Source organism: Crotalus tigris, unplaced genomic scaffold, assembly GCF_016545835.1.
Source record: "Crotalus tigris isolate CLP2741 ecotype Arizona unplaced genomic scaffold, ASM1654583v1 scf7180000017560.2302168, whole genome shotgun sequence".
Classification (NCBI taxonomy): Eukaryota; Metazoa; Chordata; class Lepidosauria; order Squamata; family Viperidae; genus Crotalus; species Crotalus tigris.
Genome location: NW_024096474.1, coordinates 797,258 through 920,641, shown reverse-complemented (window position 1 = coordinate 920,641; position 123,384 = coordinate 797,258). Strand labels below are relative to the sequence as shown.

Genomic DNA, 123,384 nt, shown 5'->3' with positions numbered 1-123,384 from the left:
AATGGGAGGCCCCTTGTATGATCCAAGCTCTGAACTAAACACATCAGCAAACTCCTTGCAGACTTCTGCAAGGCCTGACATTTGCAGACTGTGCAGTCCAGTCACTTGAATCCCAAGGGCCTCGAACCAATCGAGTCCAATGAGACTTGTGTGATCATCCCCAACTACTACCACATCTAGCAGGCCTTCAAAAGTCCTACGCTGCACCTTGAGCATGGCCTCCTCCACGCTGACTCTGGAATTCTGGAAGTCAGTGAGAATTAAATTCGATGGCCTGAGTTTGACTCGTAGGCCACTTCTGCTGCAAATCCTTTTAAAGGTGTCAAAAGAAATGATTGATAGAGCGGACCCTGTGTCCAACTCCATCAACAAGGGAACCCTTGCAACTTTACGTCAATGTGAAGCTTTTTCTTAAGTGGCCTATGAATTCCTGTCCTGAAAATGCTCCTGCGCGATGCGCAGAAACCCACCCTGTGTTAGCTGGGGACCCTGGTACCTTTCTGAAGCAATTCTTCCTGAGACCAGACCTTCTGGTGACCCAAACAGATGGAGGCAATGTGGCCTTGCCTGCCACATGCCCGGCAAATGGCAGAGTGGAAACTGCAATCAGAGCGCTTGTGGTGTCCTCCAAACCCGAAACACCGAGGGGATGCTGAGGCCTTGTCTCTGAGCTCTTGAAACTTCTTCTCCTCTGTCTGGTGCAGCCTATCCACCTCCTCTTCAGGATCCTGTTCTGAATCTTCTCGAGTGACCTCTTGATGGATGGAAACTGTGGTTGGAGGATTTCTGGCAAGCCGCAAGGCCTTCATAGCGCCGCCTGCTGCTTCTTCAGCTGCAATCTCTCTCAAGGCATCTTGGAATGGGACAACTTCTTTGGCGAAGATCTTCTGCTGCAGCTCACGACTTCTCAAGCCACAAACTAAACGATCCCAGAGCCTCTCTTCCAGGTCCTTGAGTTCACATGGTCTAGCGGCTTGTCTTAAGGCAGCAATAAAGTCTGCAGCAGACTCACCAGGCCTCTGGTCCCTCTGTTCGAACATGGTCACCAAGCAATCACTGAAAGTTTAGGTTCGAAGTGTTCTCGCAGCATCTTCTTCAAATCAGCATAGGACACTGACTCCAAAAGTGCTGGGGCAACCAGATTCTCCGCTATATCAAATGTCTCTTGTCCACAAACACACAGCAAGGTAGCTGTTTTGAGGCTGTCCTCTCTAATCTGGTTCACCTGAAAGTAGTTCTCCACTCAGGCCACATAAGAGTTCCAGCGTTCTGAGTGAGAAGTATCAAAATCTGACAACCGGCCTATCTTTGACATCATAACAGCCTGGAAACTTCGTCAATGCCTTTGCTGGAAGCTTCTGAGAAGGGGTCCCCTTTGCCAAGCTCACCTCCAGCATTTTCGTACTGGCAGGCGCTTCTCCGCTTCAGGACTCCTGGTGGTGAGTCCTATCTTCTTCTTCTGTTGTTTTTGCTTGCAGCAATCCCACCTTCATCATTAATGTTCTGTTCACGAGTCAAAGGCAGTGAGACGAAGCTGTTGTGATTCTGTACCAGCCTGTGCTCACAACAGCTGAGACTGAGGAATCTGAGGAGGAGGTGGAGGAGGCATTTGAAGGGCCATCAGGGGCAGAGGGAGGCTCTGATGAATTACAGAACTTATAGTTTGATGCAGAGCCTGGGCCTCCAGTCGTGTTTCTGATGAAGCTCAGCTGTGTGAGGAGAATGAGTCAGACTCGGAAGAATCACATCTGATGGACCTGCTAATTGATGCACACTCCCGTCATCAATTAGCAAGAGTAAATCAGCAGCAGTCAATGCGATTACTCCAGGGAATAAAGAGAAGGCACTGAGAGGCAATGTCTTGGGACTGCTGTATAAAGAGAGGAGGTGTGGGCGGTGCTGGTTGCTGAAGGCAACCGTTTGCAAAGTGCTTCTTGGAATCCTGGTCTGTTCATCTTGCTTGTGACTTCTCGTCTGTTTGCATCATGTTTCCTTTGGACTTGAGTTTTGCTGTTTGTGTTTTGGACTATTTGACAGGTTTGTCAAACTTATTAAAAGAGTTTTGTTTTGTTGCAAAGTCTCCAGCCTATTGCATCAGCAGGGGTTTGGTCCTTGTGCCTTTAACAAGGATGGCAATAGGCTGGGATAGAACAGAAGCGAGTAACAAAAAGCAAGTCTTCTTTATTGTAAGTCAGCAACAGAATAGAACCAAAAATGGCGCGCAGGCCTTTTATAGTGTCCTTGCAAGGACAGCATCAACCAATCATTGCAGAGGTTGGTTTCCCCCTTGCGCATGCGTGCAAGGTTGGAGACATCCAGTCTGGTCCCGGGCAACCACATGGTCTGCCTGGGACTTTCTGCAGCATTCCTGAGCCTGCTGAGTGATTCAGCAGGCCCAGGATATAACATTGACTGGTATCCCTGGCAAAGTTATGCTTATTGCTCTGCATCTGGGAAGATTCTAACAAGTTTATGAAGCCTTGTCAATACTCTCCTGGTACAAGGATTCAATAATGTTATCTGAAAAAAATATAGAGAGTACCTGTATTCCCCTAGTAGGATTCTTGTTAGGAGTGTGTACTGTGAAAACCATTGCTAAAGAAATTGGATTTGCAGTTGCCTGGGTTAAGCATTGTTGAAGGAAAAGTCTTCATCAGGGTCCAGCCCAAGCTGGGAATAAACAACATTGTGACTGCTTTAGAAAGAAGGTTGTATTTTATTGAAGAAGAGAAGAGCCAGACAGAAAGATGGCTCTGGAAGAAAAGAGAGAGAGAGCACATGTTTGGGTTTATACCCTTTGGGGCTCTTGAGGTTGCTTTCTGTTCCTGTTTGAGGCTTTGTATTTCCTGTGTCATGTACTTTGGCCTGAGTGTGCCCCTTGGCATCTGTGGGTTAATCCTATTATTTCCGGTCTTAGAGTTTGGGTGGGGTATGTCTTTGTCTTCCTAAACTTCTAGTTAGAGGGATCCAACTTTCCTGAATGGATTATTACATCTGCATTTCTTTTTTTAAAAAACTAATGTTATTAATTTTTCAAATTTTAACAACCAGGTAATTAGGAAGCAGTGTGGTGATAGGGTAATCAATAATCCAATAATAGAGTGATACATAGATATCTCAGTTTACATCAATAAAGGTTCCCTCTCTATTTCCCTTAGGTATTATATCACATTCATATTAGTACATTTCTAGCTAAAGTTCAATCAATCTATACATTTATCAATAACATTTTAGTTATACATATCCAAGTCCTCTTTTTAAGTTTTATTTAATTCCAGTTATCATATTCCAATTTAGCCTTTTATTACCACTATTTATAATTCGGATAGGTTTAGTTTTCCTCATTTCATTATAAACTAATTCTTGTGACTAAAATACAAATATTATTCCAAAATTTAAATTCTTTCTTTATTCACCAATGTATTCTATTTCTCATCCTAATAACTCCTCGTATACTAATAACATATCTTTCATTATCACAAATCCATTTCCCTATAACCATTAAGGCTGTAATCTAACAAATTATTTTAATTTCCATTATAAATCTGAATCCTAAAAATTAAATCAGTCAATATCTCTAAGATCAGTCAAAATCTCAAAAAAAAAAAAAGCTGCTTAACCCTCAAATGAATTTTTAAATCCCATTTTTAAATATAACTCTGGCTTTCTTTTTATGCCAAGCAGGCTTCTATATCAATGCCCTTAAATCCTCCCGTGTATGTCCCTTGATTCCCACACATATTGTTTGAACCAAGGGAGAACATCCAGTTATCAGTTTTTCATTGAAACTGGCCCCTTTGTAGTTATTAGGTTGTTGCCCTAATAGTTCAAATCTCCATATTTGGTTTAAAATGCTTATCATCAATTCAGTCTGGTTTTCCTCTTCTTTCTGAGTGAAGCAAAGAGTCATATCCGGTGTTGTAATTGTTGTTTGGTCATCCAAGTTGTCTAAGTTCTCAATATGATATGTCTGTAGATCAATTCCTGTTGCTTTTTGAGTTACAGGTGTTTTAGTTGGCATCAGTATCTGTTTGTCAAAGTTCTCCATAAGTTGTACATACTGTTGAGTAGAATCCTCTTTGATGTTAAATTGTGATTCTTTTATTATTTTTTTGCTTGTAAGTTGAATAATTGGGGTATGGGGTTCAATCTGTAGTTTGGTGAAAACATCTTCGGCTTTCACTCGGGATTTTATTATCTCGGTGGCTTAAAGGATTTTTTGAAGTATAAGTTTATAATTAAGTCGTGGGTAGATTCCCTCCATTTCCATGGTGATTAGCGATAGTCTTTTGGTGGAGGCTATGTTTAGTAAAGATCAGCCAATGTCCACCTCCATGCTTTCTAAAGTTGTTTTCATCACCTAGCCATTTCCGAATCTTATCTTTTTTGATAGTAGGAAGGGCAAATCAAGAGAGTCAACAGGTCTCACAATTGAAAAAAAAGAGAGAAAAAAAATTCAATTGCTGTGCCAGTTTTCACCACAAGATGTCCTCTTTTGACCACAAAATCTTTTCCCAGATGCCAGTTAGTCTTTTATTTGATTAAAAAAGCCGAAAAAAGAGGATATTTTCCAAAATAAATGGTTGGTGAAATAATAAGTCTCAGTAATTAGATCTTTTAAAATCCCAAAGGTATCCAAAGATCAAAAATCCAGTTAAAATTACTTATTCTTTTCTTTCCTTCAACATTTAAATTCCCAAGTATAGAAATGCTGCTGCATTGAAAGCAGGGGAGAGGTTTGAAAAGGCTTTCACAGGAAGGTAATTAGAGTAACAAAGAGGAAAGGAAGGGTCTCACCCAAATCCTCCACAATGCTTCATTGTGCTTAGATGTAAATTTGGCTTTCGGCTGGTGCAACTTAATGAGCGGCCATGTTAATGGATGCTCTTTTCTTCTTCCCTCCTGAAGAGCTGCCTCAGATCAAACGGAGGGGCTGCCGCCCTTCTGCGATCTAGCGAGGGTCCTCCCCAATGGTGGTCACCCCTCCAGGGCAACTTTCAACCCTTTCCAGGATCTCCCGAAGAAGGGAAACCGGACTGCAGGGAGAGCAGTCTCTCTATCAATCTGCTGGTGCCGTAATCCGGAACCGGAAGCCATTACGTCTGCATTTCTACAGAGCTGGTTTCTGCTTGGGGGAGGGAGACTTGGGGCTATTAAGAACCTGCCTCCAGAAGAGGTGAATGCTCCAACACTGGAAGTTTTTAAGAAGAGACTGGACAGCCATTTGTCTGAAATGGTATAGGTTTTCCTGCCTGAGCAGGGGGTTGGACTAGATGACCTCCAAGGTCCCTTCCAACTTTATTATTATTATTATTATTATTATTATTATTATTATTATTATTATTATTATTATTAAAACTGGACATGCTTTTCTGCCTCTTTAAGATCCTTGGAGGAAATATAATACTCTGCCCTTTTAATATTTCTTTCTCTGCGGGCGGGGGCTCACTTCCCACAGCATGTTGTAAGAATGGCCTTTTAGTGCATTAATGGAATATATCAGTGATGGCGAACCTTTTAGAGACCAAGTGCCCAAACTGCAACCCAAAGCCCACTTATGTATTGTCGGGTGCCAAGTGGATGTGGCCCATTGGGTGGGCATGGCCCACTGGGTGGACGTGGCTGCAGTGGACATGGCAGACTAGGTGTGCGTGGCCGGGGTGGGTGTAGCCACTTTGATATTGCTCATGGGGAGGGACACCTTTGGGGGCTGGGCATGGTTGGGGGAGATCCAGGGGACCTCTGGCAGGTGGGACGGTGGGCAGGAGGCTTGTCCTGCTGGGTGAGGCAAGGCAAGGCAGGGGGAAGGGCAGGGCAGGGATTCCATTTCCATTCGGCATTTCTTGCAGACATTTCATGATCCAAACTAGGTAACATCAGCAGTGCCAGAAGAGAATGGGGTTTCTGGAGTGGAGGAGAAGAAAAGAAGAAGAAGGTGGTTGTGGGTTCCTTGGGCCTCTCTGAGCTTTGTGGCTTTCTTGTAGACATCTCATGACCCAAACTAGGTAACATCACTAGTTCACTTATTATCCCACTTTGGATCCTGAAACATCCTCAGAGACACCCAAGGATTCTTCAACTCTGAGCCAGAAATATTCTCCTTGATTGGCATTCCGGACTGTCTCAGGGCAGAAGAACCTGCCTGGCAGGACCTCATTCCTCTTTCCCATGGGGCACATCCCAATGTCCCCATCCTTCCTCCACCACCATTTCCTGGACCTTAAAGGCCAATGAAGTTTCTCTCAATCACCAGCACCAGCACTCCTGGTTCCTCCGAGCTGCTCCATTACCTCCAGCTTTGCCTACCTCTCAGGGCTTCATCTGGATGTGGCACAACCACCCCCATTCATAGATCAGGATGCTTCTCCAAAGGCCGGCTGCATCCTCCCTCCCGATGGCTCCCCTGATCTTTCATCGCCTCAGCTCCATACAACCTCTCACAACCCCAAAATATCCTTCCAGGAGTAAATTCTCCTTTTTTTTCGCTCACCCCAGCCGCCCCTCACAAATACCTCACCCTTCGCCCGCTCCCCTCAGACCCATAACCGGCGCCCCACTCAAGCAGCCCTATTCCAACCGTTGGTGGGGCTGGGTCTCTCAGTGATGGTGGAGGTGATGTTGAGGGCCAGTGGCACCAGTTTCCTTTTGGCCAGCATGGCACCAGCAGCCATGACGGAGGCTTGGCTCATGTTCCGTAGTGCCTAGTGAGGGAGTCGCCTCAGAAGCAGCAGTGGCATTGTCATCACCAGGCTTGGCTGCCCTAAGTGAGGCCGAGGCTGCAAGCGAGGCCTAAACGTCTCAGCCTGGCCTGAGGTAAAAACATGAATAGGCAAGAGGAGAGAGGAAGGGGGTATGACCAAAGTGCAACTGCACCCTTGTGCACGCAAAGGAGAAACTGGGGAAAAGAATCTTCTCCCACCAACTCGCCATCCCACCACTGGCTGGGGGTCTTGCCACCATCCACCCATCCTCTCCTTGTGATTGGACAGCGTGCCCGGGAGGTTGAGAGAGGCCAGATAAAAAGACAGATCGGGCCATAATTTGACGACCCCAAGCTACAGCTTTGGTGGCTCTGTAGGCAGAGCTGCAAAATTCTCTTCTCTAACAGAGAACTTTGCAGGTCTGTCTACCGAGCCACCAAAGCAGCAGGTGGAGTGCTGGAGACTCAGGGAGGGAGGGTGCTGAAGTGGGCGGCCAGGCCATTGGCAAGAGCAATGTGTCTGAGCAGAAAGCGGCCTCAGAACAAGTGGGGCAGGAAAGGAAAGAAATCCTCGCTCCCCCCAGAAATTGCCTTTCTTTCCTTACCTGACTCTCAGCCCCGTGCCATTTCTCCTTCACGATCCATCACCCGCTGCCACGTGCAAGGAAACAAAGGAAGGTTTTTTTGGGGAGGGGAAGGTCAATCAATTCCAACTTTGCGATCTTTCATGAGAAGTTGGAATTGATTGATTGACCTTTCCCCCCCCACAAAAAATTTCCTTTGTTCCCTTGCACACAGCAGCGGTGGCAGATTGTGAAGGAGAAATGGCACAGGACTAGGAGTCAGGTAAGGAAAGAAAGGCAGTTTCTGAAGGAGTGAGGATTTCTTTCCTTACTTGCCCCACTTGTCTGAGGCCGCTTTCTGCTCAGACACGTTGCTCTTGCCAATGGCCCGACCGCCCACTTCAGCACCCACCCTCTCCAAGCCTCCATGCTCCACCTGATGCTTTGGTCGGCCTGCCAGCCCCTATCTCAAAATCCTGGCCACCGCCGCCCAGCAGGGCCACCCCAGGGCTGCAGGGGCTGGCCTGACATGGGAAGGGCACACATCCTACCCTCTCACCACCATGCAGGGTAAGGTTGCCATGCCTGCCCCCACCCAGATGCCCTCGCCTCCCCCAAGCATTTTTTTTACTAACCTGCCTTTCAGCTGCATTCCGTTTCTCTATTCGCTTCTCAGCCTTCGCCGTGTGTTTGTGGGACTATCGGTAAAAAAAAGTTCCATCAGACTTTCTAACTTCTTGAGATCTTGTGAGAAGTTAGAAAGTCTGATGGAACTTTTTTTTTTTTACCAATAGTTCCACAAACATGCGGCGAAGGCTGAGAAGTGTACAGAGAAACAGGATGCAGCTGAATGGCAGGTTAGTAAAAAAAATGCTTAGGGGAGGTGGGGGCGGGGGCGGCAACCTTACCCTGCGTGGTGGTGAGAGGGTGGGGTGCATGGCCTTCCCATGCCAGGCCAGCATTGTATTGATGCAGGTTGCTCATGGACGGGACTGAAGGCCTAGGACTGGGGCAACGGTGCGCGTGCCCACAAAGAAGGCTCTGCATGCCACCTGTGGCACGCGTGCCATAAGTTCGCCACCACGGCCCTAGTCTGCCTGGCCTTGGGTTCTCAAAACTTGTGAAGGTAACTGAGTAGCATAAGCCATCTCGCTGTCAAGAATAGAGGGATAATGAAGACTGGATCAACTTTAGCAGTTTCAAGCAGCCATTATGGTCACAGGGAGCTTTAATGGTCACAGGGAGTTTAACCAGCACCAGCACCACCACCACTTGAGAATATAACAGAGAATGTGGGGCTTTTTTTCTACAAATTCATAATGCAGATACATAATGCAAATACAGATGCAGTGCGTATTTTGTTGTGTTATCAACAAATTAAACCCGAAAATATTTCTAAGGAAGGGTTGAAATAACTGATGTGATTATATTTATATTAAAATGTGCACCAAAGGCCTGACACACTATTACATGATCATGCATTGCTGTGTGTGGTTAGCAAACACAGCACTTCCAACAGACTTTTAAACTCTAGTCTCCTTCCTCTTCTTAGCCACAGATCTCCGTTTTCTACTCAAGACTGCCTCAAAGCTACGTGAACGTGGACGGATCTTCATTTCAGTGTAAGGGATAGAATATAAATGGCCTTTCCATGGCTCCCAGTTAATTCCCTGGAAAGGGGAAAAAATAGGACATTAGAGAGCTTGTTAGATCAAGCTTTTCAATTTATAAACAAATGTGCAAAACCTTATTCGTAGCAATAATACAAAATTATATATCAATATTCAACTATTAGGGCTTTGTGGTTTTTGCATATGAACTTTGTGTAAAAAAATCTTTTAAGACAGACTGCTAAATTGTCTCATTTGATCCAGTAACAACTATAATTACATGGTACTTCACATAAATTACTTTGTGATTAAGGATGTGCTGCCCTTCCACCAGTATCAGTATCCCTTAATGAAGCAGCATCTTTGCTTGGACTCACGGTCATACAGTCCCAGGAAAGAACACATTTGAGATAGGTGGATAAAAATGGCAAATCCAATCTGGTTGACTGTACAATGAACCATAATAATAACACTCAAATGCATATGAAGGCCATCACAAGCTAAAAAATATGATTTCATTTTTGTATACATAATAGTAGAACCTTCACAATCTGAGCATCTTAACCTTCAGTATCTTCTAACAAGTGACACGCAGGGATCAAACTGAAAAAGCTTGACTGTCAACTACCATACATGATATTACAGGCATCTTTTTGACTTTGAGGGATAAAAGTCATGATTGAAATGCAGCAAACAAAGGAAATATGGTTTAGTGACCAAGATGTTATATAGACTATGATGGAAGAAGTCAGCTTTGAAAATTTGGGATAACCCAAAGAAATACAATAAGGATACGGCTTGGTTAAAAGAGGTGGAGGCAAATAAAACAGAAGTTGAAATGAAAGAACTAGTAATAACAACAAAAATGGTAGAAAAAAGAGCAAAGAAAATCAAAAATTGGTCAGCACCAGGTGAAGATGAACTGCATGGGTTTTGGTTGAAACATCTAACTGTTATACACCCACTCATTGCCAAACAGTTCAACAATATACTACAAGGAGGAGAAATTGAAAAGTGGCTAACAACTGGGAAAACCTACCTAATAATGAAAAATCCAGCAAAAGGGGCAACACCAGGTAACTACAGGCCAATTACCTGCTTACCAACAACTTTCAAATTACTAAGTGGTGTAGTAGCTGATGCAGTGCAACAGCATCTAGTTGAAAACAATCTCTTTCCACCTGAGCAGAAAGGAAATCGCCCCAATAGCAGAGGAACAAAAGATCAACTCCTAATAGACAAAATGATCTTGGAAAACTGCAAGAGAAGGAAGACCAACCTGAATGTGGCATGGATTGACTACAAAAAGGCATTTGACTCTCTGCCACATGATTGGATAATAAAGTGCCTAGAAATAACAGGAGTCAGTAGAAACATCAGAAAATTTGTGCAAAGATCGATGGCACAATGGAAGACACAGTTGCAGATCAATGGTGAGAAGCTGGGAGAGGTTAATATCAAGAGAGGAATATTTCAAGGAGATTCATTATCACCATTACTATTTGTTATTGCACTGTTTCCTCTGTCAACAATACTGAATAACTCAGGACATGGCTATCAAACATCAAAAACATCTGCCAGACTATCCCACCTCCTTTACATGGATGATCTGAAGCTGTATGGAAAAACATCATCTGAAATAGAATCACTGTTCAACACTGTCCGTATATATAGCCAAGATATTGTAATGGAGTTTGGCTTGGACAAATGTGCCACACTTACTATCAACAAGGAAAAATAATGAAAACTGAAGGAATCAAGATGCCCCACGAAAATAACATTAAGAGTCTGGATGAGGAAGAGTACTACAAATACTTGGGTATCCTTCAAGCTGACAACATCAAGCACACTGAAGTCAAGAAAAAGATTAGAGGTGAATACATCAAGAGAGTGAAGAAGATCTTAAAGTCCAAACTCAATGGAGGAAATACCATAAAGGCAATCAACACCTGGGCAATTCCAGTCATTAGGTACACAGCTGGAATAGTGGACTGGACTCAAGCAGAACTAAAAGCAATGGATAGGCAGACCAGAAAAATAATGACAATGAATCATGCCCTTCATCCACGCAGTGACATTGATAGACTTTATCTACCAAGGCAAATAGGTGGGCGTGGAATGCTACAAGTACATCAGATGGTTGAAGAAGAAAAAATGGCTTTGGAAGAATATCTGAAGAACAATGATGAAGATGCACTGAAATTAGTATATCAGGAAGGCTTACTGACTACTGGAGAGACCAAACTGGCCTACAAGAAAGACCAAATGAAGAACAGAATAGAGGCATGGGAAGACAAAGAACTACATGGCCAATACATTAAAAAAATAGCTGAGAAAGCAGATAATAATAAAACCTGGCAATGGCTAAGAGCAGGAAAATTGAAGAAAGAGACTGAGGGACTAATTCTGGCTGCACAAGACCAAGCCTTAAGGACAAATGCATACAAAGTCAAAATTGAGAAGACAGCAACAGACAGTAAGTGCCGCCTATGCAAAGAAGCTGAAGAAACAGTGGACCACTTGGTAAGCTGTTGCAAGAAGATTGCACAAACTGATTACAAGCAGCGGCATGACAAAGTAGCAACAATGGTGCATTGGAAGATCTGCAAAAAATATCATTTGCCTGTAAGCAAAAACTGGTGGGATCATAAATAGAGAAAAATCATAGAAAATGATAAAATTAAACTTCTCTGGGACTTCAGAATTCAAACAGACAAGCACCTGCAACATAACACCCCAGACTTAACAATTGTCGATAAAAAGACAAAAAGTCTGGATAGTGGACGTGGCAGTGCTGGAGATAGCAGAATAGAAGAGAAAGAACTGAGAAGATAACAAAATACAAAGACCTACAAATAGAAATAGAAAGACTGTGGCAAAAGCAAGCAAGGGTAGTACCAATAGTCATAGGCTCCTTGGGTGCAATCCCAAAACAACTGGAGCACCACTTGAACACCATTGGCATTGACAAATTCGCTATTAGTCAATTGCAAAAGGCTGCCTTATTAGGAACTGCTTCCATCCTGCGACGATATCTGTAATACCATCAAACATCCACATCTGCCTATCCCAGGTCCTGGGTAAGGACTCGATAGGTAGACAAAATGCCAAATCCAGTCTGAACATCTGGCTGACTGTGCGATGATCAATAATAATAATAATAATAATAATAATAATAATAATAATAATAATAATAATAATCCCCCAGTGAGGCACTACCTTGACGTGGTTGTGGGGCTTGTGTACTCTGAGGAAGATGAGAGCTATGCCAGAGGTTCAACCATACTGGACAGGTCTCATCAGAGGAGTCAGACAAAGAGTGTCTCTCCCATAAAAAATATGGTGAGACGTAAATTTCAGAATGCCATACCGGCTCGGACGTCGCCCGGGTTAACAAGGTCCGCGCTAGATATTGGAGTTCCTGGATATCTGGTGAAAAATGGGTTACAGGACTCAGGACTGTTGGCTGAGCAACCAGGGCCAGCAGCTGCAGAACTACTGGAAGAAAAGGTGTTTACCCGTCGCAGATACACAGTGATGGAAAACAAAGAAATAATGATCTGTTACTACAGATCAAGTCCAACAAGACGAGGATATCTAAAACGAATGCACGAATTCTGGAAAGAACAACATCCAGAATCAGAAATAACAGAACAGAGACTAGCAGATCAACGCCGATTTATAACACGAAATAAAGTATTTACAGAAACAGAATTGGACGAACTGCAAAGGTTTACCCAGGGCAAAGAAATCAAAGCCTTACAAGAAGTAATTCAGAATGTAGAGGCAAACCAGGGGGAGTTGGCAGTGAAAGAATCCAGTAGAGATATACAACTGTTCTCATTTGGAAACCAGGCACCTCTTCCTCAGGAAGAACAAAACCCTCTAACTAAAGAAATAAAAGAATTGAAACAAAGAATAATTGAGCATCTAGAACAGCACAAAAACAACAGAATAAGGCTGCCTGCATTGAAGCTTGTTCCAAAGAAACAGCTAGCACAAGCATTAAAAGATGCAAATACTGCAATAGCAAGTATAAGCACCAATTCACTGCAAGAAACAAACCAACTAATGTACAGCACAGCTGCAGTTATAACAGAATACCTGGGATGTAAAATCAACAAAAAAGAAAAACAAACAAACAGTGCACCAGAAAAATGGAAGGTTAGACTAGAAAATAAGATCAGCAAGTTAAGATCACATGCAAGCAAGCTAGAACAGATGAAAGAAAAGAAGCTGAAGAACAAGAAGACCAAAGAATACCTAATCAAGAAATACCACTTAGAAACAAGGAAGATCAAGGAAGCACTGGAAATAATAAAGCAACAAATAACAGCTATAGCCAGGAAAATCAGTAGATATGAAGCTCGAATTGCAAACTATAGGCAGAACCTCCAATTTCAATCCAATCAGAAACGTTTCTACCAATCCATCAATGGAGAAACTGCAAGGAATCAGTCAGTACCTGACAAGGAAGAAACAGTGCAGTTCTGGAAGCAGATATGGGATAACCCAAAGAAATACAACAAGGATGCGGCTTGGTTAAAAGAGGTGGATGCAAATAAAACAGAAGTTGAAATGAAAGAACTAGTAATAACAACAAAAATGGTAGAAAAAAGAGCAAAGAAAATCAAAAATTGGTCAGCACCAGGTGAAGATGAACTGCATGGGTTTTGGTTGAAACATCTAACTGTTATACACCCACTCATTGCCAAGCAGTTCAACAATATACTACAAGGAGGAGAAATTGAAAAGTGGCTAACAACTGGGAAAACCTACCTAATAATGAAAAATCCAGCAAAAGGGGCAACACCAGGTAACTACAGGCCAATTACCTGCTTACCAACAACTTTCAAATTACTAACTGGTGTGGTAGCTGATGCAGTACAACAGCATCTAGTTGAAAACAATCTCTTTCCACCTGAGCAGAAAGGAAACCGCCCCAATAGCAGAGGAACAAAAGATCAACTCCTAATAGACAAAATGATCTTGGAAAACTGCAAGAGAAGGAAGACCAACCTGAATGTGGCATGGATTGACTACAAAAAGGCATTTGACTCTCTGCCACATGATTGGATAATCAAGTGCCTAGAAATAACAGGAGTCAGTAGAAACATCAGAAAATTTGTGCAAAGATCGATGGCACAATGGAAGACACAGTTGCAGATCAATGGTGAAAGCTGGGAGAGGTTAATATCAAGAGAGGAATATTTCAAGGAGATTCATTATCACCATTACTATTTGTTATTGCACTGTTTCCTCTGTCAACAATACTGAATAACTCAGGACATGGCTATCAAACATCAAAAACATCTGCCAGACTATCCCACCTCCTTTACATGGATGATCTGAAGCTGTATGGAAAAACATCATCTGAAATAGAATCGCTGCTCAACACTGTCCGTATATATAGCCAAGATATTGTAATGGAGTTTGGCTTGGACAAATGTGCCACACTTACTATCAAACAAGGAAAAATAGTGAAAACTGAAGGAATCAAGATGCCCCACGAAAATAACATTAAGAGTCTGGATGAGGAAGAGTACTACAAATACTTGGGTATCCTTCAAGCTGACAACATCAAGCACACTGAAGTCAAGAAAAAGATTAGAGGTGAATACATCAAGAGAGTGAAGAAGATCTTAAAATCCAAACTCAATGGAGGAAATACCATAAAGGCAATCAACACCTGGGCAATCCCAGTCATTAGGTACACAGCTGGAATAGTGGACTGGACTCAAGCAGAACTAAAAGCAATGGATAGGCAGACCAGAAAAATAATGACAATGAATCATGCCCTTCATCCACGCAGTGACATTGATAGACTTTATCTACCAAGGCAAATAGGTGGGCGTGGAATGCTACAAGTACATCAGATGGTTGAAGAAGAAAAAATGGCTTTGGAAGAATATCTGAAGAACAATGATGAAGATGCACTGAAATTAGTATATCAGGAAGGCTTACTAACTACTGGAGAGACCAAACTGGCCTACAAGAAAGACCAAATGAAGAACAGAATAGAGGCATGGGAAGACAAAGCACTACATGGCCAATACATGAAAAAAATAGCTGGGAAAGCAGATAATAATAAAACCTGGCAATGGCTAAGAGCAGGAAAATTGAAGAAAGAGACCGAGGGACTAATTCTGGCTGCACAAGACCAAGCCTTAAGGACAAATGCATACAAAGTCAAAATTGAGAAGACAGCAACAGACAGTAAGTGCCGCCTATGCAAAGAAGCTGAAGAAACAGTGGACCACTTGGTAAGCTGTTGCAAGAAGATTGCACAGACTGATTACAAGCAGCGGCATGACAAAGTAGCAACAATGGTGCATTGGAAGATCTGCAAAAAATATCATTTGCCTGTAAGCAAAAACTGGTGGGATCATAAAATAGAGAAAGTCATAGAAAATGATAAAATTAAACTGCTCTGGGACTTCAGAATTCAAACAGACAAGCACCTGCAACATAACACCCCAGACTTAACAATTGTCGATAAGAAAGACAAAAAAGTCTGGATAGTGGACGTGGCAGTGCCTGGAGATAGCAGAATAGAAGAGAAAGAACTGGAGAAGATAACAAAATACAAAGACCTACAAATAGAAATAGAAAGACTGTGGCAAAAGCAAGCAAGGGTAGTACCAATAGTCATAGGCTCCTTGGGTGCAATCCCAAAACAACTGGAGCACCACTTGAACACCATTGGCATTGACAAATTTGCTATTAGTCAATTGCAAAAGGCGGCCTTATTAGGAACTGCTTCCATCCTGCGACGATACCTGTAATACCATCAAACATCCACATCTGCCTATCCCAGGTCCTGGGTAAGGACTCGATAGGTAGACAAAATGCCAAATCCAGGCTGAACATCTGGCTGACTGTGCGATGAATGATAATAATAATAATAATAAAAGGTTCTCCAGTGAGGCACTACCTTGACGTGGTTGTGGGGCTTCTGTACTCTGAGGAAGATGAGAGCTATGCCAGAGGTTCAACCATACTGGACAGATCTCATCAGAGGACTCAGACAAAGAGCACTGAAGTCAAGAAAAAGATTAGGGGTGAATACATCAAGAGAGTGAAGAAGATCTTAAAGTCCAAACTCAATGGAGGAAATACCATAAAAGCAATCAACACCTGGGCAATTTCAGTCATTAGATACACAGCTGGAATAGTGGACTGGACTCAAACAGAACTAAAAGCAATGGATAGGAAGACCAGAAAAATAATGACAATGAATCATGCCCTTCATCCACGGAGTGACATTGACAGACTTTATCTACTAAGGCAAATAGGTGGGCGTGGAATGCTACAAGTACATCAGATGGTTGAAGAACAAAAAATGGCTTTGGAAGAGTATCTGAAGAACAATGATGACGATGCACTGAAATTAGTATATCAGGAAGGCTTACTGACTACTGGAGAGACCAAACTGGCCTACAAGAAAGACCAAATGAAGAACAGAATAGAGGCATGGGAAGACAAAGCACTACATGGCCAATACATTAAAAAAATAGCTGGGAAAGCAGATAATAACAAGACCTGGCAATGGCTAAGAGCAGGAAAATTGAAGAAAGAGACCGAGGGACTAATTCTGGCTGCACAAGACCAAGCCTTAAGGACAAATGCATATAAAGTCAAAATTGAGAAGACAGCAACAGACAGTAAGTGCCGCCTATGCAAAGAAGCTGAAGAAACAGTGGACCACCTGGTAAGCTGTTGCAAGAAGATTGCACAGACTGACTACAAGCAGCGGCATGACAAAGTAGCAACAATGGTGCATTGGAAGATCTGCAAAAAATATCATTTGCCTGTAAGCAAAAACTGGTGGGATCATAAAATAGAGAAAGTCATAGAAAATGATAAAATTAAACTGCTCTGGGACTTCAGAATTCAAACAGACAAGCACCTGCAACATAACACCCCAGACTTAACAATTGTCGATAAGAAAGACAAAAAAGTCTGGATAGTGGACGTGGCAGTGCCTGGAGACAGCAGAATAGAAGAGAAAGAACTGGAGAAGATAACAAAATACAAAGACCTACAAATAGAAATAGAAAGACTGTGGCAAAAGCAAGCAAGGGTAGTACCAATAGTAATAGGCTCCTTGGGTGCAATCCCAAAACAACTGGAACACCACTTGAATACCATTGGCATTGACAAATTCGGCCTTACTAGGAACTGCTTCCATCCTGCGACGATATCTGTAATACCATCAAACATCCACATCTGCCTATCCCAGGTCCTGGGTAAGGACTCAATAGGTAGACAAAATGCTAAATCCAGTCTGAACATCCAGCTGACAGTGCGATGATCCATAAAAAGGTCATCTAGTCCAATCCCCTGCTCAGGCAGGAAACCCTATACCATTTCAGACAAATGGCTGTCCAGTCTCCTTAAAAACTGCCAGTGTTGGAGCATTCACCACTTCTGGAGGCAGGTTGTTCCATTGGTTAATTGTTCTAACTGTCAGGAAGTTTCTCCTTAGTTCTAGGTTGCTTCTCTCTTTGTGTTATGTCCTGAGCCTGTGCAAGCAGGCTCGGGGCATTGCAAACAGTCCCGGGCAGGTGCAAGTTGCCCGGGACCAGACAGGCTGTCGCCAGTACTTGTGCGCATGCGCAAGTGCTGGCGCGCCAAAAGTTGCAGATTGACCCGGGAATGGCCTATATAAGAGGCCAAGAGTTTTGGGCGTTGTCGGCGTCTTGTACCGTGTATGCTGAACTGAATAAAGAAGTTTCCTGAGAACTACAACTGCTTCTCGTGTCTTGCCATTTCGCGAAGGACGCAACACCTTGATTAGTTTCCATCCGTTGCTTCTTGTCCTGCCTTCAGGCGCCTTGGAAAATAGTTTGACCCACTCTTCTTTGTTTAGCTCCTGAGATATTGGAACACTGCTATTATGTTCCCCCCTCGTCCTTCTCTTCATTAAACCAGATATACCCAATTCCAGCAGCCTTTCCTTATATGCTTTAGCCTCCAGTCCCCTAATCATCTTTGTTGCTCTTCTCTGTACACTTTCTAGAGTCTCATATTTAAGTGATTGTCCACTAAGACTCCGAGGTCCCTCTCACAGAAGTATCTCAACAAACTGAAGTATCTGAAACAAATGAAGATCACTAGACTGGAAAGGTCTGGTTTGAATGTAATTAAAAAGTGTGACATAATAGCTAAAAGCATTAATGTACTTGAGATGGGATTAACAGAAGCAGAGTGTTCACTCAGAATATTTTTGTTTGGTTTTAATCAGGACATATTTGAGATGCTGTATCTACTTCTGAACACATTTTAAAAAGAACTTTTATAAAATAGAATATTTCTAGAAAAAAGCAACCAGGATGGTAAAAGAGCTGAAAATAAAGGAATGGAATTAAACCTACTGATGAAACAACTGAAATATTTTACAGAGTCCTATATTTTAGCAAAAAAATATAATTGCTAACAGACCCAATCTCTTGCTTCAGAAGAACAAAGTTTACAACAATGGACAGAAATCAAAAGGAGGTCGATTTCATAATGTTATAAGAAACTTTCTAACAGGCAGTCCTTGACATACAACAGTTCATTTAATGACCATTCAAAGTTACAATGGCACTAAAAATGTGACTTATGACCATTTTTCACAGTTATGACCTTTGCAGCATACCCATGATCATGTGACCAAAATTCAGATGCTTAGCAACCAGTTCATATTTATGATAATTGCAGTGTCCCAGTATCATGTGATTACCTTTTACCTTAGTTTCTAAAATGGCAGCGCCTGGATCGACTGTGGCTGCATTGGCTCTCGAAGGTGAAAAGTTTTTGGAGGGATATAAGGGATATAGACCACATGATCAGGAAGGCTTTAATGTATTAGAGCAATGTGGTGGGACTAATATAACATCCGACCGACAATCTTGGTATGGCAAGTTTTTAGCTGTTTCGGAACTGTTGGTGAGACCATTAAAAGTTGTTTGCGTTGTTTGAAATTGTTCTGCCGGCAGCAAGATCTGACTGCTAGCACAGTGGCAGATTCTATTGCAGATCAGGGCTGTTTCCAAAGGAGGCAGATGAGGAGAAGTCCCTGGGCTTATGGAGCAAAGGAACTGGATGAGGCTATCGGCAGGCCCAGAGGAAGAGAGAGAGGCTTTTGGAGGAGTTGGTGGCGGTGTCACCGTACTCCAGGGGCAAAAAGAACAAGGCCTCTTTAAGGAAAAGGTGGAAGAGTCAGGATCAGAAAAAGGAAAGGAGATGAGATTATTGTGCAGGAATACAAGCTAATTTGAGGGCTAATCCACATAGAGCTCCCTTTCCATCTGTCCTGTTTGCCATCGTTCACTCCCTAGAGACTAAAATGGACAATCTGAAACTTGAGCCACGAACAAGTAGTGTATATCTTAGGTGGTGACCCTTTGAGAGCTGTACCCTACGAAATTTCATTTTGATGTTTGCCGATTGGTGTACATTCAAAGTGACAATAAAGTTGTTATTGTTGTTGTTGTTATTTTGCGGCCTTCTGTCAATTAAAGTCAATGGGGAAGCCTGATTCACTTAACAGCTGGTTACTAACTTATCAACTACAGTGATCCACTTAACAACTGTGGCAAGAAAGGTTGTGACATGAGGCAAAACTCACTTAACAAATATCTCACTTAGCAAAAGAAATTTTGGGCTCAATTGTAGACGTAAATCGAGAACTACCTGTAGTAGATTTCACAATGAAAAGACTGACTGGATCAATGGTTTCTTAGCAACTTAAACCTTAGCAACTTTAAGATGTGCGGATTTCAACTCTCAGAATTCCCTAATCAGCATGCCGGGTGGGAAATTCTGGAAATTGAAGTCGAGATGTCTTTTAAGTTGTCAAGGTTTGTGAAACAATGGACTAGATGACTTTTAAGGCACCTTCAGAGTTTATGAGCTTCAATAATAGAAACCTCATTTCCCCAATAAATGTGTATATGTATAAATTATATATGCTAATCAAGAAGCAATCTCCTTCCACAGTCTACAGGAAAACTGCTATTCTTTTATTAAATAGTTATTGAATGTGTATAAATATTACAGTTGTTTTTTTTAAATTAAATTTGTATACATATCATCCATACAAATGAAAACAGATCTGAAAAAGTGTTTTATTTTTAAATCTTAATTTATTAGCCATTTTAAAAGGGCATTCCCTCCTATGTAAAAAAAAAATGGAGGAATGACCGTTAAGATATTGTTAGCTATCTACACATTTATTTTAATGGAAAAAACCTTTACAATATTTTTAGAATCTGCTACCAAATTATCGCAAGCAGTGAAGTTTGTTAAATAGAGTCATTGATTCTTTTTTTAAAAAATTGCAAAAAGTTTGCAGCCTTAGAAATAAGGATTCTTTGTATTATTTCAAAATCAAGCAATAGTAGATAAGTTCTCCTTTCCTTTCATAATAATGATTAAGATGGTCTATGGCAGTGGTTCTCAACCTGTGGGTCGGGACCCCATTTGGGGTCGAACGACCATTTCACTGGGGTCGCCAAACAACGCAGTCCGCCATTTTTTTTCCCTTTTCCTTAGATGTGCTACTCCCTTTTATTCTGTTGGCTTTTGAAAGCCAATAGAATAGACTCTCTTGAATAGAGTCTAATTCTATTGGCTTTCAAAAGCCAATAGGAATTGTCCAGGCTGGCTCTGCCCTGCTGAGCCCGCCAAAAGTCCCATTCTGCAAACGGTGCTGCACCAGTTGAGTAGTCCTAGACTTACGACCGGTTGAGTAGTCCTTGACTTACGACCAGTTGGGGGTCACGGCATTAAAAAGGTTGAGAACCACTGGTCTATGGCTATCACAGGGAGAAGTATTAACAGTAATTTGTGTATTCTTGAAATGGGTCACATGTAATCTAGACAGATATATACCAGACTCACCTCACTGTGCTTCTGTTCTCCATACTTCCCATTGAGATTAGCCAGGTGGCAGTTCTTATACCACCAGCCACCATGGTGTGTTATCGCGCAGTTGGTGATAGCTATATCATTATCCTTGTCCAAAGTTGTAAATTTCCTACCATTATGATAAGTCATGGCATCCCCTTAGGAGAGAAAGGGAGCATTAGAACCGAAGACATGTCCTGAGTGGGTAGAAATACAGTTAAATGCCTTTCGATGCCTCCACACACAGACACAGACACATGCAGACTAGATATAAAATCTTGCCCAAGCATAATTCAATATCAGTTAATCCTGAGTTTCTCAGTGCATTGCCCTTAACCAGCAGTCACCTCTCTTGCTGCCCTCAGGCTCTAATCAAGATTTTTTTCCAATTTGTATTATTAAGAATAATTAACCAAGAAGATGAGCAATGTACCAGGTTGGCATCTTTATACAGAATACCTATAAATATACATACACATCTTAAGTTGAATGGTGCTAACAGGGAATGGCTTAGCCTCAAAATGTGTCTCAGCACCAAGTTCCTTTTCTCCACTTGATGTCATCAACCAAGCTACATGAAAGTTTTTCCCAATCTTTAAAATTACTGGAAAGTAACTAACTGCAGCCCTTTATCAAGGCAATAAAAAAACAGTATGCCTTCAGCAGAATTTCTCAGCTTCAGAAATTGGCTTTTCTTTGTCAGATTCCTTTTTTCCTTTCCTGATTTCTGAGAAATTTGACACTGGATAAAATTTCAAAAGGTGTTTTTATTTTTATTTTTTTTGTACACTGTCTGCTTTGAACCAGAGAAGGGAATGGACAGGAGTGGGGAAGAAGAGGGAGCCAAAAAGGGTGTGTGCACGTTTGTGAGTAAAGGAATGTAAATACATTTCTTGACCTTGGCTAAACTATTTTCTTTCTGAGTGAAAATATTATGGTTTCAAATATATTGATTTGCTTATTGTTGTTCAAACTCTGAAACTGCTTTTGATTTCCAGGCAGACAAAAGGAAGTACAGTATAGATATTTCCCAGATAAGTTTGTTCTGTGATTGATCTGTAATTTTTCTTAATTATATTAAATGGAATAGGAGACACCATCGTATCATGTAAGCAGCATGAAAGAACATGCTGCTGAATGGTGAATGTTTGGTGTACATTTTTTAAAAAAAATAATTTTGTGGCTGGGCTTTCTCATTTGTGCACGCATAATCCCCTTATGGAAGTTACTTGCTAAAGCATCCCTGATATACAACATTTCCGAAGTGCCCTTGAATATAAGTTCAGGAAGCCCTGAAAAATTGGTTGCTACTCAGATAGATGTGAGATTTTGCTTTTTCACTATTTGTTTCCACTTCTCCCTCTAATATCGCTCCATTTGTTTTTTTTTTATTTAATTTTTTTATTTGAAATTTAATAAAGTTTTATTTAAAAAAATAAAAGAAATATTTACCAGCATTGCCTCTGTAGTTTCCCAAAGACAGCTTGTATCGATCTCTGCTGGAACCCACCTGGAAGAAGTCATAGGTGGCATAGGCTGACTCATTGTGAGTCCGTAAATCTACCCTCAGCTCATAGGGAAGGCGGGCAGACCTGGTGAGGTTATTCAATTTTTCTAGGCCTGCAAGAAACATTCCAGAATCAAATTTAAGGTAGGCTGTCAAACAAACTTGTCAGACCTGTCCCAGCTTGGGCATTCAGGAAAGAAAGACTCTTGACTCCATTTGTAGTGAAAGATATATTTTTACTAATGTCAAGTGCAAAGCCAGATCTGAGGATTTCCCATTTAGTTCCGGTAATTTTCTCTTCTCCCAAGCTCTTCCCATCTTGATCATCTTGGAGGTGTCCAAAAAGTTCAACTAAGCTGTTTTTGGTAACAGGCTCCACATTTTGGAACCTCTTTGGCCCACACTCCGCATTCCATTCCCAAGCTTGTGTCTTTAAATCTCTCATCCTGTCATCCCCCCTCCCTGTATTGCTTTCTCTTTCCTCTCCCCTTTTATGGCAGGATGCCATCGAAGCAAAACAGGGATGAAGAGATGCAATGGCAGACCTGACAAAACTATTATAGTCAAGGCATTTTTAAGTCAAGAAGAATTCTTCCATAAGAAATGGAGTTATTTGTATAGAATAAACAAATATTATACAATCATTTCACTCATGTCACTTTACTCCAGTTCATTAATAGAAATACTTCAATTTCCCATTCTAGGAATGTGTGTATGTGTGTGCGTGCGTGCATGCATGCACACATTTGTGTGTGTGTGAGAGAGAGAGAGAGAGAGAGTGTGTGTGTGAGTGAATGAGTGAGAACACAGAGAGAGAGAAGATATTAACTCTTCCAAGTACATAATAAAACTGGTTTATCATTTATATATCCCTTTATCTGCTCTCTAGCAAAGTTTATGATGGAATACAGATGCCATTTAGTAATAGGAAACTTTAAAAACTACAAACTGAACATTAAAGCAACGTCATGCCCAAGCCCAGAGATGACACAGCAAAATCCTATCAAGTTCAGTCCTTTATTTGCTTACTCCCAATAGACAGAGTCTTGCCAAACTAAAGCTATAAACATCTACTAGATATATCTTGAGGGATTCTAGGCTATGGCTAACCTGAACCTTTTCCTCTCTGGGTTCGAACTCTGCATTGTCAAAACTCTCCCTCACTGCTCCTGTAGGGGCACATTCCATCACAGTCCATCACCCCCACTCTATTCCCAGTAGCTAATAATTTTCAAGCAAACTTATGACTCTCTATAGCATGGGTGTCAAACTTGCCATGTCACGTGAAGTATCGCGATGTATCACGACTCTTTTTGCATTGCCGGCAATGAAGTGGGCACAGCTTCAGTATGATGAAACCAGCCTGTGGGCCAGCAGTTTGACACCCCTGCTCTATAGCATTGCAAAACATGATCTGAGGTGCTGGGTCCTTACATACTGTACAACCAGATAGTACTAAATGCAATGTTATTGTTGTTTTTAAATAAAACTCTTAGAATCTGAGCCTACTTTGGCACACTATAGGCATTCTTCCAGCCTTTTTATTATGATTGACTTACAGTCAGAATCAAGCTCGGAATTTTTGTCATAAGTCATTGTAATTGTTAAGTTGGTCACCATATAACCTGATTTGATTTTACAACTGGTTTTACAAGACCAGTGAATACATGGCTGTTAGGTGAAGCACATAGTTGTTAAACAAATCCAGCATATCCAATGAGTACTTTTTGTTATTTTCTGTCAAAAAATGAGACAAGTCACAAATCATGGTCACTGTTGTATCCTGAGCCTGCAAAAGCAGGCTCGGGACATTGCAATGGTCCCGGGCTGTTGCAAGCTGCCCGGGACCAGACTAAATGGCGCCAGCCTGCGCGCATGTGCAAGGCGCGAAAGCGCGCCATCTCATGTAACCTTTTTGCCCGGGGATTCTATTTAGAGTCAGAGAGGCCTGCGTGCCTCTGAGTTGTGTCGGAGAGAGCTGAAGAAGAATAAAGCTGTTGTTATCTACAGAATGTGTGCTCTTCTTTCGCCATTGACTCGAGGACTTAACACTGGTGACGAGGATGGGATGGCTTGCAAGCTGAAAGAAGAAGACTTGTAAGATTTACCCAAGGAGTCCTTGAGAAAAGGAAGACAGCGTTAAACTCAGCATCTGGTCTGCCAGTACAGCGTCGCTGGAGGTAAGCTGGCTGACAGACCCCTTCCTAGAAGTAGAAGCAAGGATGGCGAAGATAGGGCGGTTGTCCAAATTCAACGTTTACTCACCCAGAAAGATGGGAGTCTTATGTCGCTAGAGTAGAAAATTACTTTAGAGTGAATCAAGTTAGAGAAGATGGCTTGAAGGCCGCGACTTTGCTGTGTGTCTGTGGCCAAGATGCGTTTGAAATTGCAGAAAATTTGGCAGCCCCTGCTCCTCTAGAGTCTGTCACGTATACAGACTTAAAGAAGTTATTGAAGGAACATTTTCAGCCCAAGTTGTCTGTCATTGCGTGGAGGCACACATTTGAACAGAGGGATCAGAGAGCAGGTGAATCAGCCAAAGAGTTCATTGCAGCCTTGCAAAGAGCAGCCAAGCCCTGCGACTTTAAAGATTTAGAAGAAAGGCTGAGAGACCGTTTTGTATGCGGGTTAAGGAACAGAGACTTGCAACAGAGACTCTTTGCAAAGGAAGATATCTCATTCCAAGATGCCTTGAGAGAGGTTACAGCGGAAGAGGCAGCAGGCGGGGCGGTCAAGAACATGCGGCCCATCAGGAACAATCCAGAAGCAGCATCCGTGCACCATGAGGGAGTCCAAGAAGGCTCGGAGGAAGATCCTGAAGATGAGGTGGATCATCTTTACCCGTTCAAGGAAGAAAAACAGAAGGAAGGCAAAGACAAAGCTCCAGCTGCGTCCAAATGCTTCGGGTACGGTGGTCGCCACAAGAGGGCTGACTGCAGGTTCCGTTCTGCAATCTGTAGAGCATGTGGCAGGCAAGGCCACATAGCAGCTGTTTGCCTGGGTCGCCAGAAGGCACAACCTCAAGAAGAATTGTGTCTGAAAGGTACCAGGGTCCCCAGCCAAAACAGGATGGGTTTCTGTGCATCATGCAGAAATATTTGTAGAACAGGCACACACAAACCACTTAAAAAGAAACTGTCACTGAGGGTGACGTTGCAAGGAGTTCCCTTGGTTATGGAGCTGGACACTGGGTCTGCTCTTTCAATCATTTCCATTCGTACATTTAGGAAGATTTTTAACAGCAGTGTGTTCCAGGCCAAACTTAGGCCATCCAATATAATCTTAACAGACTTTCAAAATTCCAAGATGTGTGTAAAGGGGGAGGCCACCCTTACAGTACAACACAAGGATTTTGAAGGTCCATTGGATGTATTGGTTGTTGGGGGTGAACGAACAAGTCTTATTGGACTCGATTGGTTTGAGGCCTTGGGAATCCAAGTTACAGGGCTGCACAATTTGCAAACATTGGACCTAGCAGAGGTCTGCGAGGAGTTTGCAGATGTATTTAGTCCACAACTTGGATCTTACAAAGGGCCTCCTGTTTCATTGAAGCTTGACCCTGCCATCACACCCATTAGGGTTAAAGCAAGGAGAGTACCTTTTGCACTTAAAGGGAAAATTGATGCTGAACTGGATAAATTGATCCAGCAAGGTATTTTAGAACCTGTAGATTCAAGTCCATGGGAAACCCCCATAGTTACGCCTCTCAAGGCTAATGGGGACATTCGCATATGTGCTGACTACAAATGCACATTAAACAAGGCATTGCAACAGCATGCGTATCCTGTACTTGTAGTTAGCCATATTTTGGCTTCCCTCAAAGGGGGGCGCATTTTTGCAAAGCTAGATCTGGCACAGGCATATCAACAGTTACCTGTTGATGAAGCTGCTGCTGAATGGGATGGCTTGCAGAGCAAGCATTCAAAGTCAAGAGACTACAATTTGGAGTAAATGTAGCTCCTGGCATATTCCAAAGTGCCATGGAGAACACACTAAGAGGTATTCCTGGGGTTTGCCCCTACTTTGATGATGTCCTTATTGCTGGGGAATCTACCCAGAATTTAGCTGAGAGACAAAGGGCTGTTTTGCTTCGGTTAGAAGAACAGGCCTAAATCTCAAAAAAGATAAATGTAAAATAGGAGTCACTTCTACAGATTTTCTGGGATTCGGAATAGATGCCAGAGGTATTCACCCTGCTGAATCTAAATTAAAAGCCATACAGCAGGCTCCTAGGCCTAAGTCTAAAGTGAGTTGCAAGCATTCCTAGGTCTCTTGAATTTTTACAACGCTTTCCTTGTAAAGACTGATGTAGCAGAACCACTTCATAGGCTTTTAGACAAGCAGGCAGTCTGGCAATGGTCCCAAGTACATGAAAAAACCTTCAATGAGGTCAAGGCCTTGCTTACATCCAATGATGTGCTTGCACATTTCAATGAAAATCTACCTGTATGCATTGCTTGTGATGCATCCCCTTGTGGGGTGGGGGCCGTACTTAGCCATTTGAGGGCTGATGGAACTCAGGTTCCTGTTGCATATTACTCCAGAACTTTATCCTCTGCTGAGCGTAATTACGCTCAAATAGACAGGGAAGCCTTGGCCATTGTAGCTGGAATTAAAAAATTCCATGATTTTTTATATGGCCGACATTTCACGGTCTACACTGACCATAAGCCTCTGCTGGGGTTGTTTACCACTAACAAACAAACTCCCCATATTATCTCTCCCAGAATGCTGAGATGGTCTATTTTTCTGTCAGCTTATGATTATTCATTGATTCACAAACCTGGTAAGGAAATGGGCCACGCTGATGGCCTAAGTAGATTACCTCTGAAGCTGGTAGAAGCAGACCCTGCTCCTGCCATCAATATTCCCTCCATTCAGGCACTGCCTGAATCGCCCCTAAATGCCAGGGATGTGGCTGCAGAATCAGCCACAGATCTAACACTTGCTCGTGTGCTCTCATGGGTTTTCTCTGGATGGCCTGAGAGATGCCCAGGTATTGAGTTCCAAAGTTTCTGGCTCAAGAAGCATGAGTTATCCACTTTTCAGGGTTGCCTGTTGTGGGGCAGCAGAGTAATTATTCCTACCTCATTGAGACCTAGAGTCTTGGTCTCTCTCCATGAGGCTCATCCTGGCATTGTCAGGATGAAAGCGCTTGTGCGCAACCATTTATGGTGGCCAGGGTTAGACAAGGATATAGAGGCCCAGGTGCACGGATGCCACTTGTGCCAGCGTTCACGGCCAGAAATGCCTCAGGCCCCTGTGCATAGGTGGGAGGAAACACAATCACCTTGGTCTAGAATGCATGTAGATTACGCTGGGCCATTTCAGGGGCAATTCTTCTTGCTCCTTGTTGATAGCCATTCAAAGTGGCTAGAGGTTGTTCCTGTTTCCTCCACTACTACTGCCAAGACCATTCAGGTATTAAGAGGAATTTTTGCTGCACATGGCCTTCCAGATGTTCTGGTTTCAGATAACGGTCCTCAATTCACTTCTTCCGAGTTCCAGGCTTTTCTGCAGGCCAACATGATTCGTCATGCGACTTCAGCGCCCTTCCACCCTTCCACCAACAGTATGTCTGAAAGGATGGTTCGCATCACCAAGGATGCTCTCAAGAAACTGACTTACAGTGACTGGCACCATAGGTTGGCAGATTTTCTTCTTGCTTACCGCACCACACCTTCTACTTCCACTGGGAAGAGCCCGGCAGAACTTCACTGGGGGCGCAGACTGATCACCAAACTTGACAGGCTGCATCTGGACAGGGTGGCGCCTCGGGTTTCGCAACCAAGGGCACCAAGATGTTTGCAAGTGGGTGCCCCGGTATGGACCCGGAACTATGGGCCCGGTCACCTGACCTTCTGAAAGGTCACTGGTCCCTTGTCCTACGAGGTTTCCCTGGACGATGGTCGCGTCCTTCAGCGGCATATCGATCAGCTGCGTACGAGACTGGACTCTCCCTCTTCAACTCCTGGGTTTTCTCTGGGGGGAGGGGGACCATTGTGTGCAAAGGGAAGGGTACTGTCAGCAGTCAGGGGCAAATGGAGAGGCGGAGGAAGGCCTCTCCCAAGGTTCCGCAAGTGTCTCTAACAGGAATTCAGGGGAACAAGAAATAATACAGGCACCAGTACTTACTCCAGCCAGGGAGTCAATCAGGGGGCACTCTCACTATTCACAACCCTAATACAGCACCCTAGACAGGGAAAATAACCAGAGCATCCAAACAACCCAAATCACACCAGAGAACTGGCTTCCAAACAAACAAGCTGGCCAAATGCTGCAATTTCTTCCAAAAGGAAGTCAGTCTACAAGGAGGTAGTCAGAGAGGCAAATCCTGATTCTGGTACCTCCGGCACTGAATGGGGGGCAACAGAGTACTGGGGCACTGCAGAGACCCCAGACAACCCAGTTACTGGGCTTGGGAGTGAAGGGATGCATTCCCTTGATAGGTCCATTGTGGACTTGGAAAATACCACAGATTCATAAAATACTGGGTGGGACATAGAGGGTCCCGATAGCCTACAGTCAGGCAGATCAACCAGGTACAGTTTGGAGCAAAGTCCTGGTCTGTCGAGCCCAGTGGGCAAGCAGGCAGACCAGGCAACAGAACCTAGGTTGTGGGGACCACCAGGGCAACAAAGAGGGGGAAACTCCACTGCAACAACTACACAGGAAGGTCAAGGGTGTTCTCAAAATCTAAGAAGGTCACAAAGGGTTAGAAGATCACCCAAACACCTGGAAGACTTTGTAAGGTTGTTGGCAAGCCAAGGGAAGTGAGAATGGTGCTGCTGCTGGAAAACCTGGAATTGGGGACTTGGACACCCAATTCCAAAACGATAGCACGGTACCATGTATAGAGTGGCTATTAAGTAGCTGCAATAGTATGTGCAGTTCCATAAGGGATAGCTCACCACATCCCTTTGTGAGGTCGCGTATACCTATCTATATAGGTTGGTTAAGTTTCATCCGGGGGGAAGGGGTGTTGTGTCTTGAGCCTGCAAAAGCAGGCTCGGGACGTTGCAATGGTCCCGGGCTGTTGCAAGCTGCCTGGGACCAGACTAAGTGGCGTCAGCCTGCGCGCATGCACAAGGCACGAAAGCGCACCATCTCATGTAACCTTTTTGCCTGGGGATTCTATTTAGAGTCAGAGAGGCCTGCGAGCCTCTAAGCTGTGTCGGAGAGAGCTGAAGAAGAATAAAGCTGTTGTTACCTACAGAATGTGTGCTCTTCTTTCACCATTGACTCGAGGACTTAACAGTCACGTGATCACAGAATGATGGAACTGATTGTAAGTTTGAGCTGGTTTAAATGTGTTTGAAATACCATTGTGTGACTGCGAGGGTACATGCAACAGTTGTAATTTCAATTTCAAAGGTCACAGGTTGTAACCTTTTTTGAAACCATAATTTTGAATGGATGTTAAACAACTGGTTATTAAGTGAAGACTTCCCGTAGTATTGAGACTTTAAGAACTGGAGGCATGGAAGGATAGTATGGAGATTCAACATCCATCATCAGAAAAGTAGAATCCTTTCATTAGTATATCTGCATTAATAGTGGTTCTTCCATAAAGCATATACATTTATCTTGAACTATGTTCAAAAAACAATAGTACCAAGCCAAAATTCTCCAGAAGAACTTCCAAAGCCTTCAACATAATTCTTCCATCTCTTAGAGAAATCCAGATGCCCTGTGGACCTCCGCTGAATCATCTGTAAAAGCAGGCAGAAGCATATAAAAATTGATTAACTGAATATTAATTCTACTTATAGAGTATCAAACATAGAAGAAAAATGGAAGGTAAGTCAGTTCATAATCCAGTAGATATAAATAGACTAGAAGAAGGTATAGAATGTTACATATGAAATTCTCACTGAATATGAGAGTACAAGATAATACTATTTCATTTATGCAACAATCGTGGTATCAAGCAAGCTATCCATTTTTATTTCTCCTTTGATAGACAATTCTTCAAACCATTTAGTTCATATCTTCCCTCTACTTTTTCATTTCCATGTTTCCTGGCTACAAAAGCACACACATACACTGACTCACAACAAACAACGTATCCTCATGTGGTCTCATTAAGATTATTTGTTTATATAGAGAACTAATTAAATGCTCTTTTGTGTACCAAAACTTTTAAAGTGAGAAAAAAGAGAACTGTGCCTGTTTCAAAATTCAAAATATGTCTGTTTTTGTGTATAATACACCACACAGAGAGAGAGAGAGCATCCATATTAAATCATGAAACAGGAAAAATATGAAGTAAGACAGAAGGTCAGCAATGGAGACTCATGTCTAACAATGAACTGTTTGTATTTAGAATCAAAGTCTGCAGAGGTTTCAAGGCTAATTGGTTGCAACTGTGATAAGCATGCAGGAAAAATGGCAAACTCAGTGTAGGTAGGCCTCATTTAGTGACTGCCTCAGACAGCAACAGTTCAGTTATGACAGAAAGAAGTAACTTTGCAACCAAACCTTGTGTTTATGACCTTTGCAGGTCTCTACAGCAAAGCAAGGTGAAGTAAGATCTGTTGCAGTTTCACTTAGTAATTGCTTCGCTTAACAGCCAAGTTGCTGATCCCAATTGTGGTTGCTAAACAAAAACTACCTGTACTGGGAATAGCTGGAATTAATAATGTTTCGAAAGTAATGAAAACAACACTCACTATCCATCCCCCTCCATCAGTGGTCATGTCGCAATATACTTCAAGGGGTCTGCTGCTGTCACCATTCAGATAGATGGTATATAGGCCGCTGATGGAATTACCATTTTGCTGGGTTTGGCTGCAGTCCACAGGGTAGGGATAATGCAAACTGACTTCAGGAGCAAAACAAATAAGAGCTGACATTATTAAATCCAAAGATCAAGATAAAAATGCAGAAAAGTCTTTGAACAATTATGTGGCAAAAGAAGGCTAAGGCCAACAATCTAAGCCATTAACAGTAGAGAAAAAGAAAAGAAACATTAAGATAGCAAGATATGAATCTAAATTCATGTGAGTCTAAACTATTAAACACTAATAAGACTTTTACTTCCCAGGGAACGTTTTGTTTCTTGTTTCTTTCTTTATTTAATTCATATGTCACCCAAATCCCAGCAATTTAGGAACATTTTTACATACAACTGCATTTTAGGACTGTGTCACTGCATTTACTCAGAGTCACCTGTCCATAATCTTGTAGTTCTCCATCTTCTATATTTCCCCCCACTATTTTATTGATTAGATATGAAGAGATGTATAGCTTCCTTTGGGAAAAAAGAAAAGCAGATGTCTGCCCCGAAGAAGTTTCCTAATAACATTCTATAGAGTATATTTCAGAATTCTGTTACCCCTTTTGAAATTCCCTTATCCATTACTGAGACCCTGGCAGCTTTCTGCACATTGCCACCTAAATTGGTTTCTCTGGTCTTTGTTGTGTAATATATCTTCTGAACAACGTGGCTGCTTGAAAGCTGTTACTAGGTCATTGAGAGTTGTATCGTGCTTTCCTACTTATAAATGTGCTATTTTTTAATGTATATTCTTTTAACTGTAAGTTTCCTTTTGATTCTCCAAACAGGGAAAGACACGACTAAATTTCAAATAACAAATCTGTCATTTATTCAGACTAATATTCTATTTCGTTCCGCTCCACTCCATTCCATTCTGAACTGGTGGATTGAACTAGACTAATCTCTAAATGCAGACATTTTTTAAACTACTAGCCTTCATCCTATTTCTGAATAGCTACTGCACTTTAAATTTGATTATTATTTCTTTTATCAATTTTGGACTGTTTTCAGACTAGTTTATTAAATCAATAATATTCTCATATGAGAAACAGGAGATCTAACTTACAAAACGAAAATGCAAACATTGGTTAGTTTATTCTGAGCCCCAAAGTCTTTTTGTATTTGTTATGATATCATCAAATACTTGGTTATAAATATAAATATTCTTTTTTGTTATTATGGTTTTCAGTTGCATATTTTCCTACTAACATTCCATTTTCAAACCATCTTTTACTGTAAGTTCTTACTCCAGACAAAAGTCATTCCAGTTCAAGTTCATTCCAAGTTCCTTCTTCTTTTAAGGACACGCTACATATTTAGCACCTAAACATTACAATATGAGCATTCACAAGGCTTACTTGTAGAAAAAGTGGTGGTCACTGTTTGACTCCTGCGATCTCCCTTAACAGCTGTAATGTATATGGTATACTTAGTACCACGACTTAAGTTTTCTAGAACAAACTTTCGATCATTTGCTCCAAGTCGCACTTCCTGCCACAAAGAAAAAAGAGACTGAAATTATATTTCACTAACACATTAACCCTCCATTCTTATGAGCTGCTTTCCCCCCAAAGCTCAGTGATGAATAGGAAATTACATGACTGACTAGGATCATTGGGGACAGCAGGTGACAAAAAATGCATGCTGTTCTGAAACATTAAAATGCAGACAGTATGTGAATAGAATAGGATGCATTGATATTCATATTTACACAGGGGACTTTTTTATTTCCTGAATCACAAATGTTCTTTAACCATTCTGCAAAACCTATCAATCTTTAGGGTTTTACTCCCTGCTCCATTTCTGAATACAGTTTTTATCACCATTGCTTGTCTCATTTACTTTTATATTTTTAGGTGCCTTTTTGATAGTGTAATAAAACATTGTGTGTCTGCAGCATAACATTTAACATTGAATACGAGGCAAAACCTTCTCCTCATACTTCGTGACAGTTTGATCTAGTGATTAAGGCACCAGCCTAGAAAATCGGAGACTGTGGGTTCTAGTCCTGCCTTAGTCATGAAAGACAGCTGGGCAACCTTGAGCCAGTTACTGACTCTCAGCTCAACTCATTTCACAGGGTTGTTGTTGTAGGAAAAATAGGAGAGGGAGTAGTGTTGGATATGTAGCATCACTCCTGAAAGGGCCACTAGAGTCTAGATTCCTCTATCCCCTTTCCCAGGCTCTTCCCTGTTACACAGTCACTCCCCAGTGTCTCAATGTCCATTGTTCCGGACATCAGTCTCCTCTGATCTCTTGCCCAAGCACTTCCACTCACCCAGCTCTGGTCACCTCCACTGCCCGCTGGGGTGTCTGGCACCCCACTGTTTACTGGTCTGTCCACTTGTCTGGGTCAGCTCATCTCTGCCATCTGCTGGTACATCTGGCACACACAACCCCCTCTAGTCACTGGCTTGCCCACTTGCCTCTATCAGTTCATCTCCTTGGTATCTGGCGCCCCCTCTGGTCACTCGCCATTAGTCTGGTCTGCTTGCCTCTGCCGTCTCCTCTCCCCTTTCAGGATTCCAGCCAATTCTCCCCTCAAAAGTCTTCCCACCAAACCCTGGCAGAACCCCCTTCTCTCCCCGCCTCTTTTTCCCTCACTGGAAGCTTCAGGGCTATTTTAACTAAAAATCCTAACTCCTCAATTTCTAACCTTGTCTGAGATAAATACCCACCTCCCACTCACTTTCAAGTTTCCAGCCAGCTCTCTCACCAAAAACCTGATAGAACCCCCCTTTTCTCCTTTTCCTGCCTCCAGGCCTCCCCCTACTACAAATGTTTGCCACCTTGAGTTATTTGTAAAAGTAAGGGTAGATAGAAATAAATAAATAAAATGACAGATAAACATGAAGGCATGGCAAGAGCCATTTTCAGTCTTTCTGTACCACACCTACACTTTTTTCTGTATCAGGGATATCAGCATCCTCCACAAACACAGCATGAATTTCTGCAGAGAGGGCCCTTCAGCATATGCATGTCTGTGTGATGGAATGTGCACCTGCTGGAGCAGTGGTGGCGGGATTAGCAGAGTTTTCCCAGAGAGGTGTCAAGATTGAGACTACCCGAGATGGATGGGGGAATGGGGAAGAGGATCAGAATAGCCACACACTAAAACAGGGGTGTCAAACTGCCAGCACACGGGCCGGACACGTCACACGGAAGCTGCGCCCACCCCATTGCCGGCAATGGCAAAACAGTCATCACGTGATGTCACAAGTTTGACATGTCTGCACTAGAATCTCTCAGGATATATCTAGCAAATTAGAAGATTGTAGCTTTAGTTTGGCAAGATTCTGTCCATTAAGTGTAAATAAGTAAAGGATTGAACCTAATTGTATTTTAATGTGTCGCCTCTGAGCTTGAACCTGACATCTATATCTTCAAGTCAGTTTTTGACTCCTGCAATTGACTGGATTAATTCCTGCAGTTTTCCTGGCAAGTTTTTTGGAAGTGATTTGCCCTTGCCTACTTCCTAGGGTTGAGAGAGGGGGACTGGCCAATGCCTAATATGGGACTCGAACTGACAGTCTCCTGATAGACATATACCTGGCATGTAAAATCCTCCTTGTAGATTTTTGCAGCTGACATCATTAAAAAAATCCAACTTGCTGCTCATTCATTTCTTGCATTAGTGCCCAGCACTGGAAGAAAAGTTGTGTTTTCCAACATGCTGGGCCTTTTCATGATGCATTATTTGCTGATAATTGTAACTTAGTTTCTATGAGCCACTACCTGACTGCTTTGTAAGAATGCCATTGCCTGAATGCATTTTTCATCTTATATATTATTTTCCTGCCCTATAATTTGTTTTTATTTTGAAGAAATTATTAGTTATTTGTTGTGAATAATTATTGAAATAATCATATTATTTTATCAAGTTTTGAGGCTACACAATGTGTTTTGTTGCATATATCTTTTGGATTTAGTATCAGCTGCCTAGAACTATAAAACATAAAAACCTATGTACAAAAGAAGACAAAACAAGATATTAGAATCAGTTTCAGTTTATGGCAAATCTAGATGCGTTGTTGTATGTCTGTTGTCTGAAATGACCTAAGCAAGTCTGCCATATGCTAATAGCTGGCCTGATCAATTTCACATATGGTGCATTTAGCAGGCTTACCTTACTGGTGCCAAGTGGATCTTGATAGGTGAGATGATAGCCACTGATTTGAGCATCTGGGGGCATCCAAGTGACTACTCCACTGGACTGTGTCATGTCTGATACACGGATATTCTTTGGTGGATCAATATCTAGACAAAGCAGTGACCAGCATGAAAACACTCAGAAAGCTATTACGAGACTCAAAGAAATTGTATGCATATTCTATGTTGCCTTTCTGCAAAGAGGAGTTGAACAAATTCCTCTTCTATGTATCTTCCTCTTTTCCCTGAACAGTTATATATTGTTCTACAATTACCCTTCCTTTTAAAATACTTGGAGCTGCAATATTGTTGTCACTTCTGCCCTGGTTTGTCTCAGAAGAAGCAAAGATTGCTCCTTTGAAAGCACAGGTCCATGTAATTTTCTGGACAACAATAACATAGTACTTTGTTACTGTCCACTTCCAGAATATTTTTTTCAGTTCTAAAATTTCCTGGCAACACATCTCACAAATCACTGTCTTAATTTGTCCCACATTTAAATTATAAAGACAGCACCATTCAGTGTCCTTATTACTAAGACAGAATAAGGCTAAGTCATCAAGGCAATGCAATTTATATTGGCATTTTTTCTGCCAACATAGGGACTGGAAGATAGTATATTAATACAGCCATTTGGATGTGTGCTAAGAAATAGAGAAATTAGGGAAGAACCAACCCCAGAATCAGTAGCTGAGGGGAAAATTTAAGCACATGCCTAGGAAATACTGAAGGAGGTGCTGAGATCCAGCAGTAATATCTTGGGACCCAGCTGTTTCTTTTTTCTTTCATCCAAGATATACAGCTTTAGAATACATATTAGGATACATATTCTATGTATACTGGCATGGCCTTTTTATATTGAAGAATGACAAACCAGCTCTATCACCCTGTAAAATATTATAGTCCTCAATTCTATGCATGTAATCTAAGAATTTCAGGAAATAGATGTCATAGTTCCGACAGATGAAACTCTTCAAAAGAATTTTGAGGCATTGTTTACCTTAAAGAATCAACGCTGCTAACATTGGATGTTTTTGCTTTGACAATAGATATATAATTTACAGTAAGCATATATTTTTGCTCTACAAGATGCTGAATCAAAGATCTTATAGATAAATGAGGCAGTGACATATGCAAGAGAGAAAGAGCACAGTTCTGAGCACACTTTCTAATGCCCCCAAATGAAAAAGCCAAAAACTGGAGATCTATGACACAAATCTACCAAGGGATCTTTTATTTCAATTCTACTACATTCTCTTCAAGCTTTCTAATTATACATTTCCACTCCTATCCTTCCTTGAACACTAGCAAAGATATCAGAATCTAACTAGATATTTATGAGCTCACTCCCCATTAAATCCAAATAACACGGAGAGAGGAATACTTATAGAATAATTGACTGCAGGAGAGAAGAAATAGTGCATGTGTAACATATGGTTAATATCCTCATTTAGACAACAGAGAGTGTTGCAGGGCTCCCTATATCTGCTTGGTCTGTCCCTAGCATTTCCAAAGCAGCCCTGTTCATGCAACTGTATAGATGAAAAATATATAGTACCATTGGTACTAGAAAACATAAGGAAAAATAGTATAGAACTCATCAGCCCTAGTAGCAATAAGATTATACCACTGTCAATTTCGAAGGACCCTGTTTCATAAACTTATCATCCCACTCCCACTGCCCTTCTCAAGTTACCTGTCATAATTTTTGTGCTTGCTCTCTTGCTCTGCTGGCTTCCCTTCACTGCCCAAATGTGGAGAACATATTCTATGCCTGGTTTCAGGTCTGTCAAGGTAGTCTTGACATTATCCTTCCCAACAGGTACCTCTCTGGTTTCTCCATCAGCAGATGTATAGCTGAGGATGTTCTGTTCTACAGGTGCCCAGGCCTTGTTCCAAGACACAGTGGCTGAGTTTTCTGTCACTTGGTCTGTTTTCAGATTGGTGGGTCCATCTATTTCTGTGAACCAAGATACAGTATTGCATTTTTTTCTCAGTAACATTGGATTATATATTCTTTTTTTAAATCCTCCATTTTCTTAAAATGATCAGTTAATATTTACTGAAGAAGCCATGTGGCCATGTGTAAACTTGAGCATAACTATTAACAATTAAATAGTTATGCTTGTTTCTTGATGTCTGCAAATTTAAATTAATTCATTACTAAAAAGGAACCAAGAATCTGGGGAAATAGTTTATTTGTACTGTTTCTGAATAGTTTTGTTTTGTCAGAATTGTCATATTCAGTTTTAACAAAGGCTGGATATGTCAGGGCCCACTTCAATACCTCATCCTAAGAAAGTAGAACTCATGGAAGCAGTTTCTTCCAAAAGGAGCTTTTATTAGGAGAAGCTGATAGCAGGCATAATAGACAGGATCTGAGGGTTTCCCGCCAGATCGATAGGTAAAAAGTATCTCAAGCATAACCCCACCCCATAGTTCATCCGGTCAGTTCAAACAGGCCAATCCCAAGGTGTTAAGTTCGTTGTGAGAAAAAGGAGATAAGATCAGGCCGTCTCCTGGCTGCAGCGATGTTTGGGGGGCACTTCGTACCTTCCCTTGCGAACTCGGAGATAAAACAGTTGCCGGAGGTACATTCCATTCTCCTCTCCCCTTTACTAGCTGACAACACGGGAGAGAAGGTTCACAGAGGAAGAAATGCAGAAACAGCAAAGTGTTACATTGTAGCTGTTGAGTCCTTGGCGGGAAGCAGACACGAGAAGCAGTTGAAGTTCTCAGTTTCCTTTATTCAGCGTTCAGCTTACAAGTAGATGGCTTCAGCAGCTCCCAAAACCTCCCAGCTTCTTATATAGACGCTTCCCGGGTAAATGTGTTACTTTTCCCGCGCCAGCACCCGCGCATGCGCACGGCGCTGGCGACAGCCTGTCTGGTCCCGGGCAGCTTTGCACCTGCCCGGGACTGCCTGCAAACGCCCGAGCCGTTTGCAAGGCTCGGGACATAACACCCCTTTCCCCCGGGCTAAAACTACTACCAACATATAAACATTTATTTTATGCAGTGTTCTGCTTCTCAGTGCTCCTATCGTTACCTGGCTTTTGTTTAGCCAGCAATGTTATGTAATCCTCTAAGTATTTAGGAGACTTCTTTGCTCTCTGTGACCTTCTCAGCTCTGGGTTACTAGCATGAGTTCCCTGACTGGAGGGAGATGTGAGCCTGTTCTCCTTATTTTGCCTTGGTGCCTTCCAAGGACTGTGCCCCAATGCCTGGCCTGCTTGCTTGCCCACCGGGCTCGTCAGGCCAGGGCTTCTGTCACTTTGTGACCTGGTTGACCTGCCTAGCTGTAGACCCTCGGGCCCCTTGAAGTGATAGCCACTGCTGGGCGTCTCTGTTGAACCTCCTAGGTCCGTCCAAGACCTGTCAGGAGGCTGACCATTCCCTGAACCCCGTTCTGTGTCCGGGCTTGTGTGGGTTTCTGTACTTTCCCAAAACTCAGTTACTCCCTGATTTGGGCTAGAGGTGTTGTAGTCGGGACTTGGTTCCTCGACCACCTCCCTGTATGTTTGACCCCCTGTAGAATTTGGGGTAAGGTCAGGCCAACCTTGGGGATTGTGTGCCAGCTCTCTTGTGGGGAATGATTTGTTGGGATGCCCCCGGGTATCCTCCGTGACTGGAGTGCTGTGTGATGTGTGTGGAAGGTGAGTATGCCCCCGGGGTGACTCCCTGGCTGGAGTAGGCGTGAGTGCCTGTTGTGTGGGTAAGCTCCATGAATTCCTTTTCGGAGCAATTGCGGAACCCTGGGATGGGCCGTTTGTGGCTCCATCAGTGGAGATGGGCAGCAGCTCGTGCCCTTCCCTTTGCTCCAAAGGGTCCCCCTCCCCCCCTGGAAAAGACCCAGGAGTCTCATCTGAAAAGTCCTGCCTAGGGCGGAGTTGGTCGATGTGCCGACGCAGGACACGACCGTTGTCCAGGGCAACCTCATAGGAGAGAGGACCTGTGACCCTGGAAATAGAAGCGGGGACCCAGGTATGACCAGGCCCGTAATTGCGAGCCCAAACCGGGGCACCCACAAGTAGTTGTCTAGGTGCCCTAGGATGTGAGGTAGATGAAGGCAGTCTGTCCGGATGCAACCGGTCAAGTTAGTAGTAAGTTGGCGCCCCCAACGAAGTTCAGCTGGGCTTCTCCCTGTAGAAGTGGACGGTGTGGTGCGATAAGAAAGGAGAAAGTCAGCCAACCTGTGATGCCAGTCCCCGTAGGTGAGTCTTTTCAAGGCGTCCTTTGTGATGCGCACCATATGTTCAGCCATACCGTTGGTGGACGGGTGGAAGGGTGCAGACGTGGCATGACGAATCATGTTAGCCTGTAAGAAAGCTTGGAATTCGGAGGAAGTGAATTGAGGGCCGTTGTCAGACACGATGACATCTGGAAGCCCGTGTGCAGCAAAAATCCCCCTCAGTACCTGAATAGTCTTTACAGTGGTGGTGGAAGAGACAGGTACAACCTCAAGCCATTTTGAATGGCTGTCAATAAGGACCAAGAAGAACTGGCCCTGAAAGGGCCCAGCGTAGTCAATGTGCACCCTAGACCATGGGGACTGCGTTTCCTCCCATTTATGCACGGGAGCTTGGGGCATCTCTGGGCGAGATCGTTGGCACAGGTGGCATGCATGCACCTTAGCCTCAATATCCTTATCTAAAACAGGCCACCACAAGTGGCTGCGTGCAAGAGCCTTCATACGAACAATGCCAGGATGACCCTCGTGGAGGGATTCTAAGACCCTAGTCCTCATTGAGGAGGGAATGACAACTCTGTTTCCCCAAAGCAGACAACCCTGAGAAAGGGACAACTCGTTTCTTTTGGACCAGAAACTCTGAAACTCAGGACTAGGGCAGTGCTCAGGCCAACCGGACAAAACCCAGGAACGGACACGTGAAAGTGTGTGATCTGTACCTGTTTCAGCGGCAACATCCCTGGCACAAAGAGGGAGCTCGGGCAAGGCTTGGATTGATAGAATGTTGACAGCTGGCGCAGGGTCAGCTTCTACTACTGGCAGAGGCAATCTACTGAGGCCATCAGCATGGCCCATTTCTTTCCCAGGCTTGTGGAGTAAAGAAAAATCATATGCAGACAGAAAAATAGACCACCTAAGCATTCTAGGGGAAATGATTTGGGGAGTCTGCTTACGTGTGGTAAACAGTCCCAGCAGAGGCTTATGGTCAGTAAAGACCGTGAAATGCCTGCCATAGAGAAAATCGTGGAATTTTTTAATTCCAGCGACAACAGCCAGAGCCTCCCTGTCTATCTGAGCGTAGTTGCGCTCAGCAGAAGACAATGTTCTGGAGTAATATGCAACAGGAACCTGAGTTCCATCAGACCTGAGGTGGCTCAGGACAGCTCCTACCCCGTAAGGGGACGCATCACATGCGATGCACACAGGAAGAGATTCGTTGAAATGTGCAAGTACACTGTTAGAAGTGAGCAAGGCCTTGACTTTGTTAAAGCAAGCCTCATGTGTATGTGACCACTGCCACACTGCTTGTTTGTCTAGTAGCCTGTGAAGAGGCTCAGCTACACTAGCTTTATGTGGAAGAAAAGAATTGTAGAAATTCAGGAGGCCCAGGAAGGCCTGAAGTTCGGCCTTGGACTTTGGCCTAGTGCTTCTAAAATAGCTGTCAGTTTGGATTCAGCAGGGTGAATCCCAGCAGCATCAATTTTGAACCCCAGAAATTCAGTAGAAGGCACCCCAATCTTGCATTTGTCTTTTTTGAGCTTGAGGCCTGACTTCCTGAATCTTAACAGAACAGCCCTTAGCCTTTCAGCTAGAATGTGTGTGGAGTCTCCTGCAATTAAGACATCATCAAAGTAGGGGCAAACCCCTGGTATGCCCCGTAGTGTGTTTTCCATTACGCTTTGGAAAATCCCAGGAGCGACATTCACTCCAAACTGTAGCCTTTTTACCTTAAAGGCTCCCCTGTGGGTCACAATAGTCTGAGCTATAGCAGCATCATCATCAACAGGCAGCTGTTGATACGCTTGAGCTAGGTCAAGCTTTGCAAAAACGCGCCCCCCCTTGAGGGAGGCCAGAATATGACTGACCACAGGAACAGGATAGGCATGTTGCTGCAATGCCTTATTCAGAGTGCATTTGTAGTCAGCACAAATGCGAATGTCCCCATTTGCCTTTAGAGGCGTGACAATGGGGGTCTCCCAAGGACTGGAATCAACAGGTTCTAGGATTCCCTGTTGAATCAGTTTGTCTAACTCAGTGTCAATTTTACTCTTTAAAGCAAAAGGGACCCTTCTTGCTTTAATTCTAATGGGAGTGACAGTGGGGTCTAGCTTTAAGGACACAGGGGGTCCTTTGAATGTGCCCAGCTGGGGGCTGAAAACATCTGCAAATTCTTTGCAGACTTCCTGTAGGTCGAGTGTTTGTAAACTGTTGAGTCCTGTGACGTGTATCCCCAGGGCCTCAAACCAATCGAGTCCTATGAGACTCGTTCGTTCACCCCCTACTACTAATAAGTCTAGTGGACCTTCAAAACTCTTGTATTGCACGTTAAGGGTGGCCTCCCCCTTAACACACACTCTTGAATTTTGAAAATCTGTTAACACAATGTCAGAAGGCCTTAACTTGGCCTGAGTTCCACTACCGGAACAAATCTTCCTAAATGTATGCAAGGAGATAATTGAAAAGGCAGACCCTGTGTCTAGTTCCATAGATAATGGAACCCCTTGTAGCTTCACCTTGAGTGACAGCTTTTTCTTAATTGGCTTGTGTGTGCCTGTCCTAAGGATGCTTCTTCGCGAAGCGCAAAACCCTACCCTATTCTGGCTGGGGAATCTGGTACCTTTCAGGCGCGGTTCTTCCTGAGGTTGTACCTTTCGTCGGCCCAGACACACAGCTGCAATGTGTCCTTGTTTGCCGCATGCCCGGCAGGTAGCGGAGCGGAACTTGCAGTCGGTTCTCCTGTGGCGACCTCCACAGCCGATGCACTTGAGCAGAGCTGAAGAGCTTCCCTTCTGTTTTTCTTCCGTCGTGGGGTGGAGACGGTCGACTTCCTCATCCGGATCCTCCTCGGAGTTCCTTTGGGCGTCTTCCTGGTGCACGGATGCAACCTCTGGACTGTTTCTGATCGGCCGCATGTTCTTGATAGCGCCGCCTGCTGCTTCTTCTGCGGTGACTTCCCTTAAGGCATCTTGGTAGGACAGTTCTTCTTTAGCGAAAAGTCTCTGTTGTAGATCTCGATGCCTTAACCCGCACACGAATCGGTCCCTCAGTCGTTCTTCGAGGTCTTTGAACTCGCAGTGCTTGGCGGCCTTCCGTAATGCGGCGATGAATTCTTTGGCCGACTCACCGGGCCGTTGATCCCTCTGCTCGAAGGTGTGGCGCCATGCGATGACGGACATCTTGGGGTGGAAGTGCTCTTTCAGTAGCTTCTTCAGATCTGCGTAGCTGACAGACTCTACTGGAACAGGTGCTGCAAGGTTTTCTGCGATATCGAAGGCGTCTTGACCGCAAACACAAAGCAGGGTGGCAGCCTTCAAGCTCTCTTCCCTCACTTGGTTTGCCTTGAAGTAGTTCTCCACCCTGGCTACGTATGACTCCCACCGCTCTGGATGTGAGACGTCGAATTCCGAAAGCCTTCCGATTTTCGCCATCTTCAAATCTTCAGGAGACGGGTCTATCAGCCAGCCTACCCCCGAATGCGCACCGGATTGGCGGGCAGCTGCCGAGTCGACGCCGTTCCTTTCCGCCGCTCAGGACTCCTTGGGTAAGCTTACACTTCTTCCTTTCCAGGTAGTGCAAGGCATCCCACCTTCGTCGCCAGTGTTGAGTCCTTGGCGGGAAGCAGACACGAGAAGCAGTTGAAGTTCTCAGTTTCCTTTATTCAGCGTTCAGCTTACAAGTAGATGGCTTCAGCAGCTCCCAAAACCTCCCAGCTTCTTATATAGACGCTTCCCGGGTAAATGTGTTACTTTTCCCGCGCCAGCACCCGCACATGCGCACGGCGCTGGCGACAGCCTGTCTGGTCCCGGGCAGCTTTGCACCTGCCCGGGACTGCCTGCAAACGCCCGAGCCGTTTGCAAGGCTCGGGACATAACAGTAGCGATACAGGAAAACAAGGCAATAACCCTCAAGCGCTTCCCCCTCCCCTCCAGTAGTATGGCAGAACCCAGGGAAAGAAGAGAATGCAGTTCGGGTTTAGAAAGAAAAAGGGAAAGAAAAGGAAAAGGCCCTTTAGAATATGGGTTCTGACAGGATATGTCAGAAGCATTATACATATAACTCTGCCATCTTGTTCTGATCATGCCTGATATAACAATTACTGTACTGAAAATAGGAATGTCTGATTTATTGATGTTGCTAAATCAGATGGTGCTGGGATTGAATAAAAACAATTGGAAAAAAAATCAAAATACTGGGATTTGCAGATTAAAGTAATTCTTATGGAAAAAGAAATCTGTTATTATACCAATAGCGGTTGTAGCCCTTGGAGCGATACTTTAAGGACTTCCTTGATATCAGCAAATACATTGAATTTATCAGACCTAAACACTCTAATTTACAAAAAGCCACCTTGCCTGGCAGTGCCCAAATTCTTAAATGCCACCTTAATAATTCTTGGTACTAGTTTAGGATTTGAATTAAGTTTTCACCACTCTTACACCCTGAATGTAGATAACCCATACATAATACACAGACATGAATATATGCAGATATATATCAATATATGATTATCATATTTAACCAATTACTATATTATTAAAAGATTTGTTCTTTATTTGTCTGGTTTCTCAATAATTCATTCTATCCAGAATTTAACAATCAGTACTTGCTTGACATCTTTCAGGTTTTAAATTCACAAATTGAATGTGACTTGTCTTGACAAAACTGAGAAAGGAAAAGAAGATACCTGATTTTTTTCAGCAGACTGTAAATCTTCAATCTGCTGCCAGAGTTCTAGTACTCCTTCACAGATAACTTGTACAGTTTAGCATGTCTAAAAAAGAACTCCACTGAGTAGAACTAAAATAGAGGAACTCATGAAGATTTCACAATTTCTTATCTATGGTGTCAGTACCTGTTTCAGCTTCTGTGCTTGCCCTTCTGCTCTGCTGAGTTCCCTTCACAGCCCAGATGTGGATAGTGTACTCCATGCCAGGCTTCAGTCCCACAAGAGTAGTGGTTCTCTTGTCCTTGTCAATGGATATCTGTTTTGTATCACCACCAACTAAGTTGTAGCTCACTACATAGCTATCAATGGGAGCCTGGGCTCCATTCCAAGAAATGGTTGCTGTGTTTTCTGTTACTCGGTCAGTTACTAAATGTGTTGGGCCATCAATGTCTAGGAAGGAAATAGACATTTAAATTAGGACAGTAATTCTGACAAGTTTTCCATTGTCTACCAGGAGCCATTTTTCAAGGTTAATTCAGAACATTTTGATCCTTGGGAATATATAATCCACATGGCACCCTTTCTTCCCACCAGTTAACAAAGAGCATTAAGCCAACATGAGAAGATTTTATGCCTGAGGCTGGCACAAAGAAACCTTCCCATGGATGGTGCTCATGTGGGTCAGTTCTGTCTCATCTGTTCTTTTAAGAGCAGTCAGAATTCACTACTTCTTTCGTAATCAGCTGATTTCTTCACCTAATACTGATTTAAATACTAATAACAACATCTGTCCACAAGCTCTTGTCAGAGTCACATTCATCATGCTTTGTTTTAGAAAATATGTGTTGTCTTCTTAAGTACACTGGCTGTCTTCTAGTGGCATATGTCTCTTTCCCCCACTCAGATCTTTTCACTGAGAGTCATCACCACCTCAAAGTCATCCCTTATTGTTTCATATCTTGTTTTTCCTCTTTTGCAGCAGCAAATAATCTTTGCCTGAATCCCAGATTATCCCAGAGAATAGGGGGTCATACTTCTGGAACTGAAATGTAGCTTTCTCTGCTCCTTCAAATATATGCAGCATTTATGGTAGTGATTCCACATATCAGACAACTCTTCTGAATCTGAGTTCTAGCAGAACCATTTGTCCTCCCATTTCTAGCATTCAAGTTGCCTCTTCAGGAGTACACTTGCTTAAAAATAGATATTATTACATAGGGGATTATATCCAGTGTCTTCAGCTGGACATCTTTTTTTATAATATTTTATTGATTTTCTATTTTTACAAATCATAAGTGCTTAATAAACAATGTGTTGCCGGGTTTCATTTTTTACTTGAAGATACATATTGAATTCCTAATCTCTACCCCTTTTTCCTGGCCAGTGATAACCTATATCCCATATTTGAAATTATTCTGTCTTCTTTTTTTTTTTGACCTTCAATATCGCTCTGTCCATTTCTCCACATTCCAATGTTTTCTTGATCCTCTCTTCTTCAGGTAATATTACTTCGTTTTTCAAACACTAAGCAAATAAAATTCTTATTGCTATTAATACATACAACATTAAGTATATACTTCTTCATCATATTTTTCTAATATTATATCTAATAAAAATAGTTCCAGTTCATAACATCTTTTCTATCCAGCTCATATCTCAATTATATTTGCAGTTAAAGCCACCTTATACCCTGTTTTCCCAATTCTTATTTCAATTTTAGTTTCCCTTCAGTATTCAAAATATTTTTATAGGTTACAATTTTCTCAAAGTTGATTAAGTTTGAGTGAGTAAAAGTTTCCCTTGTTAGGAGCCATCCTGATATTTTCATATTTCCCATCCCATAGAAAAGTATGCCATCCTAATTATAAATCCTATCTTTCTAAGTATAATGATCTTTTAGTATCTAAGAATTATCTATTTCTTTTAGCCATATTCAAACACCTGTTTGATAGTAGGGCCCCATCCAATAGTTCAAGTCCTCTATTTTTTTAAATCTAACTCTAGCTTTCTTCCTATGTCAGATAAATTTCCAAATTGGTGTATTTATTTAGATCATCAAAGGATTTTTTATCTGTTTTTATGGGTACTATTTGTAGTAGAAAAAGTCATTTAGGTAAGATATTTCTGAGGGGTAGTTCTATCCATTTATATTCATTGAAAATCTCCCACTTTCCTTCTCCCTCTTTTCGTTTCTTATTTCCCAGTTTCTAACATTTCTCCTGAAAGTCTATAATCTGTTCTATAAAGTCTTCTTCCTTATCTTCAGATATGTTCTGAAATCTTGAGGGATGGTGTGCCTTTTCCATTTCTAGTATTATTACTAAGTCTTCCACGTTTTCCTTTGTCTGCTGCAGTCTGTAGTTTCCTTTCTTTGTATTCTCCATCTTTAGATCAGTTTCTTCTGGTTTGTCTTCTATTTTCTGAGTTCCTTGTTCCTTCTTTATAGTTGTTTTCTGAAGGTTTTCTAATTGTTATGTTTAAGTTAAAACTTGTTCATTTATCTTATCCAAATTATCTTTAGTCTCATCATAGTTTTTTCTTGAGTCTTCTTTATGTGAATCGATTGCCTCTTGAATTGATTGCAATATAGATAGCATTTCCTTCTGAAAGTTGTTAGCTTTTACTCTCTGATATGCCAGGTTGGGGGCTTCAGAGGCAGATACTAGCGATGTTTTTTTGCCACTTTTAGCTAGGTATGGAGCACTCATTTTGTTCCCACCCTCTATTATATTTCCCAGGCTTATCTAACACGACCAATCTTATAGTCAATACAACAATATGCTACTTAAATTTAAAGTTCTTATATTCTTTGTATATAGCCTTTATAGTCCAATAAGTTCCAAAATATAGGTCCACCACCAAAAGGAGTATTTTGTAAGAGTTCCTCTGTCCAGGAATCCAAGAATTATCAGTCAACTGAAGTTTGTAATCCAAAATGTCCAACCACCCAACAATCAGTCCATAAGTCTCCTCTAGGCAAAAGTAACCAAGAGACAGAAAATCAAGAGTTAAAGTTCAGTTGATGTTTGTAATCCAAGAAGGTCAACAAGTTTCAAAACTGTTGTAACTCCCACCATGCAGAAAATAGCCCAAAATGTTTTTCTCCATTGCCAGCTACTCTCTGTTGAATTAAGAGCTTCACTAAGGATCAAAGAAGCTAAGTAGTTATCTGTGTCTGGACTTTGTGCCAAGTCCACTCTAGACATAACAAAATTAGTGCTGTACCTCTCTCCTGCCACTAGATGTCCTTAGATATCCATTTTCCAGCACTTAAAGCAAACATTTATTTCAACTTTAAAATTTCTTGAATTTCGCCTGAATGTTCTTTCAAAAAAAGATCTTAACAGTTTTCTCAGTTCTCAAGATTTATCAAAGCTGTTCCGGTTTGCTGATGCGGCCACTATGGAGGTCCAGAAGGCAAGCTCTGTCTTCCGCGTCCAGTTTCGCTTCACTGGGGGATCCTGGAAAGGGTCGAAAGTCACCCTGGAGGGGCGACCAGCAAGGAGGGGATCCCCACTTGATTGCGGGAGGGTGGTAGCCCTTCCCCTCGATCCGGGGCAGTCCTCCAAACCGGCAGATGAAAAACTGGCCATAGAAATATGGCTCGTCACTAGGCTGCAGACAGCCAAAGTCACACTTACCACCAGGCAATTATAAAGCAGTGTGGATGAGACTGGGTGAGATCTACTTCTCTTAAATCCTAACTATCTTTTTTACCTGCATAAGCTGCTTATAGTACTTTCCCCCCTGTGGAGAGGGAAGGGAGATTTTATCCCTCTCTCTAAAAACAGCAGCGACTGACTATCCAGAGGAGTTTAAAACATTGCAAGAATAACTTGATCCTAATTGGAATTTTATTTTTTAAAGTTTGTGGACTAAAATATTTTCTATTTCTAATGAAGATCTAGGTTTTTACTTATAAAAAAGAAGTAAAACTGAAAAGATTATAAAAACTTTGGACTTAAAAGAAAACTTTAAATGGTAGGGGCGACATCTTGTGGCTAAACCTGATATCACAACTTGTTATTGCTTAAAAGAGACTTGGCCAGTAGCCCAGACCATAGATAAGACTTATGTAACCTTGAGGCATCAGCTGTGAGAAGCCCAGTTGTGTTCTATACTCAGTGACAAAAAATTTTTTTTCATTCTCTGATTTTAAAGCTTTTAACCTAATACACTACTAAGAGAATATGGAGAAGATCAGAAACAGATTCTCTTTATGTTGAAAACAATTCACCAAACTATTCTTACAGTTACTGATGAAATAAGAGGTTACAGAAAAGAACAAGATGTCAGCCCAGATATACGAACTCAAACTTTGATTACAACTAAAAAATCAACTACACAGAATATAACAGAAAAAGTGGAACAATTAAATATTATGACAGAAGATTCAATTGATCAACAAATACAGTCAATGGAAAATCTAGAAAAGGGACTAACAATATGGAAAAGGGAAAAGACTTTCTACATAAATCAGAAGAAACCTGAGCATCAAGAAGAAGAACAGACTGAAGAGAAGATAAACAGTTCAGGACAACTATGTCGAGATAGAAAAATAGAGAGACAATTTGCTAATCCTCTCAAAAAATGGTGACCGGATGGGTTTTTTTACTTCAAACAATATACATAACAACACAGGGAGATTTATTTGATGACTCAAAAGCACAGACATGAAAGACGATTTGGCAAAGAAAGAAAGCTAGAATAAGACTGAAGAAAATTGGGGTTTTGACTTATTAATGAGAATTAAAATAGAATATATTCAAATAGATAAGATGTGCACTTTGAATACTAGATATTGTTGTGAGTTGAAATAAAGAAAACTTTGGTCATTTAAAACTTGGAAGTATAAATATTAACAGTTAAATTTGAACATTGATTTGCTCATAAAGGTTAAATATAAAGGTAATTAAGATATATATAAGCTAAAAATGTATCGATGGATGTAATAAATATGTTCTTACTTAGCAGTAATAATAAAAACTACTAGCTTAAATATGAGATAGTAGAAATTAAGAGAAAAAGAAAGGAAGTATTAAATGTTGAAATAAGAGAAATTTTGGTTACTAAATTTAAGATATTTGGAAATTACCAGAAAATGAGAATATTATATTGTATTATTAATCCATTGATGTAGGATGGTGAGAATTCAAATAGATAAGATTTGTATCTGAACATTAGATCTCGTGATGAATTGTGATAAAGGGAATTGGGGTTATTTAAAACTTAGAAATTATAAATATTAAACGTTACATTTAAATATTAATGGAAAACTAAAAATTGGGAAAAACTAACCAGAACATTGATTGTCTAAAAAAATTGAATGTTAAAACAACTAGGATATGTATAAATTAAAAATTATTGATAAATGTAAGAAAGTTCTTTTTATTTAGTCAATATAATAAGAATTGTATTAATTTAAATATGAGACAGTAAATACCAAGGGAAAAAGAGAGGAAATATTTAATGTAATAGTTTGTGATCTGTACTAAAGATATTTGTATGTTATTGAATTATTGACAGCCTCCACGTTGCTTTTCAAATATTTAAATGTAAAACTAGAAAATCAATAAAATTTTCTTTAAAAGAAAAAAGATTTATCAAAGCTATGTCTTTATATTACTTCCAGTTTAGTATTACTGTATATTCTTCTCTGTTTTTGTCCCCCCAAAATAATTGAACCACCGCTTTCAGTTCTCTGGAAGGGTGGGGCAAAAATCCCCTTCCTTCTCACATTTGGGGAATCTTGCTTTTGGGGAATCTGTCTTTTCCAGGGAGTCAAGAATCAAAATAGTAGAGAAAGGATCAATATTCTCACCCACTTCCAAGCACGCTGTTTAAAACTGCTGGTAAGTGCTTTCTTTGTTCAGTTGTCAGTAGCTTGGACTAGCCACAGAAATGCAGCCAGTCTTTCCCCTGCCGGTTTGGAGGGCTTTCCTTGGATCAAACAGATTGACTGCCCTCTTTTTGTGATCGACAAGGGTCCTTTCCTTCTTCATCGCCTCTCTGGGGCAACTTTAAGCCTGTTTAGAGCCCCCTGGCAGGGAAAAATCAGCCGTGGGAAGCAGCCATGCATTGCCACGACACAAACCGGAAGTCCCCTTCAGCTGGACATCTTGTTACAAACAAGACAGCTCTGGCATATTTAAAACTTCAGACTAGTCTAATTCCTGGGAATTCCCAAAGAACCAGTGTTTTGTATTCCCCACATTTCAGACATATTTGTTTTTAGCATATTTCCTTGCCACGCCCCTTCCTCCTATGATGCATTTTTTTCTTCATGAAAACTGTTTTCCTGTCAGCAGTATCTTCCAAAGGTCTCAAAAGCTCCATAGAAGTAGAAATATCTCTTAATATACTCAAACATCCAACTTTTTCTTGGAAAGAGATCCTGGTGCCATGTTAAAGGGATTTAGAAAGCCTCATTGCTTAGGACAGCGGTTCTCAACCTGTGGGTCGTGACCCCTTTGGGGGTCAAATGATCCTTTCCCAGGGGTCACCTAAGACTATCAGAAAATACATACACCGCTCCGCATCCATCTCCGCATGGCCTCCTCCGCCATTTGCAGAGAGAGAGAGAGAGAGGCACTTTCGATTCCCTTCTGTCTCTCTCTCTCAGGCGGACTTACCTCCTGCAGGGCTCCTGATTGGCCCTGCGCCCAGGTGTCCCACCCACTGGGAGAAGCGCGGCCAGGGCCTCGTGGCTTGGAGCCACCGGGGAAGCCCTGGGATCCCTGCTGGGAGCAGCCTGCTGGAGGCTTCGCTAAGCAGGCCAGCCCTCCTGCAAGCCACAGCCCAAGGGAGACCAGCCCCTGCAATCCCCAGCCACCCCGACTATTGGCCCCGCTGGCCGGGAAGGTGCGCCAGAGTCCAGGCTGCAGGGAAGGAAGAAGGAGATGCAGCAATGGTAGGAGAGAAGTGCCTCCTCCTGGGGCCCAGTGCTGGCGGCAGCTTCCTTGCCCTCCTCTTCCTCCTCCCCTTCTTCCTCCTGCTGCCCCCCAGGTGGCTCGGGCGGGCGCCAGGACAAGAGGGGTGCCTGGGGGAGCAGCCGGGCTGGTGGAGGGGCTGCCAGGGGCCACATGGCACCAGCCCCCACCGTGGCTCCATCGATGGGCAGAGGGCGAGGCCGGGCAGTGCGGAGTCCCGGCTGGGGAGGCTGCTTCCTTGCCCTCCTCCTCTCCTTCTTCCTCTTGCTGCCCTCCAGGCAGCTCGGGCAGGCGCTGTCCCCACCGCAGCTCCATCAATGGGTGGAGGGCGAGGCCGGGCAGTGCGAAGTCCTGGCAGGGGTGGTGGCCGGGCCAGGGGTGGTGGGGACCCCCGACGATGCAGCCGTGCCGCTGCCACCACCACTGGAGCTGCTGCCTCCCGTCCTGCTCCCCTCCCCACCCGTTCAGCTGAGGACACTGCGGAGGCCAGGCCGGGGGTGGCAGGGACCCCTGACGATGCTGCTGTAAGAGAGAGAGAGGAAAGAGAGAGAAACATAGGAAAAGAGAGAGGAAAGAGAGAGAAACATAGGAAAAGAGAGAGGAAAGAGAGAGAAAGAGAGAAAACAGAGAAAGAGAGAGAGCAAAGAGAAAGAGAGGAAAGAGAAAGTGAGAAGAAAAAGAGAGAGAGGAAAGAGAGAGAAAGAGAGAAAGGGGGAGAGGAAAGAGAAAAAGAGGAAAGAGGGAAAGAGAGAGGAAAGAGGGAGAGAGAGAAGAAAGAGAGGAAAGAGAAGAGAGAGAGGAAAGAGAAAGAAAGAGAGGAAAGAGAGAAATAGGAAAGAGAAAGAGGAAAGAGAGAAAGAGAAAGGGAGGAAAGAGAGAGAGAAAGAGAAAGAGGAAAGAGAGAGAGGAGAGAGAGAGAAAAGAGAGAGGAAAGAGAAAGAGAGAGAAAGAGAGAGAGGAAAGAGAGAGAGAAAGTGTCAGAATCCAATTATATTTCATCTTTAAATTATCAAATATAGAAACTCCCAATTCTGCCTTCTCTGGATTCTGCCATAAGAGGGAGAGAAGGGTGAGAGCAAAGGGGCTTTATGGCCCTCACTTCCTTCTTTACACTTCAAAGAGCTGAATGTGTGTTTATTGTAACCTCTAAGCGTTAACATATCAAAGAAGGGTAATTGCCTTTCATGTAGTATCTGAAGTCTCCATCCAGACGGAAGAAAGAAGAAAGGAGGTGGAATTGTGATAATTGAAACTATCACTGGAAGGGGGGTTGATTGGGTGGGACTACTGGGGAACCCCTTAAAACCTTGAATGGGAGAGCTTGGACCCCAATTCCTGTCTAGCATGCCTGCAACCATTTTCTCTTAATAAAGGATTCCTGTTGGAAGAATTATTCCAAGAGTTCTGTCTTCTTAAGATGCAAAGTGGGGTGGGTCCTTACATTAGACAGGACTTGCAAAATTAATCCACTGGAAGGGAGACCCTTGCCGGGGGATTTTGCAAAAAATTTACCATGTCAGACAACGAAGCAAGAGAGGGAGAAAACTCCCTGGAAAGAGAGCCGCTGACCCAGTTGGAACCTTGCCAGACGTTGGGATCCGAGAGGCCAGATTTCTCAGAAGAAGAAGTGGTGGAGACACAGGACCACAAGCCTCACTGGTCGATGGGCGTTGGAAAGAAAAGCGAGTGGGGAAAGTAATCAAGAAAAGTGACCCTGAGACGAGGGACCAAGCAACCAGAATGGAAGCAGGAGATGGAGAAATCCCTGCACGCAAGTGAAGAGGGAGGAAGCTGTATGCCGTACTCAGACTGGATCCTAGAGAGAGCTATTGACCTGATGAAGCGAACTCTCAGCTCCCTAGGAGAGGAGATTCCTGAGCCCTACGCCCGCCCCAGTTCCTGGAGCCACAACGGGAGAGACACCGAGGGGGACGTGGAACCTGCAACCCCAGGGACATTTACTGATCCAGGAGCTCCCACCCCCTACCGGACCACAGATGGAAATCTGGACGGAAGACACTACCACCCACAATGGAGGCACCGATCCATTCCAAGACGTCCACCGTTGGAGGTGAAATTCAAAGGGGAGCAAACACGCTTGGGGTTTTTCCTAACCCAAGTCCTCAGCTACATGGAGGAATATGGGCAGGACATCCCCAGCGACAAAGCCCGCATCCGGATCGTGCAATCTGCCCTGGATGGACCAGCTGCAGACTGGGTGGTGAACCTGCATGACTCCAATGCCCCAGAACTCAGTAACTTCAACCGTTTCATGTCCTCGTTGAGAAGACGGTTTGAAGACCCCCTGGCTGATCGCAAAGCCCGTGAAAGAATAACAACGATGAGGCAGGGCAAACGCCCAGTGGCTGAGTATACACAAGAATCCCGAGCCATTGCCAGCAAACTGAATTGGCCAGAAGACATCCTCCTTGGCCGTTTCAAAGACGGACTAAACTAGGATCTATATGAGGCTTGCCTGCCCCGAGGAGACCCACATCGACTTGAGGAATGGTACGTCTTGGCAGAGGAAGCAGAGATCGACATATTGAAGAGGCATCGCCGAGGAAAACAATGGAGCCGCCCCCCGCCTGAGCTGACACACCAACCGGTGAAAACATCGGATACAGCCAAGAAGCAGATGGGGTGTTTCAAGTGCGGAAGAGAAGGGCATCGAGCTGTAGAATGCCGCTCAAAGGCCCCCCAGCACAACCCAGACAGATCCCCAATCAACAAACCCAGAGGGTATTCAGCTAAGCCCAAAGAAACAGCCATGAAAATGATGGAAATTGCAGAAAACCCCACCTCTGCTCACCAAGGGGAAAGAACTCCAGCCTACACCACAGGGACGGTGGATGCCTCAGATGACAGCTCGGAAGGCGAACCCCTGTTAAGTGGACGCATCACACCCATCTTCAAAACAGTGACTATATTAATCCCCCCCATGCCCGAAGCTGTGAAGGTGAAAGCCTTAATAGACTCTGGCTGCACCCGCTGCCTCATTAGCCCAACACTAGTGGGGAATCTGGGCATCCCATCCCGGAGACTGGAACAACCAATCTCATTTGGCCAGCTAGATGGATCCATAGCAGGGGGGGTGCCAGCTACCCTAGCCACTCTGCCAATACACCTCTCCCTGGGCAACCATGAAGAGGACTTAACGTTTGTGGTGACCCCAGGTATGGAATGCCCAATGATTCTAGGGATGGAATGGTTGAAAAAATGGAACCCTTGGGTAAATTGGAGGACGACAGAAATCAAATTCCCGAAGGGGGACCCTATGGACTTAAAACCCCAAGAGAGGCTACCAGAATCAAGAATAGAAAAAGCATCCATAGGAGAGGGAAAAAGATTAACAGAAATACCAGAGGAATATAGGGACCTTGCTGAAGTCTTCAGTGAGGAGAGGGCGAATGAGCTCCCCCCCCACCGACCCACAGACTGTACCATTGAATTCAAGCCTGGGGCAAAACTCCCGAAGCCCAGATTATACTCCATGAGCCCAAAGGAGAAGGAGGAAATGGAAAGATTTATAAAAAAAAACCTGGAGAGAGGGTTCATTGAGCCAGCCAAGCCTAAAGTGGCTGCCCCGGTCCTTTTTAGAGAGGAGAAGGATGGCTCTTTACGTTTATGCGTGGATTATAGGGCCCTGAATACAATCAGTGAAAGCAACCTATACCCGCTGCCCCTCATGAAAGACATGCTGTCACACCTATCGAAAGGGAAATTTTTTTCTAAACTAGACCTAAGGGAAGCTTACTATCGAGTGAGAATCAAGGAAGGGGACGAATGGAAGACTGCATTTAACTGCCCCATGGGGTGCTATCAATTCAAAGTCTTGCCATTTGGATTACAAGGGGGCCCTGCAGTCTTTATGCAACTAATCAATGACGTTCTCAGGGAGCACCTGTTTAAGGGGGTCCTTGTTTACTTGGACGACATTCTTATCTTTACCGAAACAAAAGAAGAACACGTCAAACTTGTCAGAGCGGTTTTAAAGAAGCTGCGAGCCGCTCACCTATATGCAAAACTCTCAAAATGCGAATTCCACCAGGAAAGGATAGACTACCTAGGCTATCGCATATCCCCACAGGGCATTGAAATGGACCCAGAGAAGGTCAGAGCAGTATTAGAATGGGCACCACCCCGCACAAGAAAGCAACTACAAAGTTTCCTGGGCTTTGCAAATTTTTACCGCCAATTCATCCCCTCATTTGCACAGATAGCCGTGCCCCTCACCAACTTACTAAAAACGAAGGGAACATCCTCAGTAAAACCTAGCCAGCCACTAACATGGACAATGGAGTGCCAAGCAGCGTTTGAGAGACTAAAGAGACTTTTTTCTGCCGAACCCGTACTAAGGCACCCAGACATGGACAAACCCTTCATAATACAGGCAGATGCAAGTGATGTGGCAGTGGGGGCTGTGCTATTACAAGAAAATGATGATGCAGTATTGCAACCCTGTGTATATACATCCAAGAAACTCACGGAAACAGAACAGCGCTGGCCTGTATGGGAGAAGGAGGCTTATGGGATACGTTGGGCATTACTCACATGGCGACAGTTCCTGGAAGGCAACAAAATCCCCTTCCAGGTGTGGACTGATCACAAAAATTTGGAAGCCCTGATAACTTCCAGGAAACTCAATCCCAAACAAGCCCGCTGGTCCCAGCATTTTCACCAATTCCAATTTAAGCTCAAACATTTACCAGGAAGAAAGAACTTCCTGGCAGATGCACTATCTCGCAGGCCCCAATATAACAGCGCACGAACCACAGACTCTAGACCAATAATGGCAGAGTCACAACTGGCAGCACCAGTAACCACAAGAACCCAAGCCAAATTAAAACCACAACTGGACAGCCAAACTGGAATTGAATTCAGAAAAAGTTTGGAAACAGATGATTGGTTCCAGAAAAACAAAAATGTGTGCACAATGAAAGACGGGTTGACTTGGATAGGGGAAAAGTTATATATACCAACAACTCAAAGAGTAACTTTCATGCACCTTTGCCATGACACAAAATCAGCAGGGCATTTTGGATTTGTAAAAACTTTACATTTAATTAAACGGCAATTTTGGTGGCCATCCATGAAAAAGGACATTGAAAGTTATATAGCAAGTTGTCCAAAATGTGCCACGGCAAAGAGGTTGCAAGGGAAAGTGCCAGGACTATTGCAAACAGTGGCAAGTCCCTCAGCCCCCTGGAGAGAAATAGCCATGGATTGTATAGTGGAATTGCCAGAAAGCAATGGGAATACTGTGGTCTGGACGGTCACGGACTTGTTTTCCAAACAGGTGCACTTTATCCCTTGCCAAAAGATTCCAACTGCAAAAGCCTTAGCAAAACTTTTCATCCAACACATTTACAGATTGCATGGGGCACCCCAACGCATCATCTCTGACAGGGGGGTGAAATTTACGTCTGCATTTTGGAAGGAATTTTTATCCCTCTTAGGAACCACTCAGGGACTGACATCTAGCCACCACCCTCAAGGAAATGGGGGGGGCTGAAAAAATGAACTCAGTACTTAAGCAATATTTAAGATGTTTTCTTAGTTTCCAGCAGACCGAGTGGGCGGACTTACTCCCCTTTGCAGAAGTTGCCTACAATAATGCAGTCCACTCCAGCACAGGTTACACTCCTTTTCAAATAGCCACCGGTCAAAGCTTCAACCCCATGCCAGAATTAACCCCAAACGAACCAAAGATCCCCTCGCTGAAAGAATGGATGGAAAAATTACAAAACACCTGGCCAATAGTCAGAAAAGCACTAGATGAAGCTAGGCAGGCTTACAAAACACAAGCCGATAAAAAAAGGGTTGAGCCTACACCATTCATTATAGGAGAGATGGTGTACTTATCTACAAAATACCTAAAGTCCCTACAGCCCTGTAAAAAACTTGGACCAAAATACATAGGACCTTTTCCAATTAAAAGAATCATAAATCCAGTAACAGTAGAATTAGAGTTACCCAAAAATCTCAGGCAAATACACCCAATTTTTCATTGCAGCTTGCTGAAAAGAGAGCATCAGTCACCTCTACGGCCAAAAATCCCCCACCCACCACCTCCAATCATGGTGGAGGGTGAACAACACTTCGAAATAAAGGAAGTCCTTGACTCTAGGAGATATCATGGAGCAACTCAGTACCTAGTTGCCTGGAAACACCTCCCTCCCTCACAAAATGAGTGGGTCCATAAACGTCATGTCAGAGCCCCGAAGCTATTGAAGAAGTTTCACACAGAGTATCCTAACAAGCCTAACTAAATTTTTACTTGCGTTTTCTTTCAGGTGGATCTCTCTTATTTTTAAGAGGGGCCGGATGTCAGAATCCAATTATATTTCATCTTTAAATTATCAAATATAGAAACTCCCAATTCTGCCTTCTCTGGATTCTGCCATAAGAGGGAGAGAAGGGGGAGAACAAAGGGGCTTTATGGCCCTCACTTCCTTCTTTACACTTCAAAGAGCTGAATGCTGAATGTGTGTTTATTGTAACCTCTAAGCGTTAACATATCAAAGAAGGGTAATTGCCTTTCATGTAGTATCTGAAGTCTCCATCCAGACGGAAGAAAGAAGAAAGGAGGTGGAATTGTGATACTTGAAACTATCACTGGAAGGGGGGTTGATTGGGTGGGACTACTGGGGAACCCCTTAAAACCTTGAATGGGAGAGCTTGGACCCCAAGTCCTGTCTAGCATGCCTGCAACCATTTTCTCTTAATAAAGGATTCCTGTTGGAAGAACTATTCCAAGAGTTCTGTCTTCTTAAGATGCAAAGTGGGGTGGGTCCTTACAGAAAGAGGGAGAGGAATGGCACTTCTCCAACAGGCTGGGCGGAACCAGCAGAGCGGCCTTCCTGCCCCCCCCGGCCAGCTGGATGGGGGGTTGGGGGTCACCACAACATGAGGAACTGTATTAAAGGGTCGTGGCATTAGGAAGGTTGAGAACCACTGGCTTAGGACAACATGGAAAAATGTATATTCACTTTACAGCACCTTTGGTAGACTTCTCAAATCAAATGGGCTGCAATGTGGTAGTTTCTATGGGCAGCATAAGAACTGTAAACACTTCAAGATAAACCAGACCAAGAAGCCAAAGTCATGTAGGCCATTATCACTGTTACTGTAAAGATATAGTAACAGAATTTTGCATGTCTGGATGTGGTTTCTTGCCTTTACTACAACTTGGCGAGAATTGGGAAAGATTTTGTCTGAAACATTTTCTCATATCACATTTCTTCCCCAGAAATGTATACAAATACAGAGTATCTAACTATTGCCTTGGTAGCAGATTTTCCTCCTGCTCTTCAAGGCCTTTACAAGAAAAGGAGTGAAACTTCTGTGTTTATTCCAAACTACTCTTACCTGCAAATAATTGATGGAGGAAGGGGAAGAAATTCCAGCTGAATGTACAAGTACTCTGCCTCTTTCCCCCGGGAGCATCAATGTGATTTATCATCACCACCATCTAGTTTCATGGTGAGTTCTCTCAAATTATAAATAATTAGTTTGATTATTGTATAATTTGGGGACATTTTAAACAAGTTATGTGGAGTCTACTTTTCTGAGAGCAGCTCTTTTGTATGGCTAGAGTAACGTTCAAATGACCTAACCACTTGGCAGAGGTTGTCTGTGTGGTCTTTCCACAGAATTGGCCTAAAACATCTTGTGGAGAGCCAGTTCTATGATCAGAGCCTGTGCTGATCCCTTGCTCCTCAGGAGTTGGATCATATTTTCCTGCCTCGTATGTAAAATCATGCTTGGGTGGAGGTCTTTCCCACTACTGTGTTAGCATTATATAGCTGCCCATGTGCTGGTAGAAAGCAATGCAAGCATAAAATTTGCTATCCCTGTTGTCAATCCCTACCATGCATCTATCATGTCTCTGCTGAGTCACTGTCAAATAGTATTATCCTAATTTGTGATGGTGCCATAATAAAGGCAAGGTGATTGGCTTTCTCCTCTGGCTTTGTTGCCACCTCCCCACTTCAGCCAGCAGATAAAACAAGTCAGCCTGAGCATCATCAGCCAGCAGATAAAGCATGTCAGCCTGAGCATTCTGATAACAATGATGAACTTCAGGATTTTATCTTCAAATGAGCTGCTTTGGAGGAGTAATTAAAACTGGCAAATACAGAGAAAGTAACAAATGAGCAGCAAAAACTCAGTTTGACATCCTTCGTTATTTTTGGGACACTGCTGTTATTTTTGGGACTGTTATATCTACCTTTGGTTTCCTCTCTCCTACTTGTTCAAATCCTGGAGTGAAGTTGGTATCAGAAATAGACAGGACTGATATTTTCCAATATAAAAGGCATTCCAGAAACAAAACTACTTGTGGAGATACTGAGAGGGGAATTGTTGCAATGGTTAGTGATCAAAAGTTGGGCATGTGTCCTTATCTCCCAACTCTCCCCAAACACAAATAATAATAATAATAAAGTTGGAAGGGACCTTGGAGGTCATCAAGTCCAACCCCCTGCTCAGGCAGGTAACCCTATACCAGTTCGGATAGATGGCTGTCCAGTTTCTTCTTAAAAACTTCCAGTGTTGAAGCATTCACTGCTTCTGGAGGAAAGTTGTTCCATTGGTTAATTGTTCTAACTGTCAGGAAATTTCTCCTTAGTTCTGGTTGCTTCTCTCCTTGTTTAGTTTCCACCCGTTGCTTCTTGTCCTGCCTTCAGGCGCTTTGGAGAACAGCTTGACTCCCTCTTCTTTGTGGCAGCCCCTGAGATATTGGAAGACTGCTATCATGTCCCCCCTCACCCTTCTCTTCATTAAACTGGACATACTCAATTCCAGCAGCCATTCCTTATACACTGAGTATAGTCTAATGCTGGATAAAAACACTTCATAAAATTAATTATAAACGATTATTAAAAAGATCTAAAATAGTTACTTTGCAATTTTAATTTGATTTATTTTCCCTCTTTTAAAATGACATTTCAGGTTTATTAGCTTTTAACCTTCCTAAACTGATAAACAGGCTGGAGAGACTTCCTGAGCCAGCATGGCTCAGCTTGGAAACCTCTCCCTTTCCCCTCAGCATGGCTGGCTCAGGGATTCTGGGAGTTGAAGGCCTAGCTTTCAAGATCATGGCTTACAAATCATTACAAAGCTGTGGTGAAAGGGTTCCAATAATCTTTTTCATACAGTGATACAGCTGGATAGTTTGTGTTTTTGACATCTATATTTATGTGATGCTTTTTTATTTTCTTGCTGATTTGCCAGAATGTGTGGTGATGGAACCTATTTCTTTTAAATAAAGGACTGGTTTTAGAGAACTCCTGCAAATACCTCAAGAAAAACTGTGTTTGTTTATGAAAACATTCCACTGGAACAGTGGTTCTCAACCTTTTTAATGCCATGACCCCCAACCGGCCATAAGTCAAGGACTACCCAACCAGTCGTAAGTCGAGGACTACCCAACCAGTCGTAAGTTGAGGACTTTCCCTGCCCAGGAGCGCAGCGCATGCATGGTGCCGCCCCCTGCGCCGGCCGAGGCAAGCGGCAGAGACGGTGCAGGCTGACCACCGGCTGGGCCACCAGCTGGCTCAGCCCAAGGGAGGTAAGGCACCCACCGGGCCCCACGCGTGCCAGCAACCCTCCCTGCGCCCACCGGCCTCCCACCTCCCACCCCTGGCCCTCTTTTACTTACATTTTTAGTAGTTGCTCAGCAGGGAGGGGTGGAAACTTCCAGACAGCTCGCCTTCACTGCAGACAAGTTGCAGCACCGTTTGCAGACTGGGGCTTTTGGCAGACTCAGCATGGCAGAGACAGCCTGGACAATTCCTATTGGCTTTTGAAAGCCAATAGAATTAGACTCTATTCAAGAGAGTCTATTCTATTGGCTTTCAAAAGCCAACAGAATAAAAGGGAGTAGCACAGCTAAGGGGAAAAAAATGGCGGACTGCATTGTTTGGCGACCCCCGTGAAATGGTCGTTCGACCCCAAATGGTGTCGTGACCCACAGGTTGAGAACCGCTGCACTGGAACCACAACTGTTCCTTCAGATATATTGAAGACAGTATCAACTCCTTCCTCCAAAAAGCATTCTGATTACTGAGGCAAATGGCAGGAGTTAGATGAGGGAATGGGTCTTCACATCATGTCCCTGTGTCTCCTTTTTACTTGGCCAATGGTGAGTTAAATGAAATTCTATGTTAACAAAGGCAACTTCCTCTCTTTGGCTGGTTTATATTATAAAGGTAAAGGTTTCCCCTGTCTAGTCGTGTCCAACTCTAGGGGACAGTGCTCATCTCTGTTTCTTAGCCAAGGGAACCAGCATTATCCAAAGACATTTCCATAGTCATGTGGCCAGCATGATTATACACTGAAATGCACAGAAATTGTTACTTTCTCACCAAAGTGGTACCTATTTATCTACTCGCATTTGCATGCTTTTGAACTGCTAGGTGGACAGAAGCTGGAGCAAATAGCAGGAACTCATCCCATCACCCCATTCAGATCTTGAACACAGCTACTAGCTGACAAGTTCGGTGTCTTTAACTGTTGAGCCATTGCACACCCTGGCCTATACTACATGATCTTTAAAATGTGGCTTAGAGAAAAGTAAGGCTTTTCAATTGTATGTATTTCTTAATAAATTTATATTTCTCTTTAAATATAAGGAATGTCTGTTAATATTCATTGAAAGCTGGGCTAAGCTTAATCTGCAACCAAGACAAAAATACCATGAACATTTTCTGATTTTCTGATGCTACTTAATTATTTGGTATCCTTTTAGCATTCTGCATGTTCTTAGAAATACATCTTCTAATAAGACTTCTGCCAAATTCAAATCTCCAGTCAAAAGGACATTTTCTGATCAAGCCATTTTCAATGTACCAGCCAACAAATAACTAGCAAAGCTTCACTGTATTTTGGGGGGGGGGTTATACAATTAGAACAGGGCTTTTCAACCAGTGGTACAGGTACCACTTGTGGTACATTGGCATCTGGCAGGTGGTATGCGACCATCCTAGAAAAGTGGTAGCAGGGGAGGGGAATGAGCTGAACCAGTGGCAGCATCGCACAAGCCTGAGCGAGAGATGGCTAGAGCTGCAGGGCTGTCCGGGCTCAGCGGAAGCGCTGGGATCAGTGCTGCTTTCCAGCTAATCGGCGCTTCTTTGGGGCTGTCAGGAGTCAGTGGAAGTGCCAGGATCAGCACCAGGCTCCAGCTGGAGCTTGGCGCTGATCCTGGTGCTTCTGCTGAGCCCTGAAGAAGCACCAATCAGCTGGAATGTTGCAGCATCTCCAGGATCTTGTGATTTACATTCAGATGCTTGGCAACTGATTCATCTTTATGACGGTCACAGTGTCCCAGGATCATGTGAAGTGACCAAAACCTGCTGCAACCACCCAGCAGATGGGGGGAATAAAAACCAAACACCCCCCACCCCACCCCTGCTGCCAATCCTCAACAGAAATGCTCACAACAATGAAAACCTCGGACAGGAGGAAGAGCGCGGCCAGGCGGCGAGGTAGGTGTCTTGCTCGGCTGTGGCTTGGGGGGACACTTTTTGCAGTGCCATTGTAACTTCGAACAGTCACTAAGCGAACTGTTGTAAGTCGAGGACTACCTGTACTTTATCACTTTTTCCTTTTGGGGGGGGTCATCAAGTTTTTGACACCTTCCTAGGCATCTGGTGGTATTCAGATGTTGCCGTATCCTAAAAGTGGTACAATGGGTGAAAAGGTTGAAAAGCCCTGAATTAGAAGACTGCATTGCCAAAATTTGCAACTCCAGTAGTCTGCCCTCTGACTGATGTCATGCTAGACAATTCATTCTTGGGTGATTCTGAAGCCAAACTTGTGGTCTTCTTTATTCCAAAGCCAGGAGCTTGTGGTAGCCACCCCACACAGAAGCAAAACAAATGTATAAACATCACTGAGCACATAATATCCTGATGTTTTAATCTGAAATAGTCAAAACAGCCTGGGTTAATCTCTGATGCATTTTTAAATAGTTTCCAAAGGCTGGAAGGCCAAAAGGGTGGTCATCATGTCAACCTCACTCCCAAGTTTTCAGACTAGTAACTGAAGACATAGCAATAGGAAGTTTGACCTGCTACCACAGATGCATTTTCCTCTCCATGCATTGATTTTAACCATTAGCATAGAGCCTGCACTGAATATAAATCTACAACGGCCTTTGGTATGTGGCTTTTTGTGGGGAAGTTTCAATATAGAATTCAGGGCGAATAAACTTAGAGGTGGAGAGGTTTCTCCCTCAGATTTGTAACAGAAATTAAGGGGCAAAAGATTGTCAGAAAGCTTACAATGGTCCAATTATGAAGTGATTAGGTCATGAAGGACCCCGTGAAGGTCTCCTGGTCGAGGAAAGGTCACCACAAGATGGATCACAGAGTTGCATACTAATCTCAAATGGGTATTGCCCCAAAGGCTTTCTACCTGGAGTCCGGAAGGCACAAAATTAGAAACATTTATGTAAGTCCTACTCAAGTGGTTAAAATCTCTCTAGATTCAACATGTGGGGGAGCCATACCCCCAACCTTCATATATGGAGATTAATCTTGAGCACACAGCTATATGAACACAGAGAACATATAGTATACGTATCTAATCCATACATGTCAAGACTCTGCACACCAACCAAACAACTCACAGAAGTTGGGACCAGACAATCCCCTTTCTTCCTGGCATGCCTGTTGTTTCTTCCTGGACACTAGCTTGCTTTCAGTAAAGTGTGATTGGAAAGAATGGGGAGCCGTATTTGGCAGTCTCAGCTGGGTGGCCAATTGCTGTGACAGCTGTGAAGACCAATAGCGATTGTGCTGTGATATTGTGTAAGGATGTCATTATGCTACAAAAAAGCCTTCTGTTTATACCTGTCCATCCATGTACAGAAGATGGCTTCCCTTCAACCTCATTCCTCACAGATGTGACAGTGATCTTATATTTGGTTCCTGGCTTCAAGCCTATGGAAAGAAGCAACAGAAAGGGGAAAAGATAAAATGGTCTGAGACATAATTGTACATTTATTTTCTTTTCTGTCAAGGTTTAATGGGACAAGTTTGCTTTACATTTCCTCAATAATATGTCCAGACTAATACTTTGACAATATATTTGAGAAAGGATAAAGTTTCACTTTGGTTCTACATTATTGCACTCAAAACAATTACATCACTTTTCAACTGTTTCTGACATCATGGAAGTTGTTGGTGTAAAGCTTTAATGTTTTGTATCAGATTGCATGAAAAAATTGTTTTGTTAAGTCTATGGCTACAATCTGCAGTTTTCATCATAGGCTTTGTTGCATAACTTTACAGCCACACAAGATAGACCTTTACTCAGTGGTGGGATTCAGCCAGTTCACACCACTTCAGCAGAACTGGTAGCTAATTTTTTGTTGTCCAGGCCCAGAATGGACTTCTGGAAGCGGCATCCATACAGAGAACTGGTTGTTCACATATTTGAATCCCACCACTGCCTTTACTGTATCAATAACACAACTACTGAACAGTTTCCATTCTAGTGAATTTTAAATTATCTAAGGCAGGGGTGTCAAACTTGCCATGTCACATGATGTGTCACAACATATCAAGACTTTTTTCCCATTGCCAGAGCTGGGGTGAGCGCGGCTTCCCCATGACGCATCCAGCCTATGGGCCGGCAGTTTGACACCCCTATTTATAGTCTAATAAGTGCTGAGAGATTTCATAGGCTCCAGTACTTCCTCAGATTTAGCTTCCTTTGAAAAAAGTCATAAAAGGCATTTGGAATTTTATAAAATATATGTTTTGTTTACTGATATACAGGTTGGGTAGAAATGATGCTCATAAGTATGGTGCCTACAGATGGTATATGATACATATTAATAACAGAAAATGGCTGGTTTTTCTTTCTTCCCCTTCCATCAGACATTGCCAACCAGCAAAAAAATATTCATTGGTCACCCTCTTATCATGGGTTGGGTCTGGAGAAGCAACTTTTAACCAGGCCTTTTTTTCTCATAGAATGCCCAGAACGGAGTTCTGGTACCTTTTTTGGATGGAACCTTGTAGGGTAGGCAAGGCGGGTTGTATGACATGTGTGAGTTCTGGCATCTTTTTTTTTTTTTTTTTTTTAGAAAAAAAGCACTGCTTTTAACAATTGATTAGTAGTTTCATGGAAATTTGTCAAGGGGTAGCCTAAATTTCAGCTGCTAAACTTCATCTGGAGACAAGTTAGTGCTACTCTGAAATAGTATTAAACCTATGCTCAAAAACAGTTTAGACAAAGAGATCAAGAATAGGGAGAGTTTTGCCTTTAGCAACAAAGACCAAAATGGTTCTTTCTCCCCACTTTATCCTGCATCTTCTGCAATAATAAGTCAGTTACGTCCAATAATAATAAGTCGTCATCATCATCATTATAACACCATAATAATAAGAATAATTATACTGGAGAGACCAAACGGCCTACAAGAAAAACCTACAATGAAAAACAGAAAAGAGGTTTTGGAAGACAAAGTACTACATGGCCAGTACATTAAAAAAAATAGCAGGGAAAGCAGATAATAACAAGACCTGGCAATGGTTAAGAGCAGGAAAGTTGAAGAAAGAGACCGAGGGACTAATTCTGACAGCATAAGACCAAGCCTTTAGAACAAATGCATACAAAACCAGAATTGAGAAGACAACAACAGACAGTAAGTTCCACCTATGCAAAGAAGCTGAAGAAGCAGGTAGCTGCTGCAAGAAGGTAGCACAGACTGACTACAAGCAGCGGCATGACAAAGAAGTAACAATGGTGCATTGGAAGATCTGCAAGAAATGCCATTTGCCTGCAAGCAAGAATTGGTGGGACCATAAAAAGGAGAAAAAATAGAAAATGAAGACACTAAAGTGCTCCAGGACTTTAGAATTCAAACAGATAGGCACCTGCAACATAGTACACCAGATTTAACAACTGTCAATAAGAAAAGCAAAAATGTCTGGTTAGTGGACATGGCAGCAGAATAAAAGAAAAAGAATGGAGAAGATAATAAAATACAAAGACCTGCAAATAGAAATAGAACATCTGATAAAAGAAAACAAAGGTAGTACCAATAGTAACAGGTGCATTGGGTGCAAACCCAAAAGAAACTGGAGCACCACTTGAACACCATCGGCATTGACAAATTCACCATCAGTCAATTGCAAAAGACAGCTTTATTTAGAACTTAGATCCCATGACAACCTTTAACATCATAAAACCTCAACATCTGCCTATCCCAGATCCTTGGGAAGGACTCAAAATGCCAAATCCAGTCTGTACATCTGGCTGACTGTGCGGCAAACCATAAGATTAATACCATTAACATCATAATAATAAGATTAACACCAGATCGGCAATCAAGACATAGACAATGCCCCAATCAAGGAATTACTGATACAAACAAACAAGCTACAGTAACAGGTAAGCAACAGTCTAATCAAGGAATCACCAAGACCATTCCCACCAATATTGACAGGGCAAGCCAATAGTATATAAAAATAAGCACAAACTCCACTCCCTTCTAGCCCTGATGATGTTACCTAATCATCACCTAATAATCATTTGGTAATGAAACATCTCCAAGAAAACAACCAAACTTAGGGAGAATGAAGGACCCCACAATTAGTCAGATGTTGTTCAGACTGATTCAGATCTCCAAGCTGGCAGAGACCAGACAGTCAATGAAGCACTTCATATTGCGCTCACAGAAAAACTGCCACAGGTACAGGATGGTGATGACATGAAGACATCATGAGGACATGGCAGAAAAAAAGAGACTGCTAGGGCATGTTTGTGGATGCAAATCGAGAAGCCTGTTATAACATTCTACCCAGCCATCATTGTGCCAATATATCAGTGTTAACAAAGACAGGTTTTGCATTACCATAGTTATGTTTTTAAAATGCATTAGCAATCATTAGGGGAGAAATTCTGCAGTTATCCTTCGGTTCTAACAGAAAGTAAAAGAAAAAAATGACATTTTCGAATTGGAGAGAAAGGAACAAACAGAGACTTTGATTCTATATGCATTTAAAAACTGCTTTTTGTAAACCAGTTGTGTGTCAGGGCTTCTGGATGTCTGCTGCAGCGTTCATCTATGTTCTGTGTTCTAAACCTACATAAAATGTTTTCAGCTTCTAATGCAGGAGTAGGCAAAGTGGAGCACATCTTTTAGGGTTCACCTGCCTCCCTGACATTTGTGGACTTCAACTCCTAGTATTACCCAGCCAAAGTTGCCAAGGTGGAGAAAGACTGGTCTAAAGCCCCTTGCTTGAGGCTTCCTTTCCAAAGAAGTTGAGCTCTATCCCAGAAATGGAAAGCACATAACAAGACAATAAAATATAAATAGACAAGAACCCTAACTCTGAAAACAGAAGCTTTTTTGATCCCTGAAATTGCTCAGCCCACTTGGTACCAAATGAACAGATTTATTGCCCTTATTCTGGATAGGCACACATGGACCCTTGATTGCTTACCTGTGATGACATATCTGCTCTTGACTTCATTACTTTTGGGAACCACCACTTCCTTCTCCTCTCCAGGCAAAGAACTGAACCTCAGCTTGTAGTAATCCACTTCGGCTGCCGGATTTTCCCACTCCACTTCCAATGAGTTCACAGTCTCCTCCGTCACCCAGATAGGCCCAGTGGCAGAAACAGCTAAAATGAACAGTGACAAAGAGGACTCCAAGACTACAACAGCCAAGCTTTTTTGTGGGCAGTGTTAGTTATAAGGACATTTTTAATATGGAGAATTATGTAATCAATTAGCTATGCTAAACAAAGGGGTGCATTTATACTTGCAGCTTTCCCAAAACCTGCTAGTGATTTTTGCACAAAGCAAAAATCAAATTTTTGTATTAGCCTTCAACTAATACAAATACATTTTGGTATTAGCCTACAGCTTCTGCTACTGGGATGGGCCTGCATGGCAGTCATTTTCTAAAATACATCGCTGTAGCAACCAAAGTAGACTTTTCCAAAAACCATTCTTACCCTCCTGAATATATCTGTGTAAATATAATTATGTTTATTTCCATTTTTCCTTCTTGGTTACTTTTAGATATTGATACTATTTTACAAATAAATCTTTCTTCAGTATAAAAAACACACATGCAATTTTAGGATAAACTAATTTTAGGATAAATTAGGGTCATGTCAGAATTTGAGTTAGTCCTCCTTCTTAGGAAAATCACAGCACTATCAGTAATTGTGACGACCAGAGACCATCTTAAGGTAGCATCAGTTTATAGACAGACAAACATGCTTTATTTCAGGCCAGAACTTAAAATAAAATATAGTCATAAAAGGCAGTGATATACTATAAAATAAAATAAAAACACACATTTATATAAGTTTAAAAGAAAATATGATACAATACGAAAATAGTCCTAAAAATAAAATTGGTATCAATAACAGTAATTAAATTATTGGAATATATTATGCCTTACCCATAATATTAGAAAGCTTTAATATTTAATTCTTAGTGACATAGATATCTGAAGGGAATCAAGATGGTGGCCACAATTACTATATATGATCAAAGCCTTGACCCTTTTTATGTCCATTGTTCCTCACTCATTCTCCCACTTGCCTTAAGTCAGAGGGATACAACCAACTAGTGGCAAATAGTTGGACTAGAAGACCTCCAAGGTCCCTTCCAATTCTATTAATCTGAAAATTTAGCTAAACCTGCCTATCATCAAAGATTATCATTCATGCAGACGCATCCACAGGAGGGGATGTCAAGCCTGAAGTAGTATAAATATCATTTTTTGAATGCATCTTATTGAACTGATTAAGATTAATGTGCATTAGTCATATATGCATATTATGATTAGGGGAAAGGGACAGGGTTTTGATGATATGGACATAGACACCATCTTGACTTTTTTTTTTAATCATCACCCCTTTCAGACACACCTATCTACAGATAAAGTGGACAGAATATCCTCACTGTGAGCATATAGCTTCCCCAAATCTTGTTCAGAACTGGACACACACATTATATTCACACAAATGGACATACTGTGCATGTTACCTGAAATCCTCACTATGACAAATGGGTTTTAAAATAGTACAGTATTCACTCATATTAATGATTTAATCAATCAATATTAATAATATTAATTATTTTAATAACTGGTTGCAACACAAGAGAGTGTTTCTTTGAAGATCCTAGAGCAAGAATTGGTCCTTTCTTCCTCAAAAGTACCCAGTAGGATTATATTTTATGACACAATAAAAAGCCTCCATAATGATAAATGCACTTTTTAAAACACTGATTTGACTGAAAACATGAGTTTGGGGCAGGGGAAGTTTTTCCTTTTTCTGAGATTCTCCCCCCATCCCAAAAAATATTTTTCCATACATACAACAGGCATTAAAAACAATCCATGATCATCAGTGGGGTTAGGGTTAGGGTTACTGGATGGAAGGAAAGGCTTCATTTCTGATCTTTAATTATGAGTTTCTGCCTTTTTCTAAACCTGGAGATAGGAAAAGGTACCTTGGAAAAGAAGCTTTCAAACCCTCAGGGAAACTAATTTAGGCCATGGATATTTACTCCTCGTGTAATTCTTGGCTGTGGCTATGATCATGAAAAAAGCTACCCAAACTCTGGAGAAATCTTGAGGGAACTGGATTCAGACAGAATATTAGCACCATCTGCTAAAGTATTCAATTAGAGTTAACTCTTGTCTTTAAACTGTTGTTTTTCAGAGAGAAACTGCCACTGACATGGCACAGATGTACACATAATTCCTCCCCCCCCCAAAAAAAAACAGAAAATCTGAGTGGGATGAAATGTTACTCAAGTCAGATGGGTGTACCCACTGGCCTCATTTTGGATATGGAGGTGATCAAGGACAGAAACAAATGAAAAAGATAAATTAAGTAAGTAGATAAAAACATTGCAAAGAGAGTTACAGTCAAGCTGATCCCTATCAGCTATTTTCCTTTTTTTGTAGGATACTAGAATCCAAGTTGGCACAAAATATTAGAAATAGCTACCATTTATTCACTGAGACATTTGTTCATTCAAACAGCCATAATTCATATAGGGTACCATTTCCTTAAGAAACAATGTTTGCATTATTAGTTTTTCAAAGTCTCAGACTTCTGTTGATGTAAAGACCCTCAAAGATAATGGAAAGAGAATTGCAGTGTCCTACCTGTGCTAACTTGCAGGAGTTCTGGTGCACTGAAGATTTCCTTCTTTGCATTGCGAAGTGTGATTACATATTCTGTGCCAGGAATCAGACCCAGAATCTCATAATTTGCCTGATCTTTTGGCACCCTTATTTGTTTCATCAAGGCCTCTTGCCCAACAGGAAAGTAGCTGATGAGGTAGTAGTCCACATCTGTTATCTTATCCCAGCCGATGACTAGGGAATTTTCGGTGGTTTTAAGGAGACGTACATTCCATGGGGCAAGCACTATTGGGAAATAAGGGTTTTAAAATAATGCACACTGTGAGTCAAGCAAGACGTATCACGTTTCATTTTGTCTGCATAATTTGCTTAGCAATGTGTAGGTGAAAGCATCTCATTTTTTATATAATTAGTGGCACAAGTGTTGTCAATATATATTTGCTGACATTGTTTTTAATGCATTAAGCAGCAGAGTATCCAATTCTTTCAGAACTCAGTTTTTTTCATCATCAAGTGCAGATCTGGGACCTAATAAAATCTACCCATTTTAAGTTGCATTAAATTGATTTCCCTTTTTTCAAGCAAAATGTTTGATCAAATGCAAGTAACCCAGAGATGACTTGCAGTAACTTTAGAAAAAAGAAAAAGAAATGTTGTAGATTTCTGTTATCTTCCTTTAAAGATATAGGAACTGTATCTTTTTTTGCATTTTATCTTTCTATGGCCATCCAAGTAAAGTCAAAAACACCCTTTCATCAGAATGGCAATTAAAATCCTTGACAGTTCAATAAATATTGATATGCAATATAATAGTCCATTAAGTGACTTCATGTAGAAAAATAAGTAGATTAGAAAAGTATCAACTTCGCTGGAAGAGAAATTGGCACTCTTGAAGTACTTAGCTGCACTCCTTTAAATGAGGGATAATGTACTTGGTATTCACAAATCCTATGACAAATTAAGCAGAGCTCCCAGTTCAGTGAAATTGGAATTAAAAAGGACAAATGCAGCTCCCAAGGAAACAGAGAGAATCCCAACCAAGGCCTGTGGCATCTACATATACCTTTAGCCTCTTTCATATGATGTGACCATATGAACAGCAAGCTAGACAACTTTTCAATCAAGAGCGACCAAATGATTTTGCACAACTACTCATACATACATCATACCATAATGGATTTTGTTTGGTTGTAATATTTTTAAAAGATGGAAAGACTTTTGGAAAATTGGAAAATAGTTTTTTTCAAGACCTTCCCATAGAAGTATTTGACTGAAAAAACAAATAAAGGTTGAGAGAAGAGAATAGGAGCAGTTGCCTAAGGCCCAGGATTGGAGAGGGCTCTGCCCAAAATACAATTCAGTTTTTGAAATAATATAATGAATTCAAGACACTAAAACTGATCAGTGAAATAGCTTCCCAAAAGTTATTCAATATTTTGAATTTCTCTAAGCGCTCTCATATTGACTTAACTGATTAAAAGAAAGGCAGAAAGAAGAGAGGCATCCTGGCTTTGCATGCAATGAGGGAAAAGGTGTGGGTCAAAGGCGATTCTGCTCCCCTCTTCCAGACCAGGTTGTGTTGAAAAAGCAACGGCAGAATGGCCGCTCAGTGAAATCTTCATTTGGAGACAGCCGGGGAAGGCTCTTACCTTCAGAGCAGTCCAGCCCTGTGAAACCACCCTTGCAGTAGCACTCGCCACTGTCACAGTACCCATTGCCACTGCAGTCATTAGGGCATCTCTTCTCACTGCAGTCCTCTCCAGTGAACTCCTGATGACATCGACACACCCCATGGACACAGGCCCCATTTCCACTGCAGTTCTCAGGGCACAGGAGTTGACTGCAGTCGTCACCAGCGTAACGGGCACTGCAAACACACCAGCCATCAATGCAGTGCCCATTACCACTACAATTTCCTGGGCATGTGGGGTTGGAACAGTCCTGTCCTTCCCAGCCTTCCTCACAGTTGCAGCTGCAGATCTCTTGGAGGAAAGTGCCATGGCCGCTGCAGGATGACACCCCTGTTCAACAAGAGGCCCAGAACATAGGAGAAAAATGGAAGACAAAGACACATGGGCACCAAGATCCCAACTCACCTGAAAACAATAATGAATACTGACACCTTGTTTACATGCATGAGCTCCAGTTTTAAGCAAAAAGCACCTTGAGCTAAATGCTGTCTTTTTATCCTTAAACCAACACATGCAATCTTGCCCTTTACTTTTAAGGATAATAATAATATGGTGACTGAATTTTTATTGGTTGCAGGGTAGAATAGAGTAGAATAGAATAGAATAGAATAGAATAGAATAGAATAGAATAGAAGAGTTGGAAGGGACCTTGGAGGTCATCTAGTCCAACCCCCTGCTCAGATAGGAAACCCTATACCAGTGATAGCGAACATTTTAGAGACCGAATGCCCAAACTGCAACCCAAAACCCACTTACGTATCGTCGGGTACCAGGTGGGCATGGCCCATTGGATGGGTGTGGCCCATTGGGTGGGTGTGGCCCATTGGGTAGGTGTGGCTGTGGTAGTAACGGCAGATTGGGTGGGACTGAAAAGTTCAATCAATCAATTCCAACTTTACGAGATCTTTTTTTTCCCCGCAAGAAGTTGAAATTGATTGATTGAACCTTTTTTTTTGCACATGGTGTTGGAGGCCTAAAGCAAAAAGGTTTTATAAAACCCAGCTGAAGGCCTAGGACTGGGGCGACAGCACATGTGCCCACAGAAAGGGCTCTGCGTGCCACCTGTGGCACGCGTGCCTTAGGTTCGCCTATACCATTTGAGACAAATGATTGTCCAATCTCTTCTTTAAAACTTCCAGTGTTGGAGCATTCACAACTTTTGGAGACAGGTTGCCCCACTGGTTAATTGTTCTAATTGTAACTCTGCAAAAGAAAACCCCATGAAATTGTTTACAGAACTTCAATAGTCTTGAAGTCCACTAAGCTAAATCTGGATCCCCAGCTACGGATGATAAGCAAGCCAGTGTTTGGTGGGTGATATAAGGCAAGTGTCGAGCAAATTATAGGGCCCAATATACAATCAGCAGGCTATACAACTAGTTTCCTCACCTTGCCCTCTTCCACAACACCTTTGAGAGTTACAGATATCTTTCAGATGTACCACTTCTAGCTCTAAATTTTCCAGTCTTTCCAGCAAAGTTTTAACATGTTCAAGGACTTCACAGTCTCTTTTGGGAGTTTGCAGGTGAATGTTATGCCTGAATACAATGTTTTGCTCCTCGCCCTCATCTGTTTCGCCATTAGTGAACAACATGTGATTGTTGCCTTGGAGAGGCCCTGGGTCTGGTTCCACCTTGAACTGAAAGGACTCGGGCAAATTAATTTTATATGAGTGACTAAAGCTGATCTTCTGGCTTTGGTCAGAGCAGTTTTCAGGCTGAGCAGGCAATTGTGTCAGGACCTCCAGGAAGAAGCAGTGCATCAGAATCCCGAGGAAAATAATCCACATGGCCATTGTGCTTCTGTAAATACAATAATAGAAAGGGAAACAAGAAGAAAAGATGAGGTAAACAATATAAAAGCTATTTTCTAGATATTATAAAGAGGGAAGGAAAAATATTCCTGGCAATCTTGACTGGGGAATTGATCAAGAGCTGATCTAGACTCATTAGACATTGGTTATCCTTGCAGAATGCACTTTGACAATCCCTTGCTTCTTGCATAATAAATACATACCTAAATACATACCCATTCCTTTACATCATGGAACCTATGCTTTTCTGTTGTTTGGAAAAATAGATTACTACGTGTAGGAAGTAGGTTTGGGAGGAGGTGTTTTTTTTTTAATGCTTTCAAGGAGCATTTAATCATGCATGTGCCATTGAGCTTGAATTATAGTTTGACTCAAGGTTTGAGTTTTTTCTGCTTCCCAAAAGTATGAAAAGTGACACATAAACCATCAGAAGGTTCCTAAATTAATTAAGACCTCTCTGAGCTAGACTTGTAGAACAAGATTTATGAGGCGAAGCCTTGTCAGACAAAGTAGTTTTCTGTTTATGCTATATGTTTCTGCATGGATTGGAGGTGGAATATACACATTAAGGAGCAAGAAGTAAATCTGCTGGAGGAAGTTCTCAACCAAGTTAGAGAAAGGAATTCTAGGAGGAGGAAGGACGGATGTATGACTGAGCAGCAAGCAAATCTGGAAGAAGGATCTGTAGAATGGAGTGCCTAGACAAACAACTGTAGTTCCCTTGGAAAAGGAGTAACAATGCAAAGAAGCATGACCAAGGAGATAGCTTTCCAAGAAGCTTAAGGCTTGTTTTCACCCTCCTCCCTAAGCTGCAAGCAGAAGTAAAGGTACAGGTAGTCCTTGGGTTACAACATCAGTTGGGACCAGAATTTCCATTGCTAAGCAATGCTGTCATAAAGCACAATATCACATGACCACATCACTTAGCAATGGCAATCCTGGTAGTGGCAGTTGTTGTTATAACCCTGGGAAGAGGTGGGAGTTCCAGGCAAGCAGGCTGTGCTGCAGACAAGCCCTGCAGAATGTGGATGTGTGCATAGGTACCATGGGTGTGCAGGTAGGTGCTATGTGCAAATGCTACAGAGTGTGGGAAGGAACAATTTCTGACTTCCTGTTGGCTTCCCTGTTGATTTTGCTTGTGGGAAGCTCACAAGGAATGTCAGAAATTACGATCACGCTGCGAGGTCATAATCGAGAGCTGGGCACTGACCACTTGGATTGCTATCACTTGATCTTGGAGACACTGCAGCAGCTGGAACTCTGAAGAACTTTGAACAATTGCTGAAGGAGTGTTTGTAACCCGAGGATTATCTATAAGGTAAAGGTGTTTAAAGAGGAAAATAATGTAACAAAGCAGTGATAAAGTTCAGCCAATGGTGTTAGATAAGGGAGGGTAATTTCAAGCAGTTAAGAAGCTCTGTATATTGATGTATGTTTGTTTATGAAGACCATTAAATATTTCATTTATTTGTACTGTTACAATAAAAAAAATCATTTGAGTTGGCAAAAGAAACCCTCAAGTTTGTGGTGATTAATTTTTGTTGCTTTGACAACACAGGTCTTTAGTATCTGAATTGTTAAAGTTCAGCAAAGCTGCATCCATATCCAGGACGCTCTGTTCAAACAAAGCAAATTCCACAGTGGGGTCTGGGGGCAGTGCAAAATTAATCATTCATTGTTTATACCTACCTACCTACAAAGTTTGAGCTTTGTATAACCACCATAATTTCATTTTCTGACAGAAGAATGAGAATAGTGCTACCTAATCATTTCTAAAATAGAAATTTCCTTTGGGCTCAAAGAACATAACCTGAAAGAGGCTTACAATTTCATGAGTATATTGTATTTTTCTGCTGTGTTTGGATTGCACTGGTAATCCAAATGAATTCAATGAGATGTTAACATATAAGAATAAGTTATTAATTTCTATTCCAACTTTGTTTATCAGAAGAAATGTTGCTAGAACAGTTCTGCTGGAACAAAAACATTGCACTCGGTTTTTTTAAGTTTGAGCAGTTCTGCAAAGTTCATTTCTCAAAATATGGGCCAAATTTGCATACAAAGTTTATGCTTCAAACAATGCCTGTGTATTTTCTTGCTGTCATCTAATGACCATCCTAATGTTTGCAACCCACATCTAGTAGAAAGATCTGTTTGACAAGATTTTCCTTAATTAGTTCCAGTTTGCTTTATTAGCTAATAAAAAATTATTTCAGACATAGAGCTTGAAATCTATAGATGTGTAATGACAACATACCTGGAAGGCAGTAAATTGGATGCCAAAAATGATGCTAACTCTTAGATACCATTTTTGTCTGTTCTGATCCATTCAGATCCGGGTGAAATTGTGGCTTCAATGGACACATCATGATATCTTTTCTAAACCTGTGTCTGCACACACACATGCAGTTTTGGAGTTAGTGTGGACTCCTGGTAACTGTCTGGATACGTTCTTGCAGTTTTTTTGGCAAGAAGTGGTTTGCCTAGGGCTGAGAGAAAGTGGTTGGTCCAAAGCCAAAGTGGTTGGCTTTGCATGTAGGTGAGACTAGAACACTCCTCATTTTTAGCCTGGTGCCTTAATTATTAGACCAATCTGACTCTGATTATTTTCCTACCATGTGTATATTTTTTTTCAAATTTTCTTTCTTGATTGTATAGTAAGGTTCCGTAATGATATCACTAAAACTATTTTTTTTTAAATACAACTGTTGGGCAGGATGAACAGAGTCCAGAATGAAATCAATGTGCAATTGTTTAAAAATCAGCAAATGCAAATGTTAAAATGATACTATTTTTTGCATCTTACCTTAAAATGATTGAATCCAAAACAATGTTTAGATTGCACAATAGATATTCCAGCCAGAAGCACTGCTTGAGGGAAGCTTTAAAAAACAATTATTAAATGACCAAATAGGCTCCTTTCTCTTCCCATCACATCTCACAACATACCATTCTTCTGAAATAGCTTCTCTTCCCAGCTATTCTGTGGTTTGGCTGGCTACCTGTCATCAAGGTCATTGCTAAAAATCTGCTATTTTATTTTCCAAACTTTCTTCTCTCACCACAGAAATTAATTATCTCAGTGTGCCTCTAATTCCTAGTTTACTCTGAAAAACATTATGCCAAAACTTTGGATTTAAACTGCCTAAATGATTGCAATAAAGTGCAATAAGGATAATCCATGACCTTATTTGGCAGTGTTTTGTTCCAAAACTGCCAATTACAACAAGTCATTCACTCTTTTAAATAAACCTCCTTCCTTCAGTTTTGCCAATGACATTCTGAGCCACAAGCGTGACTTTGTAATTAGAGTTTGTCAGGGCCACAAATTGATTCCAGCTTTGCTTGTTGTAAATCCATCAGAGTAAAATTCATCTTTTAAGTAGCCTAAAGATGGGCCTGACTTTCTTCTTGGGAAGAGGCCTATTATATAATGAATTCATTGAATCACTAGGTATGAATTAAGGAAGAACCAAGACATTTATGATTAAAGGGACACGTTGCAGTGAATTATAGCAGAAAAATTATCTCTTAATAAGGCCTATTGGGTGACATCTTAACTAGCCTCAGCAAATATTCTTTCAGATACCAAAGAAAATTAGTTGTTCTACAATAATGTACATGAACATTATTTGGCATGGTAACAGTAATTTTATGAAAGGGCCACTCTGAAGAGAGGAACATGGGATTGCATTGAAAATGGCAGGAATCTTTGCCGATATCTGTATTGTTTTCTTGCAAACTAAGTTGTCACCATATATATTCCCTGCTTACCTGTGTGCACATATGGGTCTCAGTCTAAAAGGCAATTGGACTTACATGACATAACCCCAGGGGCTGCTTACTGGGATAGGGATGGGAGCAGTGAGATCTCCCTGTGTAGCACAGTCCCAATTTCCATATCCTGTATAGGACAACCGGCACCAGAAGAAAGAAGTTCCCCAGTTTGTTTTTCCTTCTTGTAGCCATCGTCACCATCACCAAAGCTACAGGGGGTGACTTCCACCAGGCAGATAAAGACGAGGCAGGACTTCAAGCTGATGGACATGCCCATCTTTTGACATTTTCAGCCATGTACCATATTTTCTGCAGATTTTTATTTCTTAATTTTTTATGTAACCCATCTCACAACTGAGCAACTCTCAGACACCCTTAATATCTTCATTTTACCTGATATTCACTAGCAAAAACCGTGTGTGTGTGTGTGTGTGTGTGTGTGTGTGTGTGTGTGTGTATTTAGGTACCTTTTGTTTCACTTTGCAAACAAATCCAGTATTTAAGTAATTATTTTCATCATACTTTAGGATGAAAAGCAAATGTTGAAATGGATCTATAAATTAACAAAAAGTAGTTAGATTATGAATAAATGAAGGAGGAAATATTCAAGCTCTGTCTAGATAGTTTTCCTCCTTAGCTCAAATCCTAGCACTATTTTTGTAGCTCATCCCAGCATACTGGCAGTATAGTTCACAGCTGCCTTGCTTTCAACTGCATTTCTTCTGTCTCTGGACTATTCTCTGTAACGTGTTTTTCTTGATGATTAGCTTTTGAACTGATATACAGGTTTACTTTCTTATCTTTTGAACTAATTTGCAAATTTCATGTGTTAGGAGTGGTAATAAAAGATGGAAACTGAATAAATGTTCAGCCAATCAAAATAACAGATTGTTTTTATTAAAATTCTGGTTCCAGGTTATAATTATCAATAAATTTACCTCACAGCCCATTTTATTTGTGAAGCACTATTGAGCTAATAATTCCTTTTATGAAGCTTTATTATTGGATCATCTGTAATTATCCAAGCTTTATTCTTGGATAAGAGAAAGCATGGACATGGGAGAAATTATTTGTCCTCTATCATTCATGTATACTGCAGCGGTACATGGTTCAAACTACAACTATAATATAGTGCTGCAGTTATGAAAGGAGAGAAAATAACACGTGTTATTCTCAAGTTTCTGGAAAACCATCCAAACCCATTTCTGAATTAGTAGCCAAAGCAACATATTAGACAGAGAATTTATATTTAATAGGCTACCATTTTTGGAATAAGTCCCATAGAATCTCATCTGCTATTCCTTCTGCCTCGTTTGAAATATGGAGTTTATTACAGTTGTTCTATTTTATAAGGTTATGCACAAATTAGTGATAGTATATCACTATATAATATATAAGTATAAAAATCATCTGAAGTTGAGACTTGCACTGTGCTGGAGCAAATACATGTAAGAATTCAAACTATTAAGGTGGCAGAAAATATATATGTGCCAGAATTATGATAAAATAGGAAAATTACATTATTAATTTAAATTAACAAATTGGAAAGTAGTGAATCTGGAACTATTAGAAGAGGAATATTCCAAACAGGTTCAAAGTTGTTGTTTTAGTTTTGGATTTAACATGCCAAAGTATGTTAAAAGTATGCCTCAAAGTATGTTTGAGGCTATTTTGAATAATAAATATTTTTGATATGATTTATTTTTATCCTTACTACAAGCATACAATGCTCCAATGAGAAATTTTAAAATGTTTGACAATAGTGCACACAGGCCCCACACCAAGATACAGAGTTCTGAACCTGTATGTTTAGTCAGAAACAATCCTACCTTGTTCAACAAGAATAACCTCTGATATATTAGGCAAAAAAATGAAACAAGACAAACAATTTTTTTAGATGACCACTTTCAATCAAATGTATTCATATTTAAATCAGAATCAAACAGTTACTTTTCAAAAAAAAATTAAAAACCAAGGAACTGTTGCTTGAAGGCTGCATATTTATTCCAATATAATCAATTTTATATTTAATACCTGAAAGATCTGCATGGCAAGATACTAATGGCAAGAGATAGTAATGGAGTGAGAAAAAATTGCAGATGCTGTTATTAAAGATATTCCTCCTTTGGTACCTACGACCAAATCCCAGATGATCACACAATTACTATCAGAGATGTTTTATGCTATTTCAATCAAAATACATCTTTCTTTACACCTGGCAGTTTGTCCCTAGATCTGCAAAAAGAATAGATGCTGAGTGGCCAGATTATAAACTTGCAAAAGATGGGTAGGTTGTTTACATCAATGCTGACTCTCAAAAATAAGGAACCAGATTTGAATGTGAGTGTGGATTCAATCTTGCAAGGTAGAAGGAAGAGGAAGAGTTAACGAATATTTCTTACCATCCTTCTGTGTATCACAAGCTGATTTTTCCATTTTAAATGTCCCGAGAAAAAAGAGACTAGTAGTTCCTTCAAATTCTGCAGGCTAGAGAAAAGTCTCCCTTACCTTGGAGATGTATCTTTCTTCCAGGTGAGTATCTTATGAGCCGTCTGGTGTGCTCACACTTGCCACAAGGAGAAGCAGGCAAAGGGCCAGAGAGGGATGCCTTTCCTCTTCTCTCCACTGAAGATTTAAACTTCTTTGGGAACAGATCAAAGAACCAATAGAGTTATTGGGTGGTTCCCTTCTGAGTTTTTTTCCCTTGTCAGATGGATGGAGGTGGTTTGGGGGATGGAAAAAGGAATTAAAGTTTCTGTTTTCCTTGTTAAAGCTGAAGAAATTGGGCTGTGTGGTGCAAATGGATTCAAACAGAGAAGTACAAGCATGAATTTGCCCATTTAGGGCGAATCCAAGGGCTTCAGCTAAGTCTGTTGAGACCTGGAATCATATCTCTACTAAAGCATGGACTTGCTGGGAAGCTATTGGCAAGATCCTGCTTCTCATCCCATTTCATGAAATAGCGAGTCCAACAGCCTACCTGAAAAAGCAGTTCTGAAGACAGATAACTTAGCTATTGGGGTTCTTCTGGCTCTTGAATCTAAGCCACAAAACTAGGGCACCCTTTACTTTTAAATTAAACATACCATTTCTTCCTCAAGAAATCAGTGCTTTAAAATATCCAAGTCTCTTGCTTCAATTACTATTTCTTAAAATGGAGCTTCATGCTCTAATCATACATAAAGTAACCTTGCACTTTTTGGTTGTAGACATTGATGAGTGAGATGGGGAATTGCTAGTAGCTTTTCTTGGCAAAAATGAACTGGTTGGCCCAACTCTATGGGGAGAATGTAGTCTCAAAACTAATTTAATGGTAAGTTACAAAGGACTTTAAAGGTTGCACTTTAATTTGCTCCTGAAAACCCGTTGGCCCATGGCAGTCATGTAATATGCTGGCTGACATATAGGCAGCTGCACTTGGAACCAGCTGAGGCTTCTCTTTTTAAAGGCAGCCCCATGTAGAGCTTGCTGCAGTAGTCCATGTGGGTGATGACCAGGGCATCAACCACTTGTAGCTAGGTTCCCTCATCTCAAGTAGGACCACAATCAGCCAGAACTTGGCAAAGGTCCCCTAGCCATGGCTTCCAGTTGGTGTTTCAGCATGAATCATGTATTCAGAAAGACCCCCAAATTATGGGTTTGCTCATTCAAGTGTTGAGCTCCCCCATAGACACCACTTGAGCTTTGATAAACAAACAATAACCCAATTTTACTAGGATTCAATACTGATCTGTTTTCTCACATCCAGATCTTCAGGTCCTTCAGATCCAAGAGAAGACTTTGAAATCCTTAAGTCAAGGTTTCCAAAGGTCAGGGGAGTGGTGTGGGTTCAGAAGGATCCCTGGGGGTATTTAGGAAAGTGCAAGAGCTGCTGTGTAGGTCAGGGATGGATGCAAAATGGGGAGCAGCACAGATTGGAAAAGGTGTGTGGGATTGTCCAAGAGGTCCACATGGGGATGATGGAAGAGTGCAGGATGCAGGTTGGAGAAGGTACATGGGAGGGGGGAAGAGGTGCTCTGAAGGCATGTATGGAGTGTGCAAATCAGAGAAAATACATGAGAGGCAGCACAGGTTAGGGAAGGTGCATTGGTAGAGCACAGGTCAGGGGAGCATGCGGAGAAGTGGCTTAACCAGGAAGAGAATGGAGGAGTTCTTTTCTTCCCCTCCCTCTTTTCCCCCTTGCCTTTCCTTCTCTTTCCAGCAGGAAGGTAAGTGGCTGCTGTTGGGTCTGGGAGGAAGGGAGGGATTGTGAGATTGGCTGGGAAACTGTCATGGAACTGAAGATCACATGATTGCAGCAGCAGCCAAGCAATGCAACAGTAACCAATATTAAGAAAGCAGCTTTCCCAAATATAATTCCTTCAGGAGTCATAGCTCCTGGATTTTGGACTCATTCTGAAAGTTAATCCATTTAAGGTATCTTGGCTCAAAAATTAATACACCATTTTGCCCAGTTAAGAACATGACAAGAGTTTCATATAGATACTATATCATATAATATATAGATAATCAATTCCAATACCTCATTGATTTTGACAGAGTTAAATTTGCTGCATATATACATGCTTATTGCAAGTTCCTGCTGGGCCCAAATAAATGTTGCTTGGTACAAAATATTTTGTAAAATTATATTAGTTCATATACTGTTCGTCTGTGTATTCTTTTTTGGTGCAAATGAGATGAATCATGTTATTGTCATTAATGCACTGACAATCTTGGTTCTCTCCATATGTAGTACTCCAGATACTGAGCAGAGAGTCAAGACTCAAGACCATAGCAATATATGCAAAGGCACAGATGCAGCTGAATTCCAATGAAAATCAGATAAAGAATAATTAATCTAAAGTAGAATTCATAAAACCTTCCCGATTAGCTCTCAGGCATTCCTGTTTGAAAACCCAGCTATACCAATCCCAAAGGAATTACATTAGTTTAGAAAGGAATAAGGCTGTAATCACTGAATGTAGTAGGGCACACTTTTGAAGAAATACATGAGAGGTCACATTGCATCATACTGTGAGAGGAGAGCATAACAAAAGATTATAAAATTATGAAGGGAAAGTTGACATAAAGAAATTGTTCTCCTTTCATATTGCTAGAATGAAATTGCCAACAGGTGCAAAGCAGGGAAAAGAAAGATGCTTACTCAGTGGAAAGGCCACCAGAGTGAAGCTCTCCCACTGTCCCATTCAAACCAGCCACTCATTCAGAAGTGAATTCCTATTCTTTTTTATATATAAATATTTTATTAATTTTCTATTTTTACAAACAAGTGCTTACTAGACAACATGTTGACTGGGTTCATTAATAATTCAGTGGTACAAATAAGCTTCTTCAAACTAAATCCAACATTACACCATCCAATACCTCCTCTCTTCTTCCGGTAATAAACATTTTTTCACATTAAGCAAATACAGTTGAATATCAGCATTTATTACAGTTTTCTAATAATATCAGTGATATCAGTTTAAAATATCTTTTCTAACGAAAACATATCTTAATTACATTTGCACTCAATATCCATTTATTCAGTCATCCTATTTATGCTTTTTTTCAGCTTTCATTTCCCATCCATATTCAAAATACCCCAATCATTTTATAATTTCAAAACAATATATATATTTGGGTAACCCAAAGCTTCCCTTATCAAACTTCTTAGCATTTTCTTATTTCCCTTTTCATGCCAAAATATGATATTCTGATTACCAATTTTATCTATCTAGTTGTGATAATATTTCTATTTCTAGCAATCTATTCTTAACCATATTCAAACATCTAATAATATAACATCCCCTCTAATAGGTCAAAGCTTCTATTTTCTTCAGTCTTACTCTAGCTTTCTTCCTTTGCCAACTAACTTTCCAAGTCAATGCATTTGGATCATCAAATAATTCTTCCTCTATTTTTGTATATATTATTTGGAATAAGAGAAGCAATTTAGTTAAAATATTTTTGGAAGAACTAGCCCAGGGGTAGGCAACCTCTGCTTTTTTATGACTCATGGACTTCAACTCCCAGAATTCCTGAGTCAGCATAGCTTAATTGGTAAACATGGCTTTTAGGGACTGCTTGGTGCCACCTTCACATCACTGTTTCAAGTGTTTAATTTTTTCCCCTTAATTTGATATATTTGCTGTATCTTTTTATGATTGGCGCTGCTCTGTAAATACATCATTACTCGTTTTATCATTTTGTAGAAAAATCATGTATGTTAAGACTAAGTACCGCATTCTCAATCAAGATCATGAAGGACTTAGAACTATGAAATGCTGTATTTGTAAACCGAACCATGGGCATACAGATAGGAATTGAGAAAAAAAAAAGGGAGGTTAATGGAGAAAGCAAATGTGCTATAATTATAGAACAGAAGGAGACACTGATGTCAAGGAGGTGAATGACCACATTTGTGCTTTATCGTGAACCTTCCATAGCATCATATTTTCCACTTGGAAGTCCATCCCACACAATTTTTATGAAAACTCACATCCCAACCACCAGACCTCTGTGGTGTCTAGAAACCCTTACTTGAGGCTTTTGCAATTTCTACTAGCAACTGAATTCAATATAAAGGCATTTATTTGCACTGACATCAGCACTGGGATGAAATCCCTGTACATCATAACCTATCATAATAAGTATTTTTTCCCTCCTCATTCCATTAAGATGCTTCAAAGAATTTCCTCAGATTTATGTATGTAAAGAATAAATAATACATAATAGTTTATTCTGGAATTTAATCGGTCTAGTAAGAGGGATACAGATTTCACATATTTTCCAAGTTAAATCAGATTTACTCAAGTCTGGAGATGAATTTAGAAGAATTGACTTTAGAATCCCAGTTTGTAACCTTATTCTTTCAATTTGTAACCTTCTTCTTTCTCACTTAGCTATTCTTTTCAAATTAAAATTTGCTTTATTTAAAGAATTTATATGGCTACTTATTCCACAAAGTGATCCTAGGCAGCTCACAACTAATAAAAATAATAGAATTATAATACAATAAGTACAGAATCAGACAAGAAATTCCAGCTAGTGGGGCCAGAAGGGTCTTCTCTGCCATGGTTCCTGCCCTGAAGTGTGATCATTTCCCATCTTTCTGGCCTTCCATAAGGGCCTGAAGACCTGGCTCTGCTAGATGGCTTGGGGCCCCAGTGGGGGAACATCACATTGAACTTGGTTGATGAGTTTAGAGGCAATCCACCTCTTCCCTCCTGTACATCCTACACCCTCCCTCCCCATCTTTAACTATAATTCCATTTTGATTGTAATTTTCATTCTCATTGTTTTAAAATCTCTTGTAATTTTAATGATTTCAATACTTTAAGCCAAAGTCATTTTGAAACAAGATGGCTGCAAATAAATTTAAATAAATAAACAAATGGATGGATGGATATCAATCCTTCTTACCAGGTACCAAAACTACATAAGTTTTCTGACTAAACCCTTATCCTAGCTCAGTGTTTGGGGGAAGAGCCATGTCTTTATGGTCCTCCATAAATAATAAGTACACAGTATGTTCAGAACTGGTAGCATTAGAAGGTTCCCATCTGGAAACAACTAGAGATGTTTTTTATAGTCCCTGTACCTAAGTCAAGAAGGCTATTAACTCATTTAAAAAAAAAAAAACCTAAAGGTTTTGATCCTTACACTAGTACTGGTGAAGAGATGATGTTTTACAATTTGGAAGAGGATGTGTAACAAGACTTAAAGCACTTTTTCAAAACCTGTGTTGAAAATGGTCTTCTCCAACCTGTCCCAGTTAACATGGCACTTAATAAAGAGAGGGCCGCCCTAGGTAATCAATTTTAGGAAAAGCTCAGAGGAGATGATAGGCCATAGCTAAATGTTTAATACTGAAATGAAGATTTCAAAGAAGGAATTCTGCATTACAGATGGAAATAAGAAAGTTTGTAGAAGAACCCATGAAAACAGGATGAAACATTAGGACAAACATTGACTCAGAGAGTTCAGTATTGAAAATTAAAATGAATGCCTTATCCTAAAATGATTTTGGAAGTATAATTGACGTATGATGGCATTACAGCAACTGAAATATGCAATTGGTTCAAAAGGAACAGAGCAATGCAGAAAAAAAATTGCAAATTGTTAATATCTACACCTGCTTAAAAATGCAAAGGAATTATTTTACAAATGTTGAAAGCATCTAGATTAAAGTATGCAAAGGAATCTGTTGTGTCCTGGGCCTGATGAGGCAGCTCAGCAGGCCCAGAAATGTTGCAAATGGTCCCCGGCAACCCAAAAGCTGGCTGGGACCAGACTGGTTGGCGCCGGCCTTGCGCACAGGCGCAATGCGTGAACAAAGGGGATTTATGATAGGCTGTTTGGGAAACCATAAAAGGCCTGCGAGCCTGTTGGGTTACCGAGTGGTAACGTGGAATGAATAAAGAAGAACTTGGTTACAACGTGAGTGTGTGTTGCTTCAATGCTGCGAACCCCAAGATGTAAAAGTGGCAACGAAGGTGGGATCGCTGCAAAGAAGAAGACAACCAAAGAACCTAGCCTCTAAAAAGAGCTGGAAGCCAGGAAGTCGGTGCCCAGATCTGCACTCATCTGCCAGTATGCAAACGCTGGAAGTGGGCTTGGCAAATGGGCCTCTTCCCTGCCGAAGTTGCAGCAAGGCTAAGAGAAGCTAGCAATGTTGAAGATCGGCCGGCTGTCCGAATTCGACGTGTCTCACCTGGAGCGTTGGAACTCTTACGTGGCCCGGGTGGAAAACTATTTGCGAGTTAACCAGATTCGAGAAGACGGCTTGAAGGCAGCAACTTTGCTGTGTGTCTGTGGCCAGGACACTTTCGATGTAGCCAAAAACTTAGTAGCTCCTGCGTCGCTTGAGTCTGTAACGTACAGAGACTTGAAGAATATGTTGAAGGACCATTTTCATCCAAAGCTATCTGTGATCGTGTGGAGGCACGTTTTTGAGCAAAGGAACCAGAAGCCTGGTGAGTCTGCTGCAGAATTCATTGCTGCCTTGAGACAAGCAGCCAGGCCTTGTGAGTTCAAGGACCTGGAAGAACACTTACGAGACCATTTTGTCTGCGGCCTTAGAAGTAGAGAGCTTCAACAAAAAATATTTGCTAAGCTGAAGTCACCTTCCAAGATATCTTGCGTGAAGTTGCAGCTGAAGAGGCAGCAGGCGGCGCTGTGAAGGCCTTGCAACTCATCAAAAGTGCTTGCAACTCACGTCCACCCATCAAGAAGACTCTTGAGAAGATTCAGAAGCGGATCCTGAAGAGGAAGTGGACAGACTTCATCAGGCAGCAGAAAGAAGGCCGAAAGCGTGTCCAGACAAGGCCCCAGCATTTCCTCTGTGTCTCAGGTGTGGAGGACGCCACAAGCAAGCTGTCTGCAGATTCCGCTCCGCCATCTCCAGGGCATGTAGAAGGCAAGGCCACATTGCCTTTGTCTGTTTGGGTAGCCAGAAGGTCCAACCTTGGGAAGAATTGTTTCAGAAAGGTACCAGGGTCCCCAGCCAACACAGGGTGGGTTTCTGCGCATCACGCAGAAGTATTCTAAGTACAGGGACACACAAGCCCCTTAAGAATAAACTTCCAGAATTCCAAAGTCAGTATGAAAAGGGAGGCTACGCTCAAAGTGCAGTGTAAGGCTTTTGAGGGTTTCCTAGATGTGGTGGTAGTTGGGGGTGAACATACAAGTCTTATTGGACTCGATTGGTTTGAGGCCCTTGGAATTCAAGTGACTGGGCTGCACAGCGTGCAAACATTGGGCCTTGCAGAAGTCTGCAAGGAGTTTGCTGATGTGTTTAGCTCAGAGCTTGGCTCCTACAAGGGGCCTCTCATTGCATTACGTTTAGACCCAACTATCACACCCATCAGGATCAAGCCTAGAAGGGTGCCTTTTGCCTCAAAAGCAAGATAGATGCAGAACTGGACAAGCTGCTCCAGCAGGGCACCTTAGAACCTGTGGACTCTAGTCCATGGGAAACCCCCATTGTTACGCCTTTAAAGGCTAATGGAGAAGTCCACATATGCGCAGACCATAAGTATACACTGAATAAAGCATTGCAACAGCACGCATACCCAGTGCCTGTTGATGAGGCAACTGCAGAGACCCAAACAATTGTAACACACAGAGGGGCCTTTAAGGTTAAAAGACTGCAGTTTGGGGTAGCGCCTGGCATATTTCAAAGTGTCATGGAATGTACACTTCGTGGTATTCCTGAGGTCTGTCCCTACTTCGATGACATCCTCATTGCTGGGGAGTCATCTCAAAATCTAGCAGAAAGATTAAGGGCTGTCTTGTTGCGTTTCCGCCAAGCAGGCCTTAAATTAAAGCAAGACAAATGCAAAATAGGAGTCGTTTCCACTGACTTCTTAGGCTTCAGGATTGATGCTCAAGGCATCCACCCTGCTGAATCTAAGCTTCAAGCGATTCAGCAAGCCCCAAGGCCCGCATCCAAGAGTGAGCTGCAAGCTTTCTTGGGGCTCTTAAATTTTTACCATCCATTTCTCCCACATAAGGCTGCAGTAGCAGAGCCGTTACACTGGCTCTTAGACAAGCAGGCTCCATGGCAGTGGACTAAAGTCCATGACAGGAGTTTCAATGAGGTTAAGGCCTTGCTCTCTTCAAATGCTGTATTAGCGCATTTCAATGAGCAACTGCCTATGTGCATCACATGCGATGCATCTCCTTATGGGGTGAGAGCAGTACTTAGCCACCTGAAGGCTGATGAGACACAAGTCCCTGTAGCTTACTATTCAAGGACTCTGTCATCTGCAGAGTGGAATTACCCTCAGATTGACAGAGAAGCCTTGGCCATAGTGGCTGGCATAAAGAAATTTCATGATTTCTTATATGGCCGCCACTTCACGGTCTACACAGACCATAAGCCTCTGCTGGGTTTGTTTACCACCAACAAACAGACACCACACATTATTTCCCCACGTATGCTGAGATGGTCGATTTTCCTGTCAGCATATGATTATACACTCATCCACAAACCGGGAAAAGAGATGGGTCACGCAGACGGCCTCAGCAAATTACCTCTCAAACAAATAGAGGCAGATCCTGCTCCTGCTATTAATATTCTTTCCATTCAGGAGTTGCCTGAATCTCCCCTCAATGCTAGGGACATGGCTGCAGAAACTGCCACAGATCACACGCTCATACGCGTGCTGACATGGATCTTGTCAGAATGGCCTGACACGTGTCCAGATGCTACGTTTCAAAGCTTCTGGCAAAGAAGGCATGAACTGTCTACATTTAAGGGGTGCCTGTTATGGGATAGTAGAGTAGTTATCCCAGCCTCACTGAGGTCTAGAGTCTTGTCCTCTCTGCATGAGGGACATCCGGGCATTGTGCGCATGAAAACGCTTGCATGCAGCCATCTTTGGTGGCCGGGGCTTAATAAAGCTATCGAGGCCCAGGTGCACGGGTGCCAGTTGTGCCAACAATCATGGCCTGAAATGTCTCAGGCCCCTGTACATAGGTGGGAGGAGACACAAACCCCTTGGTCAAGAGTACATTTAGATTATGCTGGGCCCTTTCAGGGGCAATTCTTCCTTATCCTGGTGGATAGCCATTCCAAGTGGCTAGAGGTTGTACCTGTCTCCTCCACTACTACTGGCAGGACCATCCAGGTGTTGAGAGGAATCTTCACTACCCATGGCCTCCCTGATGTCCTCCTTTCTGATAACGGTCCTCAATTTACTTCTTTTGAGTTCCTGGCTTTCCTTCAGGCCAACTTGATCCAGCACGCAACATCAGCTTCTTTCCACTCTTCCACCAATGGGCAAGCTGAACAGATGGTGCGCACCACGAAAGACGCACTCAAAAGAATCACGCACGGTAGCTGGCATCACAGGTTAGCAGATTTTCTTCTTGCACACCGCACTACACCATGCACTGCCACTGGAAAGAGCCCAGCTGAACTCCGCTGGGGTTGCTGCCTCATCACAGAGTTGGACAGACTGCACCCAGACCGGGTGGCTTCACAGGTGTCACAGCCATGAGCACCTAGGAGACTTCAGGTGGGCAATCCGGTCTGGGCAAGGAACTATGGTCCTGGACATCTCTGGGTCTCTGCTATCATCTGCAAGATCTCGGGGCTGCTCTGATACGAAGTGATCTTGGGAGATGGCCGTGTTCTTTGGCGTCATATTGACCAATTGCACTGGCAGTTGTCCCCCAATGTTTCCGCTCCTGGCTCTGCTCTCGGGGGGGGGGAGGGAGACCAAGAATAAGCTCACACTTCAGATCAAAATCCTGGGAATCTGTCTTGCAGTGCCTGGGGTTTTCCACAGGGCGCTGTGAATGTCCCAGTGGGTGCTCTGAACAGGAAGTCATCCCAGGGGGTGGCCTGTGCATCCGTAAATGTGCCAAACAGGAATTCTCCTGAGAGGGGATTTACCATAGAGGCAGCTCCTGACTCTGGCACCTCGACCACCTACACGGGGGACTGGAATTATTGGGACACAGCTGCAATGCAGGTCATGTCCGAGACTGGTTGCGGGCTCGAGGAACAAAGTTCCCGGGAGCAATCCATGGTGGAAGAGGAGACCTCCGCTCCACCATTGGGCTTGGGGATTTTCTCCCCTCCAAGAGAACCTGGCTGGAGTCCAGAAGACTCAGCCAGCCCGCTGCAACGGGGTCACCTGTCATTTATGAGCATCAAAGTCCTGGTCTATTGAGCTGACCAGACGGGCCGGTAGGCCAGGCACCATTAAGTAAAAGTCCTGGTCTGCCTAGCCGGGCAGGTGAGCTGACAGGCCAGGCACCCTCCCTGACCTTGCGTAGGTCGCAAAGGACTTAGGCCCCTCCCAAGCATCTGGGAGACTATGTGAGGTTTCTGTCATCACAAAGGAACCTTGCTGGTCTATAACTGGGTGATGGGGATCTACACTTGGTAGAGCATAAACACACTAATTATAATTTTGGAGAGCAGTTTGTTTAAGTTAACTATTATTTTATAAAGATATTCTGCCTGTGTGCTGGGCAGGGGAATTTTTTTTTCCCTGCCAGGGAACAAATGTAATTGTGTGTTTCATCTAGGGGGGAGGGGTGTTGTGTCCTGAGCCTGATGAGGCAGCTCAGCAGGCCCAGAAATGTTGCAAATGGTCCCGGGCAACCCAAAAGCTGCCAAGGGACTAGACTGGTTGGCGCTGGCCTTGCAAACAAAGGGGATTTGTGATAGGCTGTTTGGGAAACTATAAAAGGCCTGCAAGCCTGTTGGGTTACCGAGCGGTAACGTGGAATAAATAAAGAAGAACTTGGTTACAACGTGAGTGTGTGTCGCTTCAATGCCGCAAACCCCAAGATGTAAAAGAATCGATAATAGCAATCCTATGGTTGGTATTATACTACCAATGCAATTTGCCAATCATTCAGAGACATAAAGTAGTAGACACAAATTACACTGCCATTTGCTGGAAGTTCCAGTGCATTTCTTCACCTGTATTTAACTATGGTGCACACATATCCCAGCACTCTCTTTTATTTATAAATTTTATTTCCCCCATTTGGATAGAAGCAAGATGCCACAGGATTCTGTCCCGGGAATACCATACTTTGAATTTTTATTAATGATCTAAATAGTAGATGGAAGAAATGCTCATTAAGTTTGCCAATATAGATCGAATTTGGGGAAACGGTAACAACAGACAACAAAACAAAATGCAGAATAGTTTTAGGAGATGAGGAAAATGGATAGATATTTCATGAAGATAAAAACGTGTACGTTTTAGAGGGAAAAAATCAAGCACCCAGATACTGAATGGCAGCTATGGTAGCTTAGTAATATTATAGGTGAAAAGATCCTGGAATATAATGGATCACTACCGTTTCCCCGAAAATAAGACGTGGTCTTATATTATTTTTGCTTCTTATTTTGGGGGTTCTTATATTTTTGTGATACCTGCCTCATCTCACAGTGGCGGTACAAACAGCATCATCTAGCAGGAGCCCACGTGGCTGCCAGCTTACTTCTTCTGCCGCCACAATGAGGTGAGACAGGTGGGGGAGGGAGTGGAGTTCAGTCAGACCTTCAAACTTCACAAGATCTATTTTTTTTTTCGCGAGAAGTTCTAACTGAACTTTTTTTAGTCCCACAAACTTCGTTTCCCTGCAGTAGGAAAGAAATGCGACAGAGATGGAAAGCAGATTAGGGAAGAAATGCTTTTGGAAAGAGAAAGGAGCTGGACGGTGGTGCACCAAACTCTACAGCAGTGCCAGGAGGAGAAGCAGCAGAAAACGGTGCTGCAATTTCCAGAACAGAGAAGGGAGACGCAGAACGATGCAGGGCAGCAAGCAAGTGCTCTTCTCTGCTCTGCATCTCTGTGTGGAGCCGCTCCCCTCCCCATTCTCCGTTCTCTCCAGTGGCAGTGATGGAGGGCTGGTGGAGGAGGTGGCTGCCACCAGGCAGGTAATCTGTGGGGTAAAGCGCGAAGCCCACTGTCGACACACCCTGCCTGCAGCCTCCCCGCCAGCACCACCGCCCATCCTGCACAGCCCCGTGTAGAGAGAGCCCCGTGGCTCCCATAGCACGAGGGGCAGCCAGCCGCTGCCGCCCCTCACACCTCCACCCGCAGCACCCCCGCCACCCCTGCCTCTTGCGCCCACATCCATTATTGCCCTAGCAGAGCCGAAGATCAAGAGAAACTTACTGCTCCAGTCTCCTCCGAGTATTTTCGGAACTAACTAGGAGATGGTGTAGTTGGGTAGCAGGGAGGGGTGCAAAGTTCCTGCCAATTCGCCTTTGCTGCAGACAACTTGCATGTGCAAAGTTTGCCAGCCAGGTGTTTTGGCACGCTCAGCAGCAATTCCTATTGGCTTTTTGAAAAAAAACCATCAAAAAAAGATGCCGGAACGCTGTTCTGAGCGTTCTATGAGAAAAAAAAGCCCTGCAGATTAGTCTTCAAATATCAAAAAGGAGGACATGTAGGAGGACACTTTTCGAGGGAGGACAGACCTTACAAAAGGAGGACTGTCCTTTCTAAAGGAGGATGGTTGGTCACCTTATTTAAAAATTCCTAAACTGAATTGGTTGGCCCTGATGTCCTAAATAGCCCCTCTGACTCTATGATTTTGTGATTTAATGATTCTATTTTTGGCTGTGATAGAATTGAAATGATTGCACTAACCCTCTAAAAATTCCCTCTTACTTATGAATAACCATTACTTCAGTTATGTGAAGTCTGAAAGTCAGAAAGCTGTAATTGCTAGTTATAAAAGGACATGGCTGACAACAGGACTTTTTTCAGTCACTAGCACCCCCTAAAGTACATTTTGATATTAGAGCCACAAGACTTAAGTAATTTAAGTCTTCTAATCATATGTATTCCTTGGAAAGAAGCAAATGTTCTACTTTGAAAAAAACTTGATCTACTATTGCAAAATATAATTAGCTGAAAAGGAAGGAAGAAAGATTTCATATATATTTAAATGCAGGTGGCTGAACAGACACCACTTTGACAAAAGAATAAGGAGCTGGTTAATCACTTCTCTGAACACCCAGAGGCATAGTATCTATTTTATTCAAATGATTACAGTTATATTTCTAGAATTTTTTCTTCTTTCAAAATGCTGGGGTGCTGCTGTTGAAGTGGTTCTCAACCTTTTTAATGCCGCGACCCCCAACCGGTCGTAAGTCGAGGACTACTCAACTGGTCGTAAGTCGAGGACTACTCAACTGGTGCAGCACCGTTTGCAGAATGGGACTTTTGTCAGGCTCAGCAGGGCAGAGACAGCCTGGACAATTCCTATTGGCTTTTGAAAGCCAATAGAATTAGACTCTGTTCAAGAGAGTCTATTCTATTGGCTTTCAAAAGCCAATAGAATAAAAGGGAGTAGCACAGCTAAGGAAAAGGGGGAAAAAATGACAGACTGCGTTGTTTGGCAACCCCTGTGAAATGGTCGTTCGACCCCAAATGGGGTCCCGACCCACAGGTTGAGAACCACCGTGCTGTTGCAATCTGAAGTAGCTCATGATTGCCAATGGTCTCTGCAGAAATCAAGGCAGAGCCTTCTCAGCCTCCTGGAATGATCCTACGGACGTCACTTCATCCTCTACTTTCCAGAGGAATTGCAGCCAATACAACAAAGAATTTTACTTACATGTAAAGGCTACTCAATTGTTATCATATCCATTTTTGTGGAACATTGTCCATTCGATCAGACACCTGAAATTTAATCTGAGAAATACTACAAACTTAACAAGTGACAACAGGGGGTGGGAAGGAAATGGAAAAGAGAATAATAATCTTCAGCAAACAAAAACAAAGAAGGAGTTAAATGTGACATAGATTCCCACCCAGAATAGGTAGCTAAGTTAAGAATTGTGAAAAGTCTCATCCTTGGTTTTATTTATGGAAACAGAATGTTGAAAAACTCAAATGTTCACCACTAATTTTTAATACTGTTATCTTGCAATTTGTCTTATTACTGAAACGTCAGTAATCCATAGAATAACACCAGCTCCATAGAATAACAAAGTTTCCCAGCTATAAAAATCTTACTAGACTTACTCATTTAAGGTTTATAGCTAGTTTTATATAATTATTATATTAATGTTGGTGTTATTATTATTATTAATTATATTACTATTATTATTAAATATTATAATAATAATAATAATAATAATAATAATAATAATAATAATAATAATAATAATTGGGTGCAATCCCAAAACAACTGGAGCACCACTTGAATACCATTGGCATTGACAAATTCGCTATTAGTCAATTGCAAAAGGCGGCCTTATTAGGAACTGCTTCCATCCTGCGACGATATCTGTAATACCATCAAACATCCACATCTGCCTATCCCAGGTCCTGGGTAAGGACTCGATAGGTAGACAAAATGCCAAATCCAGTCTGAACATCTGGCTGACTGTGCGATGATCGATAATAATAATAAAAAACTTGGAAGGGACCTTGGAGGTCATCTAGTCCAACCCCCTGCTCAAGCACGAAACCCTATACTCGTGGTGGCGAACCTATGCCACGGGTAGCACGCAGAGCCCTCTATGTGGGCATGTGTGCCATCGTCCCAGTCCTAGGTCTTCAGCTGGATTTTATAAAATCTTTTTGCTTTAGGCCTCCACCATCGTGTGCAAAAAAAAAAAAGGTTCAATCAATCAATCAATTTCAACTTCTCACGGGAAAAAAAAAAGATCTCGCAAAGTTGGAATTGATTGATTTTTTTAGTCCCACCCAGTATGCCATTACCACCAAAGCCATGCCCACCCAATGGGCCACACCCACCCAATGGGCCACGCCCACCTGGCACCCGACGATACATAAGTGGGTTTTGGGTTGCAGTTTGGGTACTCGGTCTCTAAAAGGCTCGCCATCACAGCCCTATACCATTTCAGACAAATGGCTGTCCAGTCTCTTCTTAAAAACTTCCAGTGTTGGAGCATTCACAGCTTCTGGAGGCAAGTTGTTCCACTGATTAATTGTTCTATCAGGAAATTTCTCCTTAGTTCTAGGTTGCTTCTCTTTTTGTTAGTTTCCATCTATTGTTTCTTGTCCTACCCTCAGGCGCTTTGGAGAATAGCTTGACTCCCTCTTCTTTGTGGCAGCCCCTGAGATATTGAACACTGCTATCATGTCCCCCCTCGTCCTTCTCTTCGTTAAACTAGACATACCCAATTCTAGCAACCATTCCTTATATGTTTTAGCCTCCACTCCCCTAATTATCTTTGTTGCTCTTCTCTGTACTCTTTCTAGAGTCTCAACATCTTTTTTACATCATGGTGACCAAAACTGGATGCAGTATTTCAAGTGTGGCCTTACCAAGGCATTATAAAACGGTATTAATACATCACGTGATCTTGATTCTATCCTTCTGTTAATGCAGCCTAGCACTTTTATAGCTAAACTTTATTTGGTCTGTCATGCCCCCTTCGGAGCCTGAATCTGCTGAGGAAAATGATCTGGAACTAGAGCCCATGGAGGTGTCTGTGGCTTCAGAGGAATGTGGGGAAGAGCAGCTGAGGCAGGCCGGGGCCTTTCAGGATTGGGACAAGATGAACATGAGACAGAGCTCAGGTAATGAGCCAAGGCCACCCCTCCTGATCCTAGAGCACAGAGAGTGGAGAGGAGGGAACAATGCAGGCAGGCTCAACAACTCAGGAGGAGAGTGTCCCACCCCTCTCCACAAGGCACACCTGGAACTGAGACTTAAGGAGACGCTGTGGAGAGGGGCATTTGTCGGGAACAAATGCTGAATGCTTGGAGTTTTGTGTGCCGTTGCTGATCTTGGAAACAATTCTCTGATCTCTTGTTCTGTGTTGTAATTTCTGCTTGGAAACCCTGAAACTCTCACCATTGGACTGGCTGACAAACTTGATTTGGTGTTCAAAGACCTCAGATTGAATTTTGGCTTCTCTTCTGAAACTGCTCAGGCATGCTTGTATTTCCACAGATTCGTTAGATTTTGTATGTTTCTTTCCTTGTTATCTACATGGCCTTGAATAAATTACTCTTCTAATCTAACTGTGTGTGAGTCGAAACCTGAAGGACGGCTTGATCCATACACACAGTTTCCCTGCCTGAAGAGTTAAAAACTTGTGAAACTACTTGCACCCAGAGGCTGCTGAAGGTGTGTGTGTCTTACTTTGTTCTGTGGCTTGCCAGAAACGTGGGAGCATTTGGGGAAAATTGGAGCAAATAAAGGGCAGTTTGAACTGCCAGCTGACTGTTTTGCCTCTGTGCTGTGCCCTGGGTCATTACATGGCCCTTAGTTTGATCTAGCACTATTACCTTCTCAATTCCTCCTATCCGAGTGCTGAATTGTGTCAACTTCAAAACCAAGCATACAGACAAAAAACACTAATCCAGAATTCCATTTATGTATTCTATTTGTACATCAAATTAACTAACAGTTATGACTCTAGATTGGTTTACTAAATCTAGCTGCTTGGGTTAATATAACATATAAAATACATATTAATATAGAATGAAAAAACACCCTGCTTCAATACTGGAATGCTTCAACACTGAAAGTTTTTAAGAAGAGACTGTATAACTATTTGTCTGAAATGGTATAGGGTTTCCTGCCTGAGCAGGGGGTTGGACTAGATGATCTCCAAGGTCCCTTCCAACTTTTTTATTATTATTACTGTTGTTGTTGTTGTTATTATTATTATTATTAATCATCTCAGTCAGCCAGATGTTCAGACTGGATTTGGCATTTTTGTCTACCTATCGGGTCCTTACCAAGGACCTGGGATAGGCAGATGTGGATGTTTGATGGTATTACATATATTGTGGTAGGATGGAAGCAGTTCCTAGTAAGGCTGCCTTTTGCAATTGACTAATGGCGAATTTGTCAATGCCAGTGGTGTTCAGGTGGTGCTCCAGTTGTTTTGGGATTGCACTCAAGGAGCTCATTACTATTGGTACTACCCTTGCTTGCTTTTGCCACAGTCTTTCTATTTCTATTTGTAGGTCTTTGTATTTTGTTATCTTCTCCAGTTCTTTCTCGTCTATTCTGCTGTCTCCAGGCACTGCCACGTCCACTATCCAGACTTTTTTGTCTTTCTTATCGACAATTGTTAAGTCTGGGGTGTTATGTTGCAGGTGCTTGTCTGTTTGAATTTTGAAGTCCCAGAGCAGTTTAATTTTATCATTTTCTATGACTTTCTCTATTTTATGATCCCACCAGTTTTTGCTTACAGGCAAATGATATTTTTTGCAGATCTTCCAATGCACCATTGTTGCTACTTTGTCATGCCGCTGCTTGTAGTCAGTCTGTGCAATCTTCTTGCAACAGCTTACCAAGTGGTCCACTGTTTCTTCAGCTTCTTTGCATAGGCGGCACTTACTGTCTGTTGCTGTCTTCTCAATTTTGACTTTATATGCATTTGTCCTTAAGGCTTGGTCTTGTGCAGCCAGAATTAGTCCCTCGGTCTCTTTCTTCAATTTTCCTGCTCTTAGCCATTGCCAGGTCTTGTTATTATCTGCTTTCCGAGCTATTTTTTTAATGTATTGGCCATGTAGTGCTTTGTTTTCCCATGCCTCTATTCTGTTCTTCATTTGACCTTTCTTGTAGGCCAGTTTGGTCTCTCCAGTAGTCAATAAGCCTTCCTGATATACTAATTTCAGTGCATCTTCATCATTGTTCTTCAGATATTCTTCCAAACCTATTTTTTCTTCTTCAACCATCTGATGTACTTGTAGCATTCCACGCCCACCTATTTGCCTTGGTAGATAAAGTCTGTCAATGTCACTGCGTGGATGAAGGGCATAATTCATTGTCATTATGTTTCTGGTCTTCCTATCCATTACTTTTAGTTCTGCTTGAGTATTATTATTATTATTTACTATTATGAAGAAAAAGCCCCGTTTATAACAAAAGTCTTCTAAGACATAGAAAAGCCAAATAAAATTGCACAAGCAGCAAAAGGTAAAAAGTAACACCATCTCTAATTTTTTGTTTTTCCTCTCACTAAAAGCTATCAGATAACTAGCCTCCGGCAGACTGGCGTGGACTTTAGCTTAAAGAAAAAAGCAACGAAGTTGCAATCAGAGGTCTGAGTGACTCTAGCTCAATGGTGGCACACAGAGCCCTCTCTGTGGGCACACACACCATCACCCCAGTCCTAGCCCTTGAGCTGGGCTTTATAAAACCTTTTTGCTTTAGGCCTCCGCCGTCGTGTGCAAAAAACCCAAAAAGGTTTAATTAATCAATTTCAACTTCTCACACGAAAAAAAATAGATCTCACAAAGTTGGAATTGATTGAACTTTTTAGTCCCATCCAATCTGCTGTTACCACTAAAGCCACGCCCACCCAATGGGCCACGCCCACCTGGCACCCGACACTACATAAGTGGGTTTTGGGTTGAGTTTGGGCACTTGGTCTCTAAAAGATTTGCCATCACTGCTCTAGCTATTGCAAAAGCAAAAACAATGAATGTAGCCTGTTAATTTACAGAAATAGCTTTCCAGAGGCTCTAGATGGGCTAGGGGTAAAACCGGGGCATTTTTTCTCATAGAACGCCCAGAACGGAGTTCCGGCACCTTTTTGGGATGGAACCTTGTAGGGTAGGCAAGGTGGGTTGTATGATGTGTATGAGTTTCCACTTTTTTTTTTTTTTTTTTTTAGAAAAAAAGCACTGGGTAAAATTACATCTGTTTGACCAGCTTAAGTCAGGGAAGCCGACACGTTACACGCATTAATAGCCTTCATGAAACATGCTAACCAAAATCAAATAAATACACAAAAGCAAGCCTCCAGATTACAGAACGTTGTAAAAAACTATATAAAAACTCATTTATTCAATGAACCAATTTGCCAGCTGACCCGGAACTCATTGTTGCTGTTACCAGTAGCATTGGCTTCCGAAATAAATCAACCTCCTTTCCGATACGTTAGTCTCCCGGCTTTTCATTTCATCGGCCTGATCGTGCTCTCCCAGCTGGAAAAAACGAACCGCAGGGGCAATTTCTTCCCACAGTTTATAAAAAAAATAACCACCCACATTTGGTTTACCAGTGAGGCTGAATTTTGGGAATTCAGCCGCACAGAGATTTGGTCTCTCAATAAAAGTTTCCAAAGAAACAACCCTTTTAGCCTGCTGCAACGAAAGCAGTCTTGTAATATCTGAACAACCAGGCAGTAAATCGTACACGCAATTATTTGAGAACGCAAAGCAGGCACAATCTAGCCTTCTGGATGTAACTATGTTTGTGCAAGTTATGTGTAGATAGATTATATATACACAACTCATACAGGCACACTTATACACACGCATATATTACTGCACACACACACACACACACACACAAACGGAGAGAGAGAGATTTTAATTCTGTGGAACTAATAAGAGCTCCTACACTCAACCTTTAAAAAAAGCTCAATTCATAACATCCGTATTTTGTTAAATTTTGCCGCCATTCCCACGAACCTCGCTCGCTGCTTCCGGTCACCCACCCACTTCGGCTTCCCTTTCCTTTACGTCTTGTCCGCATTTTTACGCACTGGCGGGTTAACTTCTGCCTTGGTGCGAGCAACGCATGCGCAGTTCAAATAGTGTTGCTACAGGGAAGATGGCGGTAGTATCCTTGATGCTGCGATCGGCGTTTCGGCAGGTTAGAGTCGCGGCCGGGAGCGGCTGCTTTTCCTCTCGGTTCCTCACTTAGCGAGCTGTCCTCGTTACGTCAACTTTCACTTCTGCCGGGTGCTTTTTTCCCCCAACAGTCGCTCCGAGATAAGCCCAGCCTTGAAAGTTGGGGATTTGGGGGCTGGAACGTAGTGCATGAGCCGTCGACCTCCCAAGAGTCCTGTGGCGGATTCGTGTGGCCTGCCCTTTGCAGCCTTTTTAAAGTTCTTATATCTTGCTCGTATTATGGTACTGAAATTGAAGTCGCCAAGAGCTGAATTACCTGCTGTCTAAAACGGCGCGGACTAAACTAACCAGAAGGTGCCTTAAAATCAAGCTTATGAATTGGGAACCCGAGGCTAACGTGATTTTTCTCTGCTTTTGCCGCCACTTTGCTAGAACTCGTTAACGGAAGATGCAGCTGATACGCTAAAACTAAGAGCTTTTCTTATTGCTGAAGTGCAGTCCCTGACACTTCACATTATTGGCCATGCAGTTGTTAGTTGTAGTTTGAAGAAATTGTAGCAAATTGTTCTGTAAAACTCCTCTGCCCTTATATAACAGAGTTGGAAAGGACCTTGGAGGTCTTCTAGTCCAACCCCCTGCTCAAGCAAGAAACCTTAGACTAGTGGTTCTCAACCTGTGAGTCGGGACCCCATTTGGGGTCGAACGACCATTTCATGGGGGTCGCCAAACAAGGCTGTCCGCCATTTTTTTTCCCCTTTTCTTTGGCCACGTCCCTGGCACCCGGTGATGTATAAGTGGTTGGGGGTCACCACAACATGGGGAACTGTATTATGGGGTCGCGCCATTAGAAAGGTTGAGAACCACTGCTTCAGACCATTTCAGACAAGTGGCTTTTGAGTCTCTTCTTAAAAACCTCCAGTGATGAAGCACCCATGATTTCTGAAGGTGACCTATTCCATTAGTTAATTGTTCTCACTGGTCGGAAATTTCTCCTTAGTTCTAGGTACTTAATTTCCAACCATTGTTTCTTATCTTGCCTTCAGGTGCTTTGAAAAATAGGTTGACCAGTATGATTGTTTTGTTTTTTTAAAGATTTCAAACATTAATACTTGCATCAGCATACCCATTTGCCTGAACAAAAGCTGATTGTAATTTCTTTTTATTAGTTCTTCCCCATGCCATGTGCTGGTCAAATAAGAGGTTATTATGTGGACTGGAGGATGGTACGTGATGTTAAGAGAAGGAAAATGGCTTTTGATTATGCAGATCAGAGATTACGGCTGAATTGCATTAGGAAAAATAAAATTTTGCCTAAAGAACTCCAGGTAAGAAGCATATTATTTTTGTCAAGGGATTATGAAGTGGCACAACAAGAAAACTTGTTTGAAAATTTATCTCATATGCTTGACTTTGGGCAGTAAATAGTTAGAACCCCAGATTAAAAATAGCATTAACACCACTAAGTGTTATTTAATATTTAATATAACCATGTCCAAGAAATAGGCTATATCTGAGCCCTAGGCTTGATGGCAAACCTAAATTTGTAATGTGTGAAAGGCCAGCAGGATTGGTGCAAATTTAATCTTTAGTGCAGTGGTGGCGAATCTATGGCACGCGTGCCACAGGTGGCATGCAGAGCCCTCTCTGTGGGCACACGCACCGTCGCCCCAGTCCTAGGCCTTCAGCTGGGTTTATAAAACCTTTTTGCTTTAGGCCTCTGCCGCCATGTGCAAAAAAAAAAAAGGTTCAATCAATCAATCAATTTCAACTTCTCACAGGAAAAAAAAGATCTCGGAATTGATTGATTGAACTTTTTAGTCACACCCAGTTTGCCGTTATCACTGCAGCCACACCCACCCAGCACCCGATGATACATAAGTGGGTTTTGGGTTACAGTTTGGGCACTCAGTCTCTAAAAGGTACTCCATCACTGCTCTAGTGGGATGTTGTTCCAGGGGCTAGGCAGCACAGCAGCATCTCTTCCTGGACCCTGCCAGATGATAGTCTTGGGCAGATAGGTTTCTGAGTAGCTGAATCCAACATGATGGGTAGACACCGGTGCATCTTAATACTAAATATATGTTTAATAATAATAATAATAATAATGTATAATCCTCTTACATTAATTGTATTTATTGGGAATGTGATATTGTGCCCCTCTGTTAAAGAATCTCAAATGATGTAAAATGCTATGTTCAGACAGTTAAATTGTAGTTCTTTTTAAGTTTTAAAAACTTACTTTCCTCCTTTAGTTTTAATTACTAGTATCCTTTTTAATAATAAGGCTAAGCACTAAAGAATTAATGCTTTCGAGTTGTGGTGCTGGAAAAGACTCTTGGGAGTCCCTTGCACTGCAAGATGATCAAATTAGTCAATCCTAAAAGAAATCAACCCTGACTGTTCTTTGGAAGGACAGATACTGAAGCTAAAACTCAAATACTTTGACCACCTAATGAGAAGGGAGGATTCATTGGAAAAGTTGAGATGTTGGGAAAGATTGAAGACAAAAGGAGAAGATGACAGAGAATGAACTGATTAAATAATGTCATCGACACAATGAATATGAATTTGAGAAAATTCCGAGAGACAGTGGAGGACAGGGGCCCTGGCATGCTATGGTCCCTGGGATTGCAAGAAGTTGGACATCATAGCAACTGAACAACAACATCCTTTTAATGTGCTAGGGCAGTAGAAGAAGGGGACGACAGATAATGAGGTGGCTGGATGGAGTCACTGAAGCAGTAGGTGTGAGCTTAAATGGACTTCAGAAGATGGCAGAGGACAGGAAGGCCTGGAGAAACGTCCAGAGGGTCGTGCTGGGTCGGACACGACTTCACAACTAACAACAACATGCAATTAGAAAATTCTATGCAAAAAAAATCTAATTATTCAGAGATATCTTGGATATTTTAGTTGAGAAACAATGGTTCCACTTCATATCTAATTCTTATTGGAGTAGTTAAAAGGATTATAGGACTTCATATGAAGGATTCAGTGTATTTATTCAGGGAAGAGAATAAATACAGATTAAAAATCCTATGATCCCAGATTCTCTACCATGTCAGTTTAGGATTGGCAGTTCCAGTTGAAAACAGTCTTTGAGATTCTTCACTCTCACTCCATGTGACATAATTGTACAAATTTTTGGTTAAGTATAGGAGGGGAATTTTACATTTTTAAAAAACTTGTTGCAGGAAATTACCGATAAGGAGATAGCTGATCTGCCCCGAGATAGTTGCCCTGTGCGGATCCACAATCGATGTGTTCTGACATCCCGACCTAGAGGTTTGAAAAGGAGATGGAGGCTCAGCCGAATTGTCTTCCGCCATCTGGCTGACCATGCCCAGCTCTCTGGGATACAGAGGGCAATGTGGTGAGCTGCAAGCAAGTAATCTTTTCAAACATTACAAAACTGAGTCCTGATTGAAAATTCCTGAATATAATTCATGGTATGCAAGAATGAGAGATGGTGAATGCTAATCATGTTGACAAGGATGTCAGTCTGATATTATGAAAATGTAAACCTACTTTTGCAGCTTAAGAGAAGACATAAAAAATAAACTATCACTGATTTGACACTGGTTCATTTCTTGTACTTGAAATATTTTTTTAACTTTATCATTGCAATTTTGAAAAATAACACTGCAGGTTATAGCCAAGTTTACATATCATAACTACTTGCAATAATTTCCTGATTTTTATAACATAAAAATAAGACTTCAGAAAAGATTAGGAGAGTTCTAGGTAGAGTAGAATAGTACTGTGTTCCCCGAAAGTAAGACCTGCCCTGAAAATAAGCCCTAGCTTGATTTGGGGGTGGGCCTAAATAAGCCCTACCCAAAAATAAGCCCTAGTTTTGGGGCGAGGTGCAGACCTAAAAATCAAGCTGGGGATGTGGAGCTGCCCCATGCGCCCCACATCCGCTTAACCGTTGCAACCAGCCCCCCCCCCCCCCCGTGAATTGACATCTGCCTCGCCTCACCAGCCCACGTCTTCTGCGGTGCCTCCGGCTTGCATTTTGCCATGCAAGGCCTTCCAGAAAGGCCTTTACAGCCAAGAACCGAGTGGTGGTTTCAATCTGTAGCTTGGTTATTGGCTGCAGAGGCCTTTCCAGAAGGCCTCTGACAGCAAAATGCAGGCCAGGGGGGTACTGTACACATCAATCTGGAGCTCCATTCTCAGCTGCAGAGGCATTTCCTTCGGCTGCAGAAGAAGTGGGCTGGCTGGGCATGGTGAGAGTGTGGAAGGTGAGAGCATGGAAAAGACATCCCCCGAAAATAAGACCTGGTGCCTCTTTTGGAGGTTAAAAAAAAATAAGATCAAGTCTTATTTTCGGGGAAACATGGTATATGCATGGCCCAAAACTGGTGTTCAGAAAAATGGGGATTTAAGTAGAGAGTACAAGTTGAAATAAATTTATAGCTCATCCAATACCCATTCCTGCTCAGTTGGTGCACATCCTCACTGAACAGACATCTAGTCTATTTGAACTCCCCATTCCACCCCCCACCCCCCAGCAAAGGAAAATCTCCATTGGTTTTAGGCAGACTGCCATTGTTTAGCTATAGTTACTGCCAAAAAAAAAACCTTCCCTCCCAACATTTTATTTAAAATTGTTGGTCTTTTGCCTGCTTTTAGTATGACACCCATAAATATTTGTAAACCTTTATGAAATCTCTCCTCAGTCTTCCTTTTCAATGTAATATACCTTAACTGTTCTTAGGGAATGATTCACCCTCATTCTCAAAGCATTTCTGTGAATGTGTTCCAGCTTTTTGTTCCTTTTATTGTGCTCAGAAGTGCTCTATTTGAAGTTCAACCAGTGGAGTACAATGACACTATTTATCCTAAAATCTGGAGTGAATGCTCTCATTCAGGAACCCCTTGAAGTACTACTGTTGGTGGTCCCTGGTACCACCACAAGCACTACCAAATGAGGACATGGAATCCATCTCTTAGATAGAGGCCATTTAATCCAAATTGTCATTGTCCCTTTTGAACTATGATGCCTGCAGCTGAACACAGTATTCCAAGTGGGACTTGACCTGGCCAGAGTAATGTGAAACAATAACCTTCTATAATCTGGACTCAGGACACCTGTTAATGTACCCCAAAATAGCAATGTTCCTTTTTAACAACTAGATCACACTGATGGCTTTTATTTATGGGCACTCAGATTCTTTTCACATGTATTACCACCAAGTCAAGTCTCATGAATTTATTATTCTGCCTTACATTTTTCCTAGTCACATGAAGAAATTTATATTTTGCATATTAAATTCCATCCTTATGCCTGCCTACTGAAAACCCTGTCTTTGAATTTTCTATCTAAAGTATTAGCCATTCCTTCTAATTTTGTGTCATTTGCAAATTTTTAAGTTTCTTAACTCCTTCATTCAGGTAAGTGATGGAAGTGTTAAACCAGTAGAAGTCCAGGATGGAGCCCTATAACATTCCACTCAGTACTCCTCTCCAAGCTTTGGTGGTCATTAATCACTTTTGAGTGCAATCATTCAACCTACTGCAGACATGTCAAACTCGTGACGTCACTTGGCATTGCGCAATGTTATCAGGACAGTTTTCCCATTGCCGGCAATGGGATGGGCACAGCTTGCACCTGGTGCATCCAGCCCGCGGGCCGGCAGTTTGACACCCCTGTCTTACTGTGAGTTCATCTAACAGTAGTGGCATTTAGCTTATATCTTACCATTTTAATGAAGGGGAAAAGCATGAGGCACTCTCAAAGGTTTTGCTAAAGTCTACGTACCGTCTTCGATACACTAAAGTAGTAATTATCAAAAGAGATAGTCTAGTACAAGTTGTGACAAACCCATGCTGGCTTAATTGTACCCTATCTAGCCAAGCGCTCATAAACATATTGCCGGTATAGATGTCAAGCCAGCAGGTCTAATTTATTGAGTTCTTCTTTGCCCTGCATAACCTTTTAGAGAGTTCTGCGTGTATCACAGTGCTGGCTTCTTCAGATTTTTCTTGTTTTTCCTCATAGGAATTATTTGCAGTTATATCTTGTTTCGTAGCATTTCCTATTCTTCCTGGATACTTCACAGGGATTTTAAACCATCGGAAAAGCCAATCTAGCTTCCCTCCATGTTTGTCAGAAACTGTTCTTTTGAAGACCAGTGCTATAGACCTGACATTTCTCAGTTCTTTTTCTCAGCCTCTTCCCAGCTTCTGGCACTGGTATATGTCAAAATGAAAGCCTACCTATAGATCTTCTCTTGTCGGATAGGAAATCATTATATATAATGTACCATAATTTTTATGTAGCAGCAAACAAAATGTATGGGTAATGAGCAAATACATTGAAAAAAATTAATCATTATTACTGTCATTAAGCTGAACTCTTTTCCTCTAATTAAAACCACCCATCAGTTTCTCAGCCTAATAACTTTGCAATAATTTCCCATTTGTTGACAGAGACAAAATACTACTTTTTAGTTCTGAGTTTTAATTTTAGCTTTAATCTGTTTTATACTATATTTGTAGTATAGTATATTAGATCTAAATGTTCAAGAACTCGCATAGATTTAGTATTAACTAGTTTATATTTGTTCTATTGCACCATTTTTGTCTGATTGCTGTTTTAACTGATCATCTTGCTTCATATCTAAGCATATCACTTTATTGTGATGCAATACAATTCCCTAAGCCCTTAGTTCTCAAAAAATTGAAGGTTTCCTTTCTAGGCTAACCTCATCTGAAGAATCAGTATTTCAATTTTTATCTGAGAGACTGGAATCATTTAACTAAGGTTATTTATCACTGTGTACTTGAATATATAACAGTCTGGGAATTGCCAAGAGGTGCTGGAAAGACAAACATTTAAGGAGACAGAGGTTTTACACCATATTTTATTTCCCATCTCCAATCTTAAACATAAATTTTGTAGTCTTTGCTTTGAAGATGGCTATATAAAGAGCACATGTTCTCTGAACAGAATATTGCAACAAAACCTCCATACATAAATGTAGATTAAATTGGCAAGCACAGTCTTCAACACTTGTTCAAATGTCTAATGGCAAATCATCTTTGGATTGCTTTTCTCGGCTCTCCACCCATGCTTTGTTAATTGTTCTCTTCATCTCATCATCTCCTTCTGCATACATCTTTTTGAGTAGATTCATCAATCCTTCACTGGGGTCAGATGTATCATAGGAAGCTTTCCTAAAGGATTTACATGGACAGGAAAATATTATGCTGTTATATATTGAGTTTGGTACATTCCATAACAAGAGCTGAATGCTCAAATTTTTAACATTGTAATCTTATGGTCTGTGATTTATCTAATCTCTCTCTCTCTCTCTCTCTCTCTCTCTCTGTGTGTGTGTGTGTGTGTGTGTGTGTGTGTAGAGAGAGATGTATATGTGTGTGTGTATTCTTTCAAGAGCGGGCATCAGAATTTCATGAGTTTTTTGAACAGTATTTTATTAGGTTTTATAAAGATAAAGAAAGGGTAAGGTCAATATAGGTAGTGGAATTCAGGGTAAGGTTCAGGGGAGGGATTGGGACGGGGGTAGGTACAACAACAATAACATTTCAAGCTTTAGCAAACAATATATCGTCCGGATACAAGTGTTCAATAATAACTAGTTGTAGTCAGCAAAAGTAACTATAATTATAGACTGTGTCAATTAATAAACATCAATCCTCTTAATAAGTTTCACAATTATTTTTCGTTAACTCATTTTGCTAACCATTGATAGTTTTCCCATGTTTTAAAATAGACTGAATCTTCTTTCTCTTTAATCTCTAGGGTTAGTCTGTCCATTTCTGCACATTCTAAGATTTTCCTAATTATAATTTCATCAGATGATACATTCCCATTTTTCCAATATTAGGCAAATGCTATTCTTGCAGCTGTCAATATATGTGGTATTAAATACTCATTTTCTTTCTCATAGTTGGATCCTAGTATTCCTAATTCTGGCTTAAATTCTATATGTATTTTGGTAGAATTTCATGTTTTTAATGTGTGTCAGTGTGCTCACAGAAAAAGGTGACAATAAAGCTTATCATCTTAAGTCCTTTTGCACCATACTGAACTTGTCATTTGAAAAAATAATTTGATTAAAACAAACATCATGGAATAAAATATTTTTCAGTGCCTAACTTGTTTCTTCTCACACGCCTCCCAAAACTGAACTAATGCAATAGCTCTGGAGATCTAGTAATAGACATTACATTACAAATATATATTTGATAAGATTAAAAAGTACATTGTATTTTACTAAAAGCTGCTAAAATACAACCAATGCTAATTTAAATAATGTTTAGTTATATTTTTCATTTAGGAGGGGAATTCCAAGATGTCATCATGTATTACTCTTGATATTCAATATAATATTCAGTGTAAAAATTGCCTGTATAAAAGATTTGGATTTTTTAGTGAGCATATTTCAGCAACTGGCCATAAAATGCCATTTCTATAGATATCTGGATTCTTTTCCCACCAAGTTTTTTAAGATCCATAATGAGCAAGAACAGGATAAGTATAAATATTTAAAATCTGTTCATCTTCCATGTGTTACAAGGATTAAAGGAATCTTGGTTTATTGAATTTTAGCTTGCAAGACTTTTTCAATAGTAACAACAATATCATGCTGCTGGAACAATCAAATGAAGTACACTTACTCTTTTTCCTTAGTTTCTTTTTCAACCTGTGTTAGGCACTCCCATTTTTCTTCTTGCTGCTTCTTACATAATATCAAGATCATATCAGTTTTGATCTGTAAGTAGGAGGAAAGCAGAATTCAAAATAACGCAAGAAGCCAGAATTACCAGAAAGGAACTTGTTTGGATTATTTTCAAAATCCAATGTAGATATGTTATTTAAAATAATTTGCTTTTGTAAACTTGTAGAATATAACCCCCCCCCCATAATTTAAGAAATTTAAATGTTGTTCATGAAATTCAAAACCACAGGTTACTTATCGTTCCAAGATTCCCTTCTATTTCTGTCACTGCTTTAATAATTGCAACATGAAAGCATTAGCTAAAAGTCTCCATTTGTGATGGCACTAGATTGATAAAGTTGTTCTAGGCAGAAGAGACTTCCTATTCTCAAATCTGAGACTACACTTTCTAAGAATGCTGAACCTGGATGTGACATGAATGATTTTAGATTTTTTTTTTTTTTTACAACTTTGCAAGATGAAGAAAACTCTGCCAGGGGAAGTAGTGCTCCAAGATAAGATTCACCAATTCACTCAGAATTAGTCCTATGATATTTAGCAGCTGGTTCCCTCTTACTCAGGACTAAGAAAAATAGAAATGCTCTTTGGGAATAGGAACTGCAAGGGCAATTGCCTATCAATCTATCAAAGAAAAAGACAATCTAGTGATAAAACTAATTTATAGGAAAATACCAGAAAGCAGGGTTTTGCTTCATTCTACACCTTAGATTTTTTAACCATTATTCATTGAATAAACCACAAATGACAAGCTCACACACCATATGAAGCCCAAACCAGATAAAATATATTATGAATAAATGTAATGAGTAAAAAGCCAGCCAAAGCATTTATATGAACAGTATTAAAATTGACAACATCAGATATACTGACCTTCCATGAGCTGCTTTTAGCTAAGATTGGTTTCAGAAGGTTGTTGAACGTCATTGTATAATTTTTGTTGTTTAAATTTGTCACCAGCAGATGAAATGAACTAAGAGGATAAGAAATTAATCAGAATTCTCTAATGAACAACCATCAAATAAACATCAAGAAGCCACCCTAATGGCAAAAAGGGAGAAAAAACTGTAGGTTCATTTGGGCCTAAAATTTAATATAGCTGAGTGTCTAAAAAAATTGTTAAATATGGATGGATAAGACCCTGGCAAGGATTGCACTGTTTTAAGAAGTCAACTTGAGTGGCAGCCATGCATTTAAGCTGTTATATACAATGGATCTATCAGAAATAAACTAAAAACATTATGGGATAACCTAGTATCAAAGGGGACACAATCCTGATCTTGAACAGAATTCTCTTTTCCTCTGATCTTGTATAATGGCACTTATGTAACCAACAATGATCAGGATTATTTTAACTAAACAGTGGAACAAAAATAAAAATTGGTCATATAGCTAAGCTACTAGGATAGTTGATTGGTTGCTGGCAGTGGACCTCCTTTACCATGTTACATGATGCTGGCTTAGGCATGATTATGACTATTCTGGCATTGTGGGCAAATATCTTAACCATGGTTATCACTAGACTAAGCTTTGTTTAATGGGCAAGTATACCTTTAAGGGAGAGGTGGTCTTTTTTTCCTTTTTTATAAAGGTTGGATGCAGCAGGAGGTATAACATGCTATCTGTAAAACCATACATTGGGAAGAGGAGTCATCTCTTCTTTCTATATAAGGAGGGATCATTTTTCTCATCTCTTTGAGACTCTGTGAAAGCCAGCAGCAATAGCAACAGCCCCAATGTTGCTTACACATTGTATCAAAAAACAAAAGCCCACCTTTCTGTAAAGTGCACCTGAACGTTCTCAGCTGGCAGATGTTGAACACCACTTAATGTGACGTAGATTTTCACAAATTTATCAGACTGATCCCATGCTAAAGGAATGAAAAAGCATTTTGGATATTAAAAAGGGAATACCGGTTTTAAATAATATTTCAATATGTTTATTTATGTAAACTTTATTAGATTTGTGTGCCACCCATTCCATCTAGATCACGTGTCTAAATCAAGTTCATTTTAATTCTGAAACAATTTAAAATCCTATTAGACATAAAAATAAAGACTAGAAAGGTAATGGCTACCCCACCCACAGAAATAGGATTATGCGAAACTTTGAAGACATTGTTTGTTTCAATTAAGGTCCTTTCAAAGTTACTATATAAAATGAATTGCAACCCAGAATCTATAAAAAAAAAATCAAATAAAGCATTTTGAAGGTCCTCAGCAGTCTTCTGTGCACTTCACTGCCTCAAATTGAATAGTTCTTTCAATCACATTTAAACATGTTCTGTGGAGCAATCCTGTTCCTCACATACCTACTGTATCAGAAATCATGTTTTTTATATATCTGCATTTAACAATTTTCACATCTGAGCTGATGATTTAATTAGCCAGTCAATATAATCAAGGCATACAGTGTTTGGTCAGCTGCACTGGTTTCCAGAACATTTCAAGATTCAGTTGAAAGAATTCAACATTTAGCATTTCTAAGGACAAAGTATCAAAAAGAATAAATTCCTCACATGATCTTCCAGTTATCTCCATTTTCCCATACTGAAACTATCAAAAGCAAATGGGTCACAGTACTGACAACCTATTCACTCATACATTTCACTCTTTGGAAATCTTTACAAACTGGAGGATGTCAATTTCAGGTTAAATTACAAGAAAGGGGATAAAATGGATCCAGCAAATTATTACACAACTGGCCTCCTAAACATAAGTAGATTATAATCCAGTTTCTGGATATCTCCCAATTGGCTGATGCCACTGTATTGTGTCCCCCTATCTACTAGAAAAATATTCTAGCTATTTTATAACATCACTATTATCAATTTAAAGGCAGCATTTGATTCAATGCCTAGAAATAGGATATGGATAAAACTGACATCTAAAGTTATTGACTCTGTTTCTCCCTTTGATTATGAAGACTGCATATCTCAATACACGTTAGACATGCCTTTTCAGTTACTTTTCTGTCCTAAATCCCATTTAAAAAGTATTTAAGCAAGAGTATTATCTTGCTTCAATTTTTATATCCACTTGTATTTCAAGCTCTTACAAAAACAGAATTCCATTCTCCAAAACGAGTTTCACTTCTCTTTTATAGTGATGAAACAATCCTATCTACCTCACAAGTAAGCTTATATGGAGCTTCCAAACCTCCATACAAGTAATAAAGCCATATCATCAGCTTTGCCCAAACAAAATTAGTGGTTTTCATTTATAAGATTTGCAAGTTGGACCACTGCTGGAAGGCATTAACTGTCAGGAAATTGGAAGTATCTTCTAAACTTAAGCTTGGGGTGAAAACCAATAATGCTATCACATCTCTGGCTCTTAAGATTACCAAACTATTTTTGAATTTGCCAACAGCATAGGCAATAATTATGTTGTTGCTGCTATAACTATCTTTATAGAGTAGAAGTTACAACCTACCTTTTCAATGATTTGCAGCATTCTCACTAAAGAGACCCAACACCTCAAAGATCCAGTCTAAATTTCTAATAACTGTGGTATGAGCATCTTGGCATCTTTTCAACTCCAGCTATATTCAAAATTTAGTCAAGCTTCTTTAGCTTTTCCTGACAACTATTTTTTTCCCTGAACAATAATTCTTCTGATTATTCCCTTGCCTCCCTGATCCCACAGAATATTTTTCAATTATTTTGGAACAAAGGTACTAAATTGGATCTACAGTTCTATGACTTCACTTGATGTTGAAAAAGAAATGCAACAGAGCTGAAACATCACGCTCTTAGAACTGATCTTCAGAATTATCTCAGTACAACTCACACTTTTATCATGCTGGTTTTCTTAAAAGACTTTTGTTCCATATAAATAGACATCAGAGTCTGTTTTCTATGCTAATGTCAAGAAAATTCACTAATTTCCCAAGTTAGCATTAGCATAGCATGTATGACTATTTCCACTGGGAAAAATTGAGTCACGCATCTTACACGGTTTGAATAAGGTATAGATTTAATATCACTCCTATCTAATCTATACTGGATTCAATACAAATAGCTGATTTACTGGTATTTTCAAAAAGGGGTTTTGTAACAAGTATTAATAACAATGCAAATCACTCCTGGATTGAAATGTAGGTTTGAAGCAATTTATGCAGCTTATTGTAGTACTGTGATAGCTACAATATTTTCTTCTACTGCATTCTGTAATGAGGAAAAATAAATCTATTCCTACCATAATTGTTGATTTTCACTGTGTATCCAGTGACTATTGGTTTTTCTTCTTCAGATCCTTCAGCTTTTAGTTTGAGTGGCTGCCGATTCTTGATTTCTCTCTCTATTTTGTTTTTTTCTGCCAGCAGAAAGTCATATACTCTCTTTCTTGTTGCCATTTTCAAAAGCTCCTTCACTTCTTCCAAATCTTTCTGTAGCTGCACGGAATATATTGATTATACAAATTAGCATTTCTATCAAATATTCTATCAATATCTGCTTGAGGGGCAAGCTTATAAAAAGTGGAATAATAAAGATCAAACCCCAGAGACAAACTAAAGGATAAAACCAGGCTACTGACATTTAGAAAGAATTACAGCAGCATTTTAATTACTTAAATGGAGAGCACAGCAACACTGATCATTGTCCTGTAAAAAGAGAATTTACCCACAGAATGAAGAGATTGACTATGGCAAGGAGATGAAGTGGTTTAAGGTCACCTAAAATCTGAACGGGGACGACAGAGAATGAGATGGCTGGATGGAGTCACTGAAGCAGTAGGTATGAACTTAAATGGACTCCAGAAGATGGTAGAGGACAGGAAGACCTGGAGGAACGTTGTCCATGGGGTCGCGATGGGTCGGACACGACTTCGCAATTAACAACAACAAAATCTGAACCAGAGAACCACTTTGGTGTAGTGGTTAAGGCACCAGGCTAGAAACCAAGAGACCAGAATCTCTAGTCCTAACTTAAGACACAAAGCCAGCAGGGCCAGTCCCCTTCTCTCTTAGCGCTAGCAAGGAGGAACTGTCAAATCACTTCAGAAAAACCTTGCCAAGAAAACTGCAGGGACTTGTCCAGCCAGCAGCCAGGAATCAAGCCTGACTGAAGGGGGGGAAAGTTAATAATTCTGGACTAGAAACATTCTGGTTCTATCATCTATATAAAGAGATAGAGCATCCCTCCGCTGACTTCTCTGGCATCCTAAGCCCCGGCGATGCCCCTAACCCACCATCCAACACGCCTGACCCCGCTACGCCGGACCGCCCAGGCCGGCGAAGGGTTGTTCCCCACCCCGTCAGCTCGGATATGGGTCTCCCTGCGGGGACAGAACTACCCTCTTTCTCACCTCCTCCATCTCTGAGCGGAGCACCAGCTTATTTGATGGTCAACTTTTATTCAGGGCCAGGCGTTGGCGCAGCCGCACAGATTCCCCTCTCGAACTTTCCCGACGATTCTGCCCGGCCTCCCAGAGCCCTTGGCGTTTGTCTGCTCGCCCAGCCAATGAGGGACGTCTTCCTACCGGAAGCAGAAGAAACGCGAATTTAGCAACATAAATCTAGAAAAAGAAATATGACTTTCGCTTTCTTGTATAGCTTCCGGGTTGACTGAAATGTAGAGCTATTTAAACAGGTAATAGAGGTAAAGTCTGAAGATTCCTGTCTTGTTTCCAAAAAACTACATCACTGTGCCGCTCAGTAGATCGAAAAAAAAAAATACAAAAATTACCACGTTTTGCAGTCTTCTATTTGACGTCAAGATTTTTGGACTTCACACCGTTAGCCCTATGCAGTCTTGTTGCATTTTGCCTCAGCAGGTGGCAGCCTTGGACTACCATGCCTGGGCTCAGAAGCTAAACAGGGCAGGTTGTTCGGTCCAGCGTTTGCCGTTCGGGCAAGACAAATGGGCTCGCTTGTTCCAACGTACTGTGCCTTTCTGTCCGTGCCTTTCCCTGTCTCGTCACTTCCTGTTGCAAGCCTTGACGGGAAGGGAAGTCGTTCCAGCCTCTATTCGCTGGGAAGGGAAGCCCCTCACAGTTTTCCAGCTTGCAGTTTGGCTCCCTCTTCAAGCGTGGCCGGTTAGCGGCTCCTCCCTACGTACCTTTAGGCAGGCTGAGCCTTGGGAGGTACCAGGGAGGCTACATTGTTTTCCTTTAGTTTTACCTGATCTACCAGGAAGGGCTACAGTCCAGGGGTGGACAACCTTGGCTCTTTTATACTCGTGGACTTCAGCTCCCAGAATTCCTGAGCCAGCCATGCTGAGGGAAAGAGGTTTCCAAGCTGAGCCATGCTGGCTCAGGAATTCTGGGAGTTGAAGTCCACGAGTCATAAAAGAGCAAAGGTTGCCTACTCCTGGGCAACACAATCTGCAGACAGCCTGCAAGCCGCTATTACAGCCACTTTCTTATCACACAGCGCAGCTAGAGAGGCTTCTAGTAAAAGGTTACACAGAGACTGCAACCAGCGCAGACACCGGCACTCAGCCCCTTTCAATTGTAAATATGTAAACCAATAGCAGATTTGTTCTTCTGATTCTAACTTCTCCTTAAACTTAAGGGTAGAATCACCAAAATTAAAATATAGTATTTGACCATAAGTCCACCAGTCTGGCTTCAGCACAGTTTCACCAAAGAGATCTCTTCACGGAAAGCCTTGTTTTATATTTATTCCTAACTCTTAGGATGGCACTACTAACAAAATGCTTATTAAAATCAATATTTACTTTATTTTTTTCATACCATAAATAACGGTGCCATCTAAATCTTAATTCATTGCACTTTAAGTCATAACCTCTTATTCTAAAAATTCACCCACTCATTCAGCCAGACCAAACAACAAGTGTCGTAATACAATTTCAAATCTCATAAACCCAAACCTCTTTTTTCATTAGCATCTTGCCATTTGGGGTTTTGGCAGGTTTTAAATAGAAAGCAACAATGCTTATTAAGAATATGACCTCTCAGGATGGTGACCTATTGACTAAAAAGTTTAATTGTAAGGTTGAGAAAAAAGGTGAAATACATGAGGGTTATATTGGCAAATACCAATTCAAAACTGTTTCAAAATAATTATATGCCTCTTTGGAATGATATCAGAAAAGAGTTTGCAGAGATGGGATAAATTGCAATTATGATTATTGGATAGAATTTCTGTAATTAAGTTGTTTTAGCAAAAATGCTTTTTTTGTTGTTTCAGACATTACCAATACTTGCAACTGATACTCCATTTAAACAATGGTAGATGGATATTTCTAAGTTTATATGGCATGGGCTTCCACCAATCTCTGTGTAATTGTGGCACAATATCCTGCAGCCAAGCATCCTCATGCAAGAGCAAGTCACAGATGCTCAGTGGCACCAAGCAACCATCAGCAGCATGGCCCCGTTGCCCGCGCAAAAGCTGAAGCAGCCAAGAAACAAGCTGCCTTTCCCAACCAGAATATGCAATTAAAGATAGAGCAAGCACCTGGAAGTGGCAAGGGAGAAGATTGCCCTAGAAAGGGAAGCAACAGCTGCCGTGGCAGAAGCCCTAGAAGCAGCTACAGACTTTGACAAGGAGCGTAGTGTCCCCAGCAATGTGCTAGGCTCAGAGATGGGGAGCAAGACCCTATGCAGCGCACTTCAGAATACGTGTACCAGCATTTGAGATCAGCTGAAGATGTCCTGTCACCACAGGAATCAAAGGGTATCACAAGAATCATCTGCACACTGCCACCATTAGGACAGAAAGAGCCTGGTGATCATCCTTCCAAAGTACAGTAAGGGGTTTAGACTTAATTTACACTAAGGAGATGGACTTCTTAGTCCAATGGCTTGGGAAAGACTCTGCTCAGCATGCTAGGAGGATCAGGAACATTAACATAGAATGCCAGAAACTGGTCTTAAGATGAGCAGGGAAAGATTAGAGGAGTGTTGTTGCTTAGCAGAGGTAATTGAAGAGGCAATTTAAGAAACTTGAAGATTTCCCTAAGATAACCAGCAGGGGGTACCAAAAGCTCAGAGAACTCAAGGATTTGTTGCAAGAGCAACAAGCTGCCCAAGAAAAGGGTGATCTACCAGGCCTTTTTCTTGGACATGGCCAGGGGAATTAGACCCATAGTCTAATAACCTACAACACAAGTGGGTTACGTACAGGTTCAAGCATAAGACAATTCCAAGCTGCCATTTCCCCATTCAGCATATTTGTGGACTTTGTCTCAAAGCAAGTGAAAGTCATGAACGATCCTGATTTTGACCCCACACTGGCATACACCAGACCTCCTGGTTCCAAGTTGAACAGGTCACCAACGGCAGTGTTTAAAACTAATCCCTCCTTATCAGATTCGCCTTACAGGTCACCAGACTCCTCTCAGTGCCCTCTACATAAGAAGCTGCATCCTCTTCTGAAATGTAGAGCCTTCAGAGAGAGGTCTCTAGAGGACCGCAAAGCCTTCCTAAAGAGAATCACATCTGCTTCAGGTATTGCTCATTTGCATCACACCTTGCCAAGGACTGTAAGGTCAGTGTAACATGCAAAGTGCAAAACCACAGCCCAAACACAACACTATACCCCAGCCCAGCTCCTTGGACCGACGAGCCAGCTGACGATGCCAACAGGCAAGGTGGGGAGCAGAAGAACATTGCTTCAAACACACCAGTAGTCACCTCTCAGTGTACACAGGTATGCAAATATCCTGCAGATGGCAGGTCTTTTTCAAAAATCTGTCTAGTGAGAGTGTACCCAAAGGGTCAGAGGAACAAGGCCATCAAGATGTATGCTATTTTAGGAGACTTCCGGTTTGTGGGGACTTCCAGTTTGTGCTTGTAGTGCATGGCCATACGAGAGTGGACCTCCACTCCCCATGGCTAATTTCGCCCTGCCAGGGGGACCCTAGATAGGTCCGAAGTCACCCCGTAGAGGTGACCATGAAGGAGGAGCGCCCCATTGATCACAATGCGACGGCAATCGCTTTGTTTGATCTGGGGAAAGCCCTCCGAACCCGACAGGAGAAAGGCTAGCCGCATCCCAGCGTCTAGCCCAAGGTCGGCAGCCCGCGGCTCTGGAGCCGCATGTGGCTCTTTGAGCATTCTCCTGCGGCTCCCAGCCTCCTCTGCCATTTACAGAGAGAGAGACAGAGAGAGGCACTTGCGCTTCCCCCCCCCCTCTCTCTGTGTGTGTATGTGTGTGTGTGTGTAAAAAAGAGAGTGGCTTCACGCTGTTCTCCAACAAGCTGACAAGCTTATTGGGCGGGGCTCCTGCCTTGGCTGCATCTCTGCAGGAAGCAGGAAGGGTAGGAGAAAGCCAGCCCAATAAAAATGTGTGTCAGATTGTTGGAGAACAGCCTGAAGCCAGCTTGCCAGGTGAGCAGAAGATCAGAGACAGGGAGGGAGAGGGAGAGGAAAGAAAGAGGGAGAAAGGGAGAGAGAGAGAGAGAACTCATGCACAGCACCCTCTATTTCTTTTTAATTAAACTTTTCAGTCAAGCCCCTTTTCTGTGGGAAACAGGTCCAAGTGGCTCTCTGAGTGTTTATGGTTGCCGACCCCTAGTCTAGCCCAAGCTACTGCAGCCAAAGTCCAAGAGCACTACCAAGAACAACGGTGAACAGTGTGCTTGGGACTGGTGAGAGTATTTTATCTTCTCTCCCTTATTTTACAACTAGTCCCTGGGAGAGATCCCCAAAGCAAAAAACCTCCGAAAGTGAGGGGAGGGGACTACATTCCCATTCCCCCATAGACAGAAGCGGTGAATTAACTTTTAAGGAGGAAAGAACTTTATTGAAATTAAATTCAAAATACTACAATCTGATCAAACTTAGAAACTAAAACTGCTAAGAGTATATTCTAAAGGATTTTGACTGAATTACATAAAAAAAGAAAAAATAATAACTTTTTGTCTGAAAGAGCTGAAAAATAAATATTTGCTGACATCTAGTGAACAATGAGAATATAGCACATTAAAGACAATGCCCAGAAACAAATAAAAAAAATCTGTTCCTATGAACTCTAATAACATTTAAAAAGATAGTTGCTAAGGAACAGACAAGAGATTGCATACTGGGCTGGAAAGTGTTTGAAGGAAAAGAAATACTTTTAAATTTATGAACTGGTTTAAATTTATGAACTGTTTAAAAACTTCGGTCTATGACAAATTATCAAGAAGGGAAGTTACAGGAAGGATTTAAGCTGGCTAAATATATTGAATTGACAATTGACTCCTAAAAGAAATAATTGTTATAAAACATTGATTTTACTGGGGAGACAACATGGATATGACATACTAATCAAAAAAATGATAGAAAACCACACTTAATATCTACTCCTCAAAGATTTAGCCTGAAAGATCAAAGACCTTTAGAAACACTTCAAGTCAAGACAAATACTTTCCAAGATGAAATGTATGCAATGCTACAACAGATACAAACTACAATAGACTTAAACCATGAGGAGATTAAACATAACTTTGATACTATAAGTGAATATACTTCTAACTTAAATCTACAATCAAAAAACATCCAAAGAATTATGGTAAAGAATGAACAAACAATCCAGACAACAGAATGTGAACTAGAAAAAAAATGACTTAACTGGTGATTGAGGGAGGTTAGCCTAGAGAAGGAAATATTAAAAGGGGGCAGGAAAATATATATTTTCCTCAAAAGGATTTTTAAAAGCAGAAATCAAACCTGGCCCCAAATTTCTTTGCCCCAAGCAAGAGCCAGCCCTATACAAATGCAGATGTAAAACCATCAGGGAGGTTGGAGCAGGGAACTCAAGACAAAGAAACTCTTAAGAGTCATTAGCCCAGCCCCAGGGAAGCAGGAGATGACTTTTGGGATATAATAGGATTAACCCATTACCATCAAGTATACCATAGAGGCACACCTAAACTCAGGTCAGAATACGTGACACAGGAAATAGCCTCAAAGTTCATGCCACAGGAACAGAAAACTTCCAAACAAAAAGCTAGAGAGGGTATAAAAAAAACCCTTGCCTATGTGCTCAGCCCTTCTTCTCTCCTCTGCTGTTTCTGTTTCTTCAATAAACTGTATCCATCTTCCCAAAGCAGTCAACATGTTGCTTATTTATTCCTGGCTTGGATGAACCAGGATGAAGACTTTACTTCTAACACTGGTGAAGTTACAAATGAAGGGAATTATAACTTAATACAAACAAGAAAAAACTTACAAGATTTGAATACAACAATAAATGTGGAAAAGATACCTTATGCATTAGAACGTCAAAATAAACTTAAGAAGAAAGAAGACTTAACAAAATGGGCATTGCTAGGAGAATCATTGTTTGGGAGACAAAAAGCATCCATCCTATCTACTATATATCCTCTACTCCTAACAATAACTACAAAAATACAAGAACTGGACAAGTTGAAAATATTAATTTGGAAAATAATTTTGCAAAGGAAGAAGATTAGAGATGGGCTGAAGAGACTGGATTCGCCCTACCAGATGGAATATTATATGAGTAAACACTTGTTTGAATATGGCTAAATAAACAAATAACTTTGGCCATAAAGGGGCCTTAGAATAAGGGGATAAAAGATATAAGTAACATAGTATTTTTTTGATAAGATACAAAATGTAAAAATATTAGGATGTTGTAAGTGAAGGAAAAGTTTGAATTTTAAAGATAAGTTTGAAAAGATTTAGAATTAAGGAATAATTGAAATATTGAGGGGAAATTAGGCTTAATAACTCTGAGAAAAAGGATATATAGTGATTTAATTAATTTTTACAAATAGAAGTGAAATATAAATTGACTAGAAAGATGTTATGGATAGATGTTATGATAGATAAGTAGTATATATAATATGAAAATACTGGGATGATATATTTAAATGGAAAATTCGGATATTTAGATGTTAAATACTGGAAAAAATATGATTGACAAGAATTGTTTGAATATTATGGAGAAACTGAGCTTAAACAAGATTTATGAAAATAAGACATGGTGAATCAATAAGATGACTCTTACAAAAATAACATAATCTGATAAGAAAAAAATGCTATATATGGACGCTACTATTGTTGGTATAAATATAGGAGAAAATGTTTTTATTAATCATTAATCATTTAAATATGGAAAATATCAAATATTAGAAATTATATTTGTTTAATGTTATAGAAGGAGAATACTACTGAGTGAAGAGAAAATCAAGGAAATATTAATTGATATATTAATTATGGAAATATAAAAATTAATTATTGTTGTTAATTATTATTAATTGTATATTCTTTTCTAAAAAATTATGGACCAAGAAAACACGCTGTACACCAGGCAGTTTAAGGTTGTTATTATAAAAAACCAATAGAACTTTTACAAAAAAAAAAGATGTATGCTATTCTAGATGATCAAAGCAATACATCTCTAGCCAAGTCCACCTTTTTTTCACATGTTCAGCATCAAGGGTCCTAGCTCCTCTTCCTTAGGACCTGTGCAGGCACTGCTGAGTTGGTGGGGAGGAGACTACTGTCTTCAACATAGAATCCATAGATGGCCGTACTTGCCTACCCTTGCCTACCTTAAACTAGCGCAGGGGTAGGCAACCCAAAACACTCAAAGAGCCACTTGGACCCGTTTCCCACCAAAAACAAAACACTGGGAGCCGCAAAACCCTTTTGATATCTAAAATGAAGATAACACTGCATATGTCCTTTACAATATATATATATATATATATATATATATATATATATATATATATATATATATATATGTAGGTCTTTGGTTGTTCGGGTTTTCTCCCGCGTAAAATTGGAAGTGTCTTGGCGACGTTTCGACGAAGTCCCATTCAGCTTCAGCTGAAAACACCAGCCTGAAGATGACGAATGGGACTTCGTCGAAACGTCGCCAAGATACTTCCAATTTTACGCGGGAGAAAACCCGAACAACCAAAGACCTACATACAAATACCCGCGAAAACCTCAGAAAACATATATATATATATATATATATATATACACATACATATATATACACATACACACACATACACACACACACACACACACATATACACATTAAAAATAAAAGTAAAAATATGACTCTTGGGAATATCCATACTATTAAAACAATGATCACCAAGAGAATGCTTTAAGAGAATAAAATTACATACACACATAGGTAAAAAAAGGATATATGCAGTGTTATCTTCATTTTAGATGTCAAAAGGGTTTCTCTCTCTCTGTGTGTCTCTCTCCCTCCCTCTCTCTCTGCCCTTGGTCTGCCACTCCTCTTCCCCCTCTCTTTCTCTCTTTCCCCTCCCCTCTCTCTTTCTCTCTCTCTCTTTCTCCCCCCCCCCCTCCTATCTGCTGCTCACCTGGCAAGCTTCAAGCTGTTGTCCAACAAGCTCAGGGGTGGGCAACCTCGTCTCTTTTATGACTCATGGACTTCAACTCCCAGAATTCCCTAGCTGGGCTAGCTAGTTCTCTCCTGCCCTTCCTGCTTCCTGCAGAGATGCAGCAAAGGGAGGAGCTCCGCCCAGTAAGCTTTTCAGCTCCTCGGAAAACACTGTGACTGCACTCTCTTTTACACATACACACACACCAAAAAAAACCACAAACACACACACACACAGAGAGAGAGAGAGAGAGAGAGAGAGAGAGAGAGAGAGAAGCAGGGAAGTGCAATTGCCTCTCTCTGCAAAGGCAGAGGAGGCTGGGAGCCACAGGGGAAGGCTCAAAGAGCCGCATGCGGCTCCGGAGCCGCAGGTTACCGACCTGTGAGCTAGTGCAACCAGATTCCAGATCGACAGGCAGAAATCCCCACGCCAGATGCAGCAATGCACCAACCCCATCTGAGATGCATAGCCCATTTCCTATCAGAATGGGATGAGGAAGCCCAGATAACCTGCTCCTGGAAAGAGACATCTTACAGGTCCACAAAGTAAGAGAGCAGATTAATGGTTCCCACAACACTCCTTAACACTCAGAGGCTTGAGCATTGGTGGGTCATCACAGGGGACATCTGTCTGGGAGCCATATGCAAACCCGCTTGGTTAGTACGTTTACCAGCATGCTTGATAAGCAACATCCATTTCTTTCCCAACCATGCCACAATCCCTTCCTCATAAAGGACATGCCAAATAGCACCCATGTGCCCTGTCCCTTCACAGTGACCAAGACCACCTAGGGTACACTGTCTTTTGCAGAATAAAGGAAGACCAGCAATGTCTCTGTAGGACAGACTCTTCCTACAAATAATGGAACAAGTAGTAATAAAAGAAGAGTCAGATCATTGGGTCGCACCCCTCTAATTTAGACTCCAAAAGACAGTGCCTAATAAAGAACAGGTGTTTAAATGGTTTGCCTCTCTTGGACACAATTTCCTGAGAAAACCAGAAATGAGATTGCTTCTTTGCCTTCATGGGAAAGCTACTTGAAAACGATCATGTTGAATTAGCCCGTGCCTAACAACGATGAGGAATGTTGGTACCTGCCCTTATTTGGAGTATGCTACCCTAAGAGGCCAGATTAGAGTGGTGTTTGATTCCATCTGTAAGCAAGGTGTGATTTTGTGTGTGTGTGTGTGTGTGTGTGTGTGTGTGTGTGTGAGAGAGAGAGAGAGAGAGAGAGAGAGAGAGAGAGAGAGAGACCTGTCCCAGCTTGGAGATTTAGGAAAGAAAAAGCAGGTATAAATTGGGTAATTTTCCCTTCTCCCAGGACCTCCCCCCTTGGTCATCTGGTCAGTGTCCAATAGTACTCAAATTAAGTGTTTTGGTAACAGTTCTAAGGTTTGGCGCCTCTAGTGGGTGTTTGCATTCCATTCTCACTTGTGTCTCTGGATCTCTCAACTGTTGTTTCCGATTGGCACAGCTGTTTCCTGTCATTCCCCCCTCCCTGTGTTCCCTTGCCCTACTTCCCCCTCAACCCTTTTATTGCAGGATGCCACCAATATGCAGCGATGTGATGGCAGATCTGACAGTGTCGCTAAATGGCATCTTCTCTCAGGCCCAGACCTTAGTAACAGACTCACAGAAGGACTCCTGCTTCCATAAAAATTCTGTCATATTCATGGCAGACATCCAGCAGATGTTCCACAGCTTCCTCATTAAAGAGGAACACAGAAATTTCTTGAGGTTCTTCTGGTTCAGAGAAAACGACCCTTTCAAAGACATTGCGGAATACCACATGAAGGTGTAAATCTTTGGCAATAACACCCCCCCATACACACACACACAGAGTTGATATTTTCAGGGCTCAGACACTCAGCTCAGAAAGGTAAGCCAGTTTATGGGCCAGACATCAGACACTTTGTAAAGAAA

The 123,384-nt window shown here is 41.6% G+C and overlaps 3 protein-coding genes across 3 annotated transcripts; 1 reads left to right on the top strand and 2 right to left on the bottom strand.

Annotated features, from left to right (window-relative positions):
* Window positions 1-8,513: 8,513 nt before the first annotated feature.
* TNN (tenascin N) lies at window positions 8,514-99,460 on the bottom strand. The gene is made up of 15 exons (XM_039348537.1): window positions 99,368-99,460; window positions 73,206-73,618; window positions 71,775-72,146; window positions 70,147-70,410; window positions 67,451-67,633; window positions 63,845-63,934; window positions 44,245-44,508; window positions 36,900-37,163; window positions 35,181-35,311; window positions 32,413-32,545; window positions 30,948-31,099; window positions 29,891-29,987; window positions 22,221-22,388; window positions 20,763-20,926; window positions 8,514-8,933 (listed from the first exon to the last, which is right to left on the bottom strand). The coding sequence occupies exons 2-15, from the start codon at window positions 73,609-73,611 to the stop codon at window positions 8,787-8,789; spliced, it is 2,835 nt and encodes a 944-aa protein (XP_039204471.1). The 5' UTR covers window positions 73,612-73,618; window positions 99,368-99,460; the 3' UTR covers window positions 8,514-8,786.
* MRPS14 (mitochondrial ribosomal protein S14) lies at window positions 99,329-103,041 on the top strand. Its single transcript, XM_039348560.1, has 3 exons — window positions 99,329-99,477; window positions 100,622-100,780; window positions 102,650-103,041. Exons 1-3 carry the CDS (start codon window positions 99,403-99,405, stop codon window positions 102,830-102,832), a joined length of 417 nt encoding a protein of 138 aa, XP_039204494.1. The 5' UTR covers window positions 99,329-99,402; the 3' UTR covers window positions 102,833-103,041.
* Window positions 103,042-106,309: 3,268 nt separating this feature from the next.
* LOC120310286 (calcyclin binding protein) lies at window positions 106,310-114,088 on the bottom strand. Its single transcript, XM_039348547.1, has 7 exons — window positions 113,857-114,088; window positions 113,477-113,646; window positions 112,367-112,562; window positions 109,941-110,037; window positions 109,040-109,139; window positions 108,108-108,202; window positions 106,310-106,640 (listed from the first exon to the last, which is right to left on the bottom strand). Exons 2-7 carry the CDS (start codon window positions 113,483-113,485, stop codon window positions 106,481-106,483), a joined length of 657 nt encoding a protein of 218 aa, XP_039204481.1. The 5' UTR covers window positions 113,486-113,646; window positions 113,857-114,088; the 3' UTR covers window positions 106,310-106,480.
* Between the last annotated feature and the right edge of the window lie 9,296 nt (window positions 114,089-123,384).

Bases quoted from the DNA above. Each gene is read 5' to 3' on its own strand.
- TNN (XM_039348537.1), bottom strand. From the start codon at position 73,611: ATGGCCATGTGGATTATTTTCCTCGGGATTCTGATGCACTGCTTCTTC. The intron at 35,312-36,899 runs GTAACTTGAGAA...TGCTTTGTCTAG, and splicing joins AAGCACAAAAATTATGACAG to ATATTGATCCACCAAAGAAT. The intron at 31,100-32,412 runs GTAAGCCTTGTG...TTGCTCCTGAAG, and splicing joins GACCACCACTTTTTCTACAA to TCAGTTTGCATTATCCCTAC.
- MRPS14 (XM_039348560.1), top strand. From the start codon at position 99,403: ATGCGCAGTTCAAATAGTGTTGCTACAGGGAAGATGGCGGTAGTATCC. The intron at 99,478-100,621 runs GTTAGAGTCGCG...TCTTTTTATTAG, and splicing joins TGCGATCGGCGTTTCGGCAG to TTCTTCCCCATGCCATGTGC. The intron at 100,781-102,649 runs GTAAGAAGCATA...AACTTGTTGCAG, and splicing joins TTTTGCCTAAAGAACTCCAG to GAAATTACCGATAAGGAGAT.
- LOC120310286 (XM_039348547.1), bottom strand. The intron at 108,203-109,039 runs GTCAGTATATCT...TCCTACTTACAG, and splicing joins CTAAAAGCAGCTCATGGAAG to ATCAAAACTGATATGATCTT. The intron at 106,641-108,107 runs GTAAGTGTACTT...TAAATCCTTTAG, and splicing joins AAAGAAACTAAGGAAAAAGA to GAAAGCTTCCTATGATACAT.